Source organism: Mobula birostris, chromosome 20 (genome assembly GCF_030028105.1).
Source record: "Mobula birostris isolate sMobBir1 chromosome 20, sMobBir1.hap1, whole genome shotgun sequence".
Taxonomy (NCBI): domain Eukaryota; kingdom Metazoa; phylum Chordata; class Chondrichthyes; order Myliobatiformes; family Myliobatidae; genus Mobula; species Mobula birostris.
The window spans coordinates 59,365,070-59,509,248 of record NC_092389.1 but is presented as its reverse complement, the minus strand read 5'-3'; the positions used below and the strand labels follow the sequence as shown (position 1 = coordinate 59,509,248).

Sequence of the window (144,179 nt, the reverse complement as noted above, 5' to 3'; positions counted from 1 at the left end):
GGGATGTGGACCTTGTGTAGGCAGAGGGATTGGTTTAGTAAGCCATGAAATGACCGGTTCAGTTTGTTCAGAACAACACAGTGAGCAGAAGGACCTGTTCAAGGACAAGTAGAGCAAGCAGATCAGGTAAACTGGATAAAGTGATCCCACTCAGAGAACAGACTGTGACGTTAGCGGAGATATATTAGCATCACAGTTCTCTCACCAAAGATAATTCACTGCTGGATAAAATTAAGTTTGTAATCTTAATAACTGTTGTGGTGAATTGTACTGCTCAGACATCTCATCCTACTGAGGAAATTAAAATTATTGTGAAAGCTGTAGAAAGGTATCTTGGTGTAACTGGTGTTTTGTGGGAAGCTTTAAATGATGCTTTGTTAGGTGGGGTATCTGTATCCGAGTCTACTTGTGAACATACATAATAGGATTAAAATATTGCAATGAAATGAGAGAACTCTGATTTATAATGGTCAAGAGTGTAAGAAGTTTATTTCTGATTTGTCAGACTCTTCCGATGTTATATCTGTTCAGGAAACCTGCACATTATAAGTTTTTATTCCTGTGCAGGATTATATTGTCGCTAGGCTTGACAGGTTAGTTAGTAGAAGGGTGGTGTTGCCAGTTGCATAAGGAAAGTGACAGGGTATATAGAGTTGTGAATGGGAATAAAGTGTATGAGGAACTAGTAGTAGAAATTCTTGATTCAACAGGTATGTATGTAATTTTCTTTTGGGAAAACATTAACTTTTTGAATCGTATTTGGAGGTTTAGCCATTGGCTTTCCTCATGGAAAACGGTTGTTGTAGTAGTGCCCCTTCTAAAACCTGGAGCTCCCCGTCTGACCTTCCTTGTTATAGGCCAATATCAATAACGTCTCCTTTATGTAAACTTGTGGAATGTATGGTAATCAAGCGTTTGAGTTATATTTTCGATAAAAGAGGTGATTTCATGTTTTATCACAGGGGAATTCGGAAGGGTAGGATAACACTGGAATCAGTTTTGGGTTTGGAAGATCATATTAGGAAAGCACAGTTAAATAAAGCTGTAATAGTAAGATATTTTGATATTGAAAAGGCAAGTGATATTTATTGAAGGAGGGGCTTTAAATTAATTTTTGGAAATGCAATTGAGGGGGTTATTGTACAATTCTATCTGATTGATTTTCTTTAGCCGTCTTGTAAAGGTATGGGTGGGCAAGTATGATATTGAATTCATTTTTATGTTTGGAAGATGATACTAGGAAATCACAGTTAAATATAGATGTTGTAACACCAGTATTTTTACTATTCAAAAAGGCAGATGGCATTTATGGAAGGAAAGGCTTTTTATGAAATTATGGAAATGAGGATGGAGGAGGCAAATATCTAACTTTTTCTGAGTTTTTTTTAATTGGACATCTTGCATCAAGTACGGGTGGGCAGGTTATAATCGGGTTGTTAAAAGTTAGAGATTGGGATCCCACAAGGCAGTTTTTATTACTTCATATTATAATTAATGATATTTTTTTCTGAGATCGGTTATGGGATGTGTAAATCGTTAGATGCAGATGATGGAGGTTTATGGATTAGAGGTAGAAATTTCAGCTTTACTGTGTATAGGACACATTCGCAATTTATGAGCTGGAACAGTCGGCAAATGGATGGGATTTAAGCTTTCAGTAGCTACAAGTTATGTGTTTTACAAACAGTATTAATGGATCTAGTCTTGATTTGAAATGGTATGGTCAAACTCCTTAACAGGTGTCAATGGTAAGATTTCCAGGCATATGGATGGATAATAAGCTGACATGGAAGCATCGGATCAGAAAATTGATAAATATAAAGAAACATTAAATATCCTCCGTTATCCCTGTGGGTATTCTGGGCTGTTAATGTTAGGCTTCGGTGGGACTCAAGTGCAGACCGATGAATTACTTTTTCGCCGGAATTTGTTAGGGAGAACAAAGGCGACAGTCTTTCAAAAACAGAAGGCAGGCACGAATCCGAAATGGCAGGCCGAGGTTTTACCCAGGAAAGGCAGTCAAGCGAGGGCAGACAATCAGGTCCAAGAACGGGCAAAATCCAAAACACAGAATCAGGAAAAATCGGTTGGCAGAAGCCGCAATGACAGGCTGGAACGACACAGGTCAGAACTGGGACGAACTGGCAGAGAATGCCAGTCAAGCCAGGGTTTAAATGGACAGGGTAATGAGTGAAAATTATAAACAGCTGGGTGCAAATGAGGCGGCAAGTGGGTAATTGGAGGAAGTCCAAAAAAGGAAAGGGGCTGGGCCAGAACCCACATGGCCAGGTGAAAGAAAACAGAAATTAAAGACTGTCGTGATCCAGAGCTACCAGCAGAGGCCCTTCGACCCAGTGTTCAGGCCGGATCCTTAACAGTACACCCACCCCCCCGCCACCCCACGGGCGTCTCCAGACGCCCTTCTTGCTGGTACGGGATGGCTCCTATGAAAGTCCTTAATGAGAGAGGGATCTAGCATATCTCGAGCGGGAACCAACACCTCTCTTCGGGACAATAGCGCTCCTAGTCAACGAGGTATTGCAGTCTACGACCTCTGCGTCGAACGTCCAGTAATTAGCTCACAGTGAAGGTCTCAGAGTCATCGATGAAACGGGGTGGGACAGAGGGGGCTGCAGACAAAGGGCTTAATCCTTGAAACATGGAATGTAGGGTGGATTCTGCGAGGGGTAGGGGGTAGTTTTAGACGTACTGCCGAAGGGCTGATCACCCTGGCGATGGGGAAAGGTCCAATGTAGCGTGGCGCCAGCTTGCGGGAGTCCGCCTTCAAGGGGATGTCATGAGAAGATAACCACACCTTCGGACCCTGGCGGTAACGGGGGGCCTCGATGCGGTGACGGTCTGCTTGCTGCTTCATTCCGGCTGTAGATTGAAGCAGCACCTTCGGGCTCGTCTCCAGGTCCGTGAACCCCTCTGGACAAATGCTTCGGCTGAGGGAACGCCCACTTCCTCCTCCTGAGACGCGAATAAGGGGGGTTGATAGCCAAGACAGCACTGGAATGGTGATAAACCCAATGAAGCAGAAGGCAAAGAATTGATGGCGTACTCGACCCAGGGAAGTTGCTATCTCCTAGAGGAAGATTCCTGAGACGTCACACAACGGAGCATCACCTCCATCTGCTGATTAGCCCGCTCGGTCTGGCCGTTACTCTGGATGAAACCATGATGAGAGGTTAACCTTGATCCCGAGTAGTTTGCAAAAGGCCCTCCAAAAGTGGGAGTTAAATTGCCAACCTCTATCAGATACCACTTCAACGAGGAGACGGTGAATACGGAAAACATTCTGAGTTACCAGGTTGGCAGTCTCCTTGGCAGAGGGCAGCTTGGGAAGGGGAATTAAGTGGACCGATTTGGAAAAATGATCCACTATGCTAAGAACGGTAGTGTTACTGTCGGACGGAGGGAGTCCGGTGACAAAGTCCAGTGCAATGTGTGACCAGGGCCTTCTAGGAACAGGCAGGGGTTGCAGGAGACAAGTTGGTGGCTGGCTGGAGGTCTTGTTCTGTGCTCAGACTGGGCAGGCAGAAATTAAGCTCTCAACATCCTTCCTCAGGGATGGCCACCAAAATCTTCGACTGATGAAAGCCCTCGTGCGTCTGATGCCAGGGTGATATGCCAGTCTGGAGGTGTGTCCCCAATGGAGAAACTGGGAGCGGACAGACTGGGGAACATACAATAGATTAACAGGACAGGCACTAGGAACAGACTCACGCTGTTGGGCAGACTGGAGCACAGATTCAATCTTCCACTGTGCTGCGGCGACCAGACATTGCTTGGGGAGAATGCTCGTAACCTCGGGCGGCTCGTCGGTTGTTGGAAACTGCCTGGAGAGCGCATCAGGCTTGCTGTTCTTAGAGCCAGGGCGGTAGGTCAGGGTGAATCTAAAACGGGCTAAAAACGGGGACCACCGAGCCTGGCCGGAGTTGAGGCGTTTGGCTGAACGGAAATATTCCAGGTTCTTGTGATCTGTCCAGACTAGAAAAGGAGTCGTCGTTCCCTCAAGACAATGCCGCCATTTCTCAAGAGCAAGTTTAACAGCCAATAACTCTCGATTGCCGATGTCACAGTTGCGTTCTGTGGGGAAAAAAGGCGCTCGGGTGTATCTTGTCGTCCTCTGCTGAGCGCTGTGACAGTAGAGCCCCCACTCATACATCAGAGGCGTCAGGGTCTGCAATAAACTGCCTTGTAGGATCGGGCTGGAGGATAGGTGCCGTGGTGAAACGAGTCTTCAGATCAAAAAAGGCTTTCTCAGCCGCTGGATTCCAGACGAACTTCGACTTGGAGGGGGTTAGAGCAGTCAGCGGGGCGGCCAGGGTGCTGAAATATCGAATGGATCGGCGATAGAAGTTGGCAAACCCAAGAAAGCGTTGGACATCTCGCCGACAGGCGGGTTGTGGCCGCTCCTCTACCGCCTTGATCTTCTGAAGGTTCATCTGGATTCCTCCAGCGCTGACCGCATATCCCAGAAACGAAGCTGAACTCCGGTGAAATTCACACTTCTTCGCCTTCACCCGATGGACGTGCTGGATGTGTTCAGAGGGAGCAAGAAAATATCAGAATGTCGTCCAAGTACACAAATACAAATTGATTCAACATGTCTCTGAGGATGTCAGTCACCAGGGACTGGACACAACAGGACCATTAGAAAGTCCGAAAGGCATTACCAAATATTCGTAGTGCCCAGATGGCGTATTGAACGCAGTCTTCCACTCATCCCCCTCTCTTATGCGGACCAGATGGTAAACGTTGCGGAGGTCGAGCTTGGAGAAGATAGAAGCACCCTGGAGCAATTCAAATGCAGATGACATAAGAGGAAGGGGATAGCAGTTCTTAATGGTGACCTCATTGAGACCTCTATAGTCCACGCAAGGACGCAGGGACCCGTCCTTCTTGGCTACAAAGAAAAACCCTGCGCCTGCTGGGGAAGAAGTAGGACGTATAATTCCTGCAGCCAAGGCCTCCTGGATATACTCGTCCATCGCTTCCCTTTCAGGTGGAGACAGGGAATACAGACGGCCCCTAGGTGGCAAGGTTCCCGGAAGGAGATCTATAGTTCAGTCACAGGGGCGATGTGGGGGTAAGGCGGTGGCCCGAGTCTTGCTGAGTACCAGCTTTAGGTCCAGATACTTAGGGGGTACAGAGGACAGGTTGGGAAACTCTTCTGTAGGCAGAGGAACCGGACTTTGAGTAGCATGAGCAACACGCAGACAATGATTTAGGCAGAAAGGACCCCAGCTTAACACTGATTAACAGCTTAACATTGATTAGACCAATCAATGTATAGACTATGCTGAGCTAGCCATGGGTGGCCTAACACAACTTCAGTTTTGGGGGAATCTATCACATGGAAAGCAATGCTCTCCTGGTGATTGCCAGAAATGAGGAGACTCACCAGAGCTGTAGAGCGGGTAACCATGGCAAGTTTCACTCCGGTTAAGCCCCTGGCCTCCAGGGGTTGCTTCAGACGAGAGAGTGGCATCCCGAGATTGGCCGCAAAACTGGAACTGATAGTTTCCCTCAGCCCCGGAGTCGATAAAAACTGAAACGGTGCGTCTCCTCCCTTCAGCCAGTATAAAAGCAGGTAGCAGGGTTCGAGTGACGGGGAACCGGGGGAGGGAAGTACTGCTCGCCCGTAGTCCCTTCTTTACGAACGAGCGTTGGCTTTTTATGGAACAGGTAGATACATAGTGACCAGCCTGACCACAATACAGACAGGAGTTGGTACTGACTCTCCTCCTCCTTTCCGAAGGAGACAGACGGGTACGATCAATCTGCATGAGCTCCGTTGGGCTGGATGGGGGTGACTGAGGACTCGGGAAGGGGATCTGGGTGCTGGCTGAGAAGAGGTCAGACGCCCCCGGTGGTTCTTCTTGATCCCCGGACATCACGCTCCTGCTGACGCAGTTTTATGCGGCTGTCAACCTTAATGGCTAAATCGACCAGCTCTTGGAAGCCAGCAGGCAGGTCGCGGGTGGGTAGTTCATCCTTAATCTCTCCGTAAGCCCACCGAGGAACACGTCAGATTGGGCCGCCGAATTCCAGTTGGTAGTGGTGGCTAGTGTGCGGAACTGAATGGAGTAGTCCGGAACGGTTACCCTGACGAACTCGCAATATCTCCCTTGCTGCTGGGAACGGTCAAAGACTCTTCTCATCTCCTCACAAAAGTCCTTAAACGTGTGGCAAAAAGGGGCTTTTGTCACAATAGCGGGGGCTTTGGGAGCAAGGGTAGACCCAAATGCAAGGCACTTCTTGTGAGGTTACTTAGATTTAGTTTATTGTTTGATACCAGGAGAGCTGGGCAGGAGAAGGAGTAGCGAACTGGATAAGGACTCAGGGCTACGACTAGGCTGGTACCAAAGGTCTGGGCTTGGACTCAGAATCGGCTCGCAGAACTAAAGGAGACATGAAGAGGCTAGGGTAAGACTCCGAGCCCGAGACTAGGCAAGGACCCAGTATCTGGGTCTTACCTTGGGCTCGGACCCCAGAACCAGGCATGGACATGACATGGCCTAGGGAGAGGAGGAACATGGAAAACAGAGCCTCGGTCTCGGGAGAGCAGGTACATGGAACCTTGGACTCACACACAGAACAGAGAGCCGGGACCCCTCTTTGGGTACATGACATAGGGCCGGGACTCGCACACAGAACAGAGAGCCGGGACCCCTCTTTGGGTACATGACATAGGGCCGGGACTCGCACACAGAACAGAGCCAGGACCCCTCCTTGGTTACAGGACATAGGGCCGGGACTAATGACCCTCCGCGGGGCAACGGCAAGATGGCCTGACTTACCCCACGGAGGCGATGACAAGACAAGACCAGCTAAATTTAAAGGGACCCCGATCCAGACCATGACACCACAGAGCCGTACCCCACACCATGTCCCACACAGCCGTACCCCACTCTCTTGCTCTTCCTGACGGCAGCGTGATAACATAAGCAATACGGGATTGATCAGTGGGAAAGATAGTGGGCTGCAGCTCAAAAATCAGCGAGCATTGAGACAGGAAGGATCAGCAGGTGACTGGTTCACCGTTGTAAAGTTCAGGTGGAGGTAAACGGGGCTCTCGGGCTGGTTGGGTTGGAGTCTGTGGGGCTAATGGCGCAGCGAGAGAAGGCGGGTTAGAGCTCAGCGCTAGCTGAATCTGTTGTAGCTGGGGGGGCTACGTTGGTCAGAGTGGCGGTGAAGACTTCGATCGACTGGTTGATAGAGGCGAACTGCGTTTCATGTCTCCCTAACAACACGCCCTGTTGGGAGAGGGTCTCACGCACCTGGCTGGGGTCCGCTGAGTCCATAATGGCCAGTTTGTTCTGTCGGGTTTCGGTGGGACTCAAGTGCAGACGAATGAATGCTTTCTCTCCAGGATTTATTAGGGAGCACAAAGGCGACAGTCTTTCAAAAATAGAAGGCAGGCTCGAATCCGAAATGGCAGGCCGAGGTCTTACCCAGGAAAGGCAGTCAGGCGAGGGTAGACAATCAGGTCCACCAAAGGGCAAAATCCAAAACACAGAATCAGGCAAAATCGGTTGGCAGAAGTTGCAATGACAGGCTGGAACGACACAGGTCAGAACTGGGAAGAACTGGCAGAGGATGCTAGTCAAGGCAGGGTTTAAATGGACAGTGTAATGAGTGAAAATTAGAAACAGCTGGGTGCAAATGAGGAGACAAGCAGGTAATCGGAGGAAATCGAAAAAAGGAAAGGGGCTGGGCCAGAACCCACATGGCTGGGTGAAAGAAAACAGAAATTAAAGACTGTCGTGATCCAGAGCTACCAGCAGAGGCCCTTCGACCCAGTGTTCAGGCCGGATCCTTAACACCCCTTGCCCAATGATCCTAGCTTGAAACCCTGACCCCTGCACCAGCTTCTCAATGACTCATTCAATTATGCTATAATCCCATTCCTAGCTACACTAGCCCATGGCACCGGGAGTAATCCAGATATTACTACCTTGCAGGTCCTTCTCATCACCCTATTTCCTGCCTCTATATGCTCAGTCTGTGGAACCGCATCCCCTTTTTTGGTAATGACTTTGGTGCCAATATGCACCACGAGTTCTGGCCGTTCACTGTTTCCTTGGGAATGCTGCTCTGATACATCTGGACCCGAGCATCCGGGAGGCAACACACCATCGTGAAGTCTATTTCGCTGCTGCAGCATCTCCAGTTGGTACCACAAGCTATCAAGTTCCCTCGCACTAATGCACTGCATGACTTTACGTTTCCCTGCCACAGGGGGACCACCAGTGTTTCTTCGTCTCATTTTTAACTTTAAAAAAATTCATTGAATCAGGTACAAGCAAAAGTTACCAAAATTGTTGGTCGACTCGGGCTGACTGGCGAATAGTCGGTGACTGCATCGGTTTCCTTCCAGAGACCAAAGGCGAGCTGGATGGTGCATTCACTGGCCGCAAGATACTGTCCGTTGTGTACATCGGAGACAGGAGGAAAGCGGCGATATCAGACAGGGCAGTTACTGTGGATAGGGTCAGGGTCAGATCAATAACAGTTATGTCCTGCAGAGACAGGGCTCAAGTTCACGGTCAGAAGGCAAAGTTTGATCGAGGATGAGGAGCGGCCAGAGCCAGTGCCTGATTCCGGGAGCAACTCTCAGCAATCCCAGGACCAGTGGAGTTGTCAAATTGTGGCTGGGTGGGAATATTTTACTGGAAGCGTGATTATACTCACAAATTGCGGTACTGCCATTGAGTCCCGTCCTGGGTCTGGGGAGGAACTTTGAGTGGAACTGGAATTATACCTTATTTCTGACTGTTCCGGTTTCCTTTCAGTGACCAAAGGCAAGTTGGATGGTGTGTTCCTTGGACACACAATACAGTCCGATGTGTACATGGGTGACGGAAGGAAAGAGGCCTCTTTCCTAACTCTATACACTCAGTATGTGGGATCCCATCTCATTTTGTGACAATGACATTGGTGACAGTGTGCACCAGGACCTCTGGATTTTCACTCTTCCCCATGACAATATCCTACAGCTGTCCCTATACACCCTGGACGCTAACACCCGTGAGGCAACACACCCTCCTTGTGTCTAGTGCTGCCGCAGTATCTCCTGTCTGTCCCCACTAACTACTGAGTCACCTGTCACTACCACACTGCCTGACTTTTCCCTTCCCTGCCTCAGGGGAAACACCTGGGCTCCGTCGTCTCGTTTTGAACTGGTACAGGCAAAATGTCCAAAAAGTGTTAGTGGACTCAGACTGACTGTCTGAGAACCTCGCTTAAAAGCTGTCACGCTCTTGACATTGAAGATCACGGAGATCAGGCCCACAGGCCAAGTGTTGCCTGGTGTAAATGGAAGGTGACGGCACCGGTTTCCTTCCAGAGTCCAAAGGCGAACTGGATGCTGAGGGCGTTGGCTGTGAGATACTGTTGCTTGTGTACATGGGTGACATCTGTATATGGATACAGAAAAAGAGTAATACATTTTAACCATAGGGCATATAGAAATATGACAGCTATAGTCAAGTGGGAAATTCAGATTGTCAAGACAGGTTGAGAAGGATATTGCTGATAATGCTAAGATTGCTCCCAAGAGATTTTGTAATTACCTTAGTCATAAAAGACAGATTAAGTGGGAAGTTAAGTGTACTTGGAATAACAGTGGGGTATTAAATTATGCAGAGAAGGACATAGCGGATATTTTTAACTCTTATTTTGCTGAAGTTTTCACCTCAAAGATGTTAGCAATATGCCGGTAAGTGTAGAGAAAAATGAAGTTGATTAAAGTGACTCAGAGTTCTTAAAAAGTGAAAAGACTGGAAGTTAATATATCTCAGTGTCAGACAGCATATATCCAAGGGTACTCAAATTAGTCTATAATTGAAAACAGAAACACCCAACAAGAATTATTCAAAATTCTGTGAAGATTGGTAAAATCCTGTAGGACATGAAATTGGCTGACATTTTACCGGTTTGTAAGAAAGGTGACTGCAATGAGCCTTGTAACTATGGACCAGCAAGATTAACGTGTATTGTGTGTAAGCTAAGGGAAGCATTAATGAAGAGCGAGTTGTAAAATCGGCTGATAAGAGCAGGCATGCAGCTAGCGGGAGCACAGGACACCTGTCAGGCTGACTGCCGGCGACGACTGATGAGCTGCAGGGGGCGGCGCTCGGACCACTTCTTTTTAAGCTGCATATAAACAATTTAGATAATGAAATAGATGGATTTGTTGCCACGTTTGCAGATGATACGACGATTAGCGGAGGGTCAGGTAGTGTTCAGGAAAGAGTTAGGATGCATAAGGACTTAGATATATTAGCAGAATGGGCAGGGAAGTGGCAAATGAAATATAATGTTGGAAAATGCACGGTCATGCACTTTGGTAGTTGAACTAAATGTGCGAACTGTTGTCTAAGCGGGGAGAAAATCTAAAAATCAGTGATGCAAAAGGACTTGGGAATCGTTGAGCAGAACACCCTAGAGGTGAACTTGCAGGTTGGGTCGGTGGTGAGGAAGGCAAGTGCAATGTTAGCATTCATTTCAGGAGGTCTAGAATACAAGAGCAGGGACGCGATGCTGAGGCTTTATGAGGCACTGGCGGAGCCTCGCCTTGCTTATTGTGCACAGCTTTCGGCTCCTTATTTTAGAAGAGTTGTGCTGGCATTGGAGAGGGTCCAGAGGAGGTTCACAAGGATGACACCAGGAATGAAAAAGGTTGTCATGCATTGTATGTTTGCTGGTTCTGCGTCTGTACTGACTGGACTTTAGAAGGATGAGGGGGGTCACAGTGAAACCTTTCGAATATTGTAAGGCCTAGACAGAGTATATGTGGGAAGGATGTTTCCATGGTGGGAGAGTCTCGGACAAGAGGGCTAGACCATTCAAAGCAGAGATGCGGATAAATTTCTTTAGCCAGAGGGTGGTGAGTATGTGGAATTCATTGCCACGTACAGCTGTGGATGCCAGGTCGTTGGGTGTATTTAAGGCAGAGATTGACAGTTCTTGATTGGACATGGCATCAAAGGTTATAGGGAGAAGGCCGGGAAATGGGGTTGAGGAGGAGAAAAAAAGGTTCAGCCATGATTAAATGTCATTCTGGACCAAATGGCCTACTCCTGCAATGTCTTATAGTTTTATGGTCTGATGTTAGCAGAAAGTCAGCATGGGTTCAGAAAGGGTAAATTATGTTTTACTAATATGTTGCAGGTTTATGAAGAGGCAACTAAAACTTATGAAGAGGCAGCTAAAGAGGTAAAGAGGTTACATTGTACTTGGACTTTCAGAAGGCTTTTGGCAAGGTGTCCCACAAGAGAGATTAATAATCAAATTACAAAATGTAGAGATTCAGGGCATGGGATGTGAATGTGTGGAGAATTGGCTCAAATAGAGGAAACAATGAGTTCTGGTGAGAGGATTATTTTCACAGCTGGGAAATTTTAAATGTGGGGTTCCACAAGAATACGTTTCACGACCGCTTCAGTTTTTTTTAGATTTATATTAATGATTTGGATAAGCACAGAACCAATTAGACTAGTTAAGTTTGCAGATGTCTTAAGATGAGAGAGACGGGCTGATAAAATTCAGGCAGCAGAATCAACACAGGTCGATCTAAGCAAAATTCTGATGTGGGCGGATGAATGGCAGATGAAATTCAATGCAAGTAAATGTAAAATATTACGTACAGGAAGTAGAAATATTAGATATAACTATACATTTGGGGTCCTGAGTAAGTCAATGCATTTCTGGAAGACATCACGATCACTATCTAGGCAATGCACTGAAGCAATTAGGAATGCTAATAAAATGTTGGGCTATGCCATGTGCTCAGAGGAGTTCACATCTTGAGGTGTTTCAAGAGACGTTCTCCTTAAGCTGTATCATGCAGTTGTGAGGCCACGCCTTGAGTACTATGTCAATTTTCATCTCGATATTTTGTGAGGGCTGTGAAGTCACTGGAAAAACTTCACAGAATGGCGACTACACTTATTGCAGGACTGCAGACTATGAGCTGTGTAGTAAGGTTGAGAGAACTAAATCTATTTGGCCTAAGTTGACATAGAATGAGAGCAGCCGCGGTAGATGTGTTCAGAATCATGAAGGATAGAGGTAAGGTGGATGCCCGCTGCTGCTTCAAAATTAATCCATCAGCAAGAAAACGGGGCCACACATGTAGACTGGTTAAAGGGAGATTTCAGACTAACATCAGGAACCAATTCTTTACAGAGTGATTTGATAAGTACAGAATGAACCACACACACTGTACCAGAGACTGACCGGTACAGAATGAACCCCACACTCTCACACTGTGTCAGAAACTGACAGGTACAGAATGAACCCCACACTCTCACACTGTATCAGAAACTGACAGGTACAGAATGAACCCCACACTCTCACACTGTACCAGAGACTGACAGGTACAGAATGAACCCCACACTCTCACACTGTATCAGAAACTGACAGGTACAGAATGAACCCCACACTCTCACACTGTATCAGAGACTGACCGGTACAGAATGAACCCCACACTCTCACACTGTGTCAGAGACTGACAGGTACAGAGTGAACCCCACACTCTCACACTGTATCAGAAACTGACAGGTACAGAGTGAACCCCACACTCTCACACTGTATCAGAAACTGACAGGTACAGAATGAACCCCACACTCTCACACTGTACCAGAGACTGACCGGTACAGAGTGAACCCCACACTCTCACACTGTATCAGAAACTGACAGGTACAGAATGAACCCCACACTCTCACACTGTACCAGAGACTGACAGGTACAGAATGAACCCCACACTCTCACACTGTATCAGAAACTGACAGGTACAGAATGAACCCCACACTCTCACACTGTACCAGAGACTGACCGGTACAGAGTGAACCCCACACTCTCACACTGTGTCAGAAACTGACAGGTACAGAATGAACCCCACACTCTCACACTGTATCAGAAACTGACTGACCGGTACAGAATGAACCCCACACCCTCACACTGTACCAGAGACTATCAGATACCTGAGGGACATCACAATCCTGCAATCTAAGCACCTGTCCCTCGCTGACATTCTCTCTCTCATCTGACGTTTTATCTCATGCTTATCTTTCTGTCGTTTACTTCCAGCCATACTGCATCTATTTATCTCCCAGAATGAGTACTGTTTTTATTATTTAACAGAGCTTCTCATTATTTTGCCCACTGAAATATTTCTTCTCAATTTCTTTTGACATTTGACAGATTTGAGATGCACATTAAAGAATATTAGATCAACAACATCACACACAAAATGCTGGAGGAACTTGGATTTCCGGCATCTGTATATTTTCTCTTGTCTGTACATCAGCAACGTGGTCATTTGACCGTTTCCATCCTGATATCGGTTTCTTTGTTCACCTTTGTCCGAATTTGTATTTGAGTGTTTTGGATTATATTGCATTTATCAGGTAGGGATCGGTCAGTGTCGCTGGTCTCTCTTCAGAGATGAATAATTAGCCAACAAAAGAATGAAATCTTTAAATGCATCTGCTCCGTGACAAAGCTCAGTCTTTGAAATTAAATCTACCGGTTTGTTTCCACCAGAGGGACTGCTGAGGTAATGCCAAAGAGATTTGATGTATTTGTTTCCAATCGCTACAACATTTACATTCAAGCAACTGTAACTAAACAAGTTAGTGAGGTGTAGAACCGTATCTCTGGAGACAGATCCTCTGTATAAATCAGGGGCTGCTTTGCAAAGCATCAGCTGCCTGCTGGAACTGTGAATACAGGAGCAACAGAAATCACAGACTCTCACTGAAATGGTGTATCCTGTCATCTGGCGGATAGAAGACGTTTACTATCCTTTTATTTCTGCCTTTGGAATTCCCGGTAAGCCGCGGTGTCAACTGCCGTGGGCGGATGTTGAGTTTTAATTCCAGTGATGTGATTGATTCTGCCGCTGGTTTAAACTCTCACATTCCAGTGCCGGTATTCCGCATTTCAGGAGTGGAATGGAAACACCGGGACATAAAAGATGCTGGGATTTGGATGCAGGAAGTCAACGAATCGGCCAATTTCTGTTGGCATGAGCGGGTCAGGCAGCGGTTTGTGATCAACAAAGTGATGTTGGTGTCTCTGCTTTTGGTCTTGTCGGAGCTGCACAGCTTTTGCAAATATTGTGTTTATAAGGGTGATGACATCAATTTATTGTCGGAATGTTTATTTGAGCGGTTTTCAGAGTTCGATGCAACAATAAAGCATTGGCTGGCAGTAACACTTTAGCAAATGTGAGGAGTTCCGTGTCGTAAGACGAAACCGTTGTGGATTTTTAATAAATGTTTACGATATGACTGGATGAAAAGCAGAAAGAAATCGTTGCTAAGCCAATTAATAAGATATGGTGCTTCATAGTTATCAATACTGTGAAATGTTTTATAATATATCTACATCTGACACTGTTACAGACATTTGACTGCGGCACCGAGTTCGCTGCTGGACGTTGAATTCCTCTCCCCTGCTTCCCTGTGACGGATTCAGTTGGAGGCGTCATGTCTGTCTGTGAGGTTGTGTCAGGCTGCGTTGTATCTGTTCGAATCAGTCAATGTTCTGTTGTAAAGTCAGTGAGGTGGCAAATGCTGGAACAGGAAACAAACTCTGGGAATGCTGGAAACACTGAGCCCCAAGCAGCTTTTATGGGAAGAGAAACCAGTTAACACTCGTGTCAAGGGTCTCTCTCAGAACAGTCCTGAGGAGAGATACTTTAACTGTTTTTTCCACATACTCTGTTTCGCCTGGGTGAGTGTTTCCAGCATTTCCTGGTTTTGTTCCGTCTTTCGGCTGTTCTGCTTCTGACAGGGATCGCCAAGGAAGTTGATGATTCTCCAATGGAAGAATCCCGCCATCAGCGCCCCGATTTACTCATTTCGTACAGACGAGACGCGGAAGGCAGTATTGAATCTGAGGAGGTAGTTACCCAGTTTTAGCTTTCCGCTGCCACTTCACATTCTGCCATCAGCAAAGAATCCATTTTCAGATCATATTGACTTTATTTTACTGTGTAAGCTCCTTCTGTCTCCGCCAGCTCTGCGCCCTCTCTCGACCCTCCCACCGCTAAATGCAGCAATGAAGTGGAAATATTACAGGATCCCCTCAAACTGCCGCATTGGCTTCTGCTTAGCATTTTCTGAACCTGCTGTTCCCTGTCTCTCTTCCAGCGAACTTGGTGGCAATTGTGATCCTGTCCCGGGGAAAGTGCGGTCTCTCCAAATGTGTCAGTCGCTACCTGGTGGGAATGGCAGCGGCCGATCTCCTGGTCGTTATCTCCGATCCGCTGATGAAGTGGACTGCTCTGATTTATTTTCCCCGATCATTCCTGCTCATTACTCCTGTGTGCAGACTCGATGGATGGTTGATTTCTGCGAGCACTGCGACCTCAGTCTGGCTGACTGTCGCTTTCACCGTCGATCGATTTGTGGCGATTTGCTGTGAGAAGCTGAAAACAAGATATTGCACCGAGAGAACGGCGGCTGTGGTTATCGGGACAGTGAGTGTACTGGCCTGTTTGGAGGGAATCCCCTGGAGCTTTGCATTCCGGCCCAGAGAAATGATTGATGGTGTTCCCTGGGGTTGTGTTGGTACACAGAGCTACACAAATTCTCCCTCATGGGCGGCATTCGACATGTTTGACCTCATTTTAACGCCTTGCGCCCCATTCTTTCTGATTTTACTGTTCAATATTCTGACTGTCAGGCGGATTCTAGCGGCCAGTCGAGCCCGCAGGGGGCTCCGGGGACAAAAGAGTGGAGAGAATGACAAGGACCGGGAGATGGAGAACCGACGCAAATCCATCGTTTTGCTCTTCAGCATAACCGGTAGTTTCATATTGTTCTGGGCAACGTACGTGGTATTTTGCATCTATCAACGGATTTCAATGAGTTTTGATTATTCTCTCACCGTTCCCCGTTACAACACACAACACACATCGGAAATGCTGCAGGTTCTCAGTCCCTGCACCAACACGTGTATTTACGCCATGACTGAGAGCAAATTCCGAGACGAACTAAAGAATGCGGTGAAATATCCAGTGAATCAGCTTTTGAAACTGTTTCTGAAATAAATGCTGTAAAGTTTTACAATTTAGCTGCCTTCAAGCCCCCTATTCTAGCTTCCCACTTGTGAGTAAATGGAAACAACGTGATGAACAGAGTTACAAAACAAACATGCGGATGCCCGAAATACAAAACAACACACACAAAATCAGATCCTGATGAAGGGTCTCGGCTAGAAACGTCGACTGTTTACTGTTTCCCTCACACAAAATGCTGGAGGAAGTCAGCAGATCTGGCAGAATCTATGGAGAAGAGTAAATTATCGACGTTTCAGGCCGAAACCCTTCATCAGAGGCCCGTCAACTGTTCACTCTTTCCATTTTGCGTGTGTTGCCTTAGAGTTACAAAACTGCTGTTTACAGCTGATCCCACGGCAGTACTGTCCGCACCACCCCAGAGAAATTCCCTTTGTACCTCGCGTCCCGCCCTGTTAAATTGAAGCTTGAGGCGAAACTGTTTCCCCCGCTTCCCGGTCCTGACAAAACTGCCTGATCTTGGAGTATATTTTTGTCTCTATCAACCTCTCCTGCTCACGACAAAACCCGTCCTTTCCTTCACCCTCTTTTTCCCCTCCGGCTTTATCTGTAGGTTCTTTTTCTGAATGCTACCTTGAACTATTTCCTGTAAGAGAATTTTAACTCTTTTTTTTTAAATTGAAGACAAAGCACCGTTACGTTCACTTGTCTCTCTGTGAGATCGAGAGAGGGAGAAAGTGATGGCGAGCGGGAGACAGCGGGAGGGCTGAGGGCGCGAACGAGAGAGCGAATGAGATATCGCGAGAAAGAGGGCGCGAGGGTGAGCGCGAGAGAGAGGGCGTGTGGGAGAGACAGTGAAAGACAGAATAAGAGAGAGAGAGATAGTGAAGCTATTGAGACGTTATGAGTGAGACAGGGAGATAGAGAGAGATAGAGAGAGAGAGAGAGAGAGACTGAGATAGAGAGAGAGAGAGAGAGAGACTGAGATAGAGAGATAGAGAGGGAGATAGATAGAGATAAAGAGAGAGAGAGAAAGAGAGAGAGGGATAGTGATAGAGATAGAGAGATGGAGAGAGATAGATAGAGAGGGAGATAGAGAGAGATAGAGATAGAGAGAGAGAAAGAGAGAGAGAGTGAGACTGAGACAGGGAGATATATAGAGACAGAGACAGAGATAGAGATAGAGGTAGAGAGACACATAGTAGAGAGACAGAAGAGGCTGCATAATATTGTCGGATCTGTCTTTCCCTGGGATTGGCTTGCTTAGTGCATGATAAGTATTATTTTGAATTATGGACTGTTACACCTGTAGAAATTTGTTTTTCCTTCTGTATTAAAATCGTACGAGTTCCAACAAAGTGTTATGTTTCAACACGTGTGCAGGCTCCTTTGTTTGCGAATGGGTAAGTCATTACCCTTAACTGAAGCAAAAAAAAAGCATACAGTGAATGATTTTTCAAACAATTTTCATTACAAAGAGGCTATTTGAAGGGACATGAATAGACAGAGGTGGAATGCTATGAATCACATGCAGAATTTTGAAGTTGGTTAACTCTTCTTCGATTTGTGCCAGTCACTGTTTAATTCAATTTAAAATTGTACATTGTTACTATTTGACAAAGAGAGACTGTCTAAAATGTTTCTTAATGTTGATAATCAGTGTGATAGATGTAAAACCGAGACAGCAATATTGACACATATGTTTTGGTCGTATTCTGTATTGAAACAGCTTGGGAAATCTTAGTGAATTTATACCACACCTAGTGTATAGTAGAGAGTCAACTCAGGCCGGCTGGACCCTGCCAGTGATTCAGCTCCACAACAGTCCTTTTAAATCCTCCCCTGTTGTTCATCTCTCACTCTCCCTGTGGTGATGGTTTCCAAACAGTCACCGCTCTGTGAGTGAAGAGGTTTCCCTTGAATGTTCTGCAGACCGAAGAAGTCAAGTGGACTGCAGTTCTGTCTGAGATGTTCTTCGCCCCTCAAATCTCTGGGCTGAGGAAGAATGACATTGGGAGTTAACATCCTCGTTCAGGGCTCATTCCCACATTATGGGTCATTTTCCCTGCTTCTAAAGGCTTGTTAGAAAACACGTCCTCTAAAGATTGAAAGCAGAATGGGAAACCATTAGCTGGATGCTCAATGGAGCAGGGTCAGAAATCAGAGGTGGGTCTGCACAGGGCAGAGTTTGGGGCTCTGGACGATGTTCTGTGATTTTTCTTTCATGTGTGTTATTTCTGTTCCTCCTTCTGTCCAAGTTAGTCTTAATCTCAGTGGGATTGAGTGTAAATAGTCTTTTCTAAAGTAGTCATTTCAGTTCTTATTTATCTTTGTAAACCTTACTGATTGAAATGTGACCAAGATACTTTCATTAAAAAAGTCAATGTCGGTATTGGTGGAAGTGTTTATTGCTTTTGTTGTATTTGGTAACTATTGAGCTCTGTTTGGCAGGTTTTTTTGAGCCTTGAACTAAATTTTGTGAAAAGTTTTCCTTATTTCGCACTACTTCCTATTTTCTATGCCTGTTGATATTCCAGATACGTGAGTATCAAGTCCCAATGAAGGGTCTTGGCCCGTAATGTTGATTCCCATTCATAGATGCTGCCTGACATGCTGAGCTCCTCCAGCACTTTGTGTGTAGTTCTCTAGATTTCTAGCATCTGCAGGTCCACTTGTCTCCTAAATGCTTATATGTTTCTTGAAAGAACAAGCTAGCAGTGGGGTTGTGTGGCTCTGTTGGTAAAATATTAAATAAAATCATTAAAAACAGGAGGCATGGGGTTGGAAGGTGTAGAATCTGTGGATTGAATTACGGAACAGAAAATGTAAAAACGAATCTGTGACAGGAAATGTATATTGACGTCCAAACATAGAACATAGAACACTAAAGCACATTACAGGCGCTTTGGCCCAGAATGTTGTGCCGACCCTCAAACCCTGCCTCCCATAAACCACCCCCCCCCCACCTTAAATTCCTCCATATACCTGTCTAGTAGTCTCTTAAACTTCACCAGTGTATCTGCCTCCACCACTGACTCAGGCAGTGCATTCCATGCACCAACCACTCTCTGAGTAAAAAACCTTCCTCTAATATCCCCCTTGAACTTCCCACCCCATACCTTAAAGCCATGTCCTCTTGCATTAAGCAGTAGTGCCCTGGGGAAGAGGCGCTGGCTATCCACTCTATCTATTCCTCTTATTATCTTGTACACCTCTATCATGTCTCCTCTCATCCTCCTTCTCTCCAAAGAGTAAAGCCCTAGCTCCCTTAATCTCTGATTGTAATGCATACTCTCTAAACCAGGCAGCATTCTGGTAAATCTCCTCTGTACCCCTTTCCAATGCTACCACAACCTTCCTATAGAGAGGTGACCAGAACTGGACACACTACTCCAAGTGTGGCCTAACCAGAGTTTTATAGAGCTGCATCATTACATCACGACTCTTAAACTCTATCCCTCGACTTATGAAAGCTAACACCCCATAAGCTTTCTTAACTACCCTATCCACCTGTGAGGCAACTTTCAGGGATCTGTGGACATGTACCTCCAGGTCTCTCTGTTCCTCCACACTACCAAGTATCCTGCCATTTACTTTGTACTCTGCCTTGGAGTTTGTCCTTCCAAAGTGTACCACCTCACACTTCTCCGGGTTGAACTCCATCTGCCACTTCTCAGCCCACTCCTGCATCCTATCAATGTCTCTCTACAACCTTTGACAATCCTCTACACCAACCTTTGTGTCATATGCAGACTTGCCAAACCACCCTTCTACCCCCACATCCAGGTCGTTAATAAAAGTCACGAAAAGTAGAGGTCCCAGAACAGATCCTTGTGGGACACCACTAGTCACAATCCTCCATTCTGAATGTACTCCCTCCACCACGACACTTTGCCTTATGTAGGCAAGCCAATTCTGAATCCACTTGGCCAAACTTCCCTGGATCCCATGCCTTCTGACTTTCTGAATAAGCCTACGATGTGGAACCTTGTCAAATGCCTTACTAAAATCCATATAGATCACATCCACTGCACTATCCTCTTCTATATGCCTGGTCACCTCCTGATAGAACTCTATCAGGCTTGTTAGACACAATCTGCCCTTCACAAAGCCATGCCGACTGTCCCTGATCAGACCATGATTCTCTAAATGCACATAAATCCTATCTCTAAGAATCTTTTCCAACAGCTTTCCCACCGCAGACGTAAGGCTCACTGATCTATAATTACCCGGACTATCCCTACTACCTTTTTTGAACAAGGGAACAGCATTCACCTCCTTCCAATCCTCCGGTACCATTCCCGTGGACAACGAGGACATAAAGATCCTAGCCAGAGGCTCAGCAATCTCTCCCCTCGCCTGGTGGAGCAGCCTGGGGAATATTCCATCGGGTGCCGGGGACTTATACGTCCTAATGTATTTTAACAACTGCAACACCTCCCCTCCTTTAATATCAACATGCTCCAGAACATCAACCTCACTCATATTGTCCTCACCATTATCAAGTTCCCTCTCATTGGTAAATACCAAAGAGAAGTATTCATTGAGGACCTCACTCACTTCCACAGCCTCCAGGCTGTGTACTACCAAATGGTAGTAAGCATGTGGTCCACAAAGTACAATGGGAGACAGAAAATGCGGGCCAAAAGGGCAATGTTACAATAGTCATGGGGGGTTGTCATCCAAGTGAACAGGAGAATTAGTGTGTTGTTGTTCTCAAGAAGAGGAATTCCTAGAATGCCTGCAATATGCTTTTTTAGAGCAGCTTGTGGTTAAGCCCACTTGGGGATCAGCTATTCTGGATTGGGTGTTGTAATGAACCGGAATTAATCAGGTCACTTAAATTCAAAGAATCCTTAGGAGCAAGTGATCTTAATGTGATCAAATTCACCCTGACATTAGAGAAGGAGAAGCTAAAGTCAGATATGGAATAAAGGAAATTAGAGAGGCATGGTAGAAAAATTGGTCAAAATTGATTTCAAAAGAACATGGGCAGGGATGTAAACAGAGCAGTAATGGCTGGAAGTTCTGGAAGCAATTCGGAAGGCACAGGATATACACATCACTAAGAGGATGTAGTATTCTAAAGGTAAGGTGACAAAACCATGACTGATAAGAGAAACAAAAGACAACATAAAAACCAAAGAGGGCACAGAGCAAAAACTACTAGGAAGTTAGTGGGTTGGGAAGCTTTTAGAAACCAACAGAATGCAACTAAAATAACTAAGAAGGAAAAGGTGGAATTCATAGGTGAGCTAGCCAGTAATATTAAGAGGATACCAAATTTTTCTTCAGGTACATATAGTGTAAAAGAGAGGCTGAAGTGGGAAATGATGCTGGAGAGGTAGTAATGGGGTGGGGGTGCAAGGTGATGGCAGATAAACTGAATAAGTATTGTACATCACTCTTATCTGGCTTAGACGATAGACAATAGGTGCAGGAGAAGCTCGCAAGAAGGACAGCCGGAGGCCTTTTCTCCCAGTGCAGAAATGGCTAATATGAGAGGGCATCATTTTAAGGTGACTGGAGAGAAGTACAGGGGGACATCATATGTAAGAATTTTTGTTAAGCAGAGTGGTGCGTGGAACACACTGCCGGGGTAGTGGTAGAGGCAGATACATTGGGGACATTAAAGGAATTTTTAGATAGGCACATGGATTTTAGAAAAGTAGAGGCCAATCTAGGAGGAGTGCTTGGGCCGAACGACCTGTACTGTGCTGTAGTGTTCCATTAGGCTGTTTTTAGTTACTGACTTTCCAGAATCCACACTTCATTATCAATGCCAGATTTTACTGCACATCCATCATTGCCCCAAAGAAAGTGACAGTGATGAGTCCTGAACAACCGCACTTCTGGTTAAGGATCTCCGCACTCCTGATGGGGACGGCGTTCCAGGACTCAGACCCAGCCTCCACAATGACAGAATGGCCATATCTTTTCAATTAAAATAAAGTGCTGGCAATACCTGGCACTTCAGTCAGCCTTCTGCAGAGAAACAGAGCAAATGTGTCAGGTTAATGGCTCTTCCTTAGAACTGATGAAAGATCACTGCCATGATTAAGAATCACATCACATCTGAATCATTAACTGCTTCTTTCTCTACAGAATGCTGCATTACCACAGAATCCCTTTCAGTATTTTATGCTTCTTTTTTCCCCAGATTTCCACCATTTTTTCTCCTTAGAGATGTAGTAAGTGGTACAAACCACAGGTTGGAGAATGTTGTTAAACGCTGGATGGAACTGCACAAATTTAGCCAAATACGGAATATTCATAATTATTTCCAGTATTTGGCTTAAGGCATACGGCAGAAAGGCCGTGGGATGTCTGAAAGAAGTTCGTAGTCACTGGAGTGAACCCACATTCTCCCCTGATTATCGCCGATTTCTTAATGGAACCAGTTCTAGTCAATAAGCTTTCGTTACCAATGAAGTCCAGCCAGATGGTTAGATTAATTTATGTGGAAATAATCCACTGCCACATGCCAGCATTGTCCGAGGTGCAACCCTACCCCGTCCCTTTCGTCCAACTCTCCGGCATCCCTCTCCCCCCACCAACTCAACCAGGCATCGTCCCTCACTCCCCCATTCACAACCCTCCCCTTCTTCTCACTCCCGCGCCATCGCTTCCATCCGACGTTCCGATCCACACTGCTCCCGTTTCCGGAGGTCCCCCTCCCCAGTCACCTGCCCCGGCACAAACTTCGCTTCTCCGGCGACAATGATCCAGATCGCGTTACGTTCCCCCCACTCCGACACCTACCTGTACGTGATTACGCTGCACTGACGGAAGACGCCAGAGCCGGTGGGGAGGGGGCGGGCGGAACAGCCCGACAGGAATTCTCAGCGGAGAGGAGGAGGATTCACACAAACAAGCTCCGCCTCTCTCATTGGGTTGGTGCAATATCAGCTATTTTACATTATCAGCCAGATTCCAAAAGAGGTTTCTCTACAGGGGAGAAAAAGACAACATATGCCAAAGACTGAGAGGATTTGCACCAAATCTGCTTCAAAAGTTGAAGAGAAGTAGGATAAGCAGGCGTTGTGTAGACAGTCGGTCTAACTTAATGGAGTGAAGACTAGCAGGATCCGAATGAGTCCAGAGTTTGTAGGCATTGTTTCTCCGCCGTTTGGCTGAAATTGAGCGCAGTGTCTTTGGGAACTCGCGGCGAACGGAAGGCGCAGAAGAGATTTCGCGTTGTCGCAGTGGCGGTTTGGGATTGAGCCAATTCCGGTAACGACCGCGATGTGGAGGATGGCCGCAGAGACCAGCGCATCGGCTCCTGAGCCGGAAATCCCGAACACTATCAGGATGATAGTGCGAGACCGGAACGGGGGCACCTGCTACACCAGGGAGACCTTCATCCGGAAGGTCCTGATGGACTGCTGTGGATTTACGCCCGGGGACCTTTACTGCCTACAGGACTTCCCCGGCTTCTTCGATGTCACCTTCCGGCACGCCGCAGGATGGCAGAGGCTGCTCCAGCAATTTCGAGAGAAGGGCAGCGAGGAGCCGCTTTCGCTGCTGAAAGCACAGCCCCTCTTTGATGTCGCCGCCACCCAGCAGGAAAAATAAAAATAAATAAACGAATTAATTAAAATAAATAATAAAAAAATAAAAATATTCGTTCTTATCAATGCAAACACGAGCGAATCTGCAAATTCCAGCAACACACACACAAAAACGCTGGTGAACGCAGCAGGCCAGGCAGCATCTCTAGGAAGCTGAAGAAGTAGATGACGGGGTAAGGAGATCTCACAGAATCAGGAGACCACTCGATAGGCTGGCCTATGTAGCACCGGGGGAAGAGACTGTGGCACCTGTCGCCTTGGTGAGCTGTGTCACTGCCGTTTACACCTGGATTGGACTTCGTGCTTTGTATGAAGGGGTGGAAAATTATCACAATGAGGACATGACTAATCTTGGTGCGGGGGTGGGGGGGAGGAGAGTGAAATGGTCTTTCTGCAGGAGCAGTGTCTGGGTGATGGTGAGAGATAACGGGTGTTTTGGAAAGTGAGCCGTCCGATGACGGGAGTGTGTTTCGTGCCGTGTTCCTGACAACAGAGTGACATCTTCATTTGGCGGGAGATGAAGAGAGAAGACGCTGGACCGGAGTCATGATCCGACAAAGCCGGGGAGATCGAAGGAGGATCAGCGAAGGGGAAACCGTGATCTCCAACTTGTGCACATTAGACTGTTTCATTAATATGGGCCCCTTTTGTTTTTTTCTTGCTTTTTTCCTTACTTACCCTTCAGTCAAATTCAGATTTAATTTATAAAGCTAATTCCTTTAATTGTGTATGGTGTCCAGTCTGTTATTTCGTGGAATTGATTTGTATCAGGGAAACAAATCACGCAGCATCCACCCAAACAGGGGGTCTCGGGTGAGCTCACACCTCAGTCTCACACGTTTGGCGGGGCCAGAGATGGTCTTCCCCAGACTTAGGTAGCCGAACAGAACCTGGGTGTTTCACCGTCATCTCCCTGTTGCAGCGAGCTCACTCCCACCGGGATGATGGTGGTGGCATTCTGAGAGTCACATCTTTTAAAATGTCTCTGGTGCCTTTAATGTCATGGTTCCGTTTGGCTGTTCCGCTTCAACACTCCTTTCTCCCTGATTATGCCCTAATTTCAGCCATTAGATTTTCAATTGCTGCTAGTTTGCTTAATTAGGGTACCTCTGGTTTGCATCAGAGACTGTGAAATCAGTACGATGGTGTCACTATCACAGGCTGCCAGTTTGTTGGTCCATTCTCGTATAATACTTCGTTCTCTTGTGCGATTAGAACCGTTTGTTCTAAGTTCAGCTCTAGTTTTCAGATAGTCCCTGTAGATCCCGTTTCCTTGTCAAGATTCCTCCGGTTTGCTGTTCTACGTTCACGTCTCCGCCAGCATCCCCAACTCAGTCGACGTGCCGGTGTCCCGCACTTGGGTTCTCCTCAGTCGCCCCGGGCAACATTTGATTCAATCCAGCCACGTCATCTGCGCAAGGAGCTGCAAAGAATGGGTGTAGACAAATTCACCGTCTCCTGGATTACTGCCTTCCTGACTGATAGACCCCAGTTTGTACCGCTGGGTGGTTCTCTGCCTGAGGTGGAGGTGAGTGACACCGGAGCCCCACAAGGGACTGTCCTGTCTCTGTTTCTGTTCACACTGACACCTCAGACTTTCAGTGCAACTCTGAGTCTGGCCACTTGCAGAAGTTCTCTGATGACTCTGCGGTAGTTGGTGTATCAGAGATGGACAGGAGTTGGAGCACAGAGGACTGGTGGACAGGTTTGTGGAATAGTGAGGGAGGAATCACCTGCTCCTGAATGTGGCCAAAACCAGGGAAAAGGTGATTGATTTTAGGAGGAAGAGGAGAGTGACGAGTCCTGAATACATTCCGGGAGAAGACGTTGCGGTGGTGGAGGAGTACAGCATTGGGGTTTCACCTCGGCAACAGATATGATTGGAAAAGCAACAACAAGGCTGTTTACAAGAAGGGGATGAGCGGGCTCCATTTTCTAAGGAAGCTGAAATCCTTGAATGTGTGAGGCAGGATGTTGGTGATTTTTTACCAGTCTGTTGTAGCGAGTGCAGTCTTCTTTGCGGATTTATGTTGGGGGAGCAGCATCGGTGCTGGTGATGCAAAACGACAAAATAAACTCATCAAAAAGGCTGGAACCGTCCTTGGCCACAACCGGGGCTCTTTCGAGTTAGTTGTGGGGAGGAGGACACGAAACAAATGGTCATCCATTACGGACAATCGGGCACATTCTGTCCACGACATACTGCATCGGCAGCGGAGCACCCTTTCAAACAGACTCACTCAGCGCCGCTGTCACAAGGATCATTACAGAAGATCTTTCCCATCAAATATAATAACCATATACAACAATTCATCTGCTAATCTGCCACCACAGCTCTAAACTGCGAATTAAATTTGCGACGACATTACATTGATTGGTCTAACATCAAACAATAATGAGGTGGCCTACAAGGAAGAAGTCATCTCTCTGACACAGTGGTGTCAAGAAAACAACCTCTCCCTCAATGTCAAAAAATCAAGGGAGCTGGTTGTGAACTACAGGAGGAAGGGAGACGAGTAACCCCTATTGACATCAATGGATCTGGGGTTGGAAGGTAAACAGCTTTAAGTTCCTCGGGATCCGCATCACCGAGGACCCCACGTGGTCTGCACACACAAGCTGTGCAGTGAAAAAGGCACAACAGCGCTTCTTTGACCTCAGATGGTTGAGGAAGTTTGGTGTGGACCCCCAAATCCTTAGAACTGTCTACAGGGGCACAACTAAGAGCATCCTGACTGGCTGCATCAATGCCTGGTATGGGAACTGTACCTCCCTTAATCGAAGAATTCTGCAGAGAGTGGTGCGCGCAGCCCAGCGCATCTGTAGTTGTGAACTTCCCACGATTCAGGGAATTTACAAAGACAGGTGTGTAGATCACCGGGCACCCGAGTCTCCACAATCACAATGTGTTCCAGCTGCTACCATCGGGGCAACGCATCCCCAGCACAAAAGCCAGGACCAACAGGCTCCGGGACAGCTTCTTCCCCCAGGAATCAGACTGATTAACTCACGCTGATTTGAGTGTATTTCTATGTTATATTGACTGTTCTGTTTATTATAAATTAGGATGATTGCATATTTGAACGGAGGCGTTACGTAAACAGTTTTACTCCACATGTATGTGAAGGATGTAAGAAATAAAGTCCATTAAATACATCTTTCTGCGACAGATCATAGTTCAGTAGTCTCCGCAAAATTGTTTCATACGTTATAATTGCACATTGGTACCGTATTATTCTGTATATAATTATTCTCTACTTTATTTTTAGTAAAATCTGCACACTGCTAAGTGTGATTTTAAATTTAGCTGCTGTAACAAAATAATTTCCCACTCGGGGTCAATAAAGCATTTATTATTATTCTCCAGCCCTGTATCTCTTTCACGAGTGACCTTCACACCTCTTGACTTTACTCCCCCCCGCCCCACACACATTCTGACTCCCTCCCTTCCTTTCCAGTCCTGAAGAAGGGTGTCGGTGTGAAACGCCGACTGTTCACCCCTCTCCACGTTGCTGCCGCCCCCCTGAGCTCCTCCAGCATTTTCCGTGTGTCGCTTTGCATTTCCGCATCTGCAAGTTGTCTCCTGTTTAAAAAAACGCGCATGCGTGGTCGCCGCGCTCAGACCCGAATACCGCGCATGCGCTGACTGGACGAGCGGCTCACAACGAACGGACACGGGTAAGAGCGCGCTCCGGGCGGGCTCTCAATCACCGGCGTCTGAAACGCGGCCGAAGGACAATTACTGTGATTTCCAGCCACACTGGTACTGCACCCGACGACAGTCCTGGTCCTTTACCCCTCTCTCAGCCCCACGATCCGTACCCGGGCTCCCCCAGGAGCTTTCGACTCGGCGCCTCCGCCGCTAGTTTTGCGGCGCATGCGCATTCCTGCATCTTTCGATGGCTGATGGAGAAGTTTCTCATCGTGAGGGCTTCTGGGTAAAGAGGCAGCCATAGGCGACAGTACCGGCGTTGTCCCGAACGGTCAAAGGAAATGCGAGCGGATGTATCTCCCAAACACTGCCGAGCTCCAGCTATGTAAATCCGAGAATTATGAACTCGGAACAAAAGTATAGTTCCCAGTTAATCCCGGTTGAAGAGTTTACCTTCCAGTCAGTGGGAATGTCAATTAGTGCTGTATGGAAATGAAACCTTCCGTCAGATTTAGTTCTCGCTGGATAAATAACGATATAAAACATCTTTGCCTCGATGACGAGTGATTTGGGGCTTTCACATCACAAAAGTGCTGCACTCCAATAAGAATAACCACTGCCCTCCACTTTATATTCATTGGCATTGCCATCGATGTGATCATCACTGTCAATCAGCTGGTGGGAGTCCATAGGACCATAAGACAAAGGAGAAGAAGCCGGCCATTCGGCCCATCGAGTCTGCTCCTCCATTTTATCATGAGCTGAGCCATTCTCCCATTTAGTCCCACTCCCCCGCCTTCTCATCATAACCTTTGATGCCCTGGCTACTGAGATACCTATCAATCTCTGCCTTGACTTGGCCTCCACTGCCGCCCGTGGCAACAAATTCCATAGGTTCACCACCCTCTGACTAAAAAAAAATTCTTCGCATTTCTGTTCCGAAAGGGCGCCCTTCAATCTTTAAGTGATGCCGTCTCGTACTAAACTCCCCCATCATGGGAAACAACTTTGCCACATCCACTCTGTCCATGCCTTTCAACATTCGAAATGTTTCTATGAGGTCGCCCCTCATTCTTTAATCTCCAAGGAATACAGTCCAAGAGCGGACAACTTTACCAATTTCAACACAAGTTGGGGGTACTCAACTTGAGATACACCCCAGGATATTGTGGGAAGTGAGGGAGGAAATTGCTAAGCCTCTGGCGATGATCTTTGCATATCAACAGGGAGAGGAAAAGTACCAGAGGATTAAAAGACACTTTTCCCTTTTCAAGAAAGGGAGTAGAGATAAACCAGGAAATTACAGACCAGTGGTTCTTACTTCAGTGGAGGGCAAGTTGTTGGAGAAGCTCCTGAGAGGCAGGATTTATGAGCATTTGGAGAAGCTTCCTTTCTAACTCCTGGAAATCTCTTTTCAGGACCTCCTCCTTTGTCCTGTCCATGTCATTGGTACCAACATGTACCAAGACAACTGGCTGCTCACCCTCCCCCTTCAGAATATTCAGGACCCAATCCGAGACATCCCGTCCCCTGGCACCTGGGAGGCAACACACCCTGCGGGTATCTCTGTCAGGCTCACAGAATCTCCTGTCTGTTCCCCTGATTATGGAATCCCCTATGACTACCGCATTCCTCTTCTCCTTCCTTCTCTCCTGCACAACAGTGCCAGGCTCAGTGCCAGAGACCCGGTCACCGTGGGCATCCCCCGTTAGGTCATCCCCCTCAACAGCATCCAGAACAAGATATTTGTTGCTGAGGGGGACAGCCAGAGGTGTGCTCTCCACTATCCGGGCATTTCCCTTCCCTCTCTTGACAGTGACCCAGTTTTCTGACCCCTGTAGCCTAGGGATGACTACCTCCCTGTAGCTCCTGTCTATCACCTCTTCACTTTCCCTGATAAGCAGTAGGTCATCAAGCTGCAGCTCCAGGTCCCTAACACGGTCTCTGAGTAGCTGCATCTCAGTGCACCTAGTGCAGATGTGGCCATCAGGGAGGCTGGAGGTCTCCCAGGATTCCCACATCTGACACCCTGAACAAAGCACTAACCCTGCAGGCATGCTATCTAATTCTACTGGAAAAATAAGTCAACTCACCCACTTACCTCACCAAACAGATGAACTTTTTAAACCGTTAGCTGTGAGAGCCCTGCTGTTCCTGTCTGTCCAGGCCGATTCGCGAAGGGGAGGGAGAAAAAAAAAGAGTCGGTGCTTCGCTCTTGCCTCTTCCCGTTTACCGCCGAAGCCCGTTGAAGCCAAAGCCCCACACTCTGCTCCCACTCACTCCGCTGCCCGCTGTATAGAGTGGTCTCCTTTTTAAACTTTCCGCGCTGTCCTGTTGACGTCACGCGCCTGCGCAGTCTCGTCCTCCTTGCACTTGAAGAAGTTTTTTAAAAAAACTGTCTTCCTTCAGAATTCAGCTCCCACTATGCTCTGTAGTCCCGATCCAAAAGACAGCTGTTGGTAACAACCTGCCTTTTTAAACTCTCCGCGCTGTCCTGTTGACGTCATGCGCCTGCGCAGTCTCGTTCTCCTTGCACTCGAAGAAGTTTTTTTTAAAAAAACTGCCTTCCTTCAGAATTCAGCTCCCACAATGCTCTGTAGTGGATCCAAGGAATTAGTAAATCTCCAGCATCATACATGTAGTAACAAGTGCTCTTTGTAGTGTTGTGGAACACGGCCAGAACTTGAAATAATACCAAAGGACAGAGACGAATTCAGCCAAGTCACAGGTTGATTGAAGTCAGAAATAGCCCATTCTCACACAGACAGGAATACAGTCAGAGAATTTGATGGTCAGTCAGAACGTCTGATCCGTGCCTTGTTCGAAGATGAGTGCATATAGAAACAGAGAAATCTACAATATATTACAGGCCCTTCGGCCCACAGTGTTGTGCCGTCCATGTAACCTATTCTAGAAACTGCCTCGGATTTCCCAACCGCATTGCACTCTGTTTTCCTGAGCTCCACGTACATATCTAACAGTCTCTCAAAAGATTCCATGGTATCTGCCTCTACCATCATCGCTGGCAGTGCATTCCATGAACCTACTACTCTCTGTGTGAAAAACCTACCTCTGACATCCCCTTTGACCCTACTTCCAACACCTTAAAACTATGCCCCTCGTGTTTGCCAATTCAGCCCGAGGAAAAAAGTCTCTGGCTATCCACACGATCAATACCTTTCATCATCTTATACACATCTGTCAGGGCACCTCTCATCCTCCGTCGCTCCAAAGTTCACTCAACCTATTCTCATAAGGCATGTTCTCCATTCCATGCAACATCCTTGTAAATCTCCTCTGCAGTCTTTCTATGGTATCCACATCCGTCCTGTAATGAGGTAACTGAACACAATAGTCTCAGTGGGTTTAAAGAAGGTCTTATATAGCTGTAACATTACCTCACCGATCTTGAGCTCAGTTCCATGGTTGATGAAGGCCTTCTTAACAACATTGTCAATCAGCGCTGCAGCTTTGAGTGTAAAATTGACATGGACCACAACATCTCGCTGATCCTCCACATTGCCAATAGTCCCAACATAATATTGTGTTCTGTCTTCAAATTTGATGTACCGAAATAAACCACAGCACACTTATCTGGGCTGAACTCCATCTGCCAGTTCTGCATCCTATCTGCATCCTGCTGTAACCTCTGGAGAACTGTCCAGACTCTTCACAACACCCTCAACTTTTGTGTCATCAGCACCCTTCTCCTTCCTCATCAAGATCATTTATAAACATCACAAAGAGAAGGAGTCTCAGAACACATCCCTGTGGAACACCACTGGTCACCGTCCTCCATGCAGGATACAAACCATCTACAACCACCTTTGACTTCTGTGGGCAAGCCAGTTCTGGATCCACAAAGCAAGGTCTACTTGGATCCTTGCCTCGTTACTTTCTGAATGAGCCTCACACTGAAAACCATGTACACTACATCCAATGCTCTACATTAGCGGTCGCCAACCAGTCGATCTTTGAGACTTTTCCAGTAGATCCCGAAAAAAAAAAGAAAGATAAATACACAAATGCAGGGAGGAACCAAGGCCAAGAGTGTTCAGTTTGCTGACCAGTTTATGGAGGATGACTGTGTTAAATGCACAACTGAAGTCCACAAATAACATCCTCACATAAGTGTTTGGTTCCTCTAAGTGAGTCAGAGCAATACGGAGGGCTGTTGTGATTGCATCCTCTGTGGAGTGGTTTGCCCGGTAGGCAAACTGGTGTTTGTCCAGATCAGGTGGGATTATAGTCTTAATGTGTGAGAGCACGAGTCTCCCAAAGCACTTCATGTCTATGGGTGTTGGGGCTACAGGGTGATAGTCGTTCAGGCGCTTCACAGCTGATTTGTTGGGCACTGGGATGATGGTGGAGGTTTTCAGGCATGTTGGGACAACAGCTTGTTGCAGTGAGAGGTTAAATATACTTGTAAACACCTCAGCAAACTGGTCGGCACACGCTTTCAGTACCCGGCCGGGCACTCCGTCTGGGCCAGCTGCCTGACTCGCATTCACTGTCCTCAGGCTGGGTCTCACCCGATGTTGCTTAAGGACCCGTGTGGACTCATCGTCAGGTGGGTGGATGAGTGGAGCAGCCTCCTCCCTCTGGGCAAAGAACTCGTTCAGGACATCAGGCAGTGTGGCGTCGTCGTCTGGCAGCAGATTATTGGTTTTGTAGTCTGTCAGCGCCTTGATGCCTTTCCACACACTGCGGGGGTTGTTGTTATCAAACTGACTTTCCATGCGCAGTTTGTATTTGTGCTTTGCATCCCTGATGCCCCTGTGGAGATTCGCCCGTGCTTCACTGTGGGCTTGTTTGTCTCCTGACCTGAAGGCTGCATCGCGCTCCCTGAGTAGTCCCTCACATCACTGTGAATCCATGGCTTCTGATTCGGAAACACCTTAACTGTCTTTTGTGTTATTCCGTTTTCTGTGCAAAACTTAATATTCTTAAAGAAAGACAGCTATGGCCTGTTTGATATGCTAGTTACAGTGTTTTCTTGGTTGAATTAATTTGACAATTTGACAAAAGCATTTTATGTAATTCAAACACAATTAGCCCAAATGAAAGGACTCAAGTTGGAAGTACAATCTGAGCTGTTTTTTCTCTGAATGATTTAGTAGGTCAATCTTGTCTTTAAGTAAGGCCGAGGTAGGGGATCTTGGTCTTAAAAAGGTTGGCGACCACTACTCTACATTCATCAGTGTGTTTGGTTACATTCTCAAAGAATTCAGTCACGTTCATAAGGCACGATCTGCCCTAGACAGAGCCATGCTGACTATCCCGCATCAGATTATGCTTCTCCAAATGCTCATAAATCCTGCCTCTCAGGAGCTTCTCCAACAACTTGCCCTCCACTGAAGTAAGAACCACTGGTCTGTAACTTCCTGGCTTATCTCTACTCCCTTTCTTGAAAAGGGAACAGTGTCTTTTAATCCTCTAGTACTTTTCCTCTCCCTATTGATATGCAAAGATCATCGCCAGAGGCTCAGCAATTTCCTCCCTCACTTCCCACAATATCCTGGGGTATATCTCCAGTTGATACCCCCAAATTGAGTTGAAATTGGTAAAATTGTGACGCCAGAGCTCACATTCAGCGGAGATCATATAGAAACATGTAAAATTATGAAATGAATAGATAAGATAGAGGCAGGAAACTAGAGGACATTGCCTCAAGATTTGGGGGAAATTGGGATGGAGGTGAGGAGGAACTGCTTTACTTGGAGAGTGGTGAATCTGTAGATTTCTCTGCCCAATGAAGGAGTGGAGGCTACCTCAGTAAATATATTTGAGAAAAGGTTGGATAGGATTTGGCACAGTAGTGGGGTTAAGGGTTATGGGGAAAAGGCAGGTCGGTGGAGATGAGTCCATGGCCAGATCAGCCATGATCTTATTCAATGGCAGATCAGGCTCAAAGGGCCAGATGGCCGACTCCCGCTCCTATTTCTTATGTTCTCACCACAGACTGAAATCTCTCCTGAAATATTGTCCTTTAACCATTGATGTCTTTTGTAAATATTTTTACAGGTTTGAAATGGCAGAGCACTTGTGTACGGAAATCTCAAACACAACAACACATCAGTTTTGCTGACTCTGTCTGGATATTTAAGGAGCGACCAAATATTTTCTTTGCAACGCCAACACATCTGTTGTCGATCCTTGGAGATGAAGAAGTATCTCATCCTAGCTGGTAAATGTATTCTGTCTCTGAAATGAAGTTTTCTGTTTTCACTCTGTGAAATTCACTGGAACCAGGAGCTGAGAACACACCAGCATTTGTTCACTGGAGATCAGTTCTTCAACTGCATTGATCGTACAAGGCATTCAAACATCTGACTTTCTGAATTGCCAGAGAATTGTTCGCAGTGAGATATCATTCTTCTTCTCTCAGTGTGGGAAGAGATTCACTCACAGGCTACCCACAGACTCGCCAGTGAGTTCACAGTGTGGAGAGGCCATTCACCCGCTCTGTGTGAGGGAGGGGAACCACTCAGTCATCTAGTCTGAAGATACATCAGCAAGTTCACACCATAGTGAGATGCTCCACCTGTTCTGCAAGCGGAAGCCATTCTGTTATTGATGCTAAAGGTATATCAGAAAATTCACCAGTGACAGGACATTGACCACGCCACAGTGACACCAGCGAGTTCACACCCGGGAGAAGCCATTCGCCTGCTCTGAATGTGGGAAAGGGTTCACTCAATCATCTCAACTGAATGAACACCAGCTCGTTCACACTGAAAAGATGCCGTTCACCTGCTCAGACTGTGGGAAGGGATTCACTCAATCGTCCACACTACATAGACACCAGCGAGTTCACACTGCGGAGAGGCCATTCACCTGCTCAGACTGTGGGAAGGGATTCATTCAGTCAAATCACCTGCTACAACATCAGTTAGTTCACACTGGGGAGAGACCATTCACCTGCTCAGACTGTGGGAAGGGATTCAATCAGCGTTCTCAGCTCCTGACACACCAGCGAGTTCACACTGGGGAGAGGCCATTCATCTGCTCAGACTGTGGGAAGGGATTCACTCACTCATCTGACCTACAGAGACACCAGCGAGTTCACACTGGGGAGAAGCCGTTCATTTGCTCTGAATGTGGAAACGGATTTGCTCGGTCATCTATACTGAAGTTACATCAGCGAGTTCACACTGGGGAGAAGCCGTTCACCTGCTCAGACTGTGGAAAGGGATTCACTCACTCGTCCGACCTACAGAGACACCAGCGAGTTCACACTGGGGAGAAGCCATTCACATGCTCTGAATGTGGGAAGGGATTTGCTCGGTCATCTCATCTCTTGAAACACCAGCAAATTCACACTGGGGAGAAACCATTCATCTGCTCGGAATGCGGGAAGGGATTCAATGATTCAGCTCATTTGAAGGTACATCAGTTTGTTCACACTGCAGAGAGACCATTCACCTGCTCAGACTGTGGGAAAGGATTCATTTGGCATTCTCATCTACTGACACACCAGTTAGATCACACCGGGGAGAAACCATTCATCTGCTCTGAATGTGGGAAGGGATTCACCCATTCAGCTCAAATGAAGGAACATCAGCGAGTCCACACTGGGGAATGGCCGTTCGCCTGCTCTGAATGTGGGAAGGGATTCACCTGGCAATCTGAACTGATTGAACATCAGCGAATTCACACTGGGGAGAAACCATTCATCTGCTCTGAATGTGGGAAGGGATTCGCCCGGTTATCTAATCTGAAGCAACATCAGAAACTTCACACTCGGGAGAGGCCATTCAAATGCTCTGAATGTGGGAAGGGTTTTGCTCGGTCATTTCAACTGAAGGTACACCAGCGAGTTCACACTGGGGAGAAACCTTTCAGCTGCTCTGAATGTGGGAAGGGATTCACTGAGTCATCCAAACTTGTGAGCCACTACCGAATTCACACTAGGGAGAAACTGTTCACCTGCTCAGATTGTGGGAAGGAATTCACTCGGTCATCTGAGTTTAAAATACATCAGCGAATTCACACTGGGGGATGCCACTGACCTGTTCTGAATGTGGGAAAGGATTCACTCAGACATCTCAATTAAGACTAGAAGATATAGGAGCAGAAGTCAGCCATTTGGCCTTTCGAGGCTGCTCCACCTTTCAATCATGGGCTGATCCGATTCTCCAGTCATCCCCAGTCCCCTGCCTTCTTCCCAAACCCTTTGATGGCCTGGCTAATCAAGAACCCATCTCTCTCTGCCTTAAATGCACCGAATGACTTGGCCTCCACAGTTGCTTATGGCAATAAATTCCACAAATTTACCACCCTCTGAGTAAAGTAACTTCTCCTCATCTCTGTTCTAAATGGATGTCCTTTGATCCTGAAGTTGTGCGCTCTTGTCATAGACTCCCCTACCATGGGGAATAACTTTCCCATATCTACTCTGTTCAGAGCTTTTAACATTCAGAATGTTTCAATGAGATTCCCCCCCCCCCGACCCCCACCATTCTCCTGAACTCCAGGGAATACAGCCCAAGAGAAGACAGAAGCTTCTCGTATGGTAACCCTTTCATTCCTGGAGTCATTCTTGTGAATCTTCTCTGAACCCTCTCCAATGTCAGTATATCCATTCTAAAATAAGGAGCTCACTGCTCCCAATACTCCAAGTGTGGTCTCATGAGAGCCTTATAGAGCCTCAACATCACATCCCTGCTCTTATATTCTGTACCTCGAGAAATGAATGCCACCATTGCATTCGCCTTCTTCACCACCGACTCAGCCTGGAGGTTAACCTTTAGGGTATCCTGCACAAGGACTTCCAAGTACCTTTCCAGCTCTGCATTTTGAATTCTCTCCCAATCTAAATAATCATCTGCCTGTTTATTTCTTTCACCAATATGCACGACCATACACTTTCCAACATTGTATTTCATTGACTACTTCTTGGCCCATTCCCTGAAACTATCTAAATCTCTCTGCCAGCACTCTGTTTCCTCAGCACTACCCGCTCCTCCATCTATCTTTGTATCGTCGGCAAATTTTTCCACAAATCCATTAATCCAACAGTCCAAGTCATTGACATACATCATAAAAAGCAGTGGTCTCAACATCGACCACAGTGGAACTCCAGTGGTAACCGGCAGCCAGCCAGAATAGGATCCCTTTATTCCCACTCTGTTTTCTGTTGATCAGCCAATGCTCCAACCATGGTAGTAAATTCCCTCTAATTCCATGAGATTTATCTTGCTAAGCAGCCTCATGTGCAGCACCTTTCAAAGGCCCCTGAAAATCCAAGTATACCACATCAACTACATCTCCTTTGTCCACCCAACTTGTAATTTCCGCAAAGAATTGCAATAGGATTTTCCTTTCAGGAAACCACGCAGGCTTTGGCCTATCCTGTCATGTGCCTCCCAGTACTCCGTAATCTCATCCGTAACAATTGATTCCAGCAACTTCCCAACCACTGAAGTCAGGCTTTCAGGTCTGTAGTTTCTTTTCTGCTGCCTCCCGCCCTTCTTAAATAACGGAGTAACATTTGTAATTTTCCAGTCATCAGGTACTATGCCAGAATCTATCGATTCTTGAAAGATCTTTAGTAATCCCTACGAAATCTCTCCAGCTATTTCCTTCAGAACCCGAAGGTGCATTCCATCAGGTCCAGGAGATTTATCCACCCTCAGACCTTTAACCTTCCTGAGCACCTTCTCAGTTGTAACTTTCACTGCATGTGCTTCACTTTCCTGACGCTCTTGAATGTCCGATATTCAGTACTGCAGATGTCTTCCACCGTGAAGAATCATGCAAAATACGCATTCAGTTCCTCTGCCATCTCTGTGTCTCCCATCACAATATCTCCCGTGTCATTTTCTATTGGTCGTATATCTATTCTCAACTCTCTTTTCCCAGTGGCAGCCATCCTTTAGCCAAGTTTCAGATTTGGCCACAACGTCATATTGCCAATCTAGCTGAATTTCAAGACCATCCACTTTATTTCTTATGCTGCGAGCACTCAAATACAGCTCTGTGTGGTGCACCCTCTCCAAACCTGTCATGCTACGTTTTGGAGGACAGGAACCCCCGAACTTGCCGGAAAGTCTGAGGAATGGAAATGAAACTTAACTGAGAAGATGCTGGGACATGAAAATGCATTTTGGACCGATGAGGCTGATGTTTGTTACTCCAGGATTACTTACAACACTATTGGAGCGACCAAGGATACCCCTTTCTGAGAGAGGTCTCGCCCGTCATCCGGTATTGAATGAACTCCGCACGTATACACAGGGGAGAAACTGTACAACTGCTCAGACTGCGGGAAGGAATTCACTCAGTCATCTCAACTGAATGAACATCAGCGAGTTCACACTGGGTAGAAGCCGTTCACCTGTTCCAACTGGGAATGAATTCACACTTTCATCTCGCCTGTCTACACACCAGACTGTTTTCAGCAGTGAGAGGACGTTGACCTGCTCAGACTGCGGGAAGGCATTCACACACTCATCCACACTGCAGAGACAGTGGCGGGTTCACACTGTGGTGAGGGTGGTCACCTGCTCTGAATGTGGGATGGGTTTCAATCAGTCATTCATCCTTGTGTCACCCTGCCGGGCTTTGACGCATTGTTAATCGGAGAGATCAGAAGCTTGAGAGGACGGAATTCACTCAAGTTCGCCAATTGAGCATTAAAGGCAGTGGTTTCAGGGTAGGTTATTTTTGAGCTTTCACCAGGGGCCAATCAACAGTCAGGCAGCAGCAAATGGAGTGACCGATGCTGGACTGGGCAGAGTTGGAGTGGAGACTTTGAGGCTTTACCTCTTTGAGGGTTCAGTCAGGACAGCCTTCGCACAGAGAAGGCAACATTATACTGGAGGTGGAAGTTTTTTTGCCCCCTTCCTCACATTTGCTCAGTTAGAACAGTCAAGATGCCAGGCAGGATAGTGGAAAGCTCCTCTTGCGGGATGTGGGAAGGCAGGAGACCCTCCTGTGTCCCTGATAACTACACCTGTGAGAAGGGCATCCAGCTTCAGCTCCGAATAATCCACATTAACGAGTGGGATCTGGAAGTGGATGAACTCTAGGTCATTCGGGAGGCTGGAGGGGTGATAGGTCGGACATATAGAGAGGTAGTTGTAACCAGGCTGCACACCACAGGAAACTGAGTGACAGTTGCGAAGTGGAAAGGGGTGGGGGGACAGCAAGTGCAGTGTACCCCTGTGTCCATCCCCCTGAACAACACATATATCACTTTGGTCACAGTTACAGATGGTAGGATAACCTGGCAAAGGAAGGTCACAGCAGGAGGGTCTCTGGCACTTAGTCTGGCTCTGAGACTGAGAAGGGGAGGGTGGAGAAGAGGCGAGCTGTGGTCATTGGTGAATCATTAGCTAAGGGAACTTACTGGATGTTCTGTTGGCGAGAATGAGATTCCAGGATGGTATGTAGCTTCCTGTGTGCTCCAGGTCTGGGTTATCTCCGGCCGAGCACTCAGCTTTGCTCAGGAGGGTGAACAGTGAAGGTCGTGATCCATATCATTGGTACCCATATGGGCTGGTAGAGTAACGAGGTTCTGCAGGAAGTGAGGTGCTAAGTTAAAGGGCAGCTCGTCCAGGGCTGTGACCACAGGTCTGTTATCTGTGCCACATGCCAAGAATAGGAAGATTATACAGTTTAACATGTGTCTAAGGATTTGGTGCAGGAGGGAGGGCATAATGTTATTGGATCATTTGAGCCCGCAAGGATTACTGTATGTACAGGAGTTTGCATTGGGGTAGAGGGGACATGGTTGCTGGAAGGTGAAGTGGGCGGACAGGTCTCTCTCTCTCTCTCTCAGACACACACAAACATATGCAGTGGAGTGTGAGGGAGGGGACTGGGGAGGGATAAGGAGAATGAGGAGGATGGTGTTAGGGCTCATTCACAAAGTCTCAGACTCACCCAACCGTCCCCCTCTGGAATTGGTCCCATTCCCTACCCCAGGCTGGGGGTGAGCATTGAGTTGCCTTGCCAACAAGAAACTGAATTGTTGATAGCATCTGGTTAACATCAGTAATAAATTTAAGTTGAACTTGAACATTGAAACGTATTGTTTTTAAAACTTGTACTGATGAGAAATAATCTCTGTGAAGGTCCAGAAGTGGAAAATCAACCGGTGTTCAGCTCCATTGCTCTATGCCAGACAAGAACCTCTATCTGAGTCTGTCCCATCTGTCTGTGCTTGACACGCCTCCCTCTAAAGTTTCCTTTTTCTGTACCTGTCCCAGTGTCTTTTATTTTCCTTCACAACCTCATTCTCCTGCCTTCACCCTTTAACCTTTGATGACTTTACTAATCAATGTATGTTTTATCCAAACAGGATGACTTGGCCTCTGAGCCGTCCGTGGCAATGAATTTCACAGGTCCCTCATCTGTCTAAATGCATGCTCTCTGGTATTTGACATTGTGACCCAGAAGATTAAAAGTGGCAGTTATCTACTCTATCGAGATCTTTCGTTATCTGATCAACTTCTATCAGGTCACCCTGAGCTCCTCCACTCCAGAGAAAACAGCCCAAGTTTATCCGAACTCTCCTTACACAGTAGGTTAGGATTCCAATCCACACAACATCCTGGTGAACCTGTTCTGCAATCTCCTCATTGCTGCCCCAAACACCAGTGGCGTAATGGACTTAAACTAAGTAAATAGTGAATTGTTGATTAATAAGGGTGTCAAAGGTGACTGGTAGAAGGCAGCAGCGTGGGGTTCAGAGGGGACATCCAATAGCCGCGATCGAATGGTGGAGAAGACTCAATGGACGGAATGGGTATTTCAGTTTCTACTGAATTGATGTATAGTGTTGAGATGCGAAGTGGTGGGGAGTAAGGTGCGGGTGCAGGTAAGAGTGAGTGTCCAGGTAGGAGATGGTGTTAAGCACCTTTTCACCATGTCTGGTAACGAACAACAGTTAGCTCAGAGTGGATCAATCATAATTGCTTTTATGTTTATTTGCAGCAAGGGAAGACTAGCACTGCCCAGGTGCTGGTAATAGCTTTATCAAAAAGAGACAATACCATCACCCCTTTGGACACAAGTTCAAGGACAAGGTGCATTCTGTTGTCTGCTGAAACAACGTTTGGCATTCTTCCAGTAACACAGCTGCGGTTCTGCACTCAAGTGCTCAGGTACCATCAGCATCATGTTGCACCAAGATTATTAGCAAAGCACTCCGATGCAATACAGGTTCCATTTTGTTACAGAAAGAAATGCCATTTTGGTACAACAAGTGAAGTACGTTTCCCTAGTGGTGGAGAAGCATTCCTTCACACCCCCTTACGTCACTCCCCATTTCTGTTCACACCTCTGATCCTTGTGGCCTTCACCCTCTGTGAAAACCCTTACATCACTCCCCATTTCTGTTCACACCTCCGATCCTTCACACCTCACCCTCTGTGAAAACCCTTACATCACTCCCCATTTCTGTTCACACCTCCGATCCTGGCGGTGCTCACCATCTGTGAAAACCCTTCTTACCCTACACCCATCGTCATTTTGTAACCCCGCCTGACCCCTACACCATTTACCATCCCTGTAAAGCCTCCACCATCCACACTGGCGCAATAGCTGACAGCTGACCTGAGAAGGACACCGAGCGTGGCAGGTAGCAGCGCTCACAAAACACACTCACACCAGCTGACATTTTTTATAACCCGACCGATTTGCATGGTTATCTTGTCTAAACCGCTTCCTACCTTCCTATCTTTACCTTACCCCGGTCCCCCCACTGATCTCCGTCCTGAAACATATCCTTGCCAGCGAGGGAAGTTCTATACGCTCCCATTTACTTCCTCCCTCAGCTCCATTCTGGCTCAGAAACAGTCCTTCCAGGTGAGACAACATTTCAAAATTGGGTAAGAATAGGATGATTCGGCAGATGAATGTGTGGCTGAGGAACTGGTGCAGGGGCATTGCATCAGATCTCTGGGTCATTGGGATCTCTCCTGGGGATGGAATGATCTGTACAACAGGGACGGGTTGTATCTGAACCTGGCGGGGTCCAGTATGCTCGTGGGCAGGTTTGTTAGAGCTTGTGTTTAAAATAACTTGTCAGGGGGATGGGAACCGGAGTGTGAGTGCTGGGGATGAGGTAGCTGGTTGGCAACAGAGGTAGCGTGCAGTGAGAGTACTAGCAAGCACCATGCTGCCTTCATGTTATGAGAGACGGCACACCACACGATCAGCTTTATCTGTGCCTGCTCATGCTGTGTCTATGCCTGAGACGAGAACCTACACACTGAATAGAAGCTTCCTTCACTGTGCTATCAGAATTTGGAACAGCCTTCCAGATGCTGTGGTTGGAAACATCAGCGACGATGGGTTCCAAGCCTTCAAGAGTCGAGTGCACAAACACCTATCATCTCTGGGAGGGAAGGCACATGCTTCTTCATAAGATATGATGAAGGGGACCGGGATGGCAATGCTTGGCTGTTGGCAGGTGGGGTTAATACCTGACTTTCAAGAGCACTTTGAGTTATGTTCCGGCTGGACTTAGTCCTTAAACTGCTAGAGAACAGTGCGTAAAGAACAGATGCTGTTTTCTCCCAGTCGTGATTAGTTTTTAGTTCCAAGTGCTTCTGTCACGTTTTGTCACCCTGCAACCTTATTCTTCAATCTCTTTGAATAATGGAGGACAGCAGGTGTATAAATGTCTCTCTCCAGCAGACTTCATCATGACTCCAGTATTTCTACTATTTTTTAAAATGTTTCTTAATTGTACATATGATTTTCTTGTGTTCTATCGCTGAGCAGCGGTGAACCATCTGATTGGCCTGTCAGAGTTCTCTTTGGGAACTAGTTGACTTGATCAGCATTTCTGATCCTGGCTATTGTTCACGATCACACGTAATAAACAAAAATGCAGAGGCTGATATCAGGTGAAAATTGCAGTCAACGGAATGAGTTGCACCGTTAAAGTGAGACAACATCTATAAGGGTGATGATTGCAGGGCTGAAGGAACGTGCGCAGTGTACAGAGTAACAAAGGTGAACTTGTAGCACAGTGTGATTTGAGTACATCTCCGTGTCGTGGCTGAAAGAAGATTACAACCCGGAGCTTAACGTCCAAGCAGACACGTTGTATCTAAAGGACAGGTAAGTAGGCAAAGGGGTGGGTGCCTCTGCTGGTAAATATGAAATCAAATCATTACAAAAAAAGGGCGGCAAAGGATCAGAAGATGTAAAATCTCTGTAGGTAGAGCGGAGAATCATTAAGTGTAACAAGACCCTGCGATGATTTATATGCAGACCTCCAACCGTTGTAAGGATGTGGTCTACGAATTACAATTGGAGAGAAAATGCATGCCAAGAGGGCTATGTTACGATAGTCATGGGGGATTACAATTAGGAAAATCAGGTTAGTGTTGATTACAGAGGGGGAAATTTGTAAAATGCCAACGAGATGTCAGTTGAACACGTTGGGGATCAGCTATTCTGGATTGTGTGTTGAGCGATGAACTAGAACTGAGTGCTGATGAAATCGCAGAGCACACTCGATGGGCCGAATGGCCTGATTGTGCTGTATCATGTGGAGTTCTGGTCTAACAAACCCCTGCAATGCTGAGTGACCAAGGTTCAGTCCTGGGTGTGATGAACTGCTGCAATATCTGCAGAATCTGACATTAACAGTCCCTCGTCAACTCGCAACTAGATTTAGTTACCATCTGACAGTGACTGCAGGTCAGGGTAGGAGACAGGGGAGAGACTACATCTGCTGACCCGTCTGACAGTGACTGTAGGTCAGGGTAGGAGACAGGGGAGAGACTACATCTGCTGTCCCGTCTGACAGTGACTGTAGGTCAGGGTAGGAGACAGGGGCAGAGACTACATCTGCTGACCCGTCTGACAGTGACTGTAGGTCAGGGTAGGAGACAGGGGGAGAGACTACATCTGCTGACCCGTCTGACAGTGACTGCGGGTCAGGGTAGGAGACAGGGGCAGAGACTACATCTGCTGTCCCGTCTGACAGTGACTGCAGGTCAGGGTAGGAGACAGGGGGAGAGACTACATCTGCTGTCCCGTCTGACAGTGACTGCGGGTCAGGGTAGGAGACAGGGGCAGAGACTACATCTTCTGTCCCGTCTGACAGTGACTGCAGGTCAGGGTAGGAGACAGGAGGAGAGACTACATCTGCTGTCCCGTCTGACAGTGACTGCGGGTCAGGGTGGGAGACAGGGGGAGAGACTACATCTGCTGACCCGTCTGACAGTGACTGTAGGTCAGGGTAGGAGACAGGGGAGAGACTACATCTGCTGTCCCGTCTGACAGTGACTGTAGGTCAGGGTAGGAGACAGGGGGAGAGACTACATCTGCTGTCCCGTCTGACAGTGACTGTAGGTCAGGGTGGGAGACAGGGGGAGAGACTACATCTGCTGTCCCGTCTGACAGTGACTGTAGGTCAGGGTAGGAGACAGGGGGAGAGACGACATATGCTGACCCTGTCGGTATCAGCCCCAGGGTACTGAAGGCCTGTACGATCCTGTTCTCTGGTATTTTGCAGCACCATTACAATCTGAGACTGAGTCAGGAAAAGATAACGGTGCTGGGGAAGACTTCCTGCTTGGTTCCTTTACCCAATACGGTGACTCCATCTGGACTTAATGACAACAGACCAATTGCCCTCATGTGATGAAGGTGATGCAGAGGCCGGTCCAGACTTACCTCGGACCCTCTACAGTTTCCCTACCAACCTCATGAGGGAGCGGATGATACCATCATCTCCCTGTTGCAGCGAGCTCACTCCCACCGGGATGATGCTTGTGGCATTGTGAGAGTCACTGTTTTTGATTTCTTTAATGCCTTCAATACAATCCAGCCACGTTGTCTGAGCAAGGATGGGCGTAGACAAATTCACTATCTCCTGGATTACTGCGTTCCTGAAAGATAGACCCCAGTTTGCACCGCTGGGTGGTTCTCTGCCTGAGGTGGAGATGAGTGACACTGGAGCCCCACAAGGGACTGTCCTGACTCCGTTTCTGTTCACACTGAACACCTCAGACTTTCAGTGCGACTCTGAGTCTGACCACTTAAAGATGTTCCCTGATGGCTCTGCCGTAGTTGGGTGCATCAGAGATGGGCAGGACTCGGGGTACAGAGGGCTGGTTTAACAGGATTGTAGAATAGTGAGGGAAGAATCAACTGCTCCTGAACGTGGTCAAAACCAGAGAAATGGTGATAGATTTTAGGAGGGAGAGGACTGTGATGAGTCCTGTATACATTCTGGGAGAAGAAGTTGCGATGGTGAAGGAGGACAAATACTTGGGTGTTCGCCTCGGCAAGAGACGCGACTGGAAAACCAACACCAAGACTGTTTAAAAGAACGGGATGAGCAGACTCCATTTTCTAATGAAGCCGAGATCCTTGAACACGTGAGGCAGGATTTCGCAGATCTTTTACCAGTCTGTTGTAGCGAGTGCAGTCTTCTTCGCTGTTTTACGTTGGGAAAGACTAAATAAACTCATCAGAAAGGTTGGATCCATCCTTGGCCACAACCCGGACTCTTTCGAGTGAGTGGTGGAGTGGATGTCACTGATCAAACTGTTATCGATTATGGACAATCCGGAATATCCTCTCCATGACCTACTGAATAGGCAGCAAAGCCCCCGACCCCTTTTCAACAAACTCACTCAGCTCCGCCCTCACAAGGATCGTAACAAAAATCTTCTGCGACAGGTGAACACACATCATAGTTCAATAGCCTCTGCATTGTTGTTTCATACATTATTATTGCACACTGATACAGTGTTATTGTGTACATTATTATTCTGTACTTTATTTGCAGTAAAGTCTGCCCGCTGCTTGCTGTGCTTTTAGATGTTGCTGCTGGAACGAATGAATTTCCCACTCGGAATTAATAGAGTATTTATTATTATGATTATTATTATTCTCCAGCCCTTTATCCAAACAACTTCCCAGCTCTTTACTTCACTCCTTCCCCTCTCCCGGTTTACCCTATCACCTCACCTGCCCCACATGCTGACTCCCTCCCTTCCTCTCCAGTCCTGAAGAAGGGTCTGGGTCTGAAACGCCGACTGTTCACTTCTCTCCATAGTTGCTGTCTGCCTCCCTGACTTTCCTCCAGCATTTTCCGTCTGTTGTTTTGGATTTCGGCATCTGCAGATTTCCTTCTGTTTGCTCACACGCGCATGCGCAGAGGTATGAGGTAATCCCAAATATCGCGCATGCGCTCAGTAGAGGAGAGGCTCACAAAGACCGGCCGCAGGTTGGAGAGGTCTCCGGTGGGGAATTAATCAGCGGCGTCTGAAACGTGATTGATGGGCTATTACTGTAAGCTCCTGCCGCACTGGTCCTGCACCCCAGCACAGTTCCCTCTTTCTCAGCCCCACGATCCGTACCCAGTGCCGCCAGGCTTTCGGCTGATGAGCGGTGGGCCGCCGCCTTTTCTGCGGCGCATGCGCATCGCTTTATTGTTCGGTGGCTGACAGACAGGTTTCTGGTTCGCAGGCCCTTCTGGGTAAAGAGGCAGCCATGGATGACACTACCAAGCGTTGTTCCCCTACAGTTGAAGGAAATGGGAGCGAATGTATCTCCCAAACACTGCCGTGTTTCAGCTATGTAAATCCGAGGATTAGTAACTCGGAACAAAAATATAGTTCCCAGTTGATCTCGGTGGAAGAGTTTACCTTCCAGTCAGTGAAAATGTCAATTAGAGCTGTATGGAAATAAAACCTTCCGTCAGATTTAGTTCTCTCTGAGTGAATAACGATATGAAACACCTTTGCCTCGATGACAAGTGGCTTGTGGCTTTTACATCACAAAAGTGCCGCAGTCCATTGAGAATAGCCACTGCCCTCCACTTTATATTCATTGGCACTGCCATCGATGGGTTTATCACTGTCAATCAGCTGGTGGAGGGTATCCGAGTAATTAGTAAATCTCCAGGATGATACATGTAAAAACAAGTGCTCTTTGTAGTCTTGTGGAACATGACTAGAACTTGAAATAATACCAAAGGACAGAGACAAATTGAGCCAAGTCTTAGGTTGATTGAAGTCAGAAATAGCCCATTCTCACACAGACAGGAATACAGTCAGAGAATTTGATGGTCAGTCAGAATGTCTGATCCGTACCTTGTTCGAAGATGAGTGCATATAGAAACATAGAAATCTACAATATATTACAGGCCCTTCGGCCCACAGTGTTGTGCCGTCCATGTAACCTATTCTAGAAACTGCCTCGGATTTCCCAACCGCATTGCACTCTGCTTTCCTGAGCTCCATGTACATATCTAACAGTTTCTCAAAAGACTCCATGGTATCTGCCTCTACCATCATCGCTGGCAGTGCATTCCATGCACCTACTACTCTCTGTGTGAAAAACCTACCTCTGACATCCCCTTTAACCCTACTTCCAACACCTTAAAACTACACCAATTCAGCCCTAGGAAAAAAGTCTCTGGCTATCCACACGATCAATGCCTTTCATCATCTTATACACATCTGTCAGGTCACCTCTCATCCTCCGTCACTCCAAAGTTCACTCAACCTATTCTCATAAGGCATGTTCTCCATTTCATGCAACATCCTTGTAAATCTCCTCTGCAGTCTTTCTATGGTATCCACATCCTTCCCGTAATGAGGTAACTGAACTCAAGACTCTCAGTGAGTTTAAAGAAGGTCTTATATAGCTGTAACATTACCTCACCGATCTTGAACTCAGTTCCATGGTTGATGGAGGCCTTCTTAACAATATTGTCAATCAGCACTGCAGCTTTGAGTGTAAAATTGACATGGACCACAAGATCTCGCTGATCCTCCACATTGCCAATAGTCCCAACATAATATTGTGTTCTGTCTTCAAATTTGATGTACCGAAATAAACCACAGCACACTTATCTGGGTTGAACTCCATCTGCCAGTTCTGCATCCTATATGCATCCTGCTGTAACCTCTGGAGAACTGTCCAGACTCTTCACAACACCCTCAACTTTTGTGTCATCAGCACCCTTCTCCTTCCTCATCAAGATCATTTATAAACATCACAAAGAGAAGGAGTCTCAGAACACATCCCTGCAGAACACCACTGGTCACCGTCCTCCATGCAGCATACAAGCCATCTACAGCCACCGTTGGCTTTGTGGTCAAGCCAATTCTGGATCCACAAAGCAAGGTCTACTTGGATCCTTGCCTCATTACTTTCTGAATGAGCCTCACATGAGGAATCTTATCAAAAGTCTTACTGAAAGCCATGTACACTATATCCAATGCTCTACATTCATCAGTGTGTTTCGTTACATCCTCAAAGAATTCAATCAGGTTCATAAGGCACGATCTGCCCTAGACAGAGCCATGCTGACTATCCCACGTCAGATTATGCTTCTACAAATGCTCATAAATCCTGCCTCTCAGGAGCTTCTCCAACAACTTGCCCTCCACTGAAGTAAGAACCACTGGTCTGTAATTTTCTGGCTGATCTCTACTCCCTTTTTTGAAAAGGGAAAAATGTCTTCAAACCCTCTGGTACTTTTCCTCTCCCTATTGATATGCAAAGATCATCTCCAGAGGCTCAGCAATTTCCTCCCTCACTTTCCAGAGTATCCTGGGGTATATCTCAAGTTGTGTACCCCCAACTTGTGTTGAAATTGGTAAAATGTGACGCCAGAGCTCACATTCAGAGGAAATCATACAGAAACATGTAAAATTATGGAAGGAATAGAGAAGATAAAGGCAGGAAATTTGTTTCCACTGGTAGATGAGACATTGCCTCAAAATTCGGGTAAATTGGGATGGAGATGAGGAGGAACTGCGTTTCCCAGAGAGTGGTGGATCTGTGGATTTCTCTGCCCAATGACGGAGTAGAGGCTTCCTCAGTAAATATATTTAAGACAAGATTGGATAGATTTTTGCATAGTTGGGGAATTAAGGGTTATGGGGAGAAGGCAGTCGGTGGAGATGAGTCCATGGCCAGATCAGCCATGATCTTATTCAATGGCAGATCAGGCTCTAAGGGCCAGATGGCCAACTCCTGCTCCTATTTCTTTTGTTCTGATGTTCTCACCACAGACGAAAACCTCTCCTGAAATATTGTTCTTCAGCCATTGATGTCTTTTTCAAATATTTTTACAGGTTTGAAATTGCAGAGCACTTGTGTACAGGAATCTTCAACACAACAAAACATCAGTTTTTCTGTCTCTGTCTGGATATTTAAGGAGTGACCAAATATTTTCTTTGCAACGCCAACACATCTGTTGTCGATCCTTGGAGATGAAGAAGTATCTCATCCCAGCTGGTAAATGTATTCTGTCTCTGAAATGAAGTTTTCTCTTTTTACTCAGTGAAATTCACTGGAACCGGGAACTGAGAACACACCAGCATTTGTTCACTGGAGATCAGTTCTCAACTGCATTGATTGTACAAGGCATTCAAACGTCTGACTTTCTGAATTGCCAGAGAATTGATCGTAGTGAGATATCATTCTCCTTCTCTCAGTGTGGGAAGAGATTCACTCACAGGCTACCCACAGACACGCCAGTGAGTTCACAGTGGGGAGAAGCCATTCACCCGCTCTGTGTGAGGGAGGGGAACCACTCAGTCATCCAGTAATTAAGATACATCAGCAAGTTCACACCATAGTGAGATGCTACACCTGTTCTGACAGTGGGAAGCCATTCTGTTATTGATGCTAAAGGTATATCAGAAAATTCACCAGTGAGAGGACATTGACCTGCTCGGATGGTGGGAAGACATTCACACACTCAACCACAACACAGTGACACTCGTGAGTTCACACTGGGCAGAAGCCATTCGCCTGCTCTGAATGTGGGAAAGGGTTCACTCAATCATCTCAACTGAATGAACACCAGCGAGTTCACACTGAAAAGATGCCGTTCACCTGCTCAGACTGTGGGAAGGGATTCACTCACTCCTCCAAACTACAGAGACACCAGCGAGTTCACACCGGGGAGAAGCCATTCACCTGCTCAGACTGTGGGAAGGGATTCGCTCAATCGTCCAACCTACAGACCCACCAGCGAGTTCACACTGGGGAGAAGCCATTCACCTGCTCAGACTGTGGGAAAAGATTCATTCAGTCAAATCACCTGCTACAACATCAGCTAGTTCACACTGGAGAGAGACCATTCACTTGTTCAGACTGTGGGAAGAGATTCCTTCAGTCATCTGACCTACTGACACACCAGCGAGTTCACACTGGGGAGAGGCCATTCACCTGCTCTAAATGTGGAAAGGTATTTGCTCGGTCATCTGTACTGAAGGAGCATCAGCGAGTTCACACTGGGGAGAAGCCGTTCACTTGCTCTGAATGTGGAAAGGTATTTGCTCGGTCATCTCAGCTCTTGAGACACCAGCAAATCCACTCTGGAGTGAAACCATTCCTCTGCTCAGAATGTGGGAAGGGATTCACCGATGCAGCTCAGCTGAAAGATCATCAGTTTGTTCACACTGTGGAGAGACCGTTCACCTGCTCAGACTGTGGGAAAGGATTCACTCGGCGTTCTAGACTACTGACACACCAGTTAGATCACACTGGGGAGAAACCATTCATCTGCTCAGAATGTGGGAAGAGATTCACCCATTCCGCTCAACTGAAGGAACATCAGCGACTTCACACTGGGGAATGGCCATTCACCTGCTCTGAATGTGGGAAGGGATTCACTTGGTCATCTCGACTGAAGGTGCATCAGCGAGTTCACACTGGGGAGAGACCTTTCAGCTGCTCTGAATGTGGGAAGGGATTCATTCAGTCATCCAAACTTGTGAGCCACTACCGAATTCACACTGGGAAGAAACTGTTCACCTGCTCCGATTGTGGGAAGGAATTCACTCGGTTGTCTGAGTTTAAAATACATCAGCGAATTCACACTGGGGGATGCCACTCTCCTGTTCTGAATGTGGGAAAGGATTCACTCAGTCAATTCAATTAAGACTATAAGATATAGGAGCAGAGGTCGGCTCTTCGGCCTTTCGAGGCTGCTCCGCCATTCAGTCATGGGCTGATCCAATTCTCCAGTCATCCCCACTCCCCTGCCTTCTCCCCATACCCTTTGATGCCCTGGCTAATCAAGAACCCATCTCTCTCTGTCTTAAGTGCACCCAATGACTTGGCCTCCACAATTGCATGTGGCAACAAATTCCACAAATTTACCACCCTCTGACTAAAGTAAGTTCTCATCTCTTTTCTAAATGGATGACCTTTGATCCTGAGTTGTGCTCTCTTGTCCTAGATTCACCTACCATGGGAAATAACTTTCGCATATCTAATCTGTTCAGAGCTTTTAAAATTCAGAATGTTTAAATGAGATTCCCCTCACGACCCCAGCCCCCATTCTCCTAAACTCCAGGGAATACAGCCCAAGGGAAGCCAGATGCTTCTGTTATGTGTAACGCGCTGTAAGGTTTCACTGCTAATGTAGTGACTTCTTTGTAATGTTCACTGCTGAAGTAACAGTTTCTCTGCAGCAGCAATGTTCGTGTTATGGCTGGCGATAACAGGACTGTGGGATGCATGTCAGCCAATCAGGATTTTGTTGCTCTGTTTCGTGAATCTAGGAGCGTTGATTTTGTCAGAGAGAGAGAGATGGAGAGAGAAGACGCGAATGGAGAGATTTGCTAGACTGCCGGAGAGGGTGGACTCGGAGCGCGGGTCCGAAGGGCAGTAACGATCGGAGGAGGCTGATGGGGACCGATCGGCCTATCAGTGAGCTCCACTTTTGCGCACAGACTGTTTAATAAGATCGCATCCTTTATTCAATTTTGTTTCTCTACTAACCATACAGTCAAAGTAAGAGTTATAAAGCTTAATCATTTAATCGCAAAGTGTGTTCTGTTTCTTATTTCTGGGCACTAATTTGTAACAGGGGACACATCGGGCAGCATCCATCCAAACGACATTTCTTCAGTTTGGCCGGGAAGGGGGTTATCACCCCCTAGATTAAGCCGCTAGGCAAAGCGAGAATTACAATTGTGGGGGCTGCGTTCGGGATTGATTCTGTTGGATGCTGTGTAATTACCCAGAGAAATGAACCAGTGGGGCAGATATTTGTACTCCGGATGAATTGTTAATTCCACTGTTAGGTTCTGTTGAAGTTGTGATTGTGAGCGGAGACTTGATAAAATGGCGGATGCTGCTCTTGTTCTCATGCAGACCAGCGCTGAGGGAGCTGGAGGCGGAGATTTCAAAGACAGGTTTCTATCATTTCTGTGGAGTGAGGGGAAAGAGTGGTCGGAGTTGGAAGATCTAATTAGTCCACATCCCCCGGTGGAGAGTGAGAATTCTGAGGTAGTAGCCGCCCTTACTTCTCTGGCGAATAAATGGAAAAATCAGATTCCAAGTCGCAGCTATGGCAGGCTCCACCTATTCTCTGGAATAACACCCACCCCGAAAGGGGAGGAGGAGTATGAGACGTGGGCGGAACGGACCTCTCAGTTGTTCGATGAGTGGCAGTGCTCGGATGATGAAAAGCGACAGTGATTGGTCGAAAGTTTGAATGGGCGGGCCGTTGACGAGAGAGCTGTCAGGTTACATTATCCCGTAGCGACAGCTGTCAGTTATCAACAAGCACTGGGCAATAACTTTGATCCGACTGGAAGCCCAGTGGAGCTCCTGGTGGCGTTTCAGAGCATGCGTCAGGAGCAGGGGGAGAAGGTTTCTGCTTTTATTTTACGGCTAGAGAGGCAGCTAAATTGCTTGCGGCACAGAGGGGTCATTCAGGCGGCTGAGGTGGATCGGTTAAGAATGGACCAGATAGCCAGGGGCGCAGTGTCCCATGATCTGATTGTGTGGAGTCTCTGACAGTCTCGTAAGACGCGTCCCCTCCATCTTTTGTTGAACTGATCAGAGAGGTACGGGAAGAGGAGAATGCGGCGGAAGCACGGGAGGACTCAGTCAGCAGGGTACAGTCCTCGGTAGTGTCCCCTGCGGTGAAGTGACCACAGATAGCCTACCCCGGGGAGCGGTAGAAGAGATTGTGGCAGAGTTGAGAACGGAGATACGTCGGTTGTTATCAGCGGGTGTGACCCCCCCCCCCCCCACCATATGTTGGGGCTGATGGGGGGGGGGGCTGCAGATTCCCCAAGGGGATGAACAGTGCGGAGGGCTGCTGGCAGCAGGTCTCACGCCAGAAGGAGAGTGAGCCCACGGGTACCTCGGCAGGGAGAGTCGTTGGGAAAACCTAGAGGGGACCCAGTTAGGGAACGGCCCGGTATCTCTGGGGGAACACGTTCCCAGCAATGTACCAAGGAATTCCCGAAAGGAAAAGACCCTATTCCTGAAGGCTTAGTGGGACCACGCTCTAGTGTGTCGCTACGGATAGAGAGTATTTACGCTAAAGCCATATTCGACACGGGATCGCAGGTCACGTTACTGTACCATTCGTTTTACAACCGGTATCTGAAGCATTTTACCCTTGACACCATTCAGTGCACTGGAGATTTGGGGTCTCAGTGCTGGTGATTATCCATACGACGGTTATTTGTCAGTGAAACTGGAGTTCTCGGAGGCCGATGTGGGAGTGTCTGAGGGTCTTGGTATAGAGGTGCTGGTTTCCCTGTTGAGAAGGGCTGCGTTTCAATTCTGGTGGGGACCAACATCCCTCTGGTGAGGAGGCTCATGGGGGTCTGTAAGGAGAAGGCGAGGGAGAGATTTTGGAGACCCTGTCCGTGCTCCCAGTGTATCAAGGTGATTTTGAGGAAGTGTGTGGCAGCATTGGGCTGGATACCAAATTTAAACCAGGGACCGTGTGGTTCACCCAGTCGAAGCCAATGTGATACGGCCCGGGGAAATAGCGAGAGTGATGGAGACCCACCATATTTCCCAGAGTGCCTGAGGGCGAACCTTTCTTAGTGGACGCTCTGGAGAACTACAATGGGGTGTCGGGATTTCTGGCTGGGGTGCTGGTGAGGCCCGAATTGCAGAAGCCCTCAGTTTTACAGCCGAGCAGGGTGGCAGTGATCGTCAGGAACACTACGAAGAGGGAGGCCACCTTCAAGCGGGGGATGCCCCTGGCGCATTTGTTCCTGGTGACGGTAATGTTTGGAGCCCCCGTGAGGCACGCCGGGGAGAAACTATTGGAAAAGCGGGGGAAGTTGACCGCTGAGTCATTCAACTTCGGGGACTCCCCGGTGCCGCCGGGCAGGAAAAGGAGGCTGGTGGAGAAGATGTTGAAGCTGGAAGGTGTATTTTCCATTAGCGAGTTTGATGTTGGTTGTTCCAAGAGCACGCGTCACGCTACCCGGGTGACCGAGGACACCCCGTTTAGAGAGAGGTCGCGGCGACTGGCCCCTGCAGACATGGAAGACGTGCAGCAGCATTTGTGTAAGTTGAAGGGAGCTGGGATCATCACTGAGTCCCAAAGCCCCTAGGCCTCCCCAGTAGTCGTGGCCCGGAAGAAGAACGGGAAGGTACGCATGTGTGTGGACTATAGGACTCTGAACAGGCGCACCGTCCCTGACCAGTATACGGTCCCGAGGCTCGAAGACGCGCTGGTCTCTCTGAGTGGTGCAAAGTGGATTAGTGTGCTGGATTTGAGGAGTGGATAGTAGCAGATCCCCATGAGTGAGGCCGACAAAGAGAATACAGTCTTTATATGTCCTCTTGGATTCTTCCAGTTCGAAAAGATGCCCCAGGGCATATCGGGAGCCCCTGCAACCTTCCAGCGGGTCATGGAGAAGACGGTAGGTGATATGAACTCGCCTGAGGTGTTGGTGTATTTTGATGACCTCATAGTATTTGGATTCACCTTGGAAGAATATGAAGCGAGGCTACTCAAGGTGCTCGCTGCCTGAAAGCTGAAGGGTTAAAACTTTCCCTGGACAAATGCTAGTTCTGCCAAACGTCTGTTAGCTGCGTTGGACACGTAATCTCACGGTTTGGAGTAGTGACGACCCGGCTAAGATAGAAGCGTGATCACTTGGCCAAGGCCCCAGACGGTGAGCGCCCTGCGCTCATTCCTGGGGTTCTGTGGTTATTATCGGAGATTCCTGATGGAGTTGTGACAGACCCGGCTAAGATAGAAGCGGTGATCACTTGGCCAAGGCCCCAGACTGTGAGCGCCCTGCGCTCATCCCTGGGGTTCTGTGGTTATTATCGGAGATTCCTGACGGGCTACGCCAAAGTGAGTCACCCCTTGAATCAGCTTCTGTGTGGTTACCCTCCCCTGGGGAAGAAAGGGAGGGGAGGAGGGACAGGAGGGTGGAGAATATCTAAATCCGTCAGAGACTTTTGGACAGAGGTGGATGATTTCAGTCTGAAGCACCGGCCGGGGAGCCGGAACATTGATGCGGATGCTTTGTCCCGACAGGTGCATGAGGGACTGGACAGGGACGAGGAGGGGGAGAGCGTTCCTGTCCCTGGGGTGATGGCCCTGTGTCAGTTTGCCATCACCGTGAAGGCATAGGAAAAGGAGCGGCCGGATCGAGCAGTGGATCAATTGGGAGTTTCCGATGACGCCATACCCCAGGTTTACTGTAACCTGACTGCTGCCGGAATTGAGTTCTGGGGAAGTGGCAGCTGCTCAGCGGGATGACCCGGGCATTGGCACTATTTGGTCTGCGGTAGAAAATTGAGACACGGCTCAGACAGAGAAGAGAAAACAAGCTTCGGTGCCTCCATTGCTGAAAGAGTGGCCTCGACTGGAGTTGAAGAGCCAGATCTTATTCCGGGTCACGTCATGACAGGTCCGACCCGGCGTTGCCAGCTGGTCTGCCCAAGAAGTATCAGAGGATTGCACTGATGTCTCTTCATGATGATTCTGGACATTTGGGGGTGGAAACGACCTATAAATTGCTCAGCGACTGGTTTTACTGGCGTCGAATGAAGTCGGAGGTTGAAGAATACTGCAAGTCGTGCATTCGTTGCATACGCCGGAAGACACTGCCTATGCGGGCAGCTGCTTTGTCCCACTTGCAGAGTGCAGGGTCCCTGGACCTCGTGTGTATAGATTTCAGGTCCATAGAACCCGATGCCAGCAACACGGCTAATGTCTTAGTCATTACGGGCCACCTCACCAGATATGCTCAGGCTTTTCCTACCGAGGACCAGAGGGCGACTACGGTGGCAAAAGTGTTGTGGGAGAAGTATTTCGTTCATTATGGTCTTCCCAGGCGGATACATAGTGACCAGGGACGGGACTTCGAGAGCAGACTCATCTATGAGTCACTGGGCATGCTTGGAGTTGAGAAGTCGAGGACCGCGCTCTATCACGCGCAGGGCGATCCCCAGCCTGAGGGGTTTAATAGGACCTTGTTGGACGTACTCGGGACCCTGGAGATCAGCGAGAGCTGGTGGAGTCAACATATTGAGATCTGGTTCACTGTTACAACTGTACACGAAATGAAGCTACTGGGTACTCGCCATGTTATCTGCTGTTTGAGCGCGAGGCGAGGTTGCCCATTGACCCTTGTTTTGGTACTGATGAGGGTGACGTACCACCGAAGCCTTATCTGAAGTATTTGTGTGATATGAGGAGAGAGCTGAAAAGCGCTTATGAATTGGCTGGGGCTGCAGCCGCCAAGCAGAATCGAGGAAATAAGAGGAGGTATGATCAGAAAGTGAGGTTCTCCCAACTCCTGCCGGGAGACCGAGTCCTCATAAGGAATTTGGGGCTTCCTGGAAAGTACGTTAGCTGACCGCTAGGTGGCCACACCCTATGTGATGGAGAGTCAGATGCCAAACCTACCAGTGTTCCGGGTGAAACGAGAGAGAGGGGAAGGGTCCTGTCAAGATTCTCCATCAGAACCACCTGCTGCCCCTGGTACAAGAGGTTCAGGTTGACCCAGAGCCCGACTTGGAGCCTACACCTAGTAAGAAGACTCTGCGAAAACGCAGGGCGACTGCAGGGCCCACAGCAGGAGAGGCTGGGCCGGGCCGCGCCCATGAGAGGGATACTGATTCGGAGGATGATGATCTGGACGTGAGGTACATGCTGCCTTTCGCTAATTCCCCAGTGATGGAGGAAGAAAGCCCTGCCCCTTTTCCACTGAGTCAGGTGACGTAGAGGGGGTGGGGGAGTTGTGGGCAGCCTGGGTTATAGCAGGACATTGAAGGAGAGGAAGTGGGGCATGGACACGGGACAGAGGGCTCCGGGTTGCGGGGGTGGGGGTGGGGGAGGACTCGGCAAGCAGACCCGAAGTATCACCAGCAGCGTCTGAGTCTGAAGAGTTAGGTGAGGAGGTACGGATGTCTCAGAGAATTAGTAGACCACCGGATAGGTTGACCTATGTAGCGCCTGGGGAACAGTGTGTGATCTCTGCTGTTGTGGCGAGCTATGTCACTGACTTTGCATCTGGATTGGACTTTGTGTTTGTAGGAAGGGTTGGCGAACTATCTCAACGTCATGAGGACATGACTAAATTTGGTGGTTGGGGGAAAGTGTAACGAGCTGTAAGGGTTCACTGCTATGTAATGTTTCTTTTTGTAATGTTCACTGCTGAAGGAATGGTTTCTCTGTAGCAGCAATGTTTTGGTTATGGGCGGAGATAACCGGACTGTTGATGCATGTTAGCAAATCAGGATTTTGTTGCCCTGTCTTGTGATTCTGGAAGCAGCTGCTTTTGCGGGCTTTTGCGAGAAGGAGAGAGAGAGAGAGAGAGAGAGAGAGAGAGAGATGAAGAGTGAAGACGCGAACGGAGAAATGTGGTGGATCGCCGAACGGGGTCGTCTCCGAGCGGAGGCCCAAAGGAGGAGATCGATGGAGGAAGAAGAACAACTGAACTGCGTGAGCTCCAACTTCGTGCGCACAGGACTGTTTAATCAGATTGGTGCCTTATTTCCATTTTATATATATATATTTTCACTACTAACCATGTAGTCAAGGTAATAGTTATAAAGCTTAATTGTTTAACCGCAAATTGTGTACTGTTTGTTATTTCGGGGTACTGATTTGTAACAGGGTACACATCGTGCAGCATCCAGCCAAACGAGATTTCTTGAATTTGGCCGTACTGGGGGACTATCACCCCGTAGATTAAGTCTGGAAGAAGCGCGTGTTACAATTCATTTTCCTTCCATTTATAAAATAGTTAACCCTTTCATTTCTTCTTCCATGCACTTCCCGACACTGTGCACCATCTGCCAATTTTCCCCATATTCCTAAAATACTGATTCAGTCCGCCATTTCATTTGCCCCCATTACTAATTCTCGTTTACCCACGGCCGGAAATTCGCCCTCTCCTCCCTTTAACATGTCATGTAGCTGAAGAAACCTTTGGTATCCTCTTTTATATGACTGTCTAGCTTAAATTCGTATTCCATCTTTATGTTCTTAATGACTTTTTGGTTCACTTCTTTTGGTTTTCATAAGCTTCCATATTGTCTGACTTCCCACAATTGTTTTTTACTCAATTATATCGCCTCTCTTAGATTTTTATGCTGGCATTGACATTCCTGCGAAATTCTTCTTCTTTTGTGATGTATTTATCCCGAGCCTTCCGAATTGCTTCCGGAAATTCCAGCCATTGCTGCTCTGCCGTAGTCCCTGCCAGTGTTCCCTTCCGATTAATTCTGGCCGATTGTAATTGTCTCTGTGATTACCGGTACTCTGCTGTAATACCAGCACATCTGATTTAGCTTCTCCTTCTCAAACCCCAAGGTGAGCTCAGAAACATTCTGCTCATTTGTCCCTAAAGGTTGTTTTGCTTTCAGGTTTCCAGTCAGTTTCTCTTCATTGCCCCACACCCAGTGCAGGAAAGCAGATCCTCCAGTGGGTTCAAACGTCAGCTGCCTTAAAAAGCGATCACGAAGGAACTCTAGAAATTCCCAGAAATGGAATCCAGGATTAACCTGATTTTCCCCATCTACACGCATATTTAAATCCCCCATGACTATTCTACCATTTCCCTTTCGGTTAGCATTCACTGTCTCCCGTTGTAATTTGTAGGTCACATCCTCACTGCGGTTGCATGATCTGTACAGGGCCTTTTCACCTTGTAGTTCCCCAGCTCTATCCACAATGATTCAACACCTTCCGCCCCCATATCGCCTCTTTCTAATGATTTGATTTTGTTTGTTTAACAAACAGAGCTAAACCACCACCTCTGCCTTCCAGCCTGTTCTTTCGGTACTATATGTATCTTTGGATGCTAATCTCCCAGCTACAATCTGCTTTCAGCTATCGACGTCAGTCATTAGTAGCAGAGGCGCTCATTAAGATGGGGCGACCTGGCTTTTCACCAATTTAACAAAAAGTGTTTATCCATATTCCGCCCTATATTTTCACGTTAGCCCATTATTCATGTGAAAGTTGGAGACTAGAGAACTGGCAGTGGATTGGCCACCCAGTATCACACCAGCCCTACAGTTGTCTGGGGACGTCAGAATGTGAGGTACTGAACAGGAAAGGGAATAGATAGACATATCCACAGACCAAATGCTGGGCGGCATTCTGGAGCAGTACATTGATTGGCATATGGCGGGACACTGAGTTTATGTGTCGCCATGACGGTGTTTTACTCCCTCACGTCCACGCCCCCCTCCCTCCACCACACAGACTACCCTAATGCCCCGGAGCTGCCGGTAGCGGGGAAAACCCGCCCGGAAATAACACCTTGGCCATCAGGCGGTGATTGAGAGGAACCAGAGCCCGGGCTGGAGACACACAGCGGCCCGCACTGGCTAGTGCTCAGGGCGCCGCTTTATTCATGAACTGAAGCACCGAGGTGACCGGATATTTCACCGCGCCGATCAGCTGCTCCCTGAATTTCGACTGAGTCACCGCGTAAATAAATGTATTCGTGCAGCAGCTGAAATTCCTCAGCAAAACTCCGACATAGTGAAAGATCCATTCGGACTCACTGAAATCAGATCCTTTTCCTGCGACCTGATAATATATGACATTTGCAACGTACGTCATCCACAGGAAGATGAAGTTGCCGGAGAGGGTGAAGAGTAAAACCACAGACCTCCTCCTGCTCTCCATCTCCGGGTCACTGCGGTTCTCCCCCTTGCTCTGACCCTTCAGCCCCTTACGGACCCGACTGGCCACTAAAATGTGCCTGACTGTAAGAGCGTTGAGCAGCAGGATCCCAGCGAAAGGGAGGAGCGGAGTTAAAACCGTATCGAGCCAGTCATATCCCACCCACCCGGGGTCAGTGAAATAATTTTCCTTGATTCTGCAAAACCACGGTACATTGTCAATGATCACGTTGTGTTCAAACGTGAAATATCGTGGAATGTTTTTCAGACAAGACAGTACGCCGGTTGTTGTCAGAACCACAGCCGCATTTTTCCCGGTGCAATATTTTGTTTTCAGCTTCTGGCAGCAAATGGCAACAAACCGATCAAAGGTGAAAGTGACGGTGAACCAGACCGAACAGTCTGTGGCTGCGTACGTCAGTGAATCGATAACACTGCAGACAGGGGTGATGTCCAGAAAATTCCACGGGAAGTAATACCAATTGATTCGAGACAAAATGACCTCGGTGACAATAGTCAGTAGATCCGCCGCTGCCATGGCCACCAGGTAGCGAGTGGTGCAGGTAGAGAGGCCGCACTTTCCCCGGGACAGGATCACAATCGCCATTAAATTGACTGGAGAGAGAGAGGGAGAGAGAGAGAGGTGTGGGGGTGGTGGAGAACCGACCCTAGCATTACTGAACACATTCTCCAGGAATTAAAGAGGGATCGGACTTCAGCTAAAGATCAAGCGTGCCAGAGTCTGTGAACGGCTGCTAATCTAACATCGGACACGGGTCACACTGCCTCTGACCTGCCTTTTTCAGTATGAAGACACGACGATGTGTGGACAATTGTCGACCATAAAAATAAGCTGTATGAACAACAACGATCGGTGCTGATCCCGATTCCAGTCACTGACGGAGCCGGTTTCACTGATTTAACCGTGACTGACCAGGCCTCCTGAAGCTCAGCGTCTGATTGGACCGAGAAGGGACACAGAGGGGAGCAACGCACGCGAAATACTGGCGGGACCCAAAAAAAAATCTATCGTTTCGGGGCGAGACCTATCTTCAGGTCGATACAGCGCCCAATTTACGACGGGTCTCAGGAACAACTTGGTAACCAGAGACTGAATGGCTCCGTTAATGGATTAATTCTACAGCACAGTTCAATTCGATAACACGCGGCAGCAGATGCATGGACACTGGTTCAGGTGATCTGTGCCAGACTCCACCGGGAAACGTGAAACACTGGACCAGGGGTTCTGTCTGAATAATAACTCAATACAAGTGAACTTCACAATGTAAACCCATCCCAGTCACCCCTTCACGGGGACCCTCCGTTTCCCAGCTGTGGGACAACTCTGGACAAGGTCCCATTAAAAGCCCCCCAGTTACACCGTCCAGGAGAGCTGCCCGCCCCGGTACTGGGACAAATCTGGACAAGATAATATTAAAGGCAAAAACAAAGTTCAGGTCGATCCCCTGAGTTAGAGGAGAGACCGGGGATTCGTTCATCTTGTCATTAAATATGAAATAATCAGGATGCTGAATTGATAGGATAAATATCTTTGACGGATATCTATGCAAAGATCATCAAGTTGGAAGCTTGTTGATTGATTATAAACAGGTTCACACCGGTTAACACACGGAAATACCAAACATGAATTGCTGTGCTCACTCACCAGGAACTCCAGTGACGGCAATGAGCAGGTACAATATTTTCTGCACACTGTAGTACCGTTTCAACATTGCCGACATTTCCCCTGCGCGGCAATGTGTCCCCCTGTGCCTCAGGCGGTCTATTGGAATGAAATGTTGAAGCACCACATGTCCCGGGTTTATAAACACCATCTAGCGACCCCACAGGGACAGACTTCAACATATTGTATAATAAAACTCCTTAACTTATTTAGAAACCTATTACATCAGACAGGTGCCATCCCCGCGGTGACGGGTTGTGATTAATTTAGTGAATTAATTTTTAGACCAGCTGTGTGAGTAACTTTGTCCCAATAACGGAGCAGAACCTTCGAGGTGTCTTATCAATAGCATTTGCTTCCACTGTAAATATGTACTTCAGGGAAATGGAAATCATTTATCAAATACAGAATATTGAAATAAAGTCTGTAAAATTGCATTGAATCGCCCACTATTGCCATTCTCGTCAACGGTATAAACACTTGATGTAGTTGGGGTTTTTGTGGACTCGACCTAGAGGGTCCTTTGTAAGCTGTCTGTGTGTGGCGACATGAATAAACACTTTCCGATCTATGAAACCTTCCAACTACTTCACTGACTTAGTCATAGTCAGAACATTTGGGGCCTCGTCCCGAAACTACCCCTGACCCTACCGCATGGCCATAAAACTCAACAGTCCAGTGGTGGTGGGGTGAGAATTTCTTAATCATATCACCCCACATATGTCAAAGAACATGGCGGAGAGCTGGAAAGGTAGATGAAACTTCCGTTATGTGTGTGTGTGTGTGTGTGTGTGTGTGTGTGTGTGTGTGTGTGTTGTGTGTGTGTGTGTGTGTGTGCGCGCGTGTGTGTGTGTGTGTGTGTGTGTGTGTGTCTGTGTGTGTGTGTGTCTGTGTCTGTGTGCGCGAGTGTCTGTGTGTGTGTGTCTGTGTGTGTGACTGTGTGTGTTGTGTCTGTGTGTGTGACTGTGTGTGTTGTGTGTGTGTCTGAGTGTGTGTCTGTGCGTGTGTGTGACGGTGTGTGTGTGTGTGTGTGTGTTTCTGTGTCTGTGTGCGCGAGTGTCTGTGTGTGTGCTTTCACGCACTTTCAAATCTTATGCATCCCCAATCTGTGCGCACCGCTAAAACTCTGCAACCCCCACATTCAAATTAGATTCTCCAAGTAACAGTGACTTCAAACACTTCACATCATGGCTGCCTGAACCATAAATTCAAATTGCATTTATTGCTAATGTTTGTACGAAAGAACCTTGATATTCGTCACAGCCCCAAATCAGCAGGCACCCCCACATACACATTGGATTATACCAAATCCTTTCGCACTCCAAATTCCATATGCACACCACGTTCGCCGATAAACTCCTAAATTTACGGAGATACCCAAATCTGTGTGCACCCCCAAGTTAACAGACACCACAAAACGCCGACACCAAATCTGACACACCCCAACTCGGTGCGCATCTCCAAGTCTGCCGGCAATACCAAATGTGTGTGCAGCCTTCACTTTGCCAAAACCCCCAAATCCCGAGATCCGTGTGCATCCCCAAACCCAAAGACACTCCAAATCGGCTGGTATCACCAAATTAATCTGTACCCCCAAATACTCGTAAACTTCACTAAATCTGCATGCACCGCTAAATTCATGTTGATCGGCGTATTCTTAACATCCGCCTACATCAGAGCACATTCCCAAATCAGTATGGACCGCCAAATCCGTGTGCGCCCGCAAATTAGAGCATGATCCCAAATCATTGTGAACCCCAATTCCGTGCGCAACCTAAAACCGATGACTCCGAAATATGCACGTCAGTACCCAGAGGAAGAAAAATTTCAAACAGGTTACAAAATAAATGCTTCTGCCTTAAAAGATTAGTAAGGAAAACAGTTCAAAGTTCAATGACATCCTAAATCTGTCGGCACACCAAAGTCTCACACATCCTCAACTCCGTGTGCAATCCCATATTCTTCGACCCTTCCTAAATCAGTGCACATCTCCAAATCCATGTGCAGTCCCCTAAAATGCAAGGCTAAATTCAAAGTTCAGGACACCCCAAATCCAAGTGCAGCCACAAATCTACCAATACACGTAGAATTGTATCCAGCCGCTAATCAGTGGGTACACCAACAAACCTATGTACTTACATGGAGCACCCAAATTAACTGACAGCTCGAAATCTGTGTGCAGCTCCAAATCTAGCAGCGCTCTCAAATCTGTGCGCACCTCTAAATCCATGTGCAAGCCCTTCAGTCATCGAACCCCAGGTTTGCCGACACCTCCCGAGATGTGCACGCATCCCTAAATCGATATGTCGACGCACATCCAACACCCAAAGGGACCCAGAATCATGCGGATCCAATGCGACCTTGCTTTGTGGATCCAGAATTGTCTTGCACAGAAAAGGCAAAGAGTGGTTGTAGACGGGTCATGTTTTGCATATAGGTCGGTGACCGGTGCTGTGCTTCAGGGATCTTCTCTGGGAGCCCTTCTCTTCGTGATTTTTATAAATTACTTGAAATGAGGAAGTGGAGGGATGGGCTATAAAATTTGCTGATGACACAAAGGATGTCAGTGTTGTGGAGAGTGTGACTGGCTGTCAGAGGTTACAGCGGGACATCGACGGGATACAAAACTGGGCCGAGAGGGGCAGATGGCGTTCAACCCAGATAAATATTGTTCAACCCAGATACCATCATTTTGGAAGGTCAAATATGATGGCAGAATATACTATTATTGGTAAGACTGCTGGCAGTGTGAACGATCAGAGGGATCTTGGGGTCTAAGACCATACAACACTCAAAGTCGCTGCGCAGGTTGACTGTGTGGGTAAGAAGGCATGCGGTGCATTGGCATTCATCAACCGTGGGATCGAGTTTAAGAGCTGAGGGGTAATGTTACAGCTATATCTGACCCTGGTCAGACCACACTTGGAGTACTACATAGCCTCAAGATTCGGGGGTGTAGATTTAGGATGGAGATGAGGAGGAACTTCTTTTTCCCAGAGAGTGATGAATCTGTGGAATTATCTGCCCAATTCGCAGTGGAAGCTACATCAGTAAATATGTTTAAGACAAGTTTGAATAGACGCTTGCATATTGAGGGAATTAAGAGTTGTGGGGGAAATGCAGGTAGGCGGAGATGAATCCATGGCCAGCTCAGCCATGATCATATTGAATGGCGGAGCAGGCTCGACGGGTCAGATAGCCTATTTCTGCTCCTATTTCTTATGTTCTTATGTTCACAGCCGGGCTTGGGACGGCATCAGACAGACTTAAAGGAAAAAAAAAACAACAACTGATATTTGATCTTTTTCATCTTTATAAATAACTCTCTCTCTGCTACAGAAGCCGAGCCATCCTTGTGTGAGCAGGCCAGAGACACAGGACGGGAATTTGCTGGTGTACATTCCCGAGGTGAGTGCCGAGGACCCCGTCCCATCTGTCTCAGCTTGGTCCTGGCTGTTGCAGGGGAGGGGGGGAGGTGAGTCTGGGACACTGGGGGAGCAGGGGACGTGCGGAGGAGATCTCGTACTGAATCGCCAACCCACCGCTCGGCCTACAGATGTACAAGTTCCTGCCTGTCGAAGTGCTTGCACTTCTTCACCGAGTCTTCGTGGTGGAGAATCTTCAGGACGCCTACGTGACCGTCTACGACTACTACGAAAATTGTAGGCACCTGGCCCCTCCCCTTTCCCCTCCCGAACCACTCACTGCAACCCTGCCAGCGGACACACCTCCTCCCTGTTCCCTGCCCAGCGGTTTCTGCCCCACTGCCCTCTCCACAGTCCCACTGAATGCCACTCCTTGCCCCTTCAGACCGCTGGGCACCCCTCCCTCCAATCCCTCTCCTTACGCGCTCCATATCACTCTACACAGCCCCCTTTGTCCAACACCCTACCCATTCACAGATTCACTCCTCTGCACTCACCCTCTCGCCTCTCCCTCAAACCCTTCGCATCCCGTTCCTCATGTTCTCGAAAACTCACTGTCACTCCATCCACGCGTTCACTGCGTCACATCCTTCAGTCCAATTCCTCTCCACCCGACCCGCCCTCACTCTCCGTCCACTCAGCTGGCCCCATCTCCCCTGATTCTCCAAGCCCGTCGCCCCTCGGTCCCCTCCCTTATCTCACTGCGTCACATCCTCTCGTCCAGTTCCTCTCCACCCGACCAGCACCCGCCCCCCCCCCACTCTCCGTCCGATCTTCTGCCCCCATCTCCTCGATTCTCAGAGCCCGTCGCCCCTTGGTCCCCTCCACTCGCTCTGCACGCCCATCCCACCCAGCCCCGGACCCAAAACCATCCCCCGTGCACACCTTTGACCTCCCTGCACTCACACTCTGACAGCTTCTCCTCACCCAGTTCTGCTCAATCACGCCCTTTCATCTCCATTGCCTCCTACCCCCTACTCGCCCCTGCTGCTACACCTTCCCCTCTCTCTCCTGCAGACCCCTCCACGCTCCTGAAGAGTGGCGTCTCATGCCGTCCACTCCACTCTCATTCTCTCTTCTCCCTTCCTCCAGCCCATATGACTATTGAATCCCTCCCATTTTATCCCCGTCAGATGAGGCCGCCATCGCTGGATACCACTGGCCAGCACCAGGTGAGATCCCGCGGAGACCCTCCCTCCGCGAGGGCGATGTGGCGAGTTTGACCGCTCCCCCCCCACCCCGCCCACCGCTGCCCGCGCTTCCCTCCCACCTCCCTGACACCATTCCTCAGGGCTGGATGCAGCCTTCTCCTGTGGGCATGTTCCTATCCAGGGTCAGCATGCAGAGCGGGTTGGTCATGTATGAGGTCCTCCCACCGTTTACTGAGGAGTGCATTAGAACAAAGGGTATCTGGGAATACAGGTCTACAATTCAGTGAAAGTGGCTTCACGGGTAGACCGGGTCGTATAGAAAGCTTTCGGCACACTGACCTTCAAAACACGAAGCACTGAGTGCAGGAGATGGGACGTTATGTTGAAGTTGTAGAACCGTTCAAGAGGCCTCATTTGAAATTCTGGTCAACTACCTACAGGCGAGATTAACTGAGTGCAGAGACACTTTGCAGGGTTGTTAGAATAAAGACCGTTACAGCGCAGTGCCAGCGCTTCGGCCGACAATTTTGCCGGGCCTTCAGGAACTGGGATTTCGGGAAATGTTGAATAGGGTCGGACTTAATTCCCAGGAACGCGGACGACTGAGGTGAGATTCGATCGAGGTATACAGAATTATGAGGGAAATAGATTGGGTAAATGCAAGCAGGCTTTTCCCACTGAGGTTGCGCAAGAATAGAGGTCAAGGATTAAGGGTCAAAGTGAAATGCTTAATGGGAACACGAGGGCGAATCTCTTCCCTCAGAGGGTGGTGAGCGTGTGGAACCAGCTGCCAGCAGAAGTGTTGGATGCGATTTTGATTTCAACAGTTAGGTTTGGATAAGTATTGTACAGGTCGGAGGGTTATAAAGGGGGGGGGGAAGGGATGAGAGAGAGGGAGGGAGAGAGAGAGGTAGAGAGAGGCTATATATATATAGCCGCACTCCGTTTCTCTCTCTCCCCTTTATCCATTCTCTTCCCCACTGCCCCAATCTATCCTCCACACATTCCTCCCTACCCTACCCACTCAATGCTCCTCTTCTTTCCCTTATTGTCAATAGGGCTATAGTACTTCCCACTCTGCTTTACAGCTGCGCAGCATGGACCGTGTACCAACAGCATTCCGAGAAACTGCGCGCCTGGAGCGTGCTGCCGCGGCTCGGGGTGGAGATCGATACGATAAGGGTGTTTAAGAGACAGTTCGACAGACAGTTAAATGTTCAGGGAACGGAAGGATGTGGAAAAAGGCAAGAGATTAATTAGGCTTCGTTAGATTAATTTCTTCGGCAGAACATCGCGGGGTTCAGGGCCTTTTCCTTTCCTGTGTCATTCGTTTGTCCTACATTCCCCGTGAATTGTTACTGTGCGCTCTCTGGCTTTCTCACAGCCTTCCTGTTACTGCGAGACCAGAACCGCACACAACACTCCCAGTGCCGCCTCCCCGACACCTAGTACTGTGGTCATATGATGCTCGAATCCTGTACTACGTCCGCCTCCTTCACCGCCCTGTCTGTCCATGTTTCCCTGTGCCCCTGTACTCCACAAGGTCGTCTCCTTCACCGTGATTCTCCGACTCCACATTGATTTCCGTTCTCTACCTCTCCCTCCCCCTCCCCTTTTCTTCCATTGTCCATCTCTCGTTCTCTGCGTTTCTCTCTCTCTCTCTCACACACACACACTCATGCTCTCTCCATCTTCCCATTTCCCGTCTCCCTGCCTCCCAAAAATTGCTCGTTTTTCCTGTTTGTCCCAAATTCTCTCCGCTCCACGGATTCCATTTTCAACCCTTCCCACTCTGAGAGAGAGACTAAATATACATATATAACCTCACAGTCTTTCTCTCCCTCCTCCTCCTCTCTTCATCCGCTCTCTTCTCCGCTGCCCCACTCTTTTCTCCACACATTCCTCCCTCCCCTACTCACTCACTGTCCCTTATTCCCTTCTTTCCCTTATTATCTATTTCTCCCGCTCTGCCCAACGCTTCTCCTGCCTCTCGCTTTCACCCCAATTCCCCTTTTCTGTAGCTCGCTTTCCCTCCACCCACCCGTCCCCCCATTGCCCCCACCCCGCACTGTGATGACGGGTTGACACGCACAGTGAATTATCTGATGTTGTATCATTCCTTGTTGTTTGGAAAGCGACAGTGTTCTCTCAGAAGTTAAAGGCTTCTGGTTTCCGGGAGAGGCCGTGTGTTTCCTTTTTTGTGTGGTACAGAATAGGCGGGGGAGGGGAGTGTGGAGAAGACAGGATAGTTATACAGAGAGAGAGAGTAAATATGTTGCCTCACTCTTTCTCTCTGTCCTCCTCTCTTTATCCGTTCTGTTCCCCACTGCCCCACTTTTTCTTCCACATGTTCCTCCTTACCCTACCCTCTCACTCCCTTCTTCTCTCCCTTATTGTCTCTTTCTCCTGTTCTGTCCAACAGCCGAGAGATACAGATGACCACATACCAACAGGTAGATTGACAGACAGACAGACGCACACACACACACACACACACACACACACACACAGACACACAGACACACACACACACAGACACACAGACACACACACACACACACACAGACACACTTTCACATCTCCCTCCCCAGGTCTCCACTGTGTCCTGTGTGCATTCAATATGCGACAGGTTTCAATCTGGTGTCTCCCTCATTTTTCTAAACTCACCGAGTTCAGGCCTGGAGCATCAAACGCTCCTCATAGATTCAGTCTCTCATTCCCTCAGCCTCCCCAATGCATTGCGTAGAGACTGTCCGAGCTCTCCCCTCTTCAGAATTAAACCCATGATATTTCTGTATCCCTTACAAACAATTCAATGCTATACGGTTCCCTGACCCAGTGTACACACATCGCTCTGCTGTCCGGAAGGGTCTCTTCCACACTAGCCATTTGTTCTCAGTGGTCACAGCATCACGACAAAGACTGAGAGCTGTCTGCTCGCTGGTCTCCGACACAAACACTCACAGACACACAAAGAGACGGACAGACACGCATGTGGACGCATATAAATACATAGAGATGCTGACACACAGAGATATTTTATTAAGGAATGCATTTGAAACTCTGAACTTTTTAAGGTGGAAGCAGCTATTCTGCAAATTGTTTGAAATGATACTTGCTCTGGAAAAATCTCATGTACATGCGGGGATGTCGTCGGGTTTGGGGGTGCACATGGAGAAGGGGCACACTGATTTTCGGAAGTGCGCATATTTCAGGATGTGTCGGTGCATTTGAGGGTGCACATGGATTTCAGAGTGCTGATGAATTTGGGGGTACACACTGACTTGGGGGTTGCATGCACGTTTCAGGGTGCACATGGATTTGGGTTTGCACATGGATTTGGGTTTGCACACAGATTTGGGTATGTGGGCGGATTTGGGGATGCACACTGTTTGGGGGATCCGAAGATTTGGGGGTGTGATGATTCACAAGGTTGTTTCATTTATAGATATTTTAACAACAAATACACTTTGAACTTTTATTTTGCTATTTGATTTAAGCAGGTATTCTGTGTATTGTTTGAAGCGAGTCTTGCTCTGGGATAATCTAATGTGCATGTGGGGGCGTCCATGGGGATGGAGTGCGAACAGATTTGTGTATGTCGTTGGAGTTTAGGGTGTTGCCAGGTTCTGGGTGAGCACGGAGTTGGGGGTGCAGACGGATTTGAAGATTGCGCTGATTTAGGGGTGATAAGCGAATATGGGGGTGCAGAGGTATTTATGGATGAGCGCAGAAATAGGGTTTGTCAGCGAATATGGGGGTGTCAGGGGATTTGGGAGCACCTACTGACGTGAAGATGGTTTTGCGGAGGTGCGCAGATTTGGAAATGTAATTGGATTTGGGGTTGCACACGGAATTTGGGATTTGGTATACACGGATGTGTTCATGGATTTCGGGTGCGCGCATATTTCACGGTTCTCAGGATGTGGTGGTGTGGTGAATCAAAAAGTTGCTTCACTTACAGGTAATTTAAACAATAAATGCAGTTTGAAAGTTGAATTTTGTTCTTGCTAAATTATTAAGGTGGACCTGCTTGAAATGATTCTTCCTCTGCTATAGTCTGATGTGTATGTCGGGGTGTCAGCGGGTTTCCGTTGCACATGGAATTGGGGTGCACACTAATTCAGTGGATACAGGTTTGGAATTGTGCGCAGATTTAAGGGGACGTCAACGAATATGCGGGTGAATACGCATTTGGATGTGTGTTTAGTTTTTGAACGCTGTTCTTGCTATTTTTAAGGTGAAGACAGCAGTTTTGTGAAGCGTTTGAAATGCTTCCTGCTCTGGGATAGACTCATGTGTTGGTGTACCACGGATTTGGGGATGTGCGAATGTTTCGGAGTCTGTCAGCGAAAGTGTGAGTACCCATGGATTTTGGGGTGTCAGTAGCTTTTGGGGTGCACACTGATTTGAAAGTTGAATGAGGGTTTGCCGGTGAGCAGAGATTTTTGGGTGTACACAGATTTTCAGATGTATGGAGAGTTGGGTGTGATGGCGGATTCGGGGGGTGAACACTGACTTTGAGGAGATGTTGGATTTGGAGGTTTGTTGAATCTCCAGGTTGTTTCGTTTATAGATAAACGCGATATGAACTTTGACCTCTGTACTTGTTTTTTTAAATGGAAGCAGACATTCTGTGAACTATTTGATATGATGCTTGCGCTGGGATGATCTAATGTGCATGTGGGAGAATCAGCGGGTCCGGGTCCGCAACGGATTTGGGGGTGCAGACGGATTTGAGAATATACGCTCATTTAGGAGTGCATTGGGGAATATGAGGAGGGTGCACAGGGATTTGGGAATGTGGACAGGAATGGGTGTTTGCCAGCTAATATTAGGGTGCATGTGAATTGAGGCCACACATGAACTTAGATGTACACGGATTTCGGGGCGCACACCTATCCATGTGTCAGTGCGAATCTGAGTATGTGCAGAGATTTGGGAATGTTGGCGGATTTCAGGGTGCATACGGATTTTGGGGGTTCGGTGGTTATGGAGCATACATTGGGAATGTGTGTGTATTTCAAGGGTTCTGCGGAGTTGGAGGGGCGATGACTATCCGACTTTTTTTTTTGATGAGAAATAATTTAATAATAAATGCATTTTGAACGTTGAAGTTTGTTCTTGCTATTTTGTAAGGTGGAGACGGCCGTTTTGTGAACTATTTGAAATGATTTTGCTCTGAGGTGATCCAGTGTGCAAGTGTGTCTGCTGATTTGGAGCTCTGACGAATCTCAAGGTTGTTTCATTTGTACATAGATTAATAATGAATGCAATTAGAATTTTGACCTCTTTTCTTGATTTTTATGGTTCAGGCAGCTATTTTGTGAAGTGTTTAAAACGAGAGATCGAGAGCATGTACAGTTTACGGAGACAGAGGGGAAGGGACTGAACCGAGGGGATAAATTGAACTGGATGTCTATGGATACGTGTAGAGTCAGGCCGGATCAGGCAGAAACAATGTTTTGATCCACACAGAGACACAGAAACACGCTACACAGAACGGCAGTTTCTTATCCGCCTCTCCAGCGCTCCGCCGTGTTCTTTAACACATACGTCGTGATATGATTAAAACAGACTCAACCCCCTACTAGACTGCTGAGCTTTATGGCCATGTATTAGCGTTAAGGGTGGGTCCTGGACGAGCACCGAAATGTTCTGTCTGTGACTATGACTAAGTCACTGAAAACGTTGGACGGTTTTCTGGATATGAAAGTGTTTAGTCACCATCACAAGCAGATCTTTTCTTAGCGACCCCTCGTTACAGTCCTCCAAACACAAACTATTCCAAGAGTTTATACTCTCGAGGAGAATGGAAACAGTAGGTGATTCAATACACTTTCACAAGCTACAATGACATAATTTACTTCAATCTTCTGTGTCTCTCAAATGGCTCAATTGAATTGCATACATACAGTGGAAGCATATTTAATTGATAAGAAACCACTGAAGGTCCAGTCACCTTTTCGGACAAACTAATTCACACAAACAGTCCAAAAATTGCACTAGTTAATTATTTAATCTCAATCTGTCACCACGGGGATTGCACCTGCCTGACGTAATTGGTCTGTAAATAGTTTTACAACAGTTATTTTTAAATCTGCTGAAATATGTCCCTGTGGAGTCGATAAATGGTATTAAAAACCCCAGGCATGTGCTGCCTTAACATTTCATTCCGAGAGATCGCCTGAAGCACAGGGGCACAGATAAAATGCCTGCAATGCTGTAAAGGTATTGGAGTGTGGAGAAAATATTGTACGTGTTCATTGCCATCATTGGAGTTCCTGGTCAGTGAGCAGAGCAATTCATGTTTGGTATTTCTGTGTGTTAACCATATAAATCTGTTTATGATCATTTGACAAGCTTTTATCCTGATGATCATTGTCCAGCTAACCGTCAGAGATATTGCTCCTGTCAGTTCAACACTCTGAATTGTCATATTTAACTCACGGGATCGACTCGAACGTTGTTCTTGCTTCAATGACAGCTTGTCCGGAGTTGTTCCGGTGTGGGGTCAGGCAGCTCTGCCGCAAGCTGTGACTGGGATGGGTTTACATTGTGAAGTTCACTGTTTCTGAGTTATTGAACAGAGAGAAACCCGGGTCCTGTGTTTCATGTCTCACTGTGGAGTCTGTCACAGTCGGATCACACTGCCTAATTGGGTCTGGTCACCGGAACCAGTGTCCACGGATCTGCTGACGAAATTATCGAATTGAGCTGCGCTGCAGAATTAATCCATTAACGGAGCCACTCAGTCTCAGGTTACTAAGTTTTTCCTGCTTTCCCTCTGAGACGCGTCGTAAATTGGGGCACCACTTCGTCCTGTCGAAAAGCCTTGGCCCAGAACCAGATTTTGTTCAGTTCCATTTATGCAGCCTGACCTCCCGAGTCCCTCCAGTATTTTGTGTCTGTTGCTCCCCTCTGTCTCCCTTCTTGGCCGCATCAGATGCTAAGTTTCCAGAGACCTGGCCCGTCACGGTCAAATCAGTGAAACGGCCACATCAGCGACTGGAGTCGGGATCAGCATCGATCGTTGTTGTTGATGCAGATCGATTTTATCGCCGACGACTATGCACACATTGTCTTATCTCCGCACTGAAGAAGGCAGGTCAGAGACAGTGTGACCCGTGTTTGATGTTAGATTAGCAGCCGTTCACAGACTCTCCTGATCTTTAGCTGAAACCCGATCCCTTGAGGAATGGGTTCAGTAATGCCTAGTGTCTGTTATTTTTTTCTCTCTCTCTCTCCCCCGTCCCCTTCCCCCATCCCCGTCTCCCTCTCTCTCCCTCTCTCCCTGTCCCCTTCCCCCGTCCCGCTCTCCCACTCCTCTCCCTCTCCCACTCCCGCCTCCCCCTCTCCAGTGAATTTAGTGGCGATTGTGATCCTGTCCCGGGGAAAGTGCGGCCTCTCTACCTGCACCACTCGCTACTTGGTGGCCATGGCAGCGGCGGATCTACTGACCAATGTCACCGAGGTCATTTTGTCTCAAATCCATGAATACTACTTCCCGTTGAATTTTCTGGACATCACGCCTGTGTGCAGTGTTAGTGCTGTACTGAGTTCACAGCCACAGACTGTTCTGTCTGGTTCACCGTCGCTTTCACCTTTGATCGGTTTGTCGCCATTTGCTGTCAGAAGCTGAAAACAAAATATTGCACAGGGAAAACTGCGGCTGTGGTTCTAACAACAACCGGCGTACTGTCCTGTCTGAAAAACATTCCCCGATATTTCACACGGGAACCCTGGGAGATCATTGACAATGTACCGTAGTTCTGTAATCTCATAGACAATTATTTAACTGACCCTGGGTGGATAGTATATGACTGGCTCGATACAGTTTTAACTCCGTTCCTCCCTTTCGCTGGGATCTTGCTGCTCAACGCTCTGACAGTCAGACACATTTTAGTGGCCAGTCGGGTCCGTAAGGGGCTAAAGGGTCACAGCAAGGGGGAGAACGGCAGTGACCCGGAGATGGAGAGCAGGAGGAGGTCTGTGGTTTTACTTTTCACTCTCTCCGGCAACTTCATCCTCCTGTGGATGACAGTGGTTGTAAATTTCATATATTATCAGGTCTCAGGAAAAGGATTGGATTTCAATGATTCTGAATGGATCTTTATCTACATCGGGGCTTTACTGAGGGATTTCAGCTGCTGCACGAACACATTTATTTACGCGGTGACTCAGTCGAAATTCAGGGAGCAGATAATCAGCGCGGTGAAATATCCGGTCACCTCGGTGCTTCAGTTTATTAATAAATACGCGTCCAGAGCACAAGCCGGAGGCCGCAGCAATTTTTCCAGTCCGGATTCCGGCTCCTCACATTCACCGTCTGATCTCCCAGTTTTTATTCTGGGGCCTACTGTCCCATTGACAGGAAGAACTGGGTCATTAGGATAGTGTGTTTCTCGGGAGGGGCAAAGCACCGTCCTGGACTCGGCAGATGTCAGTCAACGAACTACTCTGGAATGCCAGCCACCCATTTGTCTTTGCATATGTCCATCCATGCCCATTCCTGCCCACCAACCTCACAGACCGACTTTCCCACAAGACGGCTGAGTCTAGTCTGACGCTGGTTGGCTAATCCAATGTCAAACACACCAGTTTCCACCGTCCCGTTGAATGATCGTCTAACATGAATAAAGAGGGGGGCATTTGGATGAATGGCTTTTGACACTCCAATTTAATGGCGCATTCCCGCTTCTAACTGGACTGGAATGTGGTGTTCGGAATTGGGAAATAAAACTCTCACTGTTTTTTTTTCCTAATGAAAACTAAATTACCACCCCATCCCCGCCAAAATCCTATAGATTGTACGGAATAAAAACCCAATGCAGTGAATTAAATTAAACTCATTCCCACAATTTAAATATCGACGCCCAACGATTGTCATGCAATTTGCATTTGATTTCAATCTACCTGATCAGCGTCACCCTGAAATAGTCTGTGTGCAAATGTTCCATAATGAAAAAATCTACACGACCCAGTATGAAGTTATCCAACACGACATTTGGAAAAAAAAAACAACATTTTAATATGGCCAATTCAGGTGGTATCGGTATAATTGCTTCCCTTCTTGTTTGTAGCCACTTCTCCCATGAACCAAACACTGTTCGGTGTCTGTAAAGGTGTGCCACTAGATTTCCCAGAAGCCCTCAATTCTTAACCCTGTAAACCCCCGAAACAGGCTCTGATCTGCAAAGCGGATGGTCTTTATCCACTTTTAGCAGCTTTTGTAACTAAACAGTTAAACCTCTTATTCCGCTCAAAACCTCTGTGTGCAGGGACCCATCAGAATAAATCATATACACCAATACTTTGTGTATGAAATAATGTTTGACGAGTTTCCAACAGTAAATCTGATCTGCTGCTAGGCTAACAATTTTCCTCCACCTACTATACACCTAAAATGATGTCAACAAGTCCTGCTGTTTAAACTGATAAATGGTCGGTAAGTTGCTTCTTTATCGTTACTTTTAATTCGGCACAAAAAAAAAACCGGTACACCCACAGTTCCAATTAAATTGTCTTTTGATCCCTCTGCAACAACATATTATATCCCTCTGTTAACATATCATAATAATATTCCTTATATATTGTTGAACCAACAGACCCTCAGGCGTATCAGAATCTTTGGATTCATTAAAATATGACACCTAAAGTCTACCAGTCATAGGCAGAACAAGGTGGCATTTCATAGAACGTGACAATTGGGGCATCTTGCATAATCCAGCAATCCCATCTTCCCAACGTGATAAGATCCCAGCCACCTAAACCTAAAAAGACTCTTTGTGTGATGTTCCCAACAGTCCTCTACCACAACTTTAACAGGATGATCACTTCTCTGCACCCTCAAATTAATTCGATATGTCAGCAATACTGCAGTCTCCGAAATCCTGAGGGTAGTTGTCCCATTTCAACCAGTAAAGCCCAAACAGGGGACGGTAAGCAACATGATTTTAAATCCTGAGCTTCTATCACATCCAAGCATTTTACAGTTGAAAATGATGCTGATCCATAAGCCACACAGCCATAATCAAGAATTTATCTAATTAAACAAATAAAATGGCGAACAAAGATTTTCGTGTACCACCCTGAAACACCCATATAAACACATGAGAATCCCAAATCAGTGTGCACCTCAATTCCGTTCGCACCTTAAACCCGTTGACATCCCACATGCCCATCAGATTATCCAGGAGGAAGAATTATTTTCAGCAGTTCCACCGTAATAATATAATGAGCAAAGTTCAAAGTTCAAACTGCATTTGTTATTAAAGTACCTATAAATGAAACAACCTGGACATTCATCACATTCCCAAATCGGCGTGCAATAGCAAATTTGCCAACACATCCAAATCTGTCACCATCCCCAACTCAATATGCACTCCGAAATCTCTGCACATCCTCAAATTCGCATGCAACCCCTAGGCAGTGTGCATCCCGTATTTACCGACACCCTGAAATCCGTCTGCACCCCTTATTCACCGACACAAACTAAAATCTACGCCAATCCGCAAATCAATGTGCAGCCTTACTTACATGTACAACCCCAAACCCTCTGATCATCCAACATGCACGTTAGATTTTCCCAGAGCAGGAATCATTTCAAACAATTCACCAAATAGCTGTCTCAATCTTAAACAGTTTAAAGTGCCTTCATTATTAATGTATCTATGTGGGTCTACATTTCTGTGTGTTTTTATGCGTCTTGCTGTGAGTCTTTGGACTTTTTGTATGTCTCTGTGTGTTTGTGTCAGAGAGCAGGTAGCGGACAGCGCTCGGTCTTTGTCGATACAGAGTGGCCACTCGGCTCGTGTGGAGGAAACCCTTCAGGGCACCAGACGGGAGTGTGTGCACTCGTTCGGGGAACTATATAGCATTGTGTTGTTTGTAAGAGATACAGCAATATCGTGGGCTGAATTCCGAAGAGCGCAGAGCTCGGACGGTCTCTACTCAATACATTTGAGGAGGTTGAACAGGGAATGAACGAGTGAACCTGTGAGGAGCGTTTGATGGCTCCAGGCCTGAATTCGCTGAGTTTAGAAAAATCACATTGAAATCTATCAAACATTGAATGCACACAGAACACAGTGGACAGATGGTAAGGCAGATCTGAATGTCTAGTTGTGTGTGTGTGTGTGTGTGTGTGTGTGTGTATGCTCTTCAACAACTTTAAAATCTCTGGCCCTGATCACCCCATTTTGCAATGGATGTCCAGTACCTTTATACCTCGAGAACACCTTAAAACACTTCGCTTCCTTCCCGACAACGGATCCAACCAGTTCCCCTTCATCTCCACTTTATCTGGAGTCAGGGGGTACCATAACAAAGAAACAAATCCTTTTTGACCATTTAGTCCCGACAGAATTGTTATTTTTCCGTGTTCTATAACTGTACCTGGACCATAGCCTTCAATACGATTCCCGTCCATGTACCTATCCAAACTACTCTCCAATGAAATCCATAACTTCCGCCGACGGCTTTTCCCAAACCGGCCCCACCCTCAGAGGGAAGGAATTCCCACTCTGGTCCCTCTTAAATATTTCATCTTTCTCCCTTAATCTGCGACCTGTACTTCCCGTCTCATTCAACTTGAGGAAAAATCCTGCCTGTTTTTACCCTGTCTATAACAATCATAATTGTGTATACTTCTGTGTAATCTCCCTTCATTTATCTACACACCAGTGAAGAAAGTCCTCACTTTTTCCAACATCTCGGGTCTTCCAATCCCAGCAAACGTATTCTATTTTTTTCTACACTTTCAATTTTATTGATATATTTCCTGCAGGCTAGTAACGAAGCTGCAGACAATACTCCGAATAATCTAATGTGCACATGCAGTTGTTAAAGGGTTCGCGGAGACGCGCGGATTAGGCGCGCACACGGGCTTGGGGTTGTGCAAGAATATGGGGGCACGTGCGGATTTGGGTATATTCGCAGACTTAAGGGGTGCACACGGAGTTTGGACTGTCGGTGGTTGTAGGGGGTGACAATTGTGAAGGCTATTTGATCTATAGAAACATGATTAATAAATGTACATTGAAAGTTTTAATTTTGTTCTTCCTATTATTTAAGTATGAGCCAGCTGTTTCATGAACAGTTGAAAACGATTCTTGCTCCGGCATAATCTAATACGCATGTGGGGTGTAAGCGGATTTGGGTTTTCACACAGATTTGGAGTGTTATATGAATAAATGCACTTTACTTTTACAAATCTGTTCGTATTGTGTTTTTAAGTTGGAGGTTGCTACTCAAAATTTGCATACGAACTTTGGGCTGCGTTTATTTAATGGCGAGGCAGCCATTTTCTGAACCGTTTGACACGATTTGTACTCGAAGATAATCGTATGTGCGTTTGAATTCAATACGGGTTTGAAGTTACACCAAGATTTGCAAAGAATTTTCGGATGCATGGTTATATTTCTTCCCGAGACAAAAATTTTCTGAACGGTTTGAAATGATTGTTTCTTTGAAATAATCTGTTATGCCTGCGGGCGTGTCAGCCGGGTTGGGGTGCGCAGCAAATTGTGGAAAACGCAGTATTAGGGAAGTGACTGTGAATATGAGTGCGCGCACAGTTTTGGGGGTGAACATGATTTGGAGGTGCGCACTGATTTAGGGCTGTGTTCTCGCACGTGAGGGTACGCACTGATTTGGGGACTGAGCAGCTTTAGAGGTTTGTTGTAAAATTCAGGGGTGAACACGGCTTCATGTGGGTTTGCAGATGCACGCAGAAGTCGTTGTGTTGCAAGGAACGCAGAACACAGGCCCGGAGATTAAGTTAGGAAGTAGTCGAGTGTGTGAGCGTTAACGGCAAACAGGAGTGCAAGAAAGCAGAATTATCTTGACACGGAGCGTAGAAAGGAAAGCGGCAGGCGAAACCTTTCTTAGCACGGAGAGACGGAATTACACGGGTAAACCTCGGTGCTGAAGTCAAACTTAGAATACTCATCTTGACACGGAGAGACTGAGTTTCACAGGTCACCTTCGGAACTGAATTGGAACTTGGAAAACTTACCTTGACGTGGAGAGACTAAATTTCACAGATAAATCTCGGTACTGGAGCAAACTTAGAACACACAATCCGAAGCGGCCGGGAAACGTTGATTACCACACTGGCAAAACCAACGATCTGGCAACTACTGGGTGCAAAGCTGGGGTTCTTTTGCTGTATGTCCTGATGAAAGCCAGGTGTGTCGCCATCAAAGTGAGTTAGGAGACAATAGTGAATTAACTGTCGAGACCGTGACAGTACCCACACTCCCCACGCCCCCCCTCCCCGACATCAGCGGGAGCCTACCGGCGAACCACCAGGCTTGTCCGGATTGCCTCGATGGAAATCTCGGACGAGGGAAAGGTCCAGGGTGAAGGAGCGGGGAATCCAAGTGCGCTCCTCAGGACCGTATCCCTCCCAATCGACCAGGTCAAACAGACCCCTGCCTCTGCGCCGCAGACCCAGTGGACGGTGTAAGCCAGGCGAGTGGGGGAGGTTCAGCAGGGGGGCACAAAGGGCTGACAGACAAAGGGTTGACCACCGAGGGGTTGATGATGCTCACAATTTGGAATGATCCGAGGTAACGAGGGGCGAGATTCTTGAGTTCATTATTGAAGGGGATGTATTTTGAAGGGAGCCAAACCTTCTGACCAGGCCGATAGTTAGGCGCAGGAATTCGATGGCGATCGGCAATCCTCCGGTTGCGGTCAGCTGAACGGAGCAGGGCCGCTCGTGCATCCTTCCAGACCTTGCGGCACTGGCGGAGATGGGCCTGAACTGAAGACACATCAATATCGTCTGCATGCACAGGAAACAGAGGGGCTGATAACAGAGGGAGCATTCGAAGGGAGACATTTCGCAGGTGCTGTTGACCAGGGAGTTGTTGGCGTACTCCACCCAAGTGAGATGGGTGCTCCAGGATGACGGGTTGTTGGCGGATATGCAGCGCAGTGCTGCTTCCAAATCGTGGTTTGCTCACTCCGTTTGACCGTTAGTCTCTGGATGGAAACCGGAAGACAGACTTACCGAGGGTCCAAGGCCTTAACAGAAGGACCTCCAGACTTGAGAGATGAATTGGGCACCCCGGTCAGAAACAATGTCAGGGGCAATTCCATGAAGGCGGAAGACGTGTTGAACAAGGAGGTCGGGTGTTTCGCGGGCTGTAGGGAGTTTGGGAAGGGCTGTAAAGTGCACGGCTTTGGAGAAACGGTCCACCACGGTGAGTAAGGCAGTGTTACCATGTGAAGGGGGTAGCCCAGTGAAGAAATCCAAAAGCAATGTGGGACCAAGGGCGGCCGGGGACAGGTAGGGGACGAAGTAACCCAGCAGGTGGCCGATGGGACGCTTTTCCGCGGGCACACACAGAACAGGCAGAGACGAAGGAGCGAGTGTCAGCATCCATGGAGCGCCACCAGAAATGTCGCTTCAGAAGGGACAGAGTTCGATTGATTCCGGGATGGCAGGCGAAACGGGAAATATGCCCCCAGTGGAGAACCTGAGACCGAACAGAGTCAGGCAAGAATAGGCGATTAGGGGGTCCATAGGCTGGGTCAGGTTGCGTCCGTTGGGCCTCTTTGACTATGGATTCGATCTCCCAGGAGAGGGCAGCCACAACACAGGATGGTTGAAGGATGGTATCGAGTTTGGGAAGGCCCTCCTCGAAGACCTATTGACGAGAGAGAGCATCTGGCTTCACGTTCCTGGAGCCAGGACGATCGGTGAGGGTGAATTTGAAATGGCCAAACAATAATGCCCAACAGGCTTGGCAGTAATTAAGGCGTTTAGCGTTCTGGATATACGCCAGGTGCTTGTGGTCCGTCCAGACGATGAATGGATGTTCAGCTCCCTCCAGCCAGTGACTCCGCTCCTCCAAGGCGAGTTTGACGACCAGCAACTACCGGTTCGCAACGTCGTGGTTACTTTCGGCGGGGGATAGTCGGTGAGAGAAAAAGGCGCAGGGATGGAGCTTTTGGTCTGGGACGGAGCATTGGGAGAGGACCGCTCCCACCCCATAGTCGGAGCCGTCAACTTCCACAATGAATTGGCGAGAGAGGTCGGGCTAGACCAGGATGGGAGCGGAGGTGAAACGCCTCTTCAGCTCCGAGAAGGTGGAGTCGGCTTCGGGGGTCCAGTGAGAAGGGGTCGCAGGAGAGATGAGTTGAGTAAGGGGCCGCAGCCACCCGGCTGTAATCCCTGATGAGGCGACGGTAGAAGTTTGCGAACCCCAGAAATCGCTGGCGTTGTTTAAGCGTCGTGGGTTTTGGCCACTCCGCCACCGCCCGGATCTCTTCGGGATCCGCCCTCACTTGCCCGCTCTCAATGATGTACCCCAGAAAACTGACAAAACGGGCATGGAACTCGCACTTCTCTGCCTTAACGAATAGCGTGTTCTCCAAAAGCCTCTGAAGAACCTGACGTACATGCTGGGTGTGCTCCTGAAGACTGCGGGAGAAGATTAGGATGTCGTTCAAACAGACGAAAATGAAACGTTTAATAAAGGCCCCAAGGACGTTGTTTACCAGGGCTTGGAAGTCGGCGGGGGCATTAGTGAGACCGAGAGGCATGGCAGCCGTCCGGTGTGTGATGAAGCTCCAGGGAGAAGGTCAATTGTGCAGTCGTAAGGGCGATGTGGAGGCAGAGAAAGGGCCCGATGCTTGCTAAACACTTCTCCCGGATCCTGATACTCTACGGGAACCCTGGACGAGTCAGGGGGTTCAGAGGCGGACGAGGTCGCTTTGACCTCCACTGGGGAAAGGGCTGATTGCAGACAAGTGGAATGGCAGAACGAACTCCAGCTGATTATCTTCCCGGTGGGCCAGTCGGTGTGGGGGTTATGACGACTTAACCAGGGGTAACCAAGAACTATGGGGGCTTGAGTGGAGAAAATTAAATTGAATCGTACCTGTTCCCGCTGTTTTCCGGAGAGAAGGAGAAGCAGGGACTCTGTACAGTGTGTGACTCGGGCCAGAAGTCTACCGTCCAGCGCCCAAGCTTCCAGGGGTGTAAACATGGCTCACCAGGAATTCCGGCTTGGAAGACTAAGCTTTCATCCAAAAAAAAATTCCCTCACCGCCGGAGTCCACTGGTGCAAACAGAAGCAGGGACTGTTGGTTGTAACACAAAGTAGCTTGAAGCTGCATCGGGGGTCGGGGGTGGGAAGGGAGTGTTGTCTGGCTCACCAGAGTCCCCCTTTCCACTGGTGAGTCTTCCCTTTAGGCCGAAGGGAACAGGTAGCGCCGAAGAGGCCGGACTGGCAGCAATATAGACACTCACCCGCTCTGAATCTCCGGAATCATCTTCATCTTCTTCTTCTGCTGCTTCTTCCCCTTCTTCTTCTTCGTGTTTTACGGCGGTTGGAACCCAGCTTAATGGTGCATTACCGCCACTTGCTGCTCCGGAGGGTGCAATAGACTTTGTAGGAGAAAGGCGGTTCCGTCCCAGCTGCATGGTTTCCCCTCTCGGGGCGGTGGAAACGGCAGGGCTGGGAGCTACTCCAGGAGCAGGAGCAGGAGAGCTGCCTGTTCTGGCGGGAGGCGGTAATGCGTGCCGAAGAGTTGGCCAAAGGTGGTGGGCGACCAGTTCTTTCTCTATGGCGTTCTCAGAGGCGATTGTCCAACCTGGTGGCTCGGGAGATCAGGGAATCCAGGCTGTCGGTGTCGTCTCTTGCCGCCAACTCGTCTTTCACCATGTCACTGAGACCATTCCGAAATATCTGTTGGAGTACCTCATCGTCCCACCCCGAGTCGGCCGCTAACGTCCGGAACTCCACGGAATATTCGGCAATACTGCGTGAGCCCTGCCGGAGAGTGAGTAGACGCTTGGCGGCGTGTTTACCAAAGATCTTTCTCATCTCCGCGATAAAGGTGGCGAAAGAAGAGCAGATATCCACTTGGTTATCCCAAACAGCTGTGGCCCACGCTAATGCACTTCCCAGCAACAGTCCCATGATATAACAAATATCTGACTGATCCGTGGAGTACGTGGGGACTGCTGTTCAAACACCAGGGAGCACTGATGAAGGAAGGGCCGACACGTAGTGCTCCGGTTCAGGTACGCGAGGCTGTCTTGGCGGGGGTGTTGCTGACACGTAGGGGGTTGCCACGACAGGCTGTCTGGGCTCGTTAGACAGGGTTCCAGGAGTGGGCTGAGTGAGATGAGTGGATACACGGTCCACCTGGTCACCGATCTGCGTGACGTGAGCAGACACGGAACGGCGGTTCTCCATGACCTCCCGGAGGAGATGGTCGTGCTGTCCCAGTAGGGAACCATGTCTGGCGTAGGCATACATATGCATAGAACAGTACAGCACATTACAGGCCCTTCGGCCCACAAAGTTATGCAGACCCTCAAACCCTGCCTCTCACGTAACCCCTCCAACTTAAATTCCTCCACATACCTGTCTAGCATTCTCTTAATCTTCACGAGTGTATCTGCCTCCACCACTGACTCAGGCAGTGTATTCCACGCACCAACCCCTCCCTGAGTAAAGACCCTTCCGCTAATATCTTCCTTGAACTTCACACCCCTTACCTTAAAGCCATGTCCTTTTGTATTCAGTAGTGGTACATTAGGGAAGAGGCGCTGGCTATCCACTCTGTCTATTCCTCTTACTATCATGTACACCTCTATCATGTCTCCCTTCATCCTCCTTCTCTCCAAAGAGTAAAGCCCTAGCTCCCGTAATCTCTGATCATAATGCATACTCTCTAAACCAGGCAGCATCCTGGTAAATCTCCTCCTTACCCTTTCCAATGCTTCCACATCCTCCCTACAGTGAGGCGACCAGAACTAGACACAGTACTCCAAGTGTGGCCTAACCAGAGTTTTAAAGAGCTGCATCATTACATCGCAACTCTTAAACTCTATCCCTCGACTTATGAAAGCTAACACCCCATAAACTTTCTTAACTATCCTATCTACCTTTGAGGCAACTTTCAGGGATCTGTGAACATGTACCCCGAGATCCCTCTGCTCCTCCAGACTACCAAGTATCCTGCCATTTACTTTGTACTCTGCATTGGAGTTTGTCTTTACAAAGTGTACCACCTCACACTTCTCCGGGTTGAACTCCATCTGCCACTTCTCAGCCCACTTCTGCATCCTATTAATGTCTTTCTGCAACCTTCGACAATCCTCTACACTATCTACAACACCACCAACCTTTGTGTCATCTGCAAACTTGCCAACCCACCCTTCTACCCCCACATCCAGGTCGTTAATAAAAATCACGAAAAATAGAGGTCCCAGAACAGATCCTTGTGGGACACCACTAGTCACAATCCTCCAATCTGAATGTACTCCTTCCACCATGACCCTCTGCCTTCTGCAGGCAAGCCAATTCTAATTCGCCCTGGCCAAACTTCCCTGGATACCATGCCTTCTAACTTTCTGAATAAGCCTACCGTGTGGAACCTTGTCAAATGCCTTACTAAAATCCATATAGATCACATCCACTGCACTACCCTCATCTATATGCCTGGTCGCCTCCTCAAAGAACTCTATCAGGCTTGTTAGATATGATCTGCCTTTCACAAAGCCATGCTGACTGTCCCTGATCAGACCATGATTCTCTAAATTCCTATAGATCCTATCTCTAAGAATCTTTTCTAACAGCTTTCCCACCACAGACGTAAGGCTCACTGGTCTATAATTACCCGGACTATCCCTACCAAATTTTTTGAACGAGGGGACAACATTCGCCACCCTCCAATCCTCCGGTACCATTCCCGTGGACAAGGAGGACATAAAGATCCTAGCCAGAAGCTCAGCAGTCTCTTCTCTCAACTCGTGGAGCAGCCTGGGGAATATTCCGTCAGGCCCCGGGGATTTATCTATCCTAATGTATTTTAACAATTCCAACACCTCCTCTCCCTTGATATCAACATGCTCCAGAACATCAACCTCACTCATATTGCCCTCACCATCATCAAGTTCCCTCTTATTGGTGAATACCGAAGAGAAGTATTCATTGAGGACCACCGTCACTTCCACAGCCTCCAGGCACATCTTCCCACCTTTATCTCTAATCGGTCCTACCTTCACTCCTGTCATCCTTTTGTTCTTCACATAATCGAAGAATGCCTTGGGGTTTTCCTTTACCCTACTCTCCAAGGCCTTCTCATGCCCCCTTCTTGCTCTTCTCAGCCCCTTCTTAAACTCCTTTCTTGCTTCCCTATATTTCTCAATAGACCCATCTGATCCTTGCTTCCTAAACCTCATGTATGCTGCCTTCTTCCACCTGACTAGATTTTCCACGTCACTTGTCACCCATGGTTCCTTTACCCTACGATTCTTTATCTTCCTCACTGGGACAAATTTATTCCTAACATCCCGCAAGAGATCTCTAAACATCCACCACATGTCCATAGTACATTTCCCCGCAAAAACTCATCCCAATTCACATCCGCAAGTTCTAGTCTTATAGCCTCATAATTTGCCTTTCACCAATTAAAACAATTCCTGTCTTCTCTGATTCTATCCTTTTCCATGGTAATGTTAAAGGCCAGGGAGCGGTGGTCACTGTCCCCCAGATGCTCACCCACTGAGAGATCTGTGACCTGACCCGGTTCATTACCTAGTACTAGATCTAGTTTGGCATTCCCTCTGGTCGTCCTGTCTACATACTGTGACAGGAATCCGTCCTGGACACACTTAACAAATTCTGCTCCATCTAAACCCTTGGAACTTAAAGGTGCCAATCAATATTAGGCAAGTTAAAGTCACCCATGATAACAACCCTGTTATTTTTGTACCTTTCCAAAATCTGCCTCCCAATCTGCTCCTCTGTAATCTCTGCTGTTATTAGGGGGCATATAGAATACCTCCAACAGAGTAAATGCTCCCTTCTTGTTCCCGACTTCCACCCATATTGACTCAAAAGAGGATCCTGCTACATTACCCACCCTTTCTGTAGCTGTAATAGTATCCCTGACCAGTAATGCCACCCCTACTCACATTTTTCCGCCCTGTCTATCCCTTTTAAAGCACTGAAACCCAGAAATATTGAGAATCCATTCCTGCCCTGGTGCCAGCCAAGTCTCTGTAATGGCCACTACATCATAATTCCATGTATGTATCCAAGCTCTCAGTTCATCACCTTTGTTCCTGATGCTTCTTGAATTGAGGTACACACATTTCAGCCCTTCTACCTTACTGTCTTTACACTGTTTATTCTGCTTCTCTTCCCTCAAAGCCTCTCTGTATGTTAGATCTGGCTTTACTCCATGCACTTCTTTCACTGCTGTATCGCTTGTGGTCCCATCCCCCTCGCAAATTAGTTTAAACCCTCCCGAACCATGCTAGCAAACCTACCTGCCAGGATATTGCTCCCGCTCAAGTTCAGGTGCAAACCATCCAATCTGTACAGGCCCCACCTTCACCAGAAGAGATCCCAATGATCTAAAAATCTAAAACCGTGTTCCCTGCACCAACTCCTCAGCCACGCATTCAACTGCCACCTCCTCCAATTCTTACCATCACTGTCACGTAGCACTGGCAGTAATCCTGAGAACGCTACCCTTGAGGTCCTGTTCTTCAGCATTCTGCATAATTCCTGAAACTCACACTTGAGGACCTCATCCCTCTTCCTGCCTATGTCGTTGGTCCCAACGTGTATCACGACTTCTGGTTGCTTTCCCTCTCGTACCAGGATGTCGTGCACCCGGTCAGAGACATCCCAGACCCTGGCACCCGGGAGGCAACAAACCATGCGGGTGTCCTTCTCACGTCCACAAAATCTCCTGTCTGCTCCCCTGACTATAGAGTCTCCAATGACTACAGCTCTCCTCTTCTCCGTCCCACCCTTCTGCACCACAGGGTCAGACTCAGTGCCGGAGGCCCTGCCACCGTAGCTCACACCTGGTCGGTCGTCCCCGCCAACAGTATCGATGACTGAAATAAAACATTTGTTCGCTAGAATGGCGCGTGGGGGAATTGTTCTGGAACAAAACGGAGTCATGACATCTGATAATGAAATGCAAAAACCTTTTTCCCCACTGAACCGAGTCTCACCAAGATTTTCCAGTTCCAGTGTTTTGAAAAATATTACTGATAAGCTCCATCAGTTGGACCCTAGACCGCAAGAAACAAGCGAAGGAGCTAATCGACAAGCATGGAAATGTATTTTCTGACATTTTGAAATGGTGCACATATGCAGTGCGTCACGTCGTTATAAATTCAGCCCAGCCCACGAAACAGCATCTTTACAGAGTGAACCCTGAGAAAAGTAAAATGGTTGAGCAAGAAATTAGAAACTAGAAAGAACAAGGAAGGAGAATGGATGACTGTATTGATAGAGTGGGGAAGGCTAAATACCTTGCAAAGATTGACCTGTTAAAAGGATGCTGGGGTGTTCCTTTAGCAGAGAGGGCTAAAGAGATATCAGCATTTGGGACACCATCTGGACCGTATGAACATAATGTTTTACCCTTCGGGATGAAAAATGCACCAGGGACATTTCAAAGAATGATCAATTCTGTGATTGGAGGTTTAGAAAACACAGAGGCTTTTATCAATGATTGACAGGCCTGGAATGACACATGGGAAGGGCATATTGCAGCAGTAGAAAAACTATACGACAGACTTTCCAAGGCCAATCTTACCGTGAACTTTTATAAGAGTGAAATTGATCATGCTACTGTTATTTATCTTGACTATGTAGTAGGCCAGGGTCAACTGGCTCCTGTTCAGGCCAAGGTTCAAGCTGTTGCTGAGGTTCCTGTTCTGACCGGCAAGAAAGCTTTAAGAAGGTTTTTAGGAATGGTTGGATATTATCGTAAGTTTTGTAAGAAATTTGCTGACATCGCCCTCCCCCTAACAAAATTCCCAGGGAAGAGTGAAAGATTTGTCTGCAATGACTTTTGCCAGGAGGCATTTGAACATCTGAAAACCATCCTGTGTTATCATCCTCTGCTCAAAGCTGCTGATTTTTTGAAACCATTCGCGATAGCAACCGATGCTAGTTACGAAGCTGTTGGGGCGGTACTGTTACAGAAGGGTGTGGATGACATTGAACATCCAGTAGCTTATTTCTGAAAGAAATTCTCAGAGAAATTATTCAACTGTTGAAAAGGAATTGTTAGCACTTATTCTGGCTTTACAACATTTTAAGGTCTATGTTCAGAGACCTCAAAATCTGCCTGTTGCCCAGAGACCGCTTGTGGTTTACATGGACTATAATCCGTTGGTGTTTCGAGCTAAGATGAAGGATAAGAATAGAAGGTTGTTAAATTGGAGTCTGATATTGCAAGAATGTGACTGAAAAAAGCAAGCATGTGAAGGTACTGACAATATTAGAGCTGATTGTTTATCCAGATGTTAAGTTGGAAACTGTACAGATTTTTGCTCTGTCATCTGATGGATCAACATGTATTGTTTCAAACTCTGTAATGTACATTTAAACGAAAAAAAATGCCTTTGTCAATTTTTTTTCTCTCTTTGAAGAAAGGGGTGTGACGGGGTCCTATAAATTGTGCTTGTTTACCCCTATGAACTGTGCCTTTGAAAGAGAGAGAGAGAGTTATTTAACACCGACATATGCTTTTGAAAGAGGCAGAGAAACGCAGACTGCTCACAGGTTGTTTATACTTTCTTCAAGGACATCGCCTGCTTGTATTCTTCCACAGACAGAGAAGGGCGGAGTTATTTGAGAGACAGTTGGCGCTCAGTACGGGAAGATAAAATAGAAGGTCAGATGATATAGACCTCAGATACATGTTTTGGACACTGAAAGAGCTCTGTTGTGCCCGCAGAAAAAACGGGTTTTTGGAGGATCGATCAGTGGCTCTTGCAGTGAAAAGAAAAGGCAGTGACCGGTGGGGAGTTGTCCATGTGTCCACCCTTGCCTGGCTGATAGCTGGACCACAGAAAACCGGTCCCCATTGTTGAAGTCACAGTCAGTGACTATTAAAGGATTTCGGAGGACAAAGGGAAGATCGACGGCGTCAGCTCACCTGAAGATTCAGATCCCTCTCTCTCTCTCTCTGTCTCTCCATCACTACTCAACTCAACACCACGGACTGAACTGAACTGAACTTTACTCATCATCGTAAGACAGTATCTCCTTACCCCAAACTTGTACGTGACAGCTGGAAGAGATATCGGACTGGAAGTGGGGAATCTAATAGAGGACAGATGGGCAGCGCCTCCGTCTGGTGATCCACCCTCTTTTAATTCTTCTATTGTCTTCTTTACTTCACCCTACACCCTCCTTCTGGTTGAACCTATCACCTTGTGTTTCTCTCCCTCATCCCCACAGCCTCTAAGCCTGACTTCTCATCTTTATTCCACCAGTCCCACTGGTTTCCCATCTATGTACTCCCTTTCATAGATGCTGCATAGCCTGCTGAGTTCCTCCAGCAATATTGTGTGTGTTACTAGTTACCCTGCCACCCCTTCTCTTCTTGGCTGCCCATCACCTTTCTCTGATTCTAGTAATCCTTCCTTTCGTCAGTATTCCACTCTACTCTCCTATTAGATTCGTTCTTCTGCAGCTCTTGAACTTTTCCAACTCTCATCTCCCAGCTTCTGACTTCAATTCCATCCCCTCCCACCAACCTTGCGCCTCATCTACCAACTGCCAACTTCAACTTCGACCACTTTCCTCAATTTATCATTCTAGCATCTATCCCCGTCCTTTCCGGTCCTGATGAAGTGTCATTTTACAAAACGTTGACGGTTGTCTGTTAACTGTTGTGTTGTCCACAGCGGACATGTCATTGCGGCTGGACACCGCCAGGTGGGAGTGTTGTTCACAGCGGACCTGTCTTTGTGGCAGGACTCACCCGGTAGGCGTGTTGTCCATTGCGGACCGGTCATGCGGCAGGACACCACTAGGTGGGAGTGTTATCAACAAGAGAACGGCCATTGCGGCAGAAAACATCCAGGTGAGCATGCTGTCACAGAGAACCTGCCATTCCGGCAGGACACCACAAGGTGGGAGTGTTATCAACAAGGGACCGGCCATTGCGGCAGGAAACCTCCAGGTGAGAGTCCCGTCCACAGAGGCCCTGCCATTCCCGCAGGACACCACTAGGTGGGAGTGTTATCAACAAGGGACCGGTCAGTGCGGCAGGAAACCTCCAGGTGAGAGTCCCGTCCACAGAGGACCTGCCATTCCGGCAGGTCACCACTAGGTGGGACAATTGCCCATAGAATGTACTGGAGGAACTCACGGGTGAAGCAGCGTCAATGGAAATGAATCAACAGTTAACTTTTCGAGCTGAAACCGTTTTTCAAGATGGGAAATGAAGGGGGAAGGCGGGGCAGTAGAAAGAGGATAGACAGGAAGTGATTGGTGAAGTCCGTTGAGTGGGAAGATAAAGAGCTGGAGAGCAAGGCATCTGGTTTGAGAGGAGAGGATGGGCCATGGGAGAAAGGGAAGGAGGAGTGGGAAAAGTAGTTAATATGCAGATGAGAAAAGGAGGTAAGAGCCAGAGTGGTGGGGGGGGGGAGGAGATGAGGGGAGAGGGAAGGGTAAAGTTTACTGGAAGGAGAAATCGATACTCATCCCATCTGGTTGGGGGTTATATAAAAAAATGTAAGGTGTTGCTCATCCACCCGCAGGTTGGCATCATGATGGCAGAAGAGGAAGTCATGGAACGATATGTGGGAATGGAAATGAAGATAGGAATGAAATTGTTTGGGCACAGGGGAGTTCCACTTTTGTCAGATGAAAAGGAAGTTCTGGACAGAGCAATTTCCCCAATTTACGCCAGGTCTCACCGATGTGGAGGAGCTGCATCAGGAGCACCGGATACAATGGACAAGTGTTGCCTCACCTGGAAGACTCTCTTTGGGCGATGAATAGAGTAAGGGTGATGAATGCACGGGTGTAGTATTTCTCTCTGTTTCAGGGATAGGTGCCAGGAGGAACAATAGTGGAAAAGGACAAATGGAGGGAACAATCTCTGTAGAAACTGGAAAGTGGTGGGTAGTAAATATGTGTTTGGAACACAAGACACTGGAACAGAATCAGGTCATTCAGCCCATCGAGTCTGCTCCCTTATTTCATCGTGGCTGACCAATTTCCCTCCCGAACCCATCCTTCTGCCCTCCTCCCGGGACAAAACACGCCTTGAGTAATGAAGAACCTGTCAACCTCCTCCATATTTACACTCTATAACCTGCAAACACAGCCACCTGTGGCAATGAATTGAACAGATTCACCACCTACTGTTCTCAACCAGGTAATTATAGGGCGGTGAGGCTGACATCAGAAGTGCTAAATCTATTGGATTATCTAAAGGCAAGTCCTGCCGAATGGCCTCGGCCCGACACGTCGAATGTACTCTTTTCCATAGATACTGCCTGGCCTGCTGAGTTCCTCCAGCATTGTGTCTGTGTGTTGCTTGGATTCCCATCATCTGCAGATTTTCTCTTGTTTGTGACAATCAATTGCATTCATTTTTTGCGGACAGGAAGGCTGGTTTACCATTTTATCTGCAACTGGACAGTTCACTTTTGAACATTATGAGTGCGATGTTGTACTATGAATATGTTGACCACTACACTCTACATGGTTTTGTTCTATTTGTATTGCTTCTCGTAAAATGTGTGAATAATTTGTGTTTCTGTTGTTGTGAGCGCGGCTTTGCCATGTGTCTGTGATGATGTTGCCGGTATGTTTATCAGAGCAGCTGTGTTTAATGTCATTTTCTGTTCACAACTGTAAAGGAAAATAAAACAATTGTTACTCCGGATCAGAAGCAGCAATAAAAAGGGAAACACACAATGATAAAGAACAATAATAAAAATACAATAAATATAAATATATAGGATAGCTCATATACACAGATTGATTGTATGTCCTTAAAGTGACACCTGGCTGTACATGACGTGACTGACAGGAAATGATGAAGTAGTGGTGGTTGCGGGTGTGCAGGAGTGGGTTAGTGGGAGGAGGTGTTGAATAACTTTGCTTCTTGGGACGAGTAACTGTTTTGAGTAACTGGGGCGTTTCTGGTGTGGATGCAATGTAGCCTCCTCCATGACGGGATTGGGGCAACAGTCCGTGAGTCGGGTGGGTGGGATCCTTCATGATGTTACCGGCCTTTAGGCCACCTTTTTGTATCCATCTCCCTGATGGTGGACAGGCACCTTTTTGTATCCATCTCCCTGATGGTGGACAGACACCTTTTTGTATCCATCTCCCTGATGGTGGACAGGCTGATGTCACTGATGCTTTGGGCAGCTTGGACCGCCAGTTCAGAGCCTTCCTGTCAGCCGTGGTGCAGTTTCCGTACTGTGCAGTGATGCAACGAGTTAGGATATTCTCCACTGCGCACCTGCAGATTGAAATGAGTATGGATATACAGTGCACAGCCCAGCTCTCTGCAGCCTCCTCAGAAAGCAGAGGGTCGGTGAGTTTACTGTGACGGTGTAGGATGTGTTCTGGCACCATGAGAGTTTGAGACTGCTGACAATTTCCACTGCCACGTCACTGATGTAAAGAGCGATGTGAGAGGTGCGAGTCCTCCCAAAGTCAATAACCATCTCCTTTATCCTGTTGACATTGAAGAAGAGGCATCAGGCTCAGCGCTCTTCCACCTCCTCTCTGTCGGCCATCTCACAGTTGTTGGCGATGAGCCCCTCAAGTGTGGTGTCATAGGCGACCCTGACGATGTGATTACTCAGGTGTTTGACTGTGGAGTCATGTGTGAGCAGAGTGTACAGCAATGGGCTCAGCACACAGCCGTGGGGACACCGTACTGAGGAGGACAGGAGACAGGAACAGATGTACATCCTGACCATCTGACGGATAGTGACATGAGGGGTTGTGTTTAGTATTTCAAATTCTTCTTTCTGTTCTTCACTCAATTACATCTCTGCTGATACACCCTCTGGACCGTAGGTAATAGATGTGTCCAGTTAAAGAAAGAGTTTCTGTTCTATGTTCGGAAAGGACCAGTTGATAATAAATCAGCTGAAATAGTTCAGTATACAGAGTGGTAGAATGTAAATGCATCAGAGGTTTACATGTCAGAAGAAGGTGTCGTAGATAATCAGCGTCGCTGCGCAGTTCAAGACTGTCTGTACCTCGACAGCGGAGCTGTCCTGCAAGTCTATTCCAGCAGAAGACTCCCATATGTCCTGGAAACGGAAAATAAAGTCAGTTATAGTGTATCCCGCTGTCTGTCTGCACCTGGTGACATTTACAAAATCACTATGCTGACGTGCTGTCCCATCAGTGGCAACCTTACACAGTCCCTTTAACCACGTTTCCATGGTAACATTATTAATGTCATTAATGGTTCGTGTCCAATCTCCATCTCTTCGTCGCTGGAGTTCAAAAGCTCTTTCTACTGCACGTCACGCTGGGATTCGAGCTCTTTGTTCTGTCGTCTGCTAACATTAAAACTTCATCCAGAATCTTGGATCCGGGCTGGACTCGGGCTGTCTTAGACTCGGTAGGTGGGTATATAAGAACATACGAAGATAATAATTAGGAGTAGGACTCGGCCATCTGGCCCATCGAGCCTGCTCCGTCATTAACCCTCCATAACCCTTAATTCCCATACGATGCAAAATCTATCCACCCTTGTCATAAATATATTTACTGAGGTTGCCTCTACTGCTTCATTTTGCAGAGAATTCTACAAATTCACCACTCCAGGAAAAGCAGTTCCATCTCATCTCCGTCCTAAATCTACTCCTCAGAATCTTGAGGCTATGTCCGGAAGTTCCAGTCTCACCTACCAGTGGAAGCAACTTTCCTGCCTAAATCTTATCTATCCCTTTCATAATTTTATATGTTTCCATAAGACCTCGTCTCATTCTTCTGAATTCCAGTGAATATTTCGCAGGTGTTTTAACCTCTGCCCACAGTCATTGTGGAAAATCATTTATTTTACCATGAGATCATAGACAGTCCACATTTGTGGAACTCTGAGTTTGAGGAAAATCATCTTGTGTTTGGTTCCAGTAGCAGACAAGTGTATGTGTCCATATCAGAACAGACGTGTTAGTTAGAACGTTCTTTCCCAACCGTCCACACTTATCACATCTGTACAGCTGTATTATCGCTCTGCTGAGGGGCTGTGGTCAGCACAATAATCTTAGTACTACAGACTTGCAACTGAATTGGATAAATACAGGCTGTCAAGTCACAAAGTTTTAACAGCACACAATTCTTTTAACCCTCTCTTCCCCCTCACTTCCCTTCTCTGTCTGCCACCCTCACCTTCTCTCCATATCTCTCCCACCAATCTCTGCCCTCTGAATGAGAGGGAAATCAGCTTGTATTTGGTTCCAGTAGCAGACAAGTGTGTATGAACTCCTCAGAGCAGAGGAGTTAATTCAGAACGTTCTTTCCCATCCGTCTACACTTATCTCATCTGTACAGCTGTATTATCGCTCTACTGAGGGGTTGTGGTCAGCACAATGATCTTAGCTAACAGACTTGCAACTGAATTGGATAAATACCGGCCATCGAAAAAATCATAAAGCTTTAACAACACACAACACTTTTAACCCTCTCTTCCCCCTCCCTACCCTTCTTTCACTACATCTCTCCCCCCCACTGACTCTCCCCCCACCCTTCCCCCACTCTCCACCCTCTGAGTTAGAGGGAGCTCAGCTTGAGTTCGGATCCAGTAGCAGACAAGTGTGTGTGACTTTATCAGAACAGAGGAGTTAATTCAGAACGTTCTTTCCCAACCGTCCACACTTATCTCATTTGTACAGCTGTATTATCGCTCTACTGAGGGGTTGTGGTCAGCACAATGACCTTAGTTCTGCAGACTTGCAACTGAATTGGATAAATACAGGCTATCGACGAAGTCACAAACTTTAACAGCATACAACTGTTTTAACCCTCTCTCCCCCGCCCCCTCACCTTCTCTCCATTCTCCTCCCTCTGAGTTACAGGGAAATCAGCTCATGTTTCTATCTGGGGAAAATCCACAAGGTCCCAAAGCTTTAACAACACACAGCTCTTTTCACCCTCTCTGCCCGCCCCCCTCCCCTTCTCTCCATTCTCCTCCCTCTGATTACAGAGAAATCAGCTTATGTTTCTATCTAGGAAAAATCCACAAGCTCCCAAAGCTTTAACAACACACAGCTCTTTTGATTTCATATTTCAAATGTTCTTCCACAGGGCTGATGACTATAAATGCTTTGGCGCTGCCAGTTCAGAGAGCTGACACGTACCTGCTGTCACAGAGGAGGCACAGCACTGCTACTGCTTTAAAAGTTTTCACAAGTTCAGCTTGTCGTCTAAAACTCTGACAAACTTTGATAAATGCATGATAGACAGTATCCTGACTGGTTGCATCACAGCCCGGGACAGAAACCGGTTCCCATGAACGGAAAATTCTACAGAAAGTGCTGGACATCTCCCAGCCAGCAAAAAAAAAAATTCAGCACATCGACAAGAAGTGCTGCCACAAGAAAGCAGCATCAATGATAACACCTCCCACCCGCTCAGGCCACGCTCTCTTCCCGCTGCTGCCTTGGGGAAGGAGGTCCCACACGCATGGACACATTTTCCAGGCCTCTGCAACTCATCGTCTCAGCATTATGAGTCTGTCGGTCTTCCTGTGTAGTTTATTTTTATTTTATTACATTTTTCTGTTCTACTGTGCATGCCCGTCAGAAAATGAATATCATGGTCGTACATGGTTATGTATATGTACTTTCATAATAAGTTTAATTTCAAATTTGAGGAAAGACGCAAAAGCACACAGACATCCCTCCAAAGGCAGAATGAGACACACACTCACAAACTCACACTCACATACTCACACACACACTCACACACTCAGACTAACAGACACACACACACACACTCACACAGACACACACACTCACACACACACACACTCACACAGACACTCACACACACACACACTCACACAGACACACACACTCACACACACTCACACAGACACACACACAGACACACACACTCACACACACTCACACAGACACACACACTCACACACACACACACTCACACAGACACTCACACACACACACACTCACACAGACACACACACTCACACACACACACTCACACACACACACACACAGACACACACACTCACACACACACACACTCACACACTCACACTCACTCACACAGACACTCACACAGACACACACTCACACAGACACACACACTCACACACACACTCACTCACACAGACACACACACTCACTTTCACAGTCAGACACACACACTCAAACACCGATCCACACCTGCTCGCGCAGAGAGGCACACATTGACATAAATGTACACACAGGCCATGAGACTCATACGAAACGCAGACAGACACACACGTGCTCGCACAGACACATGCTGTGTACAGTACATGCACACTCACACACATCAATAGAAACAAACAAGCACACAGACTCAAATACACATGCAGACATCACAAGAATCCCGGCCCTGTTACAAGGACTGTGGAAAGGATGTGGGAGTGTCCTTTTGAAATGGAGATGAGGAAGAATTTCTTAAACCAGAGATTAGTGAATCTGTGAAATTCCTTGCTACAGCCAGCTGTGGAGGTCGTCATTATTAATATTTAAGGCAGAGGTTGATAGATACTTGACTGGTCAGGGCATGGAGGGATACAGGGAGAAAGCAGGAGACTGGAGCTGAGAGGGATAATGAATCAGCCGTGTTGAAATTACCGTGCAGACTCGATGAGCCAAATGGCCTAATTATTCTCCTGTAACTTGTGGTCTCATAACAAACTCTCATTCAATGTCAGCAAGAGCAAGGAGCTGATTATTAACCCCAGAGGGAGGGAACAGGAGGTCCATGAGCCAGTCCTCATCGGGGATCAAAGGTGGACAGGGTCACCAATCTCAAACCTTTGTAATCACCTTCAAGGCTCTTAATCTCATGTTATTAATATGCATTATTATTATTATTATTATATTTATTTATTTTCTTTTGTATTTGCATAGTTTGTTGTTTTTGTTTGCATATGATTTCCTTTTTCTTTTGTCTGTCCTGTTGAGTACAGTTTTTTATGTTGGCGCGAGGCCAAGTGGTTAAGGCTTTCGTCTAGTGATCTGAAGGTCGCTCGTCGAGCCTTGGCTGAGGCAGCGTGTTGTGTCCTCGAGCAAGGCACTTAACCACACATTTGCTCTGCGACGACACCGGTGTCAAGCTGTATGGGTCCTAGTGCCCTTCCCTTGTACAACATCGGTGGCGAGCAGAGGGGAGACTTGCAGCATGGGCAACTGCCGGTCTTCCATACAACCCTGCCCAGGCCTGCGCCCTGGAAACCTTCCAAGGCGCAAATCCATGGTCTCGCGAGACTAACGGATGCCTGTTTGTGAATTCTATTATGGTTCTTTGCTTTACTGAGCTTGCCCACAGAAAAACGAATCTCGGGATCCCAGCAGAAGTGGTTCAGGCAGGTTCGATGTTGTCGTTTAAAGTTAAATTGGATAGAAATATGGACATGAAAGGAACGGGGGGTTATGGGCCGAGTGCAGGTTGGTGGGACTGAGTGAGAGTAACAGTTCGGCACGGACTAGAAGGGCCGACATGGCCTGTTTCCGTGCTGAAATTGTTATGCGGTTATATGAGGGGTTGATCATGACGAAAATCAACTCCTGTCTGTGCATGGACCTGCACCCACTGCAATTTGCTGATCGCCACAATCTGTCTACAGCAGATGCATTCTCACTGTCTCTCCACTCAGCCTTAGATCAGCAGGACAATAGCAATACACAAGTCAGGCTGCTGATTACAGCTCAGCGTTGAACACAATCAGCCACTCAATTGTAATCAACAAGCTCCAAACCTTGGGCCTCTGTACCTCCTTCTGCAACTGGATCCTCACCAGGAGACCACAGTCTGTGTGGATCAGAAATAACATCTCCTCCTTGCTGACAATCAACACTGACACACCTCAACGATGCGTGCTCAGCCCACTGCTCTACTCTCTCCACACCCACGTCTGTGTGGCCAGGCTCATCTATAAACTTGCCGATGACGCAACTATTGTTGGTGGAATTTCAGATGGTGACGAGGAGGAGGACAGGAGTGAGATCGATCAGCAAGTTGAGTGATGTCGCAGTAACAACCTCGCACTCAACATCATTAAGACAAAGGAATTGATTGTGGATTCAGGAAGGGGAAGTCGAGGGAACACACACCAGTCCTCATCGTAGGATCAGAAGTGAAAAGGGTGAACAGTTTCCATTTCCTGCTTGTCAACATCTCTGAGGAACTATCCTGGGCCCAACATATTGATGCAGTTACAATGAAGGCACAACACCGGCTATATTTCATTCAGAGATTGAGGGAAATCGGTCTGTCACTAAAGACACTTGCAAATTTCTACAGATGTACTGTGGAGAGCATTCAAACTGGTTGCATCACTGCCTGGTGTGGAGAGGCCTCTGCACAGGACCAGAAAATGCTGCAGAAAGTTGTAAACTCAGCCAGCTCCTTCATGGACACTGGACTCCACAGCATCCAGGACACAGTCAAAAGATGATGCCACAAAAAGGTGGCGTCCATCATTAAGGACCCCCATCACCCAGCACAGGCCGTCTTCTCATTGCTACCACCAAGGAGGATGTACAGGACCCCGAAGACACACTCACCGGTTCAGAAACAGCATCTTCCCCTCTGCCATCAGATTTCTAAATGGACAATGAACTCCAGAACACTTCCTCAGTATTTTCCCTCGCTTTTTGCAGTGCTCTTCAAATTTAACTTTATACATACTGATTGTAATTTGTAGTTTTTATCACTAGATATTGCAATGTACTGCTGTCACAAAACAACAAATTTCACCACATATGCCAGTGATATGAAACCTGATTCTGATACACAAACACACACAGCTGGGCTCAGACACACAACACTCCCACATTCCTCCCGTTGTGACTCCCTGCTTGCTCCGTGGCCCCCGGTATGAAGCTCAAACTGTTGCAACACCTGCCCTTTAAATTCATGTCTGAGGCTGTATTATATCTGTTCACTGTTTGAGATCGATATTAAATGAACAGCATTGAATGGGAAGGAGGGTTTGAATACAAGAATAAAGATCTCCTCTGAAGGTATATGGGGTCCTGGTGAGAGCGTACATGGAACACTGTGCCCAGGTCTGGTCTCTCTCCCAGAGTCAGCCTGTGGGATGAAGGGAATGAGTGAAGATTTCCCAGCTTGATAAGGGAGGTGAGGTTATGTCCTCAGAAATAGTATACTGACTAGTCCTGTCTCAAAATTAGAGAACTAAGGCCTGTATTGTGCTATAGGTTTTCTATGTTTCTATGTTTTTAAACACTCGATTCCATACATTCCACATGTTTCCATACATTCCACACGTTTACATAAAGGAGACGTTATTGATATTGGCCAAAAACAAGGAGGATCAGACGGGGAGCTCCAAGTTTTAGAATGAGCACTACTACAACCATTTTCCATGAGGAAAGTCGATGGCCAAACCTCAAAATACGATTCAAAATGTTAATATTTTCAAAAAAGGAAATTTGATACATACCTGTTGAATCAAGAATTTCTTCTACAAGTTCCTGATACATTTTGTTCCCATTCACAACTCTCTACCCTGCCCTTTTCCTTATAAAACTGGCAACCCCACCCATCTGTCAACTAACCTGTCAAGCCGAACGACAATATAATCCTACATAGGAATAAAAACTTAAAATGTGCAGGTTTCCTGAATAGATATAACATTGGAAAACTTTGACAAATGAGAAGTAAACTTCTTAAAGTCGTGACCACTATAAATCAGAGTTCTCGCATTTCATTGCAATATTTTAATCCTGTTATGTATGTTCACAAGTAGACTGGGATACAGACACCCCACCCAACAAATCTTCATTTTTAAAGCCTCCAACAAAACACCAGTTACACCAAGATACCTTTCTGCAGCTTTCACAATAATTTTAATTTACTCAGTAGGATGGGATGCCTGAGCAGTAAAATTCACCACATCATTTATAAACATCACAAACTTCATTTTATCCGGCAGTGAAGTATCTTTGGTGGGAGAACTGTGATGCTGGCATATCCACTGACGTCACAGTCTGTGCTCTGACTGGGAACACTTTATCCAGTTTACCTGCTCTGCTTGCTGTACTTGTCCATAACAGGCCCTTCTGCTCCTTGTGTTGTTCTGAACCAACTGAACCGGACATTTCATGCCTTACTAAACCAATCCCTCTGCCTACTCAAGGAACACATCCCTGTATTCTCCACACATTCATGTGGTATCTAATAGACTCCATCACATCTGCCTCCACCACCACCCCTGACATTCACTCCAGACACCCGTCACTATGAGTATAAAAAACAGAACTTGAAACACAAATCTCCCTTACAATTCTGAGTCAGGTTTTTAACATCTTTTGTAACTGTTTTTTTAAGCAGCAGCTGTGCCGAGAAAAGATGCAAAATTACACTAAATTACAAAATACATAAATAGTGCAAAAAGGACCAATGAGGTAGTTTTTTTCTCTTTTCTCCTGAAGTGCATGCCCTCTGGTATTAGACATTTCCTCCATAGAGATCAAAATACGGGTTGTCCACTCTGTCTGTGCCTCTCACGTTCCTGTAAACGTCTGTCAGACCTCCCTCAGCCTCAGCCGCTCCAGAGAAACTAGATCCCGAGATTGTCCATTCTCACTTTATCCAGGCAGCATCCTGTTTAGCCTCTTCCACTCACCATCCAAAACCACCGCATTATTCCTACATTAGAATGCAGTTCTCCAGATGCAACATAACTGCCTGACACTGGAACCAGTATCTGGAGTTGTGAACTCGGATTCCAAGCTCCCTCAGTAGATCAATACTGTCCAATCCCGCCCCATGAATATAACCGCAAGGGGGTAATGCTGAGCCTTTATAACACTCTAGTCAGACCACACTTGGAGTATTGTCAATAGTGTTGGGCTCCATATCTCAGAAAGGATCGGTCGTCATTGGAGAGAGTCCAAAAGAGGTTCAAAAGGATGATTTTGGGAATGAAGTGGTTAACATATGAAGAGCATTTGGCAACTTTGACCCTGTACTGACTGGGATTCTGAAGAATGCAGAGGGGATCTCATTGAAACCTGTTGAATGATGAAAGGACCAGATAAGGTGGATGTGGAGAGGATGTTTCCGATGGTGGGGCTATCAAAATCCAGAGGGCACAGCCACAAAAAATGAGGGTCCACCTTTTCAAACAGAGGTAAGTTTATAGTTTTTTATTAGACAGGGAGTATTGGATGTTTGGAATGCTCTGCACAGACTGCGGTACAGGCCAAGTCTGTGGGTATATTTAAGGCAGAAGTTGATTGTTTCCTGATCGGTCAGGGCATCAAAGGATATGGCGAGAGGTCAGGTGTATGGAATTGAGTGTGATCCGGGATCAGCCATGACGGAAAGGCAGCAGACTCGATGGGGTGAATGGCCTAATTCTGCTCCAATTACTTATGGTCTTATGGCCACAAACCCCCTTAATCATGATGAATCTCCTCTGCAGTCTTCCAGCACTAAACACCCTTTGTATGGAAAGCTAAGAAGACTGAATACAACTTTTCAAGAACTTTGGCAAGTCAGGCACCATCTATTGAGGGGAATAGAGTCGATGTTTGGGACAGAACCTCTCTCTTACAGCACTGACACAGGCCCTTTGGCCCAACCTTTCCCTGCAGTCCTGGTGTCCATTTAAATTAATCCCTCTGCCTGCCTTTGACATAGAACATAGAAATCTACAGCACATTACAGGCCCTTCAGCCCACAATGTTGTGTCGACCATGTGACCTACTCTAGAAACTGCCTAGGAGTTCCCTATCGTATAGTCGTCAATTTTTCTAAGCTCCATGTGCCTATCTAAAAGTCTCTTACAATACCCTATTGTAACTGCATCTACCACCATTGTTGGCAGTGCAGTATGACTTGGATAGGTTAGGTGAGTGGGAAAATTCATGGCAGATGCAATTTAATGCGGATAAATGTGAGGTTATCCGCTTTGGTGGCAAAAACAGGAAAACAGATTATTATCTGAATGGTGGCCGATTAGGAAATGGGAAGGTGCAACGAGACCTGGGTTTCATTGTACACCAGTCATTGAAAGTGGGCATGCAGGTACAGCAGGCGGTGAAAAAGGCCAATGGTATGCTGGCATTTATAGCGAGAGGATTCGAGTACAGGAGCAGGAAGGTACTACTGCAGTTGTACAAGGCCTTGGTGAGACCACACCTGGAGTATTGTGTTCAGTTTTGGTCCCCTAATCTGAGAAAAGACATCCTTGCCATAGAGGGAGTACAAAGAAGGTTCACCAGATTGATTCCTGGGATGGCAGGACTTTTATATGATGAAAGACTGGATCGACTAGGCTTATACTCATTGAAATTTAGAAGATTGATGGAGGATCTTATTAAAACATATAAAATCCTAATGGGATTGGACAGGCTAGATGCAGGAAGATTGTTCCCGATGTTGGGGAAGTACAGAACGGGGGGGGGGGGGGGGTCACAGTTTGAGGATAAAGGGGAAGCCTTTTAGGACCGAGATTGGGAAAAACTTCTTCACACAGAGAGTGGTGAATCTGTGGAATTCTCTGCCACAGGAAACAGTTGAGGCCAGTTCATTGGCTATATTTAAGAGGGAGGTAGATATGGCCCTTGTGGCTAAGGGGATCAGGGGGTATGGAGAGAAGGCAGGTACAGGGTTCTGAGTTGGATGATCAGCCATGATCATACTGAATGGCGGTGCAGGCTCGAAGGGCCGAATGGCCTACTGCACCTATTTTCTATGTTTTTCTATGTTTCTATTCCAGACACCATCCACACTCTGTGTGAAAAAATTAACCCCTGACATCCCCGTTGTACAGACTTCCAAGCACCTGAAAACTATGCCCCCTCATGTCAGTCATTTCGCTCCCTCTTTTGTATCCACATTCTTTTTGTAGTGAGGTGACCAGAATTGAACACAGTACTCCAAGTGGGGTGTAACTAAGACCTTATATAGCTTCAACATTCCCTCACAGCTCTTGAACTCAGTCCCACGGTTGATGAATCCATCACACCAGACGCCTTCTTAACAACACTGCCAACCTGTACAGCAGCTTTGAGTGTCGTATGGACACGGACCCCAAGATCTCTCTGACCCTCCACACTGCCAACAGTCTCACCATTAATGTTATATTCTGTGTTCAAAACTGACCTGTCAAACTGATCCGCTTCACACGTATCTGGATTGAACTCCATCTGCCACTTCTCAGCCCAGTTCTGCATCCTACTTATTTTCCGCTGTAATCTCTAACAACCCTCCAGACTCTCCACAACACCCCCAACTTTTGTGTCATCAAGTCAAGTCGCTTTTATTGTCATTTCGACCATAAACTGCTGGTACAGTACACAGTAAAAACAAAACCACGTTCCTCCAGGACCCTGGTGCTACATGAAACAACACAAAACTATACTAGACTGTGTGAGACAGCACAAGGCTACACTAGACTACGTAAAACAACATAAAAACTGCACTAGACTACAGCCCTGCACAGCACTACATAAAGTGCACAAAACAGTGCAGGGCAGTACAATAATTAATACACAAGACAATAAGCACAGTAGAGGACAAATTACAATATAATAATAAATGATGCAGATGTCAGTCTAGACTCTGGGTATTGAGCAGTCTGATGGCTGGGGGGAAGAAACTGTTGCACAGTCTGGTCGTGAGAGCCCGAATGCTTCGGTACCTTTTGCCAGATGGCAGGACGGAGAAGAGTTTGTGTGAGGGGTGCAATAGACAATAGGTGCAGGAGTCGGCCATTCGGCCCTTCGAGCCAGCACTACCATTCACTGTGATCATGGCTGATCATCCACAATCAGTACCCCGTTCCTGTCTTCTCCCCATATCCATTGACTCCGCTATCATTAAGAGCTCTATCTAACTCTTTCTTGAAAGCATCCAGAGAACTGGCCTCCACTGCCGTCAGGGGCAGAGCATTCCACAGATCCACAGCTCTCTGGGTGAAAATGTTTTTCCTCAACCCCGTTCTAAATGGCCTACCCCTTATTCTTAAACTATGGCCCTGTTCTGTACTCCCCAACATTGGGAACATGTTTCCTGCCTCCAGTGTGTCCAATCCCTTAATAATCTTATATGTTTCAATCAGATCCCCTCTCATCCTTCTAAATTCTAGTGTATACAAGCCCAGTCGCTCCAATCTTTCAACATATGACAGTCCCGCCATACCGGGAATTAACCTTGTGAACCTACGCTGCACTCCCTCAGCAGCAAAAATGTACTTCCTCAAATTTGGAGACTAAAACTGCACACAATACTCCAGGTGTAGTCTCACCGGGGCCCTGTACAACTGCAGAAGGACCTCTTTGCTCCTATACTCAATTCCCCTTGTTATGAAGGCCAACATGCCATTAGCTTTCTTCACTGCCTGCTGTCCTGCATGCTTACTTTCAGTGACTGATGTACAAGAACACCCAGATCTTGTTGTACTTCCCCTTTTCCGAACTTGACAACATTCAGAACATAATCTGCCTTCCTGTTCTTGCCACCAAAGTGGATAACCTCAAATTTATCTGCATTAAACTGCATCAGCCATGCATCTGCCCACTCACCCAACCAGTCCAAGTCACCCTGCATTCTCATAACATCCTCCTCACATTTCACACTGCCACTCAGCTTTGTGTCATCTGCAAATTTGCTAATGTTACTTATAATCCCTTCATCTAAATCATTAATGTATATTGTAAGTAGCTGTGGTCCCAGCACCGAGCTTTGCGGTACCCCACCAGTCACTGCCTGGCATTCTGAAAAGGACCAGTTAATCCCTACTCTTTGTTTCCTGTCTGCCAACCAATTTTCTATCCATGTCAGTACCCTACCCCCAATACAATGTGCTCTAATTTTGCCCACTAATCTCCTATGTGGGACCTTATCAAAGGCTTTCTGAAAGTCCAGGTACACTACATCCACCGGCTCTCCCTTGTCCATTTTCATAGCTACACCCTCAAAAAATTCCAGAAGATTAGTCAAGTGTGATTTCCCCTTTGTAAATCCATGCTGACTCAGACCAATCCTGTTACTGCTATCCAAATGTGCTGCTATTTCATCTTTTATAATTGACTCCAGCATCTTCCCCACCACTGATGTCAGATTATCTGGTCCATAATTCCGTTTTCTGTCTCCCTCCTTTCTTAAAAAGTGCGATAACATTAGCTACCCTCCAATCCACAGGAACTGATCCTGAATCTATAGGACATTGGAAAATGATTACCAATGCGTCCACAATTTCTAGAGCCACCTCCTTAAGTACTCTGGGATGCAGACCATCGATCCTGGGGATTTATCAACCTTCAGTCCCATCAGTCTATCCAACACCATTTTCTGCCTAATGTGAATTTCCTTCAGTTCCTCCGTTACCTTAGGCCCTCTGGCCATTATTACATCTGGGAGATTGTTTGTGTCTTGCCTAGTGAAGACAGATCGAAAGTACCTGTTGAACTCGTCTGCCATTTCTTTGTTCCCATAATAAATTCACCCGTTTCTGTCTTCAAGGGCCCAACTTTGGTCAGAATTATTTGTTTCCTCATCACATATCTAAAGAAGCTCTTACCGTCCTCCTTTATATTCTTGGCCAGCTAACCTAATCTTTTCTCCCCGTTTTGCCTTTTTAGTTATCTTCTGTTGCTCTTTAAAAGTTTCCCAATCCTCTGGCTTCCCCCTCATCTTTGCTATGTTATACTTCTCTTTTATTTGTATACTGTCCTTGACTTCCCTTGTCAGCCACGGTCGCCCCTTACTCCCCTTCGGATCTTTCTTCCTCTTTGAATGAACTGACCCTGCACCTTCTGTATTATTGCCAGAAATACCTGCCACTGGTGCGTGGGGCCCTTCACAATACTGTTAGCTTTGCGGGGCAGCGTGTGATGTAAATGTCTGTAATCAGCGGGGCCTTCTGGGAGTTGTAGTCATACCCCTCGCCTCCTCGCACGCTCCCTGCAAAGACATTTTTCCTCACCTGCCACAACTTTTGCCGGAACGGACTGACTGAGGCGACGAAGGAGAACCGCGCCCGTCCTTGTGGACGCCGAGTCCGGCGACCATCGACAGCAGCGACTCGCTGAACTTCGCCATGGCCATGGAGCGGAAGAGGAGGGGCCGAACATGGGGCAGATTTCCACCAGCCTATCGTAGCGCAGACCCACCACTAACCCCTGCTGTCAGTGGCTATATTGCCTGTCGGTCAAATCAGAACTCAGACGGTGATTAGTTAATATGAACGTCAGTCAGCCTCCTGTCCTGACGCGCTTGAGTTTGGATTTACTGTATATCGGGGACAGGCAGCCGATATATTTGAATGTGTTTGGTAAAGCAAATTGGGAGAAATGTAAGTTTTTATGTGATGATGCATCAGTCTCCGAGTAACACTATTAATAATAGAAGGGCACAGGCCGTGATGAGGAAGGCGGTGATTTACTGGAATTATATTGAGATAATATTTGAAGGGATATTAAACTTGGAGATGTTTGCGATGTGGTTAAGGAAATGGGGGGATTTGAAATGATCATATTATTCCAGTGTTGATTAATGAGGGCAAAATGATTGTGACTGAAACAGGGGAGGTTGTGTTACTGGCTGGGTCATTTGCTGTCATTCAAAATCAAGACCATTTAAGTGAAGAAGTTAAACAATGTAGGGATATGTTTTTCAGTGAATAAATACCCTGATGTGTTGGAACCCAGTCATAGTATCACTGATGTAGAGTTTTCTTTGCAGAAATTTAAGAAATCTATTATTAATTCAGGTCAGGCACCCCAGGGAAGTGTGATATATGTAATTGTAATTCTCTCTTGTGAAAATATTAAATTTTTGAATTCTGTTTGGAGATCAGGCCATCTTCTTCCCTCATGCAATATGGCAGCAGTTGTGCCTGTTCTGAAACCTGGGAGATCCCTGTCTGATCCTTCTCGTTTTGGGCCTATATCGTTAATGTCTCATTCATGTAAACTGATGGAATGTATGGTAATCGAGTGCTTGAGTTATATTTTGGAAAAGAGAGGTGATATAGCATTTTATCAGAGTGGATCTTGGAAGGGCAGAAAAACATTAGATTCAGTTTTAGATTTGGAAGATGATATTAGGTAAGCACAGTTAAATAAAGATGTTGTAATAGCAGTATTATTTGCTATTGTTACCACATATGATATGTTATGGACGGAAGGACTTTTGATCAAATTTTGGAGATTAGGAATGAGGGGAGATTGCATAATTTATCTGAGTTTTTTATTTGGACGGACTGTGCAGGAATGGGTGGGCACATGATATGAAATTATATGATTAAATTCTTGAGGAATAGTCTGTCATAAGTTTTCCAGACATGCAAATGGATAATAAACTGACATGGAAGCACCCTATCAGTAAAATAATTTATATGTGTGGCTATTCTAGGGTGCAACAGGAAAATCTTTGTTGATTTTCTATATTTGGTTTAATTCAATCTGTTCTTGATTCTGGCTATGTGGCTTAAGGATCAGCTTCATCTTCAACTTTATTCTGTTTGGGTGTGTACCAGCACAGGCTTTAAGATTGTGTTGTGGTGCAGTAAGGTCGTCTCCTGTTTCGGCTTTACTGGTTGAAATAGGATAATTGCCCTCACAATGACAGAGGGTGAAGTTGCTGTTAACATACTGGATTAATTTGAGGGGTAAAGAAATATCATCATGTTAAAGGTGTGCTAGAGGACTGTTGGGAACATCACAAGAAGAATGTTTTTAGTGTTGGGTGGCTGGGTTCTTATCAAACTGGGAATATGTGTGTATTGGATGATACAACATCTCCCACTGTAGCTTCCTCTGTAGCACCACCTTGTTTTTCCAATGACTTCAGTTGATTTTAGGTAACACAATAGGATTATGTTCTGCCTGAGAGTCTGCTGGTTCATCGGTATATTAATGAAAGTTATTATTATTCGGTAACCATTTTTACAGATGGATGAAATGATAATTTAACTGGGAATGTTGGTGTGGCTGTTTTCTTTCTTTGTGTCTGAATTGCAGGTAATGATAAAGAAATGACTTACCAGCCACTAATCAGTACATGAAGCATAATTCATTGTCATCCTTTTAGGCTGACAGTGGGTGGAAGAAATTGGTCCGTGCAAATTTGTAATTTCTTCAGAATCCTTTTCGGTTTTGATAAGACTTAAAACAGGTTATTCTAGCAGTAGGTCAGATTTGCCTTTAGAAACTCATCAAACAGTATTTCATATACAAGGTTTGGTTCATATATCTACACATTATGGATCCTGCACAGCGCACTGTTAAGGGAAATGATCAGGCTGACTGTTTAGCAAAAACACCTGTTAAAAGTTCAGCTGTGGAAATCAACCTTCCACTTAGCAAATCAGAAGCTGAGGGTTAAGAATTAGTGGCTTATGGCAAGACTTGTAAGATAATGGACACAAGGACAGACACCTTTACAGAATACATAAACCTGTTGGGTTTATAGAAGAAGGCCTGAAAACAAGAAGGGGGAAGGAATTATATTGACAGAACTTGGAATTGTCCACACTATGCTTAATTATACCTTGTATCTAATTGGAAAACTTCATTCTGTGTCATGTACATTTTGACATTATGAAACTGTTAAACACATACTATTTCAGTGTGAAGCATATCAGGCTGAAAAATCAATTGCAGTCTCAGTATGAACTTTGGGGGCCAGATGGGAGTGACTTTAAGCTAATTCACAGCATTTACTGGGAAAAGGCATGTAATAATGGTAATGTCACAATTGTAATGAGGGATTTCAATATGCAAGGGGATTGGGAAAATCAGGTTGGTGTCAGATCACAAGAGAGGGAATTTGTTGAATGCCTACGAGACGGCTTTTCAGAGCAGCTTGTGCTTGGGTCTACTTGGGGAAAGGTCACCCTTCATTGGGTGTTGTACAATAACCCTGACCTTATTCAGGAGCTTAAAGTAAAGGAACCCGTCAGAGGCAGTGATCATAATATAATTGAATTCATACTGCAATTTCATAGGGAGAAGCCTAAGTCACATGTAACCGTCTCACAATGGAATAAAGGGAATTACAGAGGCATGAGAGAGGTGAATTGGAGGAGGATACTGGTGGGAGGACGGTGAGCAGAGGTGGCTGAAGCATCTGGGAATAGCTCACAAGGTGCAGGATAGACATGTCTCACAGAAGAAGTTCTCAAGTGGCAGGGGTAGGCACCCGTGGCTGACAAGGGAAGTTAGGGACTGCTTAAAACCTGAGGAAATGTCATATAAGGTAGCACAAGTGAGTGGGATGCTGGATAAGTGGATTCTTTGAAAATCCAAAAAAAGGCAACTAACAAGCAATAAGAACGTTAAAGATGAAATATGAGGCAAATGAGCCAATAATATAAAGCTGGACACTCAGAGTTTTTTTTCCCAGTTAAATAAGGAGTGAAACGGAGACGAGAGTTGCCATTGGACGACTGGAAAATGATGCTGATGGGGGACAAAGAAATGGCAGATGAACTTAATGAATACTTTGCAACAATCTTCACTGTGGAAGACACAACAGGATTGAGTGACTTTGCTGTTACAAAGGAAAAAGTGCTGGACAAACTCAAAGGTCTTAAGGTGGATGAGTCATCTGGACCAGATGGACTACATCCCAGAGTCCTGAGGGATGTTGAAGAGATAATGGATGCATTGGTCACGATCTTTCAAGAATCACTTGATCCTGGCATGGTCCAGGAGGACTGGAAAATAGAAAATTGCACATTTCAGAAGGGAGAAAGGCAAAAGAAAGGAAATTATAGGCCAGTTAGCCGAACCGCAGTAGTTGGGATAGTATTGTAGTCTTTTTTTGAGGAGGAGTTTTCAAGGTATTTGGAGACTAATGATAAAATAAGTCAATGTCAGCATGATTTCTGTGAAAGAAAACCGTGCCTAACAAACCTTTAGAGGTCTTTGAGGAAGTGAAGAGGAGGGTGGACAAATGAGAGGCCGTGGATATCGTTTACTTGGATTTTCAGAAGGCCTTTGATAAGGTAGCACACACGAGACTGCTGAACACTATAAAATCCTATGGCATTACAGGAAAGATACTGGCATGGACAGAGGAATGGCTGACAGGCAGGAGGCAGCGAGTGGGAATAAATAGGGCTTTTTCAGATTGGCTGCCAGTGACTGGTGGTGTTCCTCAGGGGTCAGTGTTGGGACTGCTACATTGTTTGTCAGTGATTTAGATAATGTAATTGGTGGCTTTGTGGCAAAGTTTGTGGATGATGCAAAGAAAGGTGCAGGGGTAGGTAGTGCTGAGGAAGCAATACGATTACAGCAGGACTTGGACAAATTTGAAGAAGTGTTAAAAACATGGCAGATTGAATACAGTGTTGGGAAATATATGATCATGCATTTTGATCCAAGGAATAATATTACTCAGTATTATTTAACTAGACAGAAAATTCACAGGTGCAGGGGCTTAGGAGTTCTCCTGCAAGAGTCCCAGAAGGTTATTTCACATTTTGAGTCTGTGATAAAGAAGGGAAATGCAATGCTGGCTTTTCTCTGAAGGGGAATAGAATATTTAAGCAAGGAAATAATGCTGAGCATTTATAAGACACAAGTTAGGCCGTACTTGGAGTTTAATCAACGTTTTGGGTCCCATATCTCAGAAAGGAAAGGGGAGTCTCATTGAAACCTACCGAGTGTTGAACGGACTAGATAGAGTGGATGTGGAGAGGTTGTTTCATGTGGTGGGGATATCCAGACTAGAGGACACAGTCTCAACATTGAGGGGAGACCTTTTGAACAGAGGTCAGGAGGAATATTTTTAGCCAGAGAGTAGTGACCCTGTGGAATACTCTATCACAGACTGCGGTGGAGGCCAAGGCTGTGGGTATATTTAAGGCGGAGGTTGATCATTTCCTGATCGATCAGGCCATCAAAATACATGGAGAGAAGGCAGGAGTATGGGGTTGAGTGGGATCCGGGATCAGCCATGATGGAATGGCGGGGCGGAGTCGATGGGCTGAACGGCCTAATTCTGCTCCTGTGTGTTATGGTCTGACCAAGATTCACCCTGACCCCCCTCTCCCAGTCAGCACCGCCCCCACTTGTCCCATTTAACCTGTCTCAGTGCGGGTGGACTTTAGGACCCGGGGGAGCTCAGGACCCGCCGCCCCGCGGCTGCTGCTGAATCCGCGGTGTTTCTGTTCCGTTGTCGGATGCGGTGAACGAGTTAAAATTAACGGATCGATAATTCTCATCTCGTGTTTTTTTCACTCTCCGCACATTTATATTTACAGGGACTTTACTCCTGACGCCGGTCCCGGGACCCGACCCGATTACAGACCCGGAGCGGAACCGGAGCAGATTCTCAGCCACTGGTTTCCATCCCAGGTCGCGAAGAGAGGATAAAGTTTCCCCGTGAATTTATTCCCAGTGAAGGTGTGGAGATCGGACTTGGTCTCCGCGTTGTAAAATGAAACTGTCCCGGACTGGTAACTGAGATAAACTCCCACCCTCCCGGGGATGGGACCGGCAGGGAGACGGGACTCAGGGGAGAGGAACTCGTCACAATCCCGATATAACACGTCATCAACCCGCCCGATGACCCAGAATCCGGTCTCCGGACTCACTCTGACCCGTCCCTCCCTCTCCACAGACTCTGCGGCGACTCCCAGACACCAGCCCCGATTCCCCGTCACCTCCACCTCCCAGTAATGTCTCCCCGATGTGAATCCCTCCGATCCCAGCACACATTCCCAGAATGTGAATCTCTTCCCGGTGTCAGGGAGATTCCTCCAGGTCCCGGTCCATCTCACACTCTTCCGATCCTCAGACACCTCGAGCCACGGATGCGCCGTTTCCACATCCAGGGTGACAGAGACTGGGGGGGAGAAGCAGAGAATTAGAGAGTCCCCGGGTATCGGGGGGACACTCGGGCAGCGCCGCCCCGGGAATCGGGGGGAGACTCGGGCAGCGCGGCCCCGGGGATCGGGGGGAGACTCGGGCAGCGCGGCCCCGGGGATCGGGGGGAGACTCGGGCAGCGCGGCCCCGGGGATCGGGGGGAGACTCGGGCAGCACGGCCCCGGGGATCAGGGGGAGACTCGGGCAGCGCGGCCCCGGGGATCGGGGGGGAGACTCGGGCAGCGCGGCCCCGGGGATCGGGGGGGAGACTCGGGCAGCACGGCCCCGGGGATCGGGGAAAGGCCGCTAGGCCTCAGGCGCGGTCGGGTGGCCGACACGAACCTTTCCCGAGGTTTGACCGAACGAAAGCGGATGGACAACGAATATCTCCCCAAGGGTTTTCCGCTGGACGGAGAGCAGAGATTTCCCGATCAAACAGACACAAAATGCTGGAGGAACCGAGCGGGTCAGGCAGCGTGTGTGGGGAGAGATTGACAGTCTACGGTTCAGGTCGACATCTTCCCTCAAGATCAGAAATAAATAGACAGCAGAAACGAGTGCGGGAAAGGGGTGGATTAAGATGGGAAAGAGGTGAGTGAATAGATTTAAACTGGAGGTCACGGAGGCCCATCGGCCCAACTCGTTTGTGCTGACCAACTTGCTCTAGTGAGCTAGTCCCATTTGCCCATTATTCTTTTCACCTTTTCTTATCCACGGCCCTGCCAGGATGTGTTTTAAAACATTCTCCCTGTACCCATCTCTACAGTTGATCAAGGGCCCGGTGTAAACAGAGATAACCCTCTTCCCTGTCCATTGTACCATGAATTTTAGTGCCATTAACAAACCTACTAACTATGTCACCGACATTATCATCCAAATCATTAATAGGAATGACAAACAACCCCGGCCCCAGCACTGACCTCTGCAGGTCACAGGCCTCCTGTCCTCTGTGTTTAAGAGACACTTGGACAGATACTTCAATAGGCAAGGCACAGAAGGAGACTGGCCTAATGCTGGCCAATGCGATGAATGTAGATGGGGAAATAGGTCAGCACAGATGTGATGGGTCGAAGGGCACATTTCTATGCTGTACGGCGATGGTTCTGTGAACTGAATGGATAAGAACCCCCAAACCCCCCTCTCCCTTTGGGTGCTGGGAATTTCAAACAGACAGTGACCCCTGACCCTTGACTCCTCAGACAGGGAAACATCCTCCCTGTATCCTGCCTGTTGACCCCAGAAGAATTTTTTGTTTCCCTGAGATCTCCTCTCTTTCTTCTGAACAGGGAACAGAGAACATAGAACAGTACAGCACAGGAACAGGCCCTTCATCCAATGTTAACATTCATTTGTGAGTGTGAAGTGTGGAGTGGGGGAGTGTGAAGGTTCGAGACAGTAAAGGAGGTGATAATGGGAAACAGCAGCGGAGAGATAAACGGCAGATTGAACCAGAACCAGGTGGGAGAGGGGTGGAAAGCCTGTGGGTGAACTGTGTGTGTAGACGTAACAAGAAGCTGGAGTGGGACAAAGGTGGAGATGAGGATCCCTTTGTCCCCTTTCCCACAACCCCATCACTCGCAGCCCCTCAAGAGGAAAGGGGAGGAATTTTCAGGGACCCTTAAGCAACACATGTCCTGATGAAGTGTTTCAGTCTGAACTGTTGACTGTTTACTCTTTTCCATCGATGCTTCCTGACCTGCTGAGTTCCCCCAGCATTTTGTGTTTTTTGCTCTACTTTAAATATACTTAATTATTTGCCTCCACAGCTGCCTGTGGCAGATTCACTGTCCTGTGGCTGAAGAAATTCCTCCTCATCTCTGTTCTAAATCGACACCCTCTAGTCGAAGGCTGTGCCTTGTGTTCTCGACCCAGCCGCTATAGGAAACATCCTTCCGACATCCACTCTCTCCAGGTAGGTGTCAGTGAGATCAGGCCAAGACCCTTCATCAGGACCTGTGTTGCTTGGATTACCAGCATCTGCAGATTTTCTCATGTTTGATTTTTAAAGCAGAAGTTGATATGTAAACTTCTTGATTAGTCAGGGTGTCAAATGTTAATGGGGAGGAGGCGGGAGAGTAGAGTTGAGAGGGATATAAATCAGCCATTCTTCTGAACTCCCATGAGTACAGGCCCAGAACCATCAAACACTCCTCATATGTTAACTCTTTTATTCCCAAAATCATTCTTGTGAACCTCCTGGATCCTCTCTAATGCCAGCACATCTTTTCCGATATAAGGGACCCAAAACTGCTCACAATACTCCGTGTGGTCTGACCAATGCCTTATAAACACTCAGAATGACATCCTATTCGAATCCTCTCGAAATGAATGCTAACGTTGAGCTTGCTGAGCTTAACACTGACTCAAACTGCAATTAAACATCAGGGAATCCTGCACAAGGACACCCAAGTCCATTCTGCACCTCTGATTTTTGAATTTTCTCACTGTTTACAAAATCGTCTATGCCTTTATTCCGCCTGCCAAATTGCATGCACGACTTCGCTACTCGATAATCCATCGATCACATCTTTGTCCATTTTCGAATCTGTCTCTGTCCTTCCCCAGACTCTGAGCTTCTGCACCACTACCTTCCCCTTCACCTAACTTCATCTCATCTGCAAACTTGGCCACAAAGGCAACAATTCTGTCATCCAAATCATTCTTTGTCTATCTTGGCTTTGTGTTTCTCGAAGAATTCCAGCAGATTTGTCGGGTAAGATTTCCCCTTCAGGGAAGGCACGCTGTCTTTGCCCTATTTTATCATGTGCCTCCATGTACCCAAAAGCAGTTCCATTAATACTGGACTCCAGCATCTTTCCAAGCACACCACATCCAGACTAACACACCTGTAATTTTCTTTCCTCAGCTGCTCTGCCTTCTTAAAGAGTGAAGTGACCTGTGCAATTTTCATTTGTCTTGAATATCCAATTATCTAGTGATCCCTGAAAGATCATTATAAATGCCCCCATATTCTCTTCAGCTAACTCTTTCCGAACACTGGGGTGTAGTCCATCTGGTCCAGGTACCCTCAGACCATCAATCTTCCCACGCACTTTCTCCTCAGTAACATCAACAACACTCAATTCTGTCCCCAGACACTCTCACATTTCTGACATACAGCTGGTATCTTCCACAGTGAGGATTGACACAAAATATTAAATAAGTACTTCGACAATGTATTTTGTCACATGTCTCCTCTCCAGTGTCATTTTCTTGGGGTCCAATATCCACTCTTGCCTCTCTTTTACTCTTTAGAGTTTTGTGTCCTCTTGAGTATTGTCGGCAAGCTTTCCCTCATATCTCATTTTCTCTCCTTCGGGCTTTGTAATTGCTTTCTGTTGATTATCAAAATCTCCTCAACACTTCAACATGCTGCTAATTTTTGCTCTATTGTATGCCCTCTCTTTCACTTTTATGCTGTCTTTGACTTCCCTTCTTAAACAAGGTTGCCTCATTCTCCGTGGATAATACTCCTCCGTCTTTGGGATTTACCTATCCAAATTGCCCCCAGAAATTCCAGTCATTGTTGTTCTGCAATCATCCCTGCTGGTGTCCCCTCCCAATCTACTTTGGTCAGCTCTTCCCTCATGCCTCTGTAACTAACTTTACTCCACTCTAATACCGATACATCTGACTTTATCTCCCTCTCAAACTCCAGGGTGAATTCTATCATTTTATGATCACTGCTTCCTAAAGTTTCTTTTCCCTTAGTCTCCCAAATCATATCTGGTTCACTATACAAATCCCACTCTAGAATTGCCTTTCTCCCATTGGGCTCAACCACAAGCAGTTCAAAAAAGCCATCTTGGGGACTTTCTACAAATTCCCTCTCTTGGGATGCAGCACCAACCTGATGTTCCCAATCTACCTCCTTGTTGAAATCCCCCATTCCGACTGTCACATTGCAATTTTTTTTCCATTTCCTAGTGTAATTTGTATCCCATTTCGATCCTGGCTACTATTTAGAGGTCTGTATATAATTACCATCAGGGTCTTTTTACCCTTGCAGTTTTTTAACTCTACCCACAATGACTCAACATCTTCCAATCCTATGTCACCTCTCTCTAAGGATTTCATTTCATTTTTTACAACAGAGCCTCCCCAGCCCCTCTGCCTACCTGCCTGTCCTTTGAACACAAGGTGTATCCTTGGATGTTGGGCTTCAACCAGCATCTCCTTTCAGCCGCAACTCAGTGACGTCAACAACGTTATACCTGCCAATCTCTACCAGTGCTACAACATCATCTACCTTATTCCATATACTGGAGCATTCAAATATAACACCTTCAGTCCTGTATTCATCAGCCTATTCGACACTGTCCACCGGAACTTAAGCAAGGTCTATGATATCAATGATAGACCACAGTTCGGGTATTGTCTGCATGTCCACTTCCTCGAATATAGTGAAACATAGAAACACAGAAAACATAGAACACAATACAGGCCCTTCGGCCCACAAAGCTGTGTTGAACATGTCCCTACCTTAGAACTACCTAGGCCTTACCCATGATCCTCTATTTTTATAAGCTCCATGTAGCCATTCATGAGTTTCTTAAAAGACCCTGTCGTTTCCGGCTGCAGCACCACCAGCAGCAGCCCGTTCCGCGCACTCACCATTCTCTGCATAAAAAAACATACCTCCGACATCTCTGTATCTCCTTCCAAGCACCTTCAAACTATGCCCTCTCATGCTAGCCATTTCAGCCCTGGGAAAAAGCCTCTGACTGTCCACAAGATCAATGCCTCTCATTATCTTGTACACCTCTATCAGGTCACCTCTCATCCTCCGTCGTTCCAAGGAGAAAAGGCCGAGTTCACTCAACCTATTCTCATAAGGCATACCCCCCTCCAAAAAAAAAACAGGCAACATCCTTGTAAATCTCCTCTGCACCCTTTCTATTGGTTTCCACATCCTTCCTGTAGTTGTAGTGAGGTGACCAGAATTGAGCACAGTACTCCAAGTGGACTGACCAGGGCCTTATATACGTGCAACATTACCTCTCGGCTCTTAAACTCAATCCCACGATTGATGAAGGCCAGTGCACCGTACGCCTTCTTAACCATAGAGTCAACCCGTGTAGGATATCATTACACTGGACAGGAAGGTTCAGGAGGATGTTACCGGGACTGAGGGGGCTTGGATTAAAAGTAGAGAGTGTTTAAGCTTGGGCTATTTCGCTGTAGTGTAGGATGTTGATTGTTGATCCCTTATCGAGGTAAATACATTCACAACGGGCTGAGATAAAGTGAGTCTTTTTCTGAGAAATGGGAGTACAGAACCAGAGGGCTCAGATTGAAAGTGAGAGGGGAAGTTTTTATGAGGGATCTGTGGGGCAACATTCTCACAGACAGGTGGGTGGGCAGATGGAATTTGCTGTCAGATGCTGTAGAAACAGGTAAAATTAAAATAGTTTAAGATGAACTTACACAGGTACATAGATAGGAAGTGGTTAGAGGGATATGGGGCAAACACACACAAATGGGACATGCTCAAGAAGACATCTTGGTCTTGCAGATGTATGAAGTGGTTCATGGGTTCAAACCCTCCCAGATCATCCTCCTGAGGAATCTCACCCTGGAGTCTGTCTGTGAACTGTTGATGTGACATCACATCAGAGGGCAGCTCTCTGCACAGAACAGACTGGGTAAGGACGGCAGGTTTCATTCCTAAGTCGGAACGTGGGCCTATTTCTTTGACCATGTGTCACACTCAGATATTATGTGTGTATATGTGTTACTCTGTGTGTGTGTGTGTTGTTTGTGGTAAATATCAGTGTGTTTGTGTGTACACATTGAAGGAGAGTGTGCACATTGAAATATTTGTATGGCACAGCGTGTCATCACATGTCTGGTGTGTGCTGCCAATGTGTGACATGTGTGAGTTGTTTAAATAAATAAATTACCGTGTCTGAAGAGAATAGTTTCTAGATTATTGAAGGAAATATCAACGTACATTGCTGCGTCTCTGACTACAATCTGCCAATCCTTCCTGTGTATGTGTGTGTCGGGCTGTTTTGCCAGTCTGGTTATGCTGTGTGTGCTTCTCCTGAGATGAAATCCTGAATGATGTCAATGCTGGCTGGGTTGTCTGGGCTCATTCTCACAATGCTTCAATGTTGTGGTCTGATAACCATAAGCCCATAAGACATAGGAGCAGAATTTGGCCATTTGGCCCACTGTGACTGCTCCACCATTCAATCATGGCTGATCCTTTTCTTCTCCTCCTCAGCCCCACTCCCCGGCCTTCTCGCCACAACCTCTGATACTGTGTGCAATCTAGAACCTGTCAAGTTCGGCCTTAAATATGCCCAACAACCTGGCCTCCACGGCTGCCTGTGGTAACGAGTTCTGCAAATTCACCACCCTCCGGCTAAAGAAATTTCTCTGCGTCTCTGTTTTTAAATAAGACACCCCTGTATCTTGAGGCTGTGCCCTCTTGTCCCAGACTCTCCCACTATGGGAAACATCCTTCCCACATCTACTCTGTCTTGGCCTTTCAACATTTAAAGGGTTTCAGTGAGATCCCCCATCATCTTTCTAAATTCCAGTGAGTACGGTCACAGAGCTATCAAACGTTTCAAGTCTGATAACCCTTTCATTCCTGGAATCATCCTTGTGAACCTCCTCTGGACCCTCTACGATGCCAGCACATCCTTTCTCAGATGAGGAGCCCAAAACTGTTCACAATATTCAAGGTAATGCCTCACCAGTGCCTTATAAACCCTCAGCATCACATCCCTGCTCCTGTATACTAAACTCCTTGAACTGAATGCTAACATTGCATTTACCTTCCTCACAACTGACTCTACCTGCAAGTTAACCTTCAGGGTGCTCTGCAGAAGGACCCCCACATCCATCTGCATCTCAGATTTTTGAATTGTGTCCCCATTTTAAATAATCTGCGTATTATGTCTCCTACCACAATGCATGACCATGAATTTCCCAGCATTGTGTATCATTTGCCACTTTCTTGCCGAGTCTCCTCATCCAAGTCCTTCCACAGCCTACCTGTTTCCTCAACACTACTGGCCCCTCCACCAATCTTATTATATGCCAACTTGTCCTATCTTGTCCAGTATCACCAAGTATTCCATAACCTCATACTTAACAATTGACACTAATGTCTTCCCACCCACAGAGGTGAGGCTAACTGGTGTATAACTTCATTTCTGCTGCCTTCCTCATGACTAAGAGTTGGGTGACATTTGTAATTTCCAGTCCTCTGACACCATACCAGAGTCCAATGATTTTTGAAAGATCATTTCAAATGCCTCCACAATCTCTACCGCTACCTCTTTCAGAACACTAGGGTGCAGTTCATCTGGTCCGAGTGACGTATGTCCCTTTTTGAGCACCTTCTCCCTTGTAACAGTAACTGCACTCACTTCTCTTCCCTCACACTCTTCAACACCTGACACAGTGCCAGTGTCTTCCACAGTGAAGACTGATGAAAATACTCATTTAGTTCATCTGCCATCTCTTTTTCCCCTGTTATTATATATCCAGCCTCATTTTCTAGTGGTCCTATATCCACTCTCATCTCTATTTTATTTCCTCGCAATACTTGAAAATCAATTTGATATTGTTTGTTTGTTTGACCTGCTGCGTTCGCCAGGAACTTTGATGTGTGTTGCTTGATATTGTTTGCTTACTTGTTTTATAAAGACAGGTGTGTAAAAAGGGCCTGAAGGATCATTGGAGACCCAAGTCACCCCAACAACAAACTGTACCAGTCGCTACCATACAGGAACTGGTTCCGCAGCATAAACACCAGAACCAACAGGGTCCGGGGACAGCTTCTTCCACCGGGCCATCAGACTGCTTAACTCGTGCTGAGACAACTGTATTTCTATGTTATATTGACTGGAATGTTATACATATTATTTATCATAAATTACTGTAAACTGCACATTTAGACGGAAGATTTTTCCTGCTTGTTTATAGAAAGGATGTAAGTAGTAAAGTCAATTCAATTCAATTCCATATTTCATTTTTCCCCTCCCATTCATTTTTTTCAGTTCCTCTCTGTAGGTATTTAAAAGCCTCCCAATTCGCTGTCTTCCTATTAATTTTCACTTTGTTGTATGCCCACTCTTTGGCATTTACATTAGCTTGTCTTCCCTTATCAGCCACGATTGTACTATTTTGCCATTTGAGTATTTATTTATTTTTGGAATATATCTATCCTTCACCTTCCTCATTTTCCCAGAATCTGATATCATTTCTGCTCTGCTGTCATCCCAGACAACATCTCTCTCCATTTTACTTTGGCCAACTCCTCTTTCAGACCACTGTAATTTCTTTTACTCCTCTGGAATACTACAACGTCAGACTTTACTTTTTTCCTTATCAAATCTCAAGTTGAACTCAGTCATGTTGTGAGCACGGCCTCCTCAGGTTTTTTTCCTAAGATATCATCTCCAGTTCAATACATAACACCCAATCCAGTAGAGCTGTTCCCCGAGTTGGCTCAATGATAAACTGCACTAAAAAGTTATCACATGGCATTCAACAAATTCACTCTCTTGAGATCCATTATCAATCTAATTTTCCCAATTGACCTGCTTGTTGAATTCTCCCATGACTATTGTAACATTGTCTGTTTCATTGGCCTTCTCTATTTCCAGTTGTAATCTGTGGTCCACATCCAGCTACTGTTGGGATCCTGTATATGACTGTCATCAGTGTCATTTTCACTTCTGAATTTCCTTCACTCAACCCACAAGGAATCAACATCTTCCAATCCTATGTTACATCTTTCTATTGATTTACCAGGAGAGCCATTTCACCCCCTCTGCCTACCTTCCTAACCATCTGATGCAACGTGTAACGTTGGACATTCATCTCCCAAGTACAACCATCCTTCAGTCATGATTCAGTGATGGCCACAGCATCATACCCGACAAACTGTAATAATGCAACAAGATCATCCACCCTATTTCTCACACTCCATGCATTGAGATATGACGCTTTGGGTACTGTATTTCCTATCCTTTTTCATTCTGCATCCCTCATGCACTGATACTCACCCAGCTGGCTGCAGTTTTGTCCTCGTATCTGGCTGCCCCATCTGACAGTCTGACTGCACACTATCTTTGCATTTTTACCATCAATCCTACCCCTTCACTCGTTCCTAACCACCCCCCCCCCAACAAATTAGTTTAAACCCTCCCCAACAGCTCTATCAAACCTCCCTGTGAGAATATTGTTCTCCCTCGGGTCCAGGTGCAACCCATCCCTTTTCAGCAGGTCATTTCTCCAGCAGAAAAGATCCCAATGATCCAAAAACCTGAAGCCCTGCCCCCTGCACCAGCTTCTCAGGCATGCTTTAATCTGCCAAATTATCCTGCTCCTACCCTCACCAGCACGTCGCACAGGCAGCAATCCAGAAATTATAAACCTGAAGGTACTGCTTCTGAGCTTTCTACCAAGCTCTCCAATTTCTATTTTCAGGACCTCTTTGTTTTTACTTCCAATGTCATTGGTCCCAAAATATACCGATATATATGACTCTCCCCCTCTCCCCCCCCCCACTAAAATGCTGCAGACACGACCCGAAGCATCCCTGATTCTGGGAACTAGGAGGCAACATACCATTTGGGTGTCCCGTTCACATCCACAGATTCTCCTGTCTGTTCCCCGACTGAGTCCCCAATCACTACCGCTCCCCTCTTTTCCCTCGAACAACAGTGAGAGTTGCCAATCCAGAAGGGGGAAGACCTGCGTCAATCAGAGTCTGCACTCACAGAGCATGAAGGACTTGTGTATTTTTCTGACAACCCCGGTGACTACACTGATGCCCGCTTTTATTCCCTGCAATATCATAAGATCAGTATTAATTTCCCATCTCCTGTGGTAGGATTCAAACTCATGTCTTGGCATGTTAGTGCAGTGGCCTGGGATCAGGACCCAGTGGTTCATCGGCCAGTCCCGTGTATTGGTTGTATTGTGACCCTGTGCTGGTGTGTTCAGGGGTCTGACATCTCCAGCTGACCATGTGACAGTGACGCCCCCCCTCCCCCCTTGCCAGTCGGTGGGGTTGACTTCAGTTCCCCTTCAGTCATTATTACAGCCAATCTTTGCCTTAAATAATAACAACTGTGTTTCATAAACAAGGTGAAATGAATCTTTGTAAATTTTACCTCGATTAATGGCATCAAGTGCTTCTCTTAGCACTGTGTTCAACAAATAGGGGTGAACAAATTTTTCCACTGGTAGGGTCTCATCTGTCACTGAATATTCCTGGACATCATCATTAATCCTGTAAATAATAAACTGATGGTGATAAACTGCTATTCTGAACTATTTTACAAATCCATACAGGGTTTCAGTGAAGAGGATGTCCTACCTCCTGTTCCTACTAGTTTCCACCTGAAATAAATAAAAACACAAATCTGATTAGACTTGGACTTACCATCTACATCCTGAATTTTATCCAAATCATTACAAGGTGTTGAAAATTCCCTCTCCCACAGTCACTCACACACACACAAACAACACAGAACCACGAGGAAAATTACAGGTAATGTTTCTGAAAATTAGATCATTACTGAGAGGATGAAACTTACAGGAAAGACAGGACGGGTTGCGCATTTTCATCTGGATAAGACATCAGGGTGATAAGATGGAGCAATTGAAGATCAATGATGGATTTGATTGTGTGCATGTGGAGAAAGTATATCTATTTATGGGCAGATGAAATTCCAGATGGATCTTAAAAAATCCCATAAGAAATTTAGTGAAGAGCACGTGGAACTCACAAGCACAGGAGTGATTGAAGCAGAACAGCAGAGATTGAATGTCATGGGGAAACTGGATGAACACGAGGGACCAGGGAGTTCGGGCACTGTTGCTGGGTGTGGTGAGTAGGTGGGAGGAGGTTTGTTTAGCAGGGAAGCAGATCGGAGAAAATGGACCGAATGGCCTGTTTATGATGGAGAATGGGATATTATCCTGTATGAAGTTTATCCGAGAAAGTAAAGAAACAGTGAATGTTTCCCTAATCTGATGGAAACCGGATATTGAGGATAAGTCTGATGTGTGGGTCACATTCTTTGTTCTCAGTGATTGACAGAGAGACCCTCACACCCACCACATCAGACACACTCACAGCCTGTGATTGGAACTGGGTGTTAATGTGAGAGTTAGAGGATATTTAACAGGTAATTAAGGACACAGTCTGCAACTCTGTGTTATTTTCAGAGCAAATAATTTCAGAGCAGATTACATTCTGTCCTGGAATGTACAGAAGTTGTGGAAGTCCAGTTCTGGGACAGCAACAACTCTGAATAGTTTCATCAATTGTCTGGTGAGAAACAGTTTACTGCCATTTGTAAATGCTGTGTGTAGGAGCAATGCACCTGTTTTCTGTCTGCAGTGTATTCTGTGTTACGTGTTTATTATGGTAACACGTCATGTGAGTGGGGGCGTGGGAAAAGCGAACCGAATAAGTTACATATTCGAACTTTGTTCTCAAAAGTTTTGAGCTGGGGACGGACGGATATCATATCTTTGTTGAACGATATGTTGCAGCTTAACTTACGATTTATAATACTTAAGATTCATCGCTTCTAGATTGTATGTTGCTTATAGAGGATCGAATACATATCTTAGACATTTTGGAACGTCATCATTGGAGTGATTGGAGGGTGCGTCATTCAAGTATAACAATCTGTGTGAGGTTGCCTGCAGCGGCAATTGATTTGTTAGAACTGGTCACTGTGCTGTGTTTATTTCAAATATACCACTGTTCATTTCGTGCTCTTTGACAGGAACAAATTGAAATATAATCCCTCACCTTGAGAAATATCACACTGTCTTTTTGATCCATCTGTTCCTTTAACTTTGAGATTTCCTCCTGAATCCACCCGATATTCTCTTGAATCTCTCGAATATTTTTTTCCATTCGATTTAGAATCCTCTCCTCTTCCTCCCTGAGATCCCTGAGTAAGCTCTGCTCTTTCTCAGTGATAATCTGGCGCAGTTCTGCAAACTGAGACGTGATGTGGGTCTGAACGCTGTGTGACTGTTCCTATCGAATGAAAGGTGAAGATTAATTTACTATATTGCTGTCTGTATTTCCTGATGACGTTAAGGTGACCATTCGGTCCATTAAAGTTCATGCTTCTGAATCATTCCCGTCAACCCCATTCCCTCACGTTTTCCTGAAACCTCCCTCATTGACCTATTAACTCCTACCTGATTCACATACAACTTCCCCCACCTTCACAGGGTTAATTGTAATTAACCATTCATCCAGCATGTCCTTGGGATGTGTCTGAAACTGTCGTGGTCACAGGAAGAGCATGCAAACTCCACACGGACAGTACCAGAGGTCAAGATCGAACCCGAGTCACTAGAGCTGCGATACTCTGCTATTCTGCATTAAAGGGAGCAAAACTATACAGTAATATCAGAAAATCCGCTCAGGAAGCCTCACCCGAACTCCGGAAATCTTCTCTTTCTGTTGCTGCTCCTTTTCCTGGAAGTCTGATTTCTTTTTTGTGAGAGAGTCTAAGGAAGATTTTAGCTGATCCTGAAAGTCAGAGAGCGTAAGAAATAGAAAAAAGGGAGAACAAAAGAAACAGGGGATCAAACGCGATTACCGCACACAAAATGCCAGAGGAACTCAGCATCTACAGTGGCATGCAAAAGTTTGGGCACCCCGGTCAAAATTTCTTTTACTGAGAATAGCTAAGCGAGTAAAAGATGAACTGATTTCCAAAATGCATAAAGTTAAAGATGACAGATTTCTTTAATGTTCTAAGCAAATATGTTTTTTTTATTTCCATATTTTGCGGTTTCAAAATAACAATAACATTGCGGCCTAGAAGTTCTATTTTAACTTCATCAGTCCACAGGACTTGTTTCCAAAATGCATCAGGCTTGTTTGGATGTTCTTTGAACTCTTCAAATAGAACTTTTTGGCCACAATGAGCAAAGGTATGTTGGAGCAAAAGAGGGTGCAGGATTTCATGAAAAGAATCCCTCTCCAACTGTTCAGCACGGGGGTGGACTGATCATGTTTTGGGCTTGTGTTGCAGCCAGTGGTCTGGGGAACATTTACTGGTAGAGGGAAAAATGAATTTAATTAAATACCAGCAAATTCTGGAAGCAAATGTCACACCGTCTGTAAAAAAGCTGAAAAGAGGATGGCTTGTACAACAGGATAATGAACCTAAACACACCTCAAAATCCACAATGGACTACCTCAAGAGGCGCAAGCTGAAGATTTTGCCATGGCCCTCACAGTTCCCCCGACCAAAACATCATCAAGAATCTGTGGATAGAACTCAAAAGAGCAGTGCATGCAAGACGGCCCAAGAATCTCACAGAACTTGAAGCCTTTTGCAAGGTAGAATGTGCAAAAATCAACCAAACATGAAATGAAAAACTCAGCTGGCTACAGAAAGTGTTTACAAGCTGTGATACTTGTCAAAGGGGGTGTTAGTAAGTACTGCCCATGCAGGGTGCCCAAACTTTTGCTTCGGGCCCTTTTCCTTTTTTGTTATTTTGAAACTGTAAAAGATGGAAATAAAAACATTTATTGCTTAAAATATTAAAGAAATGTGTCATCTTTAACTTCATGCCTTTTCAAAATTTGTTCATTTTTACTCGCTTAGCTATTCACAGGAACAGAAATTTTGACCAGGAGTGCCCAAAATTTGCAAGCCACTGTATCCAGGGCAAAAAAACAGTCGACGTTTCGGGATGAGATCCTTCACTAGGACTGGGAAGGAATGGGGCAGAAGCCAGAATAAAAAGGTTGGGGATGAGAACCAGCTGACAGGTGACGGGTGAGACAACGTGAGGGGGAACGTGGGGGAGGGTGGTGAAGTGAGAAGCTGAGAGGGGACAGGTGGAAGAGGCAAAGAGCTGAAGAAGGAGGAAACTAACACGAGAGGACAATTGGCCATGGAAGTAAAGGGAGGAATTCGGTCTGTTTGGGCCCCTGAATGGTGACGAGGGAGGAGGTGTGGGAGTCAGGTGTATCACCTGTCCCGTTTACAGGTATCGGTGTCAGGAGGGAGATCAGTTGGACGGAGCGAGTGGATAAGGGAGTTACATAGAGAGCTATCTCTACGGAGAGCGGAGAGTTGTGGAAGTGACATGGCGGTGGGATGTGCTTGGTGATAGAATCGCGTTGGAGATGGTGAAAGATGCGGAGAATGATATGTTAGTTATGGAGGCTCGTGTGTTTGTAGGTAGCACTTTGGAGATTCAGTTGACGATGGGGTTAGTATCAAATTCAGGTTAGTTTTACCTTGTAGATTTTAACAGCTTCTTTAATCGGCAGGAAGCGGTGCTCTCTGTGTTCCTGCGCAACTGCACAGATCAGACAGATCAGTGTCTTGTCCGTTTCACAGAACAGCTTCAGTTCTTCCTCATGTTCCTCGCAGTGAAGTTTACTTTCCTTCCCTTTCGGATTCAGGTTTAAATTTCGAATTTTTTCAACCAGATTTGCCAAGGCCCGATTGACCCTGAGGGTGCGGTCAGCAATCTCCTCTCTACATTCCGGGCAGGAGTTTCTCTCCTCCCTTTCCCAACACCGTGTGATACAAGAGCGACAGAAGTTGTGCGCGCACTCCAGCGACACCGGATCTGTGAAGAAATCCAGGCAGACGGGGCAAATTGCCTCCTCGCTCAAACTCTCGACCTGTCCTTTCGAAGCCATGTTAACTCCTGGCACTTCCTGATTCAGAACGCTGCCGATCCCCTGCAGTACCGCGATTGTCCACTACAGGCGCTGCAGACTCAGCGAATGAACATTACGTTACTGCCTGTGATTTCCACACCAGGGTGAGATCGGAAACACATAAACTGGTCGGAAATAAACACTTGGCCATGGACTGCCCAAGCCCGGCTGCAAAAGGAGGATGGTGGGCATGGGGCTAGTAATCCCAGTGCGACAGATACTTCAGGGAACGCTGGAGAGCTGCTGTTGGCCTGTGCCCCAGTAGGCGTGATGGGCGAAGGAAGAAGCAGAACAGAAATGAAGCCGGAGAGAAGAGCCTGGTTCAGTCTGAGGCAGGACTGAAAGGGGCAAGTTCTGAAAAGAGAGGCACAAGAGACTGCAGATGCTGGAATCTCGAGTCAGAAATATGATGCTGAAGGAGCTGAGGGGGTCAGGCAGCATCTGTGGAGGGGAATGTAAAATCGACTTTCCGGGTCGGGATCCTTCATCTGGACTGTCTCAACCCGAAATGCCTGACCTGATGAGTAATTCCAGCAGCTCCTTTTTATTGTTTCTCCAGGTCTAAAGAGAGTAAGGCTTGGGTGCAAAACGGTGGCAAATATTGAAAGCAACTATTAAATTAGTTAATGCCATGAAAATGGGGTTATGGAGAGCATATTGTGCTTTGAGGAGACAGATGAAGTGGTAATGACCGACCTGTGACTACAGGGGGAAAAAAGCACAGGACCGGACATTCTACGTCACAGGGAGCAAAACATTATTTTTTCGGTAACATCCTGATTTCAACAGCCCTTCGTGAGAGAAACTTCGTGATTTAACGCATGTCCATCCCGGCTGCAATGGAAGGCCCGGTCTCCCTGACTCAGCCCAGAAGTTGAATATTATTATGGTGACTAAAGTCCATATAGATATTCACAGGGATAAATCGTGCAGTGCCTTTACCCAGTGATTTTACATTCTTTGTCAGTGGGGTATTTAGTGCTATTTTACATTCGATAAAACCGATAGGACTGTTGTCGCTCATGTGCCCCCGGGGTGTTTCACTACGACAATAATTGAGAAGCTTCCTCAGCCAACCCGGCCCCTCCCTGTCCAGGAGCAGGGGGACCCTGTAGTTTCAATGGTGTCCCTGCAGCCTGGAAAGTGCCGGTCGGCAACATTCCTGTACGACAGGGGTTCCCAACATTTTCCATGCCATGGATCAATGTCATTAACCGTGGACCCCAGGTTGGGAACATCAGCTCTACGGACATCTCGATGTGATGACAGACCAACAGGCTTTGGGGGTCTTCCACCAAGATGATGATCTGCCAGCAGCACTTGATGTCCGTCTTTCTGTGTGTCCAGGGAACAGCCCGAAGATCAGTGACCCTTCTGTCACGCAGCTGCTGTGACACAGGCCCTTGCATCTTTCTCCACACATCTTCACCAGCCCACAGTCCGCAAAGAGCTGAGTGACCGTCTCGTCTCCACTGCAGTAATCTCGGGGCAGCGCGCTGTGGGAGTGATCTCCGGGCACGCAGCAAGGATCAGAAAGGGAGGCCCCTCTCGCCGCCAGACAGGTAAGGTCTTGGTGCCTGTTGGTGAGATCTGGTGATGAGGTATTCTGCCAGATGGTCTGGACTGTCTGCTCAGGGAACCACTCCACTGTGTCCATCCAGTCCTTCTCCTGCAGTAACTGCAGGACATTCCGTGCTGACCACTGTCTGATGTTTTTGTGGTCAAAGCTGCTGGTCTGAAAGAACTGTAACCAACATCATTATCACAAGGTTCACATGGAGAAGCTTCCTGACTGAGACAGACACAGTCTCACAGGGTATTTGCAGTGTAGGGGCAGGAATGATGTTTCTCCCCGGCTGGGGTGTGGAACCAGGGGTCACAGACTCAAAATCCGAAGTCACCTCGGCAGGACTGAGATGAGGAGAAATTTCCTCACACAGAGCGCGGTGAATCTTTTGAATTTTCTCCGCAAGGATTCTAAATTCAAACGACAAATTTCGGGGCTCGGCGAAGTTCGGAACGTTGAAGGAAAGTGGCGCTGAGGTCAAAGATCAGCCATGTTCTGAGTGAGGGGCAGAACAGCACAAGGGGCCGAATGGCAACGCCTGCTCCTGTTTCTTATTTTCTAAAGCACGAGTTTACCTTTGCGTCTTGTTCTCCCTTGGCCTTCAGCCTGTCGGATTGCACAGGGGAGCGGTGAGAGCTCCAGAGATCCATCAGCAGACGCTGAGGTTATTTCATGTTCTCGTTATTTATCGATATTTATTTATATTTGCATTTTCACAGTTTGTTACCTTCAGCACTCTGGTTGATCTTTCACTGCCTGATTTTGCTGTGGTTACTATTCTATACTTTTTCTAAGTATGTCTGCAGGAAAATGATTCTTGGGGTTGTACGTGGTGATTTATATGTACTCGGATAATAAAATTTACTTTTAAATTTGAGTTTCGGGGAACTTCCTTTGATTCTGAAAACGAACTGAGACTGACATCTCCAGCTCCCAGTAGCAGCCCGTTCTCTGACAAACTCTCAGCCAATCAGCGATCACTGCTGGGAGAAGGATGCTCTCATTGGCTGAGGGGTGTCAGTGGGCGGGACGCTGAGCGCTGGAAGCGGGCCGGAGTCCGGAACCGGGACCGAGTGAGGCCGGAGACTGGGAGCTGCGCCTCGGGTTTCGGCTGCAACACCGGCGGGTCCTGAATCCTTTCGAAGGCAGAGCTGAAGAGACTGGCGGAGATTCCGTGAGATGTTTCAGCTACACGGAGGGCGCCCGGCCTTTCCCCGCCGAGGATCGGGGCCTGTTGTCTGGACTCGCCTCCTGCTGCTGGGAGACGGGAGCTGCCCCGCAGCGGCTGCCGATGGATCTCCGGAGCTCTCACCGCTCCCCTGTGCAATCCGAATGGCTGAAGGCCAAGGGAGAACAAGGCACAAAGGTAAACTCGTGCTTTAGAAAATAAGAAACAGGAGCAGACGTGGTAATTCGGCCCGTTGCGCCTGTCCTACCCTTTCCTCAGAATACAGCCGATCTTTGACCTCAGCGCCACTTTCCTGCAACGTCCCCAGCATCGCAGAGCCCTTAAATTTGGCCTTTTGAATTTAGAAAACTTGTGAAGAAAATTCCAAATATTCACCACAATCTGAGTGAGGAAATTTCTCCGCACCCTGTCAAAACCCTGTGAAACTGTGTCTGTCTCAGTCAGACCACCTCTCATTTCTCTAGTTTTGAGACAGGCCCAGTCAGTGTAATCTCCCTGAGGACACTACCACATCCCTGAAATCAATCTGGGAAAATCCTTCATTCCCTTTATCCCATAGACTGTCTCTGGGAAGGAGACCAGACCTGTGTACAGTGTTCCATGTTGGCCCTCAACAGGACCCCACATACCTTCAGAGGAGATCTTTATTCTTGTATTAGACCATGAGACCATTTTCCCTATCATGTCTGTTTAACCATTTCATCATGACTGATCAATTTTTCCTGTCTGCAGCTACAGTATCTCCTGCCGCACCCTCCACCCCGTATCCCGTCATGCCCTGACCAATCAAAAATCAATCAACCTCTGTCTTCAATATACATAATGACTTGGCCTCCCAAGCTGCCTTGGGCAAAGATTTCCACAGACTCAGTTCTCTCTGCTGCAGAAATTCCTCCTCATCTCCGCTCCAAAAGGAACCCCTCTATATTGAGGCTATGTCCTCTGGTCTTCGACCCGCCCACCAGAGGAAACACCTTCTCCACATTCACTCCATCACAGTCCTTCAGTATTCAATAGGTTTCAATTAGGGTACCCTTCAGTCTTCTGAATTCCAGTGAATTCAGGCCCAGAGCCATCGAGCAATTTTCATATAACAAGCCATTTAATCCTGGAATCATTTTCATGAACCGCATTTGAACCCTTTCCAGTTTCAGCTCACCCTTTCCAAGATAAGGGACACAAAACTGCTCTCAGTACTCCAAGTGAGCCTCACCAGTGCTTTATAAAGACTCAACATTACATCTTTGCATTTGTAGTCTCGTCCTCTTCAAATGAATGGTGACAACACATATGCCTTCCTCACCACAGCCTCCTGCAAATTAACCTTCAGGGAGTCCTGCACAGGGACTCCCAAATCCCTTTGCATCTCAGTTTTTGAATTTTCTCTCCATTTAGAAAATAGTCCATTAGACAATAGCTGCAGGAGTAGGCCATTCGGCCCTTCGAGTCAGCACCGCCATTCACTGTGATCATGGCTGATCATCCACTATCGGTATCCAGTTCCTACCTTATCCCCATAACCTTTGATTCCACTATCTTTAAGAGCTCTATCCATCTCTTTTTTGAAAGCATCCAGAGACTTGGCCTTCTGGGGCAGAGCATTCCATTTATCCACAACTCTCTGGGTGAAAAAGTTTGTCCTCAACTCCGTTCTAAATGGCCTACCCCTAATTCTTAATCCGTGGCCTCTTGGTTCTGGACTCACCCATCAGCGGGAACATGCTTCCTGCCTGCAGCGTATCCAATCCCTTAATAATCGTATATGTTTCAATAAGATCCCCTCTCAGCTTTCTAAATTCCAGAGAATACAAGCCCAGTCGCTCCAATCTTTCAACATATGACAGTCCCGGCATCCCGGGAATTAACCTTGTGAACCCACGCTGCACTCCCTCAATAGCAAGAATGTCCTTCCTCAAATTTGGAGACCAAAACTGTACATAGTACTCCAGGTGTGGTCTCACTGGGGCCCTGTACAGCTGCAGAAGGACCTCTTTGCTCTTATACTCAATTCCCCTTGTTATGAAGGAGAGCATGCCATTAGCTTTCTTCACTGCCTGCTGTACTTGCATGCTTGCTTTCAGTGACTGATGTACAAGAACACCTCGATCTCGTTGTGCTTCCCCTTTTCCTAACTTGACTCCATTTAGATAATAATCTGCCTTCCCGTTCTTACCACCAAAGTGGATAACCTCACATTTATCCACATTAAACTGCATCTGCCCACTCACCCAGCCTGTCCAAATCACCTTGCATTCTCATAACATCCTCCTCACATTTCACACTGCCACCCAGCTTTGTGTCATCGGAAAATTTGCTAATGTTACTTTTAATTCCCTCATCTAAATCATTAATATATATTGTGAACAGCTGCAGTCCCAGCACTGAACCCTGCAGTACCCCACTGGTCACCGCCTGCCATTCCGAAAGGGACCCGTTAATCGCTACTAGTTGTTTTCTGTCAGCCAGCCAATTTTCAATCCATGTCAGTACTCTGCCCCCAATACCATGTGCCCTAATTTTGCCCACTAATCTCCTATGTGGAACTTTATCAAAGGCTCTCTGAAAGTCCAGGTACAGTATAAGAACCATAAGACACAAGAGCAAAATTAGGCCATTTGGCCCATCGAGTCTGCTCCACCATTCAATCATGGCTGATCCTTTTTTAAAATCTCCTCCTCAATCCCAGAACCTGGCCTTCTGTCTGTAACCTTTGCTGTCATGTCCAAACAAGAAGCTGTCAATCTCTGCATTAAATACACCCAACGACCTGGCCTTCACAGCTTCATGTGGCAACAAATTCCACAAATTCACCACCCTTTGCTGAAAGAAATTTCTTCGCATCTCTGTTTTGAAAGGGTGCCCCTCTATTCTGAGGCTGTGCCCTCTTGTCCTGGACACTCCCAGCATGGGAAACATCCTTTCTATATCTACTGTCTTGGCCTTTCAACATTCTAAAGGTTTCAATGAGATCCCCCCCCACACCTCATCCTTCTGAATTCCCGCAAGTACAGACCCAGAACCATCAAACATTCCTCGTATGATAACCCTTTCATTCCTGGAATCATCCTTGTGAACCTCCTCTAGACCTTCTCCAATGCCAGCACATCTTTTCTCAGATGAGGGGGCCAAAAATGTTCACAATACTCAAGGTGAGGCCTCACCAGTGCCTTATAAATCCTCAGCATCACCTCCTTGCTCTAGTATTCTAGACCTCTTGAAATGAATGCTCAGATGGCATTTGCCTTCCTCATCACCGAACCAACTCAACCTGCAAGTTAACCTTCAGGGTGTTCTGCACAAGGACTCCCAAGTCCAAGTGCAGCTCAGATTCTTGGATTTTATCCCCATTTAGAAAATATTCCACACGTTTATTTCTACTGCCAAAGTGCCTGACCAGGTATTTTACAACATTGTATTTAATTTGCCACTTTCTTGCCCATTCTCCCAATCTGTCTAAGTCCTTCTGCATCCTACCTGATTCCTCAACAGTACCAGCCCCTCCACCAATCTCCGTGTCATCTGCAAACTTGGAAACAAAGCCATCTATTCCATCATCTAAATCATTAATATACAGAATAAAATAAGTGGTCTCAAAACCGACCCCTGCGGAGCACCACTAGTCACTGGCAGCCAACCAGAAACTGATCTTTTTATTCCCACTTGCTGCCTCCTACCAATCAGCCAATGCTCCAACCATGTTAGTAACTTTACTGTTATACCATAGGCTCTTAACTTGGTAAGCAGCCTCATGTGTGGCACCTTGTCAAAGGCCTTCTGGAAGTCCCAATACACAACATCCACTGCATCCCCTTTATCTATCCTACTTGTAATCTCCTTAAAGAATTCCAACAGTTTTGTCAGGTAAGATTTTCCCTGAAGGAAACCATTCTGACTTTGTACCATCTTGTCCTGTGTCACCAAGTACTCTATCAGCTCATCCTTAACAATTGACTCTAACATTTTCCCAACCACTGAGGCCAGGCTAACTGGTCTATAATTTCCTTTCTGCTGCCTTCCTCCTGTCTTGAAGAGTGGAGTAACATGTGCAATTTTCCAGTCCTCTGGCACCATGCCAGAGTCCATTGATTTTTGAGAGATCACTTCTAATTCCACAACAATCTCTGGTGCTACCTCTTTCAGAACCCTAGGGTGCAGTTCCTCTGGTCCGGGAGACTTGCGTACCTTTAGGTCTTTCAGCTTTTTGAGCAGCTTTTCTCTTGAAACAGCAACTGCACCCACTTCTCTTCCTTCACACATTACAACATCAGGCACACTGCTAGTGTCTTCCACAGTGAAAACTGACACAAAATACTCATTTAGTTCATCAGCCATCTCCTTGTCCCCTGTTATTATTTCTCCTGCCTCATTTTCTAGCGGTCCTATGTCCACTGTCATTTCTCTTTTGTTTTTAACATACTTGAGAAAACTCTTCCTCTCCACTTTGTTATCATTTGCTAGTTTGGTTTCAGATTTCATCTTTTCCCTTCTAATTATTTTTTAATTGCTCTCTGTAGGTTTTTAAAACTGTTCCAATTGTCTACCTTCCCACTAACCTTTGCTTTGTTGGGGGGCCTGTATATATCTGCCATCAATGTCCTTTTAACCTTGCAGTTTCTTAACTCAATCTACAATGATTCAACATCTTCTGACTCCATGTCTCATTTTCCACTGATTTGTTGTCATTCTTTACCGGTAGAGCCACATCACCCCCTCTGCCAACCTTCCAATATAACGTGTAAACTGGGACATTCTGCTCCCAACTATAACCATCCTTCAGCCACCATTCAGTGATGGCCACAACATCACACCGGGCAATCTGTAATATTGCAACAAGATCATCCACCTTACTTCCTATACTACGTGCATTTAGATACAGCACCTTGAGTACTGTATCCTTTCTGATTTTGCATCCCTAATGGTTTGTTGGCTGCATCTAAGTCCCAACACCTGCCTGTCCTTCCTGACAGTCTGACTGCACGCTGCTTTCACTTGTTTACCACCCATCTTAATCTGAGTCTTTTCACTCCGATTCCCACCCCGCCCTGCCAAGTCAGTTTACACCCTCCCCAACAGCTCCGACAAATAGAAACCATAGAAAAACTACAGCACAGAAACAGGCCTTTTGGCCCTTCTTGGCTGTGCCAAACCATTTTCTGCCTAGTCCCACTGACCTGCACATGGACCATATCCCTCCATACACCTCCCATCTGTGTATCTATCCAAAAAATTCTTAAATGTTAAAAAAGAACCCGCATTTACCACCTCGTCTGGCAGCTCATTCCATACCCCCACCACTCTCTGTGTGAAGAAGCCCCCAATAATGTTCCCTTTAAACTTTTCCCCCCTCACCCTTAACCCATCTCCTCTGTTTTTTTTCTCCCTGTGCCTCAGTGGAAAAAGCCTGCTTGCATTCACTCTATCTATACCCATCATAATTTTATACACCTCTATCAAATCTCCCCTCATTCTTCTACGCTCCAGGGAATAAAGTCCCAACCTATTCAACCTTTCTCTGTAACTGAGTTTTTCAAGTCCTGGCAACATCCTTGTAAACCTTCTCTGCACTCTTTCAACCTTATTTATATCCTTCTGTAAATTGGTGACCAAAACTGAACATAATACTCCAGATTCGGCCTCACCAATGCCTTATACAACCTCATCATAACATTCCAGCTCTTATACTCAATAATTTGATTAATAAATGCCAATGTACCAAAAGCTCTCTTTATGACCCTATCTACCTATGACGCCACTTTTAGGGAATTTTGTATCTGTATTCCCAGATCCCTCTGTTCTACTGTACTCCTCAGTGCCTTACCATTAACCCTGTATGTTCTACCTTGGTTTGTCCTTCCAACGTGCAATACCTCACACTTGTCTGTATTAAGCTCCATCTGCCATTTTTCAGCCCATTTTTCCAGCTGTTCCAAGTCCCTCTGCAGGCTCTGAAAACCTTCCTCACTGTCTACTACACCTCCAATCTTTGTATCATCAGCAAATTTGCTGATCCAATTTACCACATTATCATCCAGATCATTGATATAGATGACAAATAACAATGGACCCAGCACTGATCCCTGTGGCACACCACTAGTCACAGGCCTCCACTCGGAGAAGCAATTCTCTACCACCACTCTCTGGCTTCTTCCATCGAGCGAATATCTAATCCAATTTACCACCTCTCCATGTATACCTAGCGACTGAATTTTCCTAACTAACCTCCCATGCGGGACCTTGTCAAAGGCCTTACTGAAGTCCATGTAGAGGATATCCACTGCCTTCCCTTCATCCACTTTCCTGGTAACCTCCTTGAAAAACACCAATAGATTGGTCAAACATGACCTACCACGCACAAAGCCATGTTGACTCTCCCTAATAAGTCCCTGTCTATCCAAATGCTTGTAGATTCTGTCTCTGAGTACTCCTTCCAATAACTTACCTACTACCGACGCTAAACTTACCGGCCTATAATTACCCGGATTACTTTTCGATGCTTTTTTAAACAACGGAACAACATGAGCTACTCTCCAATCCTCCGGCACCTCACCTGTAGACAGCGACATTTTAAATATTTCTGCCAGGGCCCCTGCAATTTCAACACTAGTCTCCTTCAAAGTCCAAGGGAACACCCTGTCAGGTCCTGAGGATTTATCCACTTTAATTTTCCTCAAGACAGCAAGCACCTCCTCCTTTTCAATCTGTACAGTTTCCATGATCTCACTACTTGTTTCCCTTAATTCCATAGACTTCATGCCAGCTTCCTTAGTAAATACAGACGCAAAAAAGCGATTTAAGATCTCCCCCATTTCCTTTGGTTCCACACATAAAAGACCACTCTGATCTTCAAGAGGACCAATTTTATCCCTTACAATCCTTTTGCTCTTAATATACCTGTAAAAGCTCTTTGGATTATCCTTCACTTTGACTGCCAAGGCAACTTCATGTCTTCTTTTAGCCCTCCTGATTTCTTTCTTAAGTATTTTCTTGCACTTCTTATACTCCTCAAGCACCTTATTTACTCCCTGTTTCCTATACATGTCATACAACTCCCTCTTCTTCTTTATCAGAGTTGCAATATCCCTTGAGAACCAACGTTCCTTATTCCTATTCATTTTGCTTTTAATCCTGACAGGAACATACAAACTCTGCACTCTCAAAATTTCTCCTTTTAAGGCTTCCCACCTACCAATCACATCCTTGCCAGAGAACAACCTGTCCCAATCCACACTTTTTCGATCCTTTCTCATTTCTTCAAATTTGGCCTTCTTCCAGTTCAGAAACTCAACGCTAGGACCAGATCTATCCTTGTCCATGATCAAGTTGAAACTAATGGTGTTATGATCACTGGAACCAAACCGCTCCCCTACACAGACTTCCGTCACCTGTCCTAACTCGTTTCCTAACAGGAGATCCAATAATGCATCCCCTCTAGTTGGTCCCTCTATATACTGATTTAGAAAACTTTCCTGAACATATTTTACAAACTCTAAACTATCTAGACCCCTAACAGTATGGGAGTCCCAATCAATGTATGGAAAATTAAAATCCCCTACCACAACAACTTTATGTTTCCTGCAGTTGTCTGCTATCTCTCTGCAGATTTACTCTTTCAATTCTCGTTGACTATTGGGTGGTCTGTAATACAATCCCCCTAATCTGGCCATACCTTTCCTGTTTCTCAGCTCCACCCATAAGGACTCAGTAGACAAGCCCTCTAATCTGTCCTGCCAGAGCACTGCTGTAATATTTTCCCGAACAAGCAATGCTACTCCCCCACCATTCATTCCTCTGCCTCGATCACATCTGAAACATTGGAACCCTGGAATATTAAGCTGCCAGTCCTGCCCCTCCTGTAGCCAAGTTTCACTAATTGCTATAACATCATAATTCCATGTGTCAATCCACGCCCTCAACTCATCCACCTTCCCCGCAATACTCCTAGCATTGAAATATATACACCGCAGAAGATTTTTACCACCACTCACAACCTTTCTATTAGCGGATTTGCTTGAACTTTTAACATTTATTTTCACCCCAGCCACACTGTCAGCTCTGGCACTCTGGTTCCCATCCCCCTGCAAATCTAGTTTAAAGCCTCCCCAATAGCATTAACAAATCTCCCTGAAAGGATATTGGTCCCCTTGTAGTTCAAGTGTAACCCGTCTCTCTTGTACAGGTCCCACCTGCCCCAGAAGAGGTCCCAATGATCCTGAAATCTGAAACCCTGCCCCCTACAGCATTTCCTTAGCCACTTGTTCATCCTCCAGAGCATCCTATTCCTACCCTCACTGGCACGTAGCACAGGTAGCAATCCTGAGATTACCACCCTTGAGCTCCTGCTTTTCAACTTCCTACCAAGCTCTCCATACTCACTCTCCAGGACTTCCTCACTCTTCCTTGCTATGTCATTGGTACCGATGTGCACCACAACATTTGGCTGATCACCCTCCCACTTCAGAATGTCATGCAAGCGATGAGAGACATCCTTGACCCTGGCACCCGGGAGGCAACAAACCATCCTGGATTCTCTGTCACGACCATAGAACCTCCTATCTGCACCGCTAACTATCGAGTCCCCTATCACTACCGCTGTCCTCTTTTTCCACCCTCCCTTCTGCACTGCAGAGCCAGACTCAGTGCCACAGATCCGGCTACTGCAGCTAGTCCCAGGTAAGTCATCCCCCCCCAACAGTATCCAATGCGGTGTACTTGTTGTTGAGGGGAATGGCCACCGGGGAACCCTGCTCTGCCTGCCCTTTCCTCTTCCCTCGCCTCATAGTGACCCAATTTCCTGTCCTCTGCTCCTTTGGCGTAACTACCTCCCTGTAGCTACTATCTCTACTCTCCTCATTGTCCTGAATGATCCGCAGGTATCCAGCTCCTGCTCCAGTTCCCTAACGCGGTTTGTTAGGAGCTGCAGCTGGATGCACTTCTTGCAGGTGTCGTTGTCAGGGACACCGGAGGGCTCCCTGACTTCCCACATCCTGCAAGAGGAGCATTCCAACATCCTGCCTGCCATTCTCTCTACTCCAACAATCTGAACAAAGAAACTTGCCAGAACCTACCCTGGCCTCTGCCTGTTCTCGCCGAAGCCTGTTGAGCCAAAGCCGTCCCACTCTGACTCAGTCCACTCCGGCGATGGCCGTTGTATATGGTGGTCTGCTTTTAAACCTTGGCACGCTACGTCACGCGCCTGCGCAGTGCAGACCCTTCTCCCCGAGCAGTGTTTAAAAAAAATGACTTTTTTTTACCCGATTTCTTCACTCTCTTCTTCCCAGCTGCTTGCTTCGACTGAAACCTATGACTGCGTTCCTCTACATGGTTCTAACTCCATAATCGACTTCACAGATGACACCACGGTGGTTGGCCTGATCAGAGGGGATGACAAGACGGGCTACAGAGACGAGGTCCAGCACATGGCCTCATGGTGTGCCGACAACAATCTGGCCCTTAACACCCAGGAGACAAAGGAGATAATTGTGGACTTCAGGCATGCTAAGAGTCACACTCACATCCCCATCTACATCAACGGAACTGTAATGGACCATGTATCAAGCTTAAAATTGCTTGGTGTCCACATTTCCGAGGATCTCACCTGGTCCCTGAACTCCGCCATCCTGATGAAAAAGGCGCAACAGCGCCTTTATTTCCTGTGGAGCATCAAGAAAGCTCACCTCTGTCCCAGGATACTGATGGACTTTTACCACTGTACCATTGAGAGCATAATCACCGAATGTATCTTAGTGTCGTATGGCAGTTGTACCGTTTCGGACCGCAAAGCACTCCAGCGTGTGGTGAAAACTGCCCAGCGGATTATCGGCACCCAATTGCTCACCGTTGAGAACATCTACCATAAACGCTGCCTGGGCAGAGTGAAAAGCATTATCAAGGATGCATCTCACCCTAACTATGGACTTTTTACTCTCCTCCCATCCGGTAGGCGCTCCAGGAGCCTCCACTCCCGCACCAGCAGACACAGGAAGAGCTTCTTCCCTGAGGCTGTGACACTGCTGAACCTCTCATCACAGCGCTAAGCAGTATTACATCCATGTTGTACTGTCTCAGTACTGTTATATTTGTGTGCTGTAGCACTTTTTTATTTGCAGCTATTTTGAAAATAACACTTCTTTGCATTTCTGGTCAGATGTTAACTGCATCTCATTGGCTTTGCATCTGTACTCGGCACAATGGCAATAAAGTTGATCTAATCCAATCTAATCTAATCAATTGTGGAGATTGCAGTTAATGTTAACACACTGGATTAAGTTGACTGGACAATGAAATGATCATCCTGTTGCAGTTGTGTAAGAGAACTGTTGGGAGCATCACAGGAAGAGTGTTTTTAGTTTTAGGAGGCTGGGATCTTATCACGCTGGGAAAATGGGATTGTTGGATTACGCAAATGCTCACTGTCACGTTCTCTGAAACACCATCTTCTCCCTATGACTAGTTGGTCTCAGGTTACACAGTTTAATAAAGTCAAAGCATTCTGTTATGCCTGAGAGTCTGTTGGTTCTCAGTTTATGAAGCAAAATTATCATGATCTGTTACCATTCTTACAGAAGAATCAAAGTATAGGTCAACTATGAATGTTGATGTAGCTGTTTGTTGTGCCTGAACTACAGGTAACGATAAATAAACAACTTACCAATCATTTATCAGTATATAAAATAGAATTACAGTGGGTGGAGGAAATTTGACTATGTAAAGTGTTCAATACCTTTTCGAATTTGATGAGTCTTAAAACAGGTTACTCTAGCAGTCAGTCAGATTTACTATTGGAAATTGATCAAACATTATTTCATACAGAGTATTGGTTTCTATGTCCACTTGTTATGGATTCTTGCACTTAGAGCTTTAGTTACAAAAGCTGTTCAAATTTCAACTGTGGATAAAGACCTTCCACCAAGCAAAGCAGAAGTTAAGGGGATGGTGTGGTAAGAATTGCAGGTCTGCTGGGATAATGGGCATGGGAGGAGACAACTTTGCAGAATACATCACAGTTAGGTCTATTGGAAAAGGGATAAAACAATAAGGGGGGGGGAAATTATATTGAAACGACTGAGAATTGTGTATTGTACGATTGAGTATTTCTTCTATCTTTTTGGAACACATGATTCCGAGTCTTGTCGGTTTTGTCATTTGAAACAGTTGAACAGATACTATTTCAGGGTGAAGCATATCAGGCAGAAGGAAATCAAATGCAGCTTCACTACAATCTTTGTTGTTTGAAAGCTTTCATTTGAAAAATTTCTCAAATTATGGGAGTGTCTTTAATTTAATTTGCGATACTGTGTTTCATTACGTACAATCTATGGGGATTTGGGGGGGTAATTTAGCTTTTAGTAAGCGTTGTTTCCCAATTCTCTACACCACACCGCAGTTCAGTAGTCGCGTAAATGCGACTTTAATTTGGAGTGTCAATCGCCGTTTATGCAAAGCCCGCCCTACTTCAACACGTTGGCCAATCATTAAATGGGAAGGCGGAGACTGTTGTGATTGTCATTGGATTAGCCAACCAGCATCAGACTAGACCGCAGCCGTCTTGTAACGTCGGACTGTGAGGTTGGTAGGCGGAATCGGATTAGATGGACATATCCACAGACTAATGGATGTGCGCATTCTGCAGTAGTTCTGTGACTGACATCTGGCGGGCCTAATGAAGGACTGTAATCAGTCTCCAGAACGATGTTTTGCTTATCCCCCCCCCACCCCCGACACACTATCCTAATGTCCCGTACCTGCCGGTCGATGGAACAATCCGCCCGGGATTAATATCTGGGAGATCAGGCGGTGATTGTGAGGAGCCACAGCCCGGACTGGAGACACTGCGGCCGCCTCTGGCTTGTGCTCAGGACGCGGCTTTATTAATCAACTGAAGCACCGAGGAGACCGGATATTTCACCGCGCTGATCACCTGCTCCCTAAATTTTGACTGAGTCACCGCGTAAATAAATGTGTTGATGCAACAGCTGAAATCCCTCAGCAAAAACCCGACGAGCTGAAAGATCCGTTCAGAATCATTGAAATCGAATCCTTTTCCTGAGACCTGATAATAAATGAAATTTACAACGTATGTCATCCACAGGAGGATGAAGCTGCCGGAGAGGCTGAAGAGTAAAACCACAGACCTCCTCCTGCTCTCCATCTCCGGGTCACTGCGGTTCTCCCCCTTGCTCTGACCCTTCAGCCCCTTACGGACCCGACTGGTCACTAAAATGTGCCTGACTGTCAGAGCGTTGAGCAGCAGGATCCCAGCGAAAGGCAGGAACGCAGTTAAAACCGTATCGAACCAGTCATGTCCTACCCACCCGGGGTCGGTGAAGTAATTGTCTTTCATCACACAGAACCACAGTACGTCGCCGATGATCACTCTGGGTTCGAGTGTGAAGTATCGGGGGACGTGTTTCAGAGAGCACATTGCGCCGGTTGTTGTCAGAACCACAGCCGCAGTTTTCCCGGTGCAATATTTTGTTTTCACCTTTTGGCAGCAAATGGCGACAAACCGATCAAAGGTAAAAGTGACGGTGAACCAGACAGAACAGTCTGTGGCTGTGAACGTCAGGACTTCGATAACACTGCACACAGGGGTGATGCTCAGAAAACTCCACGGGAAGTAATACACATTAATTCGATACAAAATGACCTGGGTGACAATGGTCAGTAGATCGGCCGCTGCCATGGCCACCAGGTAGCGAGTGGTGCAGGTAGAGAGGCTGCACTTTCCCCGGGACAGGATCACAATCGCCACTAAATTCACTGGAGAGGGGGAAACAGAGAGAGAGGGCAGACAGTGGGCATAACTGAACTTATTTTCCGGGAATTGACCCGGGATCGGGTTTCAGCTGAACCTCAGGAGTGCTAGACTCTGTGAGCGGCTGCTAATCTAACAATAGACACGGGTCACACTGTCTCTAACCTGCCTTCTTCAGTGTGCAGATAAGATGATGAGTCGGCAATCGTCGGCGATAAAAACGAGCGACATGGAGAAGAACAATCGGTGCTGATCCCGATTCCAGTCGCTGATGGGCCCGGTTTCACCGATTTAACCGTGACTCACCAGGTCTCTGGAAACTCAGCATCTGAGGGGGACAACTTAGTAACCAGAGGCTGAGCGCGTCCGTTAAGGATTAATTCCACAGCGCAGTTCAATTTGATAACTCTTGTCAGCAGATCCAGGGACTCTGATCCAGGTGATCGGACCCAATTATTAACCAACAGTCAGCGGGATCCGACTGTGATCTCCACAGGGAGAGGTGAAATACAGGACTAGGGGTTTTCTCTGATCAATATCTCAGATACTCAATGAATACTTTTATTCGGTATTCACCAATCAGAGGGAACTTGACGATGGTGAGGACAATATGAGTGAGGTTGATGTTCTGGAGCATGTTGATATTAAGGGAGAGCAGGTGTTGGAGTTGTTAAAATACATTAGGACGGATAAGTCCCCGGGGCCTGACGGAATATTCCCCAGGCTGCTCCACGAGGCGAGGGGAGAGATTGCTGAGCCTCTGGCTGGGATCTTTAAGTCCTCGTTGTCCACGGGAATGGTACCGGGGGATTGGAGGGAGGCGAATGTTGTCCCCTTGCTCAAAAAAGGTAGTAGGGGTGGTCCGGGTAATTATAAACCAGTTAGCCTTACGTCTGTGGTGATAAAGCTGTTGGAAAAGATACTTAGAGATAGGATCTATGGGCATTTAGAGAATCATGGTCTGATCAGGGACAGTCAGCATGTCTTTGTGAAGGGCAAATCGTGTCTAACAAGCCTGATAGAGTTCTTTGAGGAGGTGACCAGGCATATAGATGAGGGTAGTGCAGTGGATGTGATCTATATGGATTTTAGTAAGATATTTGACAAGTTTCCACACGGTAGGCTTATTCAGAAAGTCAGAAGGCATGGGATCCAGGGAAGTTTGGCCAGGTGGCTTCAAAATTGGCTTGCCTGCAGAAGGCAGAGGGTGGTGGTGGAGGGAGTACATTCAGATTGGAGGATTGTGACTAGTGGTGTCCACAAGGATCTGTTCTGGGACCTCTACTTTTCGTGATTTTTATTAACGACCTGGATGTGGGGGTAGAAGGGTGGGTTGGCAAGTTTGCAGACGACACAAAGGTTGGTGGTGTTGTAGATAGTTTAGAGGATTGTCGAAGATTGCAGAGAGACATTGATAGGATGCAGAAGTGGACCGAGAAGTGGCAGATGGATTTCAACCCGGAGAAGTGTGAGGTGGTACACTTTGAAAGGACATACTCCAAGGCAGAGTATAAAGTAAATGGCAGGATACTTGGTAGTGTGGAAGAGCAGAGGGATCTGGGGAACATGTCCACAGATCCCGGAAAGTTGCCTAACAGGTGGATAGGGTAGTTAAGAAAACTTATGGGGTGTTAGATTTCATAAGTCGAGGGATAGAGTTTAAGAGTCGCGATGTAATGATGCAGCTCTATAAAATTCTGGTTAGGCCACTCTTGGAGTACTATGTCCAGTTCTGGTCGCCTCACTATAGGAAGGATGTGGAAGCATTGGAAAGGGTACAGAGGAGATTTACCAGGATGCTGCCTGGTTTAGAGAGTATGCATTATGATCAGAGATTAAGGGAGCTAGGGCTTTACTCTTTGGAGAGAAGGAGGATGAGAGGAGACATGATATAGGTGTGCAAGATAATAAGAGGAATAGATAGAGTGGATAGCCAGCGCCTCTTCCCCAGAGAACCACTACTCAATACAAGAGGGCATGGCTTTAAGATAAGGGGTGGGAAGTTCAAGGGGGACATTAGGGGAAGGTTTTTCACTCAGAGAGTGTTTTTTGCGTGGAATGCACTGCCTGAGTCAGTGGTGGAGGCGGATACACTAGTGAAGTTTAAGAGACTACTAGACAGGTACATGGAGGAATTTAAGGTGGGGGGGGTTATATGGGAGGCAGGGTTTGAGGTTCGGCACAACATTGTGGGCCGAAGGGCCTGTACTGTGCTGTACTATTCTATGTTCTATGTTCTATACAGGGAACTTCACAATGTAACCCTCCCCCCCCCACCCCGCAGTCAACCCTTTACGGGGAGATTCCCCTCCCCTACACTGGGATAAATCTGGACATGGTGTCATTAAAGGAAAGAACATCGTTCAAGTCGATCCCGTGAGTTAAAAGACAGACAGAGGCTTAATTCCACTTATCAATACGTACTGAGCATGAGAGTGTGGAACTGACGGGATCGATATCTCTGTCGATTATTTTTGTAATGGTCATCAAGTGGGAAACTTGTAAAATTGTCATAAACAGGTTCACGCCGGTTAACACTTAGAAATACCAAACATGAATTGCTCTGCTCACTCACCAGGAACTCCAATGACGGCAATGAACACGTACAACATTTTCGCCACACGCTCGTACCTATCCAACATTGCAGATATTGTCTCTGTCCAGTGACTTGTCCCCCTGCGCGGTCTCTCTGAGTGAAATGTTAAGGCAGCACATGCCTGTGGTTTTAA

General features: G+C 46.8%; 4 protein-coding genes, 1 long non-coding RNA gene and 2 pseudogenes across 9 annotated transcripts; 5 read left to right on the top strand and 2 right to left on the bottom strand.

Annotated features, from left to right (window-relative positions):
* The first annotated feature begins 33,535 nt into the window (after positions 1-33,535).
* On the top strand, positions 33,536-35,341 carry LOC140185314 (uncharacterized). Its single transcript, XM_072238707.1, has one exon. The coding sequence runs from the start codon at positions 34,008-34,010 to the stop codon at positions 35,274-35,276; it is 1,269 nt and encodes a 422-aa protein (XP_072094808.1). The 5' UTR covers positions 33,536-34,007; the 3' UTR covers positions 35,277-35,341.
* Positions 35,342-45,393: 10,052 nt separating this feature from the next.
* LOC140185013 (uncharacterized) lies at positions 45,394-50,158 on the top strand (annotated as a pseudogene).
* An 8,683-nt stretch (positions 50,159-58,841) lies between these two features.
* LOC140185012 (probable G-protein coupled receptor 139) lies at positions 58,842-60,867 on the bottom strand. Its single transcript, XM_072238239.1, has 2 exons — positions 60,801-60,867; positions 58,842-59,749 (listed from the first exon to the last, which is right to left on the bottom strand). The coding sequence occupies exons 1-2, from the start codon at positions 60,865-60,867 to the stop codon at positions 58,842-58,844; spliced, it is 975 nt and encodes a 324-aa protein (XP_072094340.1).
* Positions 60,868-64,374: 3,507 nt separating this feature from the next.
* On the top strand, positions 64,375-80,324 carry LOC140185011 (neuropeptide receptor 22-like; annotated as a pseudogene).
* Positions 80,325-91,006: 10,682 nt separating this feature from the next.
* On the bottom strand, positions 91,007-127,986 carry LOC140185371 (zinc-binding protein A33-like). The gene is made up of 7 exons (XM_072238754.1): positions 125,509-127,986; positions 123,685-123,780; positions 123,043-123,276; positions 121,594-121,616; positions 121,388-121,506; positions 105,355-111,224; positions 91,007-92,476 (listed from the first exon to the last, which is right to left on the bottom strand). The coding sequence occupies exons 1-6, from the start codon at positions 125,917-125,919 to the stop codon at positions 110,680-110,682; spliced, it is 1,428 nt and encodes a 475-aa protein (XP_072094855.1). The 5' UTR covers positions 125,920-127,986; the 3' UTR covers positions 91,007-92,476; positions 105,355-110,679.
* Positions 110,633-119,154, top strand: LOC140185391 (uncharacterized). 5 transcript variants are annotated; one of them, XR_011882583.1, is made up of 4 exons: positions 110,633-110,782; positions 113,012-113,157; positions 116,761-116,890; positions 118,911-119,154. It is a non-coding gene; the product is annotated as an uncharacterized lncRNA (long non-coding RNA). The 5 variants fall into 5 exon arrangements; XR_011882581.1 differs by lacking the exon at positions 110,633-110,782 and adding an exon at positions 110,959-111,214; XR_011882584.1 differs by lacking the exon at positions 110,633-110,782 and adding an exon at positions 111,503-111,836.
* A 557-nt stretch (positions 127,987-128,543) lies between the features above and the next one.
* On the top strand, positions 128,544-138,919 carry LOC140185353 (uncharacterized). The gene is made up of 2 exons (XM_072238736.1): positions 128,544-128,873; positions 137,975-138,919. The coding sequence occupies exons 1-2, from the start codon at positions 128,799-128,801 to the stop codon at positions 138,728-138,730; spliced, it is 831 nt and encodes a 276-aa protein (XP_072094837.1). The 5' UTR covers positions 128,544-128,798; the 3' UTR covers positions 138,731-138,919.
* The last annotated feature ends 5,260 nt before the right edge of the window (positions 138,920-144,179 follow it).

Coding starts and splice junctions, on each gene's coding strand:
- LOC140185371 (XM_072238754.1), bottom strand. CDS start 125,919: ATGGCTTCGAAAGGACAGGTCGAGAGTTTGAGCGAGGAGGCAATTTGC. Junction 123,781..125,508: donor AAGCTGTTAAAATCTACAAG/GTAAAACTAACC, acceptor TCTGACTTTCAG/GATCAGCTAAAATCTTCCTT. Junction 121,617..123,042: donor ACAGTGTGATATTTCTCAAG/GTGAGGGATTAT, acceptor TATTTATTTCAG/GTGGAAACTAGTAGGAACAG.
- LOC140185353 (XM_072238736.1), top strand. CDS start 128,799: ATGGATCTCCGGAGCTCTCACCGCTCCCCTGTGCAATCCGAATGGCTG. Junction 128,874..137,974: donor AGGGAGAACAAGGCACAAAG/GTAAACTCGTGC, acceptor TCTTCTTCCCAG/CTGCTTGCTTCGACTGAAAC.
- LOC140185314 (XM_072238707.1), top strand. CDS start 34,008: ATGCCGTTCACCTGCTCAGACTGTGGGAAGGGATTCACTCAATCGTCC.
- LOC140185012 (XM_072238239.1), bottom strand. CDS start 60,867: ATGTTGAAACGGTACTACAGTGTGCAGAAAATATTGTACCTGCTCATT. Junction 59,750..60,800: donor TGCCGTCACTGGAGTTCCTG/GTGAGTGAGCAC, acceptor CTCTCTCTCCAG/TCAATTTAATGGCGATTGTG.